Source organism: Callospermophilus lateralis, chromosome 4 (assembly GCF_048772815.1).
Source record: "Callospermophilus lateralis isolate mCalLat2 chromosome 4, mCalLat2.hap1, whole genome shotgun sequence".
Taxonomy (NCBI): domain Eukaryota; kingdom Metazoa; phylum Chordata; class Mammalia; order Rodentia; family Sciuridae; genus Callospermophilus; species Callospermophilus lateralis.
Window position 1 is genome coordinate 122,861,122 of NC_135308.1, and position 107,139 is coordinate 122,968,260.

The 107,139-nt window shown below is 34.9% G+C and overlaps 1 protein-coding gene, 1 non-coding gene and 1 pseudogene across 3 annotated transcripts; 1 reads left to right on the plus strand and 2 right to left on the minus strand.

Moving 5' to 3' along the window:
* Positions 1 to 1,549: 1,549 nt before the first annotated feature.
* Positions 1,550 to 3,983, minus strand: LOC143397100 (disks large-associated protein 5 pseudogene; annotated as a pseudogene).
* A 39,866-nt stretch (positions 3,984 to 43,849) lies between these two features.
* Positions 43,850 to 105,597, plus strand: Tbc1d15 (TBC1 domain family member 15). 2 transcript variants are annotated; one of them, XM_076853117.1, is made up of 17 exons: positions 43,850 to 43,921; positions 62,805 to 62,903; positions 63,084 to 63,158; positions 65,357 to 65,495; positions 70,099 to 70,309; positions 80,206 to 80,308; positions 81,633 to 81,830; positions 83,621 to 83,749; positions 84,652 to 84,755; positions 85,781 to 85,875; positions 92,370 to 92,486; positions 97,919 to 98,019; positions 100,841 to 100,940; positions 101,326 to 101,423; positions 103,428 to 103,544; positions 104,047 to 104,133; positions 105,347 to 105,597. In XM_076853117.1, the coding sequence occupies exons 1-17, from the start codon at positions 43,892 to 43,894 to the stop codon at positions 105,563 to 105,565; spliced, it is 2,022 nt and encodes a 673-aa protein (XP_076709232.1). In that variant the 5' UTR covers positions 43,850 to 43,891; the 3' UTR covers positions 105,566 to 105,597. The 2 variants fall into 2 exon arrangements, with proteins under 2 accessions (XP_076709232.1, XP_076709233.1); XM_076853118.1 differs by having other exon boundaries at positions 97,979 to 98,019.
* On the minus strand, positions 76,568 to 76,707 carry LOC143398705 (small nucleolar RNA SNORA66). Its single transcript, XR_013091307.1, has one exon. It is a non-coding gene; the product is annotated as a small nucleolar RNA SNORA66 (small nucleolar RNA).
* Positions 105,598 to 107,139: the final 1,542 nt, after the last annotated feature.

Consider the following 107,139-nt stretch of genomic DNA (forward strand, 5'->3'; position numbering starts at 1 on the left):
GATCTGTTCGTCACTATTTTTGCCAGTATAGTATCCAAAAAAATTTCATCTCTGATAGGAAAATTTTTAAGTATATGTGAAGTTTTCAGCTTCTTTAGTTTTTCAAGACAATTTTAATATTTTTTTGTTTTCTGATTTCTTGTCAATTCAGAGTCGTTCATGCCAGTTACCTTATAACTAATTCAACACATTTGATGGGATATGCAAGGCAAAGCATTACTTTAGCAAGTAAACGGAAATGAGTTTTTATTATAATGTACATATTAAGGAATGCTAAAAGGAACCTCTGTAAATGTCCAATCAATCAGACACTCCAAGAATGAAACAGGAAACAAACATGAGAAGAGGTAAAGCATAAAATAACACTGAGTCATACAAAATTCAGGTTATCACCTAACAGTGATTAGCTGTGTAGATGGATATTTATCTGTTTATCCAAATAAAGTAACCAAAACCAATTCTAGTTAATTTCATTTGAGTACTGTTGTCAGGGCAGCCATGGTGGTGATATGAATTCACTTGTTAGACCTACAAATCTCAATTATCTGCCTTTTGATAGAATAATAGTAATTTTAAAATAGGAACATTTGGAAATTTATGCTTCATTGTTGAGATTTGGGAGTAGTATGTACACAGTCAATATAGAGTCCAAGGAATCTAAGGTCAAGGAAGAATTGATTACTGAAGCAATAAAAGGACATCCTTATATGGCTTGAGAAGAGAGAGGAATTGCTCTGGGGGTAGCATCTCATGGTCTTGTGAAGAAAATTCACAAATACCCATTTTGGCAGGCAATTTCAAGAGCTGTCTCGCCTGTACGTTCCCTGAATTTTCATCCTGTTTCTAGCTTTTACTTCATCTTTCAAAAATTTAATTTGGAGATTAGAATTTTTACCATATTTTAAATGGCCTGGAGAATAAATGAATTATATATATATTTTTGATTTTATGTAGCTTTTTTCCCTCTTGCAGTACTAGGGATTTTTTTTTTTTTTTTTTTTTTTTTTAAATTTGACAGAGGGTTTCAATAAATTGCCCAGGCTTGTGATTCTTCTGCGTCAGCCTTCTGAGTATCTGGGATTACATGCACTTGCCATCGTGCGTGGTGATTTTTTTTTTTTTTCTTTAAAGATGATATGTAGGTAACTGGTATAGTTTATAGTTTGATTTGTTCTTTCTACCTAGGTAACTGGTGTAATCTAAGTATAATTAGCTTAAACCTCTTTTAAACAAGAGAGAAGATAAAACATACCTTTCATTATACATGGTTAATATACAAAATATCTCCACTTCCCCTGAGAAATAGTATATCCAAAATACACTTGCATATGTGAGGTACTGGGTTCAGTCCTCAGCATCACATAAAAATAAATAAATACAGATAGTGTGTCCATCTACAACAAAAAAATATTTTTTAAAATACACTTAGATGACATATATAAGTTGATTGAATAGAAGTGAACACAAATACATCTTCAAACTTCCAACTGTTTAAGAATATTTCACAGTATTGGTAATATGAAGAAAATGTTTAGATTTATTTTTAAATTTAAAATTCTTCTGATTGTTCTCCATTAAGGGGCCTTAGAGGTGAAAAGGTAATTAGACTACCACCAACAGAGATGTGTCTGGCACATTCTTGATGTCTCCTCTATCTGATTACTGAAGTTTAGACCAAATCAAGAAGGTGGCATTCAGTAATGACACTTCTATTATCAATAGTACTAATTGAGAAGGGTTAGTTTCTTGTGAGGTGTTATTTTGTGATAATATATTTTTTTCAGGGCTACTCATCAAAACATCTTGTGAGGTAATTGAAGACTCTTGTTCCTTTCTTTCTGCAACATCTAAAATTTCTCCTTTTGTTAATTCCATATTCATCATGGTTTATTTCAATTAAACCTTGTAATCTAGGACACTGAGCATCTTCTACTATGCTATTCCTGCTTTCAGAAATATTTGAAAACGAAATTTTCTTATCAACATGTTCACTTTTGGTGCTCTGCGAATCAGGATTCTCTGGTGTCATCATGTCTTAGAAGGTCCTCATCAGCCTCATTCTCCAGTATGGCTTTGCTGATGGACTTAGGTGTTCCATGTCTTTGAGAAAGACATTCAGAGGAAAGTACTGAGAATGATTTAACAGGACTCTTTAGTTCTGAAAAACCCAGCATGGAAAACTATTTTTTCAACTTCCTTTGATATTATAGGGGCTGTTGCCCCTATATTATAGGAGTGTTCTTCCTGTTTAATTTTCTCTCTTATTGCATTTTTTTTATGGCAGTGAGGTGGTTTCTAGCTGCAATCCTTCCACCATCATCCTGTTTGTGTTTACTTGCCATGCTTGAAACATTTTTTTTTTCCAGAAGACTATATTTGTGGCGTTATTGTTTTGCCCTCCAGATTCCTCGAGTTTGGTCAGATTGTTGAATTTTCAATTTACATCTTTCTGAAAACTCATGCCCCCAAATCCATCTAGATTTGCACAGGTAGTCTCCATTTTACTTCCTTAAATTCCTAATCATTCATCAGTCCTTCAAACTGTTTGAATCTTTCCTTAATAAGGAGTTTTGTTTGACCAACTGCTGTGCAAATAAGATCTTTAGCATCATCTGGAATGTCTGGTTCAAGCTTCCTGTCCCACTCAAGGCAATGTGAAGTCAGTTTTAGTTTCTGACTAGAATATTTCTGAAATATCATGTGTTGGCTGAGATATCTGACCTTCATTTAATTCAAATGATGAGACATTTTTATTGAAAGGCCATTTGAATTTTTAGTAGTAGCTTCATTTTGATTTAAGCTATGTTCTTGACTCAAAACTGTTAGAGAACCCAAATGACATTGTAATTTATTTGAATCTTGCTGGGCTGTCTTGGTAGAGTAAGTTTTACACTTTTGGGTCTAGATTTCTTTTGCTTCTTGAGTCTTATCACCTTCTGGTTTTAAAGGGTTCCAGGTATAAATGGGTGTAAGAAAGCATTGGCACTTGTGGGAGTCATGACTGTTACTTGATAGGTCTTGAAACCATCCAGTGAATGAAATATAAAATCATTAGGTGCAAAGGAATTCTTCTCTTTGGTTTTTGCAGGATTTTTCTTAGGTAAGTTTACCATTTTTGATAAGATTCCATCAGAATCCCTTCCATTTCTTGCACTCCTTTGTGAATCCTAAGTATCTTCTTCATTATCAAGATTAAAAGAAACAACCTTCTCAGGTTTTGTTTCTTTTTCACAGGTCTTCCTTTATTTGGTGCCTTTCTTTCAGGTTCATGTCATTAGTGGCTCTTGTGACTGGCTTTCTTATAGTGTTAGTTCAGACTGTTCTGACAGTCTGCATTGTTGCTTGAGAAACCGATTTGGTCATTCTCACTGATATGGGCACAACAGGCCACACAACTTTTTTCTCTTTGTCTAATACTTTCTTTTCTGAAGTCTGTCTTTGACCAGGTCTAATTGCTCAAACATCAATCCCATTCTCAATCTTAGTTCAATTTGGTCTTTGGCCTTTGATCTTGTAATCCATGCAGAAGATGGAAGAGCCCCCCCCCCTTTTTGGGCTCATTTTTCATAGCATTTTGATTTGATAAAAGAAAGCAAGATGCATCAGGTCTATAAAGACCCATTTTAAGTATTCCTCATTTAACTTTATCTCGCTGTTCTTTTAAATTTTTGAAGTTGGTTTTCTTTGTATTTTTGGAACATTTGTTTTTGTGATTCTTCACTTAGGACAATTTTCATTGACTGGCTTGATACTGGCCTTTTCTAAAGCAAGCTCTTGTGATGTCTCATCTAATTCAACAGGATATTCTGTCTACCCTACAAGATTGGAATATTGACATCTTTCAAACCAAAGTGTGTATTTTGTTGGTATTCCTTATGTCTGTTTTCTTTCTGTGACAGTGATTTCCTATGAGTAATTGTAGTTCTAATCATTTCAGGACTTAAATCCTGTCTGTGACGACTGGCAAAACATGTTTAAGACATCCTGAGACACTTTCTAGTGTGAAACTTCAACCACACTAAAAGTCCAAGAGTCCTCTGGGTCTGGACAACCCAAGTCTGGAAAGCGTTTAATCTTTTAATGTTTAGTTTATATCCATTTGATTTGAAGCGTGACTGATGATTTCCTCCAATCACAGTATTCCTAATGTGTGTAGTTTTAAAATGAAACCATATATAACTTCAGGAAAACTGCTAGAGACAATGTATGAATATTGCTAAGAATGCTTAAGCAAATATGAAAATGAAAACCCTTAGTTAAAAAGAGCTGAGGATATAGCTTCTTGTAGAGCAACCCCTGGCTTCAATCCCAAGTAGTGGAAAAAATATATGTGTGTGTATATATATATATATACATACATACATACATATATATTTTTTTTTGAAGAAAGTCAATTTTGGTATCCTTTGTTGATAGGACTGATGAAAGTACAAATAAGCAAATGAGGCAGTTGCAGAATTTAACAGATATTTTGTTTCCATTTTTAAAATAGACATTAATTATAAACCAGTCTATGCAGAGCATTAAGCTGGTTCTCTCTAAAGGATACAAAATTATTCATGTCCTTCAGGAACTTAAAAATCTAGGGGAGAATACTTAGCAGATGTGACGGAATGAATGTAGAAACATTAAAATGGGGAAAGAGGGGCTGGGGTTGTGGCTCAGTGGTAGAGTGCATGCCCAGCACATGTGAAATCCTGGGTTCTATCCTCAGCTCTACATAAAAATAAATAAATACAGTAAAGTTATTGTGTCCAACTGCAACTAAAAAAATATTTTTCAAAAATGGAGAAAGAGGTAAAATTACTACTTGATGATAATGCAAAACTTGAGTTCACTGAAAGTCTTAAAACTAATAAAGTCACTGGGTATAAAATTAATCACAGAAATCCAAAGCTTTTATTTACAGAATAGCCAATTAGAAGATAAAATAGAAGAAAAAGATCCATTTAATGTTAGAGCAAAGCAGAGAAAATACCTATGAATAAACAAGAAATAGGCAAAGGCACAAATATAAAACTTGTGTTTTACCTTAAAAGGTCAAACTCCTTGGATAAAAAGGCTTAATGTCATACACATGCTAGTTTTACAAATTTTGTGCAGTTTCAATAAAAATATCAGAATGTTTTTAAAAAAACTAGATAGCAGATTTCAAAGTTGCTACAAAAAAGAAGCAAGGATGGGGTGGGGTTTAGCTCAGTGGAAGAGTGCTTGCCTAGTGAGGCACTGGGTTCGATTCTCAGCACCACATACAAATAAATAACAAAGGTCCATCAACAACTAAAAACGAAGAAGAAGGAGAATAAAGAAGAATCATCAAAGCTAGCCAGCAAAACTAAAAAGCAGACCTACCTTATAAAATATTTAAACAGGCTTTTCAGTCACTGAAACAGTTTGGTACTGGCATATGACTACCCAGGATCATTAGATGACAATAAAAAGGTCAAAAATAGGTCCAGATATTAGTACAGGATTAGTACAGGATTTAGTACAGGATGAAGGTAACATTTCAACTCAGTGGGGAGAGCATGATCTATTTCATTAAAAGGTTGTAAAACACCTGGATAACTAAAAAACAAGTTTGGGTCTATACCTTATACCCAAATAACATCTAACTTTAAATGTGAATACTGACTGAAATTTTAAAATGCTCCAGAGAAGGCCAAGCTTGGTAGCTCATGCCTGTAATTCCAGTGACTGGGAGGCTGAGGCAGGAGGATAGCAAGTTCAAAGCCAGCCTCAGCAAAAAGGAGGCGCTAAGCAACTCAGTGAGGCCCTATTTTTCAATAAAATACAAAATAGTGTTGGGATGTCGCTCAATGGTTGAGTGCCCCCGAGTTCCATCCCCAGTACCAAAAATAAAAATACTCTGAAAAAGCCATGAGACAATTTTTAAAAGATTTTAGTGTGGCAAAGTCTTTCTGGATTTGATATAAATTCACAGTAAAACTTCACTATACATGTATTAACATTGATAAATTTTATTACTGAAATAAATGCATGGCTTTTTTTGTGTGTGTGTGGGTGGTGCTGGGAATCAATCAAATCAGCCTTGTGCATGCTGAGCATACACTCTACTGAGCTGTACCCCTTGCCTGGTAAAAAAAGCAAAAAATTACTTATGGCAAAAAGCACCATAAGTATAGTCTAAGAAAGAGTGATAAATTTGGAGTAAATATTTGCAAATCTTAATATATATATTGTTTAATATATAAATAATATCTATAATCCAATAAGAAGTCCAGAAACTCTAAAGGAAAAAGTCAAACTATAAACAGAATTTTCACAGGAAAGCATAAAAGTATTCAAACTAAAAAAAAAAAAAAAAAGTTCAACTTTACTACTAACAGAAGAAAACTATACTGAGACAGGTTTATAACCTATTTAAAAATTTATGTTAGTTTTATTAAACATTATTATGTTCTGGATATTATTGGTACAAAAGGGGAAAGCAAGTAATTTTGTTGAGAGAGGTGTGAACTAGAACAATCACTAAGGAATTGTGCGATGAATTCTGGATTTACTTACCCAACCACCAATTTACTTACTCTCCTAGTTTCAGAGATTGAAAAATGAATACGATGTTTCCCAGATTTTTTTTTAGTAGGTAGATTCTAGTTGCTAATTAGTTTTCCTCTGTAATATACTTTCTCAAGATTTAAAGGGCAGAAGTAAGGCATGTTCCTTGAATCGTGCAGGGTGGCAGGAAACATGTTTGTGTCACAGTGATCAAGCATGTGTCCTCCAGCATACTGGGTATGGAGAAGCAGTGGTGGGGGCAGCAGCTTCTTAATTTGATATTTGAATCCCTGGATTGTGGTAGATCTTTCTCCAGCTTCCCATGAGTGAGAGGTTATACTGGTGGCCTCTGATTTCTGGTATGATCCTTAATGATTCCTATCTCCACATTGGTTGTAGCTAGGGGTTATAGTTCCATTAGTGAATAAATTGTTTTACTATAGGATTCACTGTTGAAGGCTTAACCCAGGTTGCTAAACCCAACTCCTTCAACTGTCCAATTGCCTTCATAAACATGAATTCCAAAACAAGTGAATTGTTTTAAAATATCTAGAATGTACCTGATGTGGTGGCACACACCTGTAATTTCCGTGGCTTGGAAAGCTGAGGCAGGAGGATTATAAGTTCAAAGCCAGCCTCAGCAACTTAGTGAGACCCTGTCTCAAAATTTAAAAATGGACTGGGGATGTGGTTTAGTGGTTAAGTGGCTTGGGTTCAATCTCTGATACCAAAATAAATAAATAAATGAATAAAAAATACCTGGAGTCCTGTTTCTAACATTGAAAGTCGACTGATCTGGAAGGCAATTTGGCAAAAGCAGATTTGTAAAGGTATTTCCTTTGACCTAGCAATTTTACTTCTAGGAATATATCCTGTAAATATCCTCATATATGAAAGAAATGAGTTTGTATGATAATTTTTGATGCAGCGTTACTTGTAAATTAACCTCAGTAAGGGAATAGTAAAATAATAATAGCAATAATTTGTATATGTATTTAATAGGATTCTAGGTAGCTCTAAAAAAGAATGAAAAACTTCATGTATTTAAAAATAACATCCAATGATTCAAATGTATGAATTGCCAAGATCATTGTAATGTCATGTGTAGCTAATTTAAAAAAAAAAAGTGAGACCCTGTCTCAAAATAAAAAATAAAAATGACTAGGGATGTGGCCCAGTTATTAAGTACCCCTTGCTACAGTCCCTGGTACCCCAAAATAAAATTAAATTAAAAAGATAAGCTATAAGTAAAAAAAAAATAATAATAGGCATATTAAGTTTAAAATAATCTAGAGGCACAGTAATATATATTGATATAAAATTAATTGCACACACTTGAAGTATACAATTTGACAAGTTTGACCTTTGAAACAACTATCAGTAAAAATCGTGAACTCCTATCATCCCAAAAATTTCATCATATTTCTTTGTAATTCTCCCATCTCTGCTTTCCTTTACTATGCATTATTTTGATTTGTCTAGAATTTTATATAAATGGGTGTGCAAACTCAAGGGTAGATCATCTTTTTACATGTGCAAGGCCCAGTGTTCAATCCCCAGCACCCCCCCAGTATTCCATCTTTGTGAGCCTCTCTTCTTTCCTATTTTATAGTTAAATCTCTTGGAAGTTCGTGTTGGGACTTCCATGTTTTCCTGTTCCCTTCATTACTAACTTTTGCAGTCTTTGACCCTAACCCTACCACTCACTGAATTTAGCTTTTACTTAGGTCAATTATAACTTTTTTCATGATGTCTCTCTTTTTTTAAGTATTTTTTAGTTGTAGATGGGCATAATACCTTTATTTATTTTATGTAGTGCTGAGGTTTGAACTCAGTGCCTCACACATACCACTGAGCCACAACCCCAGCCCCCATGATGTCTCTCTTGTATTCCCACATTATACCCCATGACGTCCTGTCCAATCACCTTAAATTTATAACTTCTTCAGCACTTCCTATTCCTTTTAAAAGAGCGTAGTTTTTTTTTTTTTTTTTTTTTTTTTTTTTTTTTTTTTTTAGTTATTTGTTTTGCTTATGTGTATTTTCCCTGATTAGAAAATAAATTCAGGGAGGATAGGGATTTTGTCTGCTTGTTCACTGCTGTATTCATTATTCTATCTAGAATAATGACCAGAAAAATTTAGGCACTCATTAAGTAACTGTTCGATGGATGAAGTATGATTATCTATTTTCCTGTGTTCTATATTAGGCCAAAAACTCCTTTGAAGATAAAAACTATTGTTATGTCTTTATTACCCTGTTGGCTCAGTCTGGCCTATAGGTGAACATGAGTGTGATAAGTACATGTGAAGTTGCTGTGATACCCGTAATTTTTGTAAATGCTTCTAGATGATTTTTAAAGACCTTAAACAGTGGTTTTTAAGTTCTATTGCAATATTAGATCTCTATAGAGCCTGAAAGTAGGGTTTTGCAAGCAATATTTAAAACTGGGGGTAGCTCAGTGGGAGAGTGTTTGCCTAACACATGCAAAGACCGGGTTTCATCTCCAGCACTGAACCAAAATCCAAAATGAGCAAATAAACAAACAAAAACACACAAACAGCTTTTAGCTGGATGTGATAACATGTATTGTAATCCCAGCTACTTAGGAGTCTGAGATAGGAGGATCATAAATTTGAGTCAACCTGGGCAATTTACTGAGACCCTCTCTAAAAATAAAATTTAGAGTGGTGAGAAGATATGGTAGGACACTTTCTAGCCTGTGTGAGAACCTAGGTTTGAACTCCAGTACCAGTAACAGAAGGAAAAAAAAAAAAAACGATTTAAGTTGCCTTAAGGAAATTGTTCATGCCTTTAAATTGTATTATTTATTGGGATTCCTTCACTAGAGCACTACTGATAAAGTAAGTTTGAAGTGATAGCACAAACCAGAGACAGGGAAGAAAAGAAGTACAAAGATAGGGCAGAAGATATAGTCTTAATCTTGAGACATTAGGGGAGTTTCTATGCTGATACTTGTACCCCATTCCCAATAATATTGGTAGGGCTAGGAACTGAGCATAGATATATTTTTTAATTCTTCAAATGATCCTACTATGTAACCAAGGATTGAGAACCACAGGAATAATTAATGCTAGAGGAATGGGGCAAGTTACAGGGAAGACAAAAGCAAATCTGGTGAGAAGCAGAATGTCCCCCAACAATTGCTTAAGGTCAGAGTGGGTCAGAGTCAGACACTGTTATTGGGGTTTTGTAGCCATGACTAGTAATTGGGCTCAAACACTTGAGGGGACATAAGAGCAAGACCACATACTTAATGGTTAGTTTATGGGACACTAATAACAACTGAAAAATAAAAAGAACACTTCTTCCTTGAAGCTTTCTAAAAGGTTAATTATCAACCAGTTCTTTCAACCCTTAAATTACTTTCTGAGAGTGAATTAGAAAGAGGGCATGAATTCTATTAGAAGATTGTGGTACCACTGTAGATTAATTCTTCTTATTAAATGGTACCCTGTTGTTCATTTTTCACCACAAAGAAGCTAACTTAATCCTTGTTCTGAGCTTGCATATTGAGCAATTCTGGATAATTGCTTATAGAATGATAACCTTTAGAACAGGCACAATCCAACAGAGAAAAATTCATCCTTGGAATGTAATTTCAAATTCATAAAGTGAAACTTAGTGTCATGAAAAGAGAGTATATGAGTTTCATGGTGTCATATTACTATTCCTAAGGGAAATTTCCAATATTCTGTGATTCAATATAGACTCAGGATAAACATGTGACTTCTAGCTTTTCCAGAGGCATGCTAACAAACTTTGACTTGTTTGAAGACAAGAATGGTTTATCAAAGGTTATTTAATTTCAGTCACAAGTACCTTGTTTGTTAGTATTCTCTTTATGAAGAATACATTCCAATTATAAAACTCTCCATGTAAAGAAGGACATGTTATAATCCAGTTCTTTTTTTTTTTTAAAAAAAGGAATATTTTGTTGTTGTTGTTGTAGTTGGACACAATACCTCTACCATTTATTCATTTCTATGTGGTGATGAGGATACAACACAGCGCCTCACACATGCTAGGCAAATGCTCTACCTCTGAGTCACAACTCCAGCTCCTAATCCAGTTCTTTGTAAAGAGAAAAGGTCTTTTCATCAGACATATTGGAAGTATTTTTTTCCCTTCAAATTAATTTACTGTGAGTAAATTTGATGAAATGGTTTATTCCAAGAATTACATTTTTTAAAAAGCATTTTTTAATTGTAGGTGGACACAATAACTTTATTTATTTTTAAATTTGTTTTTGTAGTTGTAGACAGAATGCCTTTATTTATTTTATTTGTTTATTTTTATGTGTTGCTGAGGATTGAACTTAGTGCCTTACATGTGTTAGGCAAGCCCTCTACCACTGAGCTACAACTCCAGACCTCCAAGAATTACTTTTTAAATTCTTTTTTTTAAATACTTATTTTTATATGGTGCTGAGGAATCAAACCCAGGACCTCTCACATGCTAGGCAAGCGCTCTACCACTGAGCCACAACCCCTGCCCCCTTTTTAAATTCTAAAACAAAAGAATTAAATAAAAGTTGACTTTGACAGAAATGGATGCTGCCTTGTTTCTTCTGCAAGTGCGTAGACTTTTCATTTTGTAGTGATTTGTGTTCCCTGATATGCTTTATCTCATGCTTGACTGATTGCAAGTGTGCAGGGGGGTTAAGTGTGTTTGCTATTGGCAATTTAGCATTAATTGTAATACGCTGTAATCCAAATTACAATCTGTCATTTCTAGTCAAATTGTGAAGCACTATAATTGTATTTTAGAGTTCCACTGCCATTGATTATAGCTACCTCATTTGTGTTTTAATATACCATGACGAATTTGTGAATGGAAATACAATCTTGTAACAAGCCAAGAAACAAGTATTGTTTTTCTATTATAACAGCAAGAAAATTATTTCTTAACAAATGAAAAGAGGAGATGCTAAGACAGTAAAGAGGATTCATTTAAGGATGAAAAAAGACTTCAATTTTCCAGCAGTGCAAAAAAATAAATGAATCATAGATATTTAGAGGACATGTTTTTTTAAAATGTTTTTATCAATTGTTGATGGATTTTTATTTTATTTGTTTATTTATATGCAGTGCTGAGAATTGAACCTGGGCCTCACACATGCTAGGCAAGCGCTCTACCACTGAGCCACAACCCCAGCCCTAGAGAACATTTTTAAATGAGACATTATAAAATATTTTCTAAATTAACATTATTTTTGAAATCTATCCATGTGTATACAAATTGCTCTCATTCATTCATTTGAATTGCCATATAGTAGTACTCTGGAGCTTATTCTGAAGAAAGTCCATTCTTTTCATGGTGGTCATTCAGATTATTTGTAAATTTTTACTGTTATAAATCATGCGCAGGGCTGGGGTTGTGGCTCAGAGGTAGAGCACTCACCTAGCATGCATGAGGCACTGAGTTTGATCCTCAGCACCACATAAGTAAAATGAAGACATTGTGTCCACCTATAACTAAAAAAAGATAATAATTTAAAAAAATAAAAAAATAAATCATGCTGCAGTAAACATTCCTCTACAAGTCTCTTCATAGATGTAAAATATTTAAGAGGAAACAGAAGTGAGATTTCTAGGTTGTATGTACGTACATCTTCTATTTGGTATTGCCAATTGGTTCCTCAAAATTATTATTCAAATTTATACTCCCATTAGAAGTATAATTTATTTTTCTATATCTGTGTATAATTTATTTTTCTAATCTATATCAGACTTAATTTTTTTTTGCCTATTTGATGAATGAGAAATGGTCTTACCATTTTGGGTTTAATTTTACTTTGTCTGGTTAATGAGGTCAAACATATTTTCATGCATTTATTGGTCATTTGAACCTCCAGTTCTGTTAATTGTCTAAATTTTTCATTTTTCTGTTAAAAATATTTGTCTTTTTAATTATGAGAGTCTTTTATAAGTTCTGGATACTAATTTTTTTATTGTTTGTGTATTTGATTTATACATTCATTCACTCAAATAATTTGTTGTGCTTCTATTATCTGCCAGGTACTGATTTTGGTCCTGTAGACGCAGCAATTTACACAAAATAAACAGACCAAAAAAATCCCTGCCTGTTTATATATTCTTCAATCTAATTGAAGTGAAAGAACCTACACAAATAGAAATACAATATGAGAAATAAATTATATGAAGGAAAAACAGGTTAAAGGCAGTTGTGATTGGTAAATAGGAAAGTTCCCTCTGAAGCGGTAACATTTGTGCAGAGGCCTGAATGTAGTGAGAGAATTACCTTTACTGAGGCCGAAGGCTCCTGGATGGAAGGAATAGCAAGTTTCAGGACAACAGTTAGGACCATGTTCGACATATTTGAAGAACAGCAAGATCAGTGTGGCTCTCAACTAGTGATAGGAAGTGAATTTGGAGAGAAAGTTTGCATAAGGCCATGGTAAGGACTTGGGAATTTTAAGTGCAATGGGAAGTCCTTGGAGATTTTTGGCAGAATGATGAGGTCTGCCATACATTTTAGAAGGATCACTCAGACCGTCAGTGGAAAATATATAGTGAGGCAAGCCTAGAAACAAAGCAAGAGAAGTATAGGTAGTGCTTTGGGTTAGGATGGTGGCAACTGAAGTCATGAGATGTGATTCAGAATATATTTTATAGCAGAGAAAAGATTTTCTGATCCGAGAAGAGGGTGAGAGAGAAACAGAAATTTAGATCAACTACAAGGTTTTAGATCTAAATAGTTGAGTGAATATTGTCCCTGCATATATTCATTATTTCATTGATTCAAAGACACACATGTGTTCTGTGAAATTAGAAGTCAGTTTACAAATGATGGCGACTTATAATCACTGTCAGTCAAAGAGCAATGTAGTTTCATTGACTTCATAAATTCGGTCATAGTTGCTATGCTGTCATCATTTCAACTGAATGATGTACATTGTCAGTATTGTATATGTTGACTTTAATTGCCATTAAATGACTTTTTTTTTTAAAGAGAGAGAGAGAGGGAGAGAGAGAGAGAGAGAGAGAGAATTTTAATATTTATTTTTTAGTTTTCGGTGGACACAACATCTTTATTTTGTATGTGGTGCTGAGGATCGAACCCGGGCCGCACGCATGCCAGGCGAGCGCACTACCGCTTGAGCCACATCCCCAGCCCAAAATGACTTTTTAAAAGAAGACTGTGATTCATCATTGGAACTAAATTTATTTGGTATCTAGATAGGGTCAAACAAATCAACAAAGCAATAATTGGTTTTATTGAAGTAAATGTTTACTTTGGAGGACTGAGCATAATTCTTTATTTTTTCAGCAACAAATGGCCAAGGACTTTACTGGGATCTAAGTGATAGAGACAACCACAAGTTAATGAAGTTATGTTCTTTCTTCTTTAAAAAAATCTATGTGCACAACAATTGCGTATCACATTCCAGTTCATATAACTGAGGGTTGAAGAAATTGGCACTTTGTCCAGAATGGATGCAGGAAATGTCTAAGTGACAAGAATTGGTGGAACTGATTTATATGTCATGCAGAATTATTAAGGCATTGAGTCTTAATTAAATCGGTAGCATTTTTCCTTTTCTGGAGTTTTAAGTAAAATAATAGTCAGACTTAACAATGGATAACTTCCTAGATTTGATAAGATGTAGTCCAGTTAAGAAGTTTTCAAAGTATATAGATAGTAGGTAAAGTCATAACTCAATGAGATTCCCTAAAGAATTAAAGCAGTTCAAGAAGAGGTCTAGAAATTGAGAGCTGGGAAACCCTAGCATTTGGAGACTGGCCTCACCTCAAGCCCAAAGCTATGGAGGCAGCCAACCCTGGGCTGAAACCATGAGCCAAAATAAATATTTCCTCCTTAGAGTTGCTTCTGGTATTTGTCATAGCAATAAAAAGCTAACTCAGAAGGAAAAGCAGAAGAGTTGGTATTCTGGGAAGCCATGTGAAGGTAGCATTTACAGGAGAAAGGATTATTCAGCTGAACCAATGGCACTGATAAGTTGAATACCAGGAGGACTGAGATTGAGAACTGGCCATTTGATTTGATAATATGGAAGTTACTGATGAATTAAACAGTAGTGATATAAAGCCTCTGGGTTGATAGAGAGCAAGGCAAATTTAAAACTTACTATCTGAGAAACCAGATCTTTTGGACTTCTAACTTTTGGATTTTATTAGTCAAAAATCTCTCAAGTTTGGAAAGGTCTCAAGAGATCATAACCCCTGTTGCTTTGTTTGTTTTGTTTGGTCTCTGTATTAGTCTGGGATTTTTATTTGTCTGAATCCAATCACTTCTGTGATTTTTCCCCCTCTGGGTTCACTACTGCTCATGTTTGCTTACAATAACTATTCAGTAGAGCTCTTTACAGATATGACACTCACACAACTAATTTAGTCAATCTGAAAAACATGACCTGCTTGAATTATTTGAACATGTAGGACACATTCAAGGATGGTATTAATAAATAATAGGAAACAATATGTAAATGCAATCAATGTATCTAAAGTTTCCCGTTCTTGACATTTGGAATATATAGATAGAAGAGGAGCTTATTGTTCTGAGAAAAGCTGAAGATGATCACTCAGAAGTCACGTTTGGGTCTTTCCCTTTTTTAAAATCGTCAAAACGGAGGTAAATATGTTTGCATATTTTGGGGTTTCATAATCATGTGTCAACTTACTGATGTCTCAGTGAGTCATTTTCATGAAGGCAGCTTTATCAAGCTGCACCATAGTGCTAAGATATACCTAGAATCCAGGGAAATTGTTACCAGGCCTAGACAAAATGAAAGGCTATAATTCTTAAAATGTTATACGATGAATTATATATATATAAAGTATATCAGGCCAGGTGTGGCGGCACATGCTTGTGATTCCAGTGACTCAAGAGGCTGAGGCAGAAGCATCACAAGTTCAAGAATTACCTCAGCAACTTAGCAAGACCCTATCTTGTGGCATCCTGCACAGCCATTCATTCAGAAACTGGTGAAGGGAGTTGGGGGATTGAGAAAAGATAAATAGATACACATAGAGAAAGAGAAAGCTAGAGCTAGGTGAGACATTACCTTCTGATGGAGGAATAATGACCCAGAGCTAGTACAGCACATTTATTATATAGGTTTCATCAAAAGGTTATTTGTGGAAAAGTTTCAGTAAAGCAGACAACTTGAAGGACACAGGACTTGCAAGACATTAGGGTCATCTTGTTATGCTTAGAATTCTCTATCCTTAGGTGCTGGTGCCTGAATTCAAGGTCCAGACTGATATAACTTTGCACCTTTGTTCAGAGCCTCCTCAGGCTAGGCGTCACCACAGCAACTGGGCCATCTAGACGTGCACCTTTCCACAGGAAGTTCCCAGCACAGTGCAGGCATGAGGCAGTCAGAGGACCATGATTCAAATCACAGCTCTTCAATCTTTCTAAAAAATAGAAGCAGGAATGGGGATGTAGCTCAGTGGTAAAGTGCCCCTGGGTTTATTCCCCAGTATCAAATAAATAAATAAAAGGGTATCAGACGAAACTTACTACCCCTTAATTCCAAGTACTTCATATTGCTTATTCATCATCATGACTGGAATTGTGAAAATTTTCATATTGTACTTTATTTAACTACAATCAGTCCTTTGAAAAATGTCAATATGACCCATAAACAAAAAAAGAAAGATGATTGATGATTAGAAGATTATGTTTTACCCATTAGTATCATTTATTCAAAACATATCACAAAAAAGAACATTTATAGAAATAGCTTTTTCTGTAATAATAGATTAACAAGTAAAATAATAATATAACAATAGCAACAACAATTAGGCATTGAAGATCCATTTTAAGAAGACAACTTAGAAAGCATCCTCTTTTATCAAAGTCATAATCAACAAAAACAAATGAATGGAAATATATTCAGCTCATTGAAAGCCCAAGTGAAAGAAGTATTTATAATTCTATGATCAACACTTACTAAACACTCTGTGGGCACAGTGATAGGCCTTATGGTATTTAAACTTTTTCTGCTATTGAATATTTTATAAATTCAGTGAAATTAAAAGATTCTAGGTATGTATTTCATTTGACAAGTAATAATAAGACTCAAATGAATCTTGATAGAAGTGACTTTTTTAACTTAATTAACAAGATATTTTCCTGCTCTCCTTGTGATGCTGAAATCGCAACCTAACAAGATTTCTTATCTCCAATAACAGGAAAAAAAAGATCACTGCATTAATCTTTAAGAATAGAACTAAAGATGAATAGAGTTTCTATAGGTACTATGCCTCCCTACAGCTGAAGGAGTGAACTCTATTAGGACATGTAAGTAAGTGAAAAAATCCAAGTTTCATAGTTAACAAATTTTGCTATACATTATATTTTCTCAATTTAAAAAATAGAAGCATAAATAAAAATTTTAAAAAATGTTAGTGAAATGAGGAAAAGGACAGAAGCAAAAGCTAGAATTTTTTGAATATATCCTGATTTGTCGGTATTAATTTGAAACCAAATAAATGGTCTACACTGTTGTAAAACAAAAATAAAGATGAGAGAATATAATAACCAAATTGAAAGCAAAATAAAGCAAGAGAAGACTTAAACATGGTTAGCTGGGGATTATAGGTACCCCACCGTGCCTTGCCCCCTCACTTTTTCTGAAACAGGATTTCACTGTGTTGCCCAGGCTCAAGTGGGAGATGCTCTTGCCTCAGCCTCCCAAGTAGTTGGGATTACAGGTGTGTGCCACCATGCATGGCTTCAAGCCTTTCTTCTACCCCAAAAGATCTAAATAGTCAGTGAGGGAAAGTTATTTATTGAAGAGCTCCAGTTATTATGTGATGAAGGAACAGCAATGAAAAGAGCATCAATTTGAAACCACTAATGAAAGAATACCTTTAGGCAGATATCATCAATGGCTGTTAGAACTATTAGATGGAACCTGACAGAGAATATTACAATGGATGAATAGGCCAACAACAACTGAACACGTCAATCTATCAATTTCACAAAGAGACAAGTAGACAGATGTGTCTGCTGGTAGAAATACAGACAAAATTACCTGTGGCATATTCTTCCCCCAAATTAAAACCTAAGTATGAACAAGCTTCTCTACATATCATCCAGTTTCACAGAATTCAATAACAAACACACCGTAAGCATAAAAACAGGAAGATCCAGAGGATGCAAAACTCTATTGGATCCATATTTTGGTTCCTACATCAAATAACTTACAAGAAAAAAAATGGCGGGTGGTGGAAGAACTCTATAGATTAAAAGAAGTTTATGAGACAAATCAAATAAATGCAAAATATGGACCAAATGATGAACAATTGAGAAATTCTAAAATCAACGGGTTATTTGATAATGTTAAAGATTCATTATTAATGTTTAGGTGTGATAAAAAGGTTGTAGTTATTTTCATATAACAACTGTTTGGAGTTACTCAAAGAACAACCACCAAAAAACACTTAATAATTAAGTGAGTCATAGAATAAATGCCATAGCATTTAGGGGTCTAACTAAAGTGGTAGTTCTAAATTAAGGCCGTGCAGGGTGCAGCAGACAGGACGTGCAAATTTCACAATGATGTGAAGTTCACAACTAAGAGTCAAAGCCACAAATAACACAAGATGCCAGCTACACTAGCTCATTATATTAATGGCAGAGAGTTACTTTTACAGTTTAACTAGTAATAGGAAGAATCTCAGAACTTGGAATGGAATAACATGAATTTTGTAAATGTAACAAACGTCCATCTCAAATTTTCCTCCTTTCCATATTGTAAGTTATACAGTCTCAAGATCCCTGTTATGGATCTGTAACATGTCTGGCACCATCCTTCCACTCTCGTGATTGAGTGACAATTCTGGTTTCTAAAATGAAATTGTTTTTTGGATTCTTTCTTTGCTTCTCATATTTGTTTCCACTCATCAATTTTAAATGATTTTGCTGGGTCAACTCAAGCTACTTTTATTCATCCAATCGTCCAGGAAATGTTTGCAGAGTGTCGTTTAAAAACACATGCTGATTTTAACACTGGGGATTCAGTGATGAAGAACACGGTTTCTGCCCTTTGAAAGCAAATGTGGAAATTTTGATTCTAATGTGGAAAGAGAAATTACTGAATGGACACATTAGCAAACAAAGTAATCTCAGAGTCCTCAATAAGTACTAGGGAGTACCATATGGAAGTCGGGTGGGGGAGTTGTTCTTTAAGTTAGACTAGTGATGAAAGACTTCTCAGAGGATATGAGCATTTAAGCTGAAGCTTTATATATATATACACACACACACACACACACACACACACACACACAATATCTCTATATTTTTATATGGGGCTGAGGATCGAACCCAGTGCCTCATGCATGCAAGGTGAACACTCTCCCTCTGAGCCACAATCCCAGCCCCAAGCTGAAGCTTTAATAAGGAAAGTGAGCCAGTTATGAGATGAGCCAGAAAAAGAAAACTCAAAGTAATAGGAACTTCAAGGTGAAACAAGCGACTGAAAGAATGTCAGTGCTGTGGAGTATCTTAAGCAAAGGGGGGAGGAGTAAGACATAAGAAGAATCTCAATCAAACAGAACAAGGGAAGAAACTTAATTTATTGTAAGTACAATACAAAGTCACTGGGAGATTTAAAGTAGTGGAAGATTGCGGGAAGCCATCCGTGACTTACATGAAGGTCTTCTCTCCGTTTGGTAGCTAGGGAGATTTAGGTTTGGCATTGAGAACTATCCATGGTTCTCCCTGGGCAATCGACTGCCCAGTGATTGTGACCTTTATCTCCGCTCTGCTAGGAAGATCCCTCAGAGTGATTACAGAGATGCACATAACCCGTTGCTCCTTTTTGCCAGAGTCTAGAAGCTCCATCTGTCTGATCGGCCTTCCTGTCCTGCCCCAGCTTTTGTAACTACTTTCTGTGTCCTGTGATTTTTTTTTCCCTCATTCTATTTTTTCTAGCCTGTATTTCTCAGCTAGCCCATTCCACCGAGGGAGAACCCCATTTCCACGGCCTGAGGAGGACATGGGCGAGAGAAGAGCATAATCTTGTTTACATTTTTGGAAGATGAACTTTGCAGTTGTGTGATTGAGTGGAAGCAAGAATACATTTTGGTGACAGAAAGCTAGGAATCATTCAGGCCAATAAATAAATAAATGCAGTGAATGGCTTCAAATAGGATGGTAGCAGTAAAGATGAAGACATGTGGATAGACTCTATATTTGAAGACGGAAGTGACATAAACTGATGACTGATTTGATTGACAGATTCTCTGTTTCCTAAGGAATACCTAGGCCTTAAATTGATGTACAGCAAAATACTGTAGATGAAATTTTATGATTAAATCCTTCATGATTCTTTATATTTGTGATTATAGAATGGCTTATTATAAAGCTTATTTCATTAAAAAAGGAATCTTGTTTTAATGAAACTGATGATTTACCCTAACAACACATGGCAGCAAAAGCTACAAAGAAGTTCAAAGATGTTGAAATTCCTTCTGATGAAGGCAAGAAGAATAATGGAGAAATAAAGGGAAGAGCCCATCCCGGTCACCTGCCCTTCTTTTCTCACCATCCTGCACTTAACATTCACTGAAGACATTCTACAAAATGTAGTCATTCTCAAAGCTGTTGACAAAGCCTGTACTGTTGCTCCAAGAAACTCAGAACATACTCCTTAGAAGAGAAAGTTTTTTTAGTCTTGTGAGGAAAAAACATTAAAAAAAAAAAAAAAAAAAAAACGAAAAGCAAAACAAAAACATAAAAAAACAAAAAAGCAAAACTACTCCTTAAGTTTGTTCATGCCCCAACTTACCTTCCTTTATATTGTCTTAACTTTCAGAGATCAGAGAGTAGGTGTTCTAATTACCTACAAGAGTAAGGAGGACTAGAAAACTGATAGAAGGAAAACGATTGAACATATTTCTTAGCAATCTTTCATGTCAGGTAAAACTAATAGGGCACCTTTACACCAGCAAGACGGTTAAGGAGCTGGGTGTGGTGGTGCACGCCTGTAATCCCAGTGGCTTGGTTGGCTAAGGCAGAAGGATGGAGAGTTCAAAGCCAGCCTCAGCAATTTGGGGAGACCCTATCTGTAAATAAAATCTAAAAAGGGCTGGGGATGTGGCTCAAAGGTCCAGTGCCCCTAGGTTCAATCCCTGGTACCAAACACACATACACACACAAGGACTGTTACCACAGTCTGTACCACAGATGCTGGTGAACTGCTGTAGTGTGGCTAAGGTTTACATTACTGTCACCTCCTGGTCATCTGACAGATATTAATCTCATTTGCTATAATCACTTCTGTTCTATAAAACTGCCATTGCAGTTCAAATGCCACTCTATGAAATGAGATTTTCTATGAGTTTTATGAGAAAACGTTAGTGATTTTCTAAGCGCTCCAAGTGGCAAAACTTAAGAGCACTTGTCCAGTGAATAACCATCACATATTTCTGATCATCAAGTGTCATTAAAATTTGGACAACACGAAAGATGACGGTGAAAAGAAATTGAACAGTGTGGTCCAATCTTCTCCTTTTATATAGTAAAAACAAAGACCTAGAGTAATCAAGCTCTTTGGTCAAAGTTTCTTAGGTTTATTTAAAATCTTTCTTGGAATGAAACATAAATTCTGTGAATTGGTGTAAGAACTAGAAAGACTCACCACCTTTTCTGTGAGTAGCTATGCTTCTGGGAAATTCTGTGAATAGCCATACTTCTGGGTAGTGGCAGAACTGGAGCTAGGATTCAGGTCTTTCAGTTCCAAGATTAAGTGTCTTTGTACAACATCAAAGAAGGCACCTCTGATTGTTGCAACTCCCAGGCCTTGAAGGTAAAGAACTACATAGACATTTAAAAAAAAAAAAAGTCTTCTGTAGACTTTCCTGCTGATTACACTAATACATGAGGAGAGAAATTCCATACCAAGAATGGTATGGCTGAAGCATACATAATTGTAGTTATTTGATAATTTTCCTGTTGTATTACATTAGGACTCCTTGGTTCCAAATGAAAACAAAATAATCTAAAACTCACTTAAGTAAACAAACAAAAAAGATAATTTATATGTTTATATAACTAAGAAGTCCAAACAGTATCTCCAGGGCATTGCTCTACCTGGTCTCCCTCATTACCTCTCAGTTCTGGTCATCATTTTTAACTTTGGTCTTGGACTCAGTAGCAAAATAGCAACTTGCCGTTCCTACAGAATGTTCCAACAGACTCAGCAGAAAAGGTGGTGAGTCTTTCTAGTTCTTATACCAAGTAAGATATCTTGTTCCTCTATTCAGAATCTTCTAATAGCTCCTCATTGGCCTCAGAAAAAAAAAGCCAAAATTCCTATAGTGGCCTCAAAATCTTTTTTTTTTTTTTTTTTAAAGAAGAGAGAGAGAGAGAGAGAGAGAATTTTTTTTAATATTTATTTTTTAGTTTTCGGCGGATACAACGTCTTTGTTTGTATGTGGTACTGAGGATCGAACCCGGGCCGCACGCATGCCAGGCGAGCTGGAGCCACATCCCCAGCCCCCCTCAAAATCTTTGATGTTTTTTTCTCCAATATTCTCTGTCTCCTGCCATTCTCCCCCTTACTTCTTTTACTCAACCACACTTTATTTCTTGCTATAACTTGAACATACCAGATATACTTCCACTTTAGGTCCTTCTCACTGACTACTCTCAGTGTCATACACTCTCTCTCCTTCTCTCTCTTTATTTATTTATTTTTTGTTTCATCCAAGAAAACTTTTTCTTCTTTTTTTTTTTTAACTCAGGAAATAAAGAATTTCAGAAAGCATGCATAGGAGATTAGAAAACAAAATAATGTTGTCATTCACAAGGAAAAGGTGCATCTAATGTCTTGGGAAAGCTTTTCAATCCCCCCCACCGATTTCTTGCAGTATAATCAACAAATACAAGTTATGTATATTTGGGCTGGTGGTGTAGCTCAGTAGTAGAATGCTTGCCTAGCATACACAAGGTCCTAGGTTCGATCTCCAGCACTGCAAAAGAAAGAAAAATTATATATATTCAACATATATAAAATGTGATTTGACACACGTATGTGTTGTGAAGTGATTACCACAATCAAGTAAATTAACACATCCATCACCTCACGATTACTGTGTGTGTGTGTGCGTGCACGTGTGTGCGTGCATAAGAGAAAGAGAGAGCTGAGAATGCATCAGATCTACTCAAAATTTTCAAGTATACAGTATACCATTATTAACTATAGTTACTATGCTGTACACTAGATCTCCATAATTTACTCCTATTATAACTTACAGTTTGTACCTTTGACCAAATCTCCAACCCAACCCTATCCCACCCCTGAGGCCCTGTGTCAACCACTAGTCTACTCTTATGTAAGTTTAACTATTTTAGAGTCCCACATACAAGTGAGATCATACTGTATTTGGCTTTCTGTGACTGGCTTATTTCACTTAACATAATGTCCTCCATATTCATCCATGTTGCCTCGAATTGCAAGATTGCCTTTTTTAATGGTGCGCTCACATGTGCTCACACACATACACACACACCATTTTCTTTGCTCACCCATTGGTAGATGCTTAGGTTGTTTCTCTATCTTGGCATTGTGAATAGTGCTGCAAAGAACACAGAGGGGAACCTTTTCTGTTTCTTGCTTTGTTCCTTCCCAACCAGGGAATGAATATAAGAGAATATAAGTATTCATGTGAAATCCTAGGTCCCAGCTCTGTTCCTGGGTCTAAAGGTTCTTTGATGATGTCTTTGATGTTTCTAATTACTTACAGAAATTTGGTGTACCCTTGACCATCTTAGGATAGGCTCTAACAAGGCATGCAGAAGGAATGGTTCTCAAGCAGGAGTGTTCTGGGTTGTACTCTCAACTCTGGCCCTTGGAGGACGTTGTGTTGAAGATGGGCCAGGGTGCATGGGGAGAAGCCCTGTCCAGCCAGCTACCTTGGGATGATGACGCTGATGCCTACAGCCCACTGCTCAGCCCTGAAGTCTTTTCCCATTAGCCCTTGATTATATTTATGCCCTGCGGTGCTATCAAAAATCAAATAGTAAAAGCCCTAAGAATAGTTGATTTTTAAAAACTGCATGTGCAAGGGCTGGGGTTGTGGCTCAGTGGTAGAGTGCCCACCTAGCATGTGTATGGCCCTGGGTTCAATCCTCAGCACCACATAAAAATACATAAAAAAAAAAAAAGGTACAATACCCTTGGTGTCTAACTACAACTAAAAAATAAATATTAAAAAAAAAGAACATAGAGGGGATACAGATTTCTCTCTTAGATACTAATATTTTTGTTGTTGTTGTTGTTGTTATTTTGTTTTGTGTTTTTTCTTTAGACATATACCTGGTAGCAGAATTACTGAACATATAGTTGTTCTATTTTTAATTTTTTGAGGAACGGCCATATTGTTTTTCACAATGAGATACCAATTTACATTTTCAACAACAGCATGCATGGATTCTTTCCCTCTTCTCTAGGCCCTCACCAACCCTTTGTTTCTTGTCTGCAGGATAATAGCCATCCTAGGAAGTGTGAGGGTTAGCCATATAACAGTTGCCTTTTCACTTTTCTTTATAGTTTAATCCTTCTAGGATCTTGTCTTTAGTCCTCCAAACCCTCATGTGTTTCAGATTCTTGACTTTGAGTGAGTGGGTCAAGGAGTCTTGTTTTTTTCTATGTATGTGTGTAATGGGAGTGTTCATGAACCATTCCCAAGTCTGGGGTCTTAAATATGCTCAGTTCAAGTCTGCCTCTACTCCTCACCACTTTGCTAGGCATTCTGGATTATTAGGGAGTTTTCTCGTGGGATAAGTCTTAACAGGGAGCGAGATATTGTCATTCCTCTCAGCAGGCAGCCAGTCAAGCCTAGTTCTGTATGTGGAACATAATTGGCTACAATGTGCATAGTGAAGATCAATTGCCCTAGGCCCTGGTGCAACAGTGGGAGACTAACACTCAAATGAAAGCTTATCCACTTGCCACAATTTCAACAAAATAGCACACTTTACTTGGTACTTTCTAGGCAGCGTAAATTCTCTGTCCTGGCAATTTTGTAGGATCTGTTTCCAGATCTAACTATACCCACCCATATCTCCACTCAATCATACATCAATGTTTACTTGAGTTCTTGCCCCTAAACTTCTTTATTTTACCCCACAACACAAAAACCATATTCTTTTATTTTATTATAGATCTTGTAGGTCCATTAAAATCAGGGTCCTGTAACTACCACATTCCCCAAAATTTCACAAAATAACTTGTTGATTAAGCAAAATCAAATTTATTATCTACTGTAGTAAGGGAGGGTACCACCTTGACATAGTATGATCTTTGAAGGGAGAGGATACTGTTAATTTTAGGGGTTTAGCAGAATCTAAACTGGGATTGGGCAAAAATTTATGTTATAATAGTTTAATATAGGTTGGTGCAACAGGGAAAGGATTTTGAAGTGAGTTTTGAGAAGTAAACTGGTTTGATACTTGAGTGGTTTGCCCATTTGAGTAAACTTTTGTCCCAAGAAAGGACTTGTTGAACAATCTATTCTCCATTTTAGGTTTTGAGTTTTTTTTTTTTTTTAACTTTTTTCATACCTTTATTTTATTTATTTATTTTTATGTGGTGGTGAGGTTTGAACTCAGTGCCTCACACATGCCAGGTGAGCGCTCTATCACTGAGCTACAACCACAGCCCTCCATTTTAAGTCTTAAGCCTATTAAACATGTCAGAGGCAAGTAGTTCTCAGTTCTCAGTCCAAATTCTTAGAAACCTCAGATACAGTTCTCCAAGGGCAGGGAGGATGTAGTCTTCAAATCTTCTTTGGAGAGAAGAAATGCTTGCGTTTTGGTGGCTGTGTGTATAGAGGTGTTAAGTATCCTCCATCATAAAAAGGTTGAATTCCATTCTTTGAAAACAGATTTAAAAGAAAGGAGAACAGCCAGGCATGTTGGTGCACATCTGTAATCTTAGAGACTTAGTTCAAGGCTAGCCTCAACAACTTAGCAAGATCCTGTCTCAAAGTAAAAAAAAAAAAATAAAAAGGGATAGGGATCTAGTTCAGTGGTACTGCACCTTTGCATTCAAACCCCCGGTATAAATAAATAAATAGGAACAAATTCTCATGTTAAAAGTGGAAGACAGTTTAAGTTTATATCTCACAATATAGAACTAATATATGATTCTAATAATCATCCTATAAATATTGTTTATCTCAAGGTGATTTTTATTTTCTTTGTATCCTTTTTGGCATTTTTCAAATTTTCCACAATCAATATATAATATGTATTACTTTAGGAATGAAACAAATTAACTAAAGAGAAGTTCTGTTTTTTACCATAGTTGATTTGTTCCTAAAGCTTTACAAAGATTGATTTATTTTCCTATTGTAATTACATATCCTGAGTAGTTACATATTTTAACTCTGAAGACATTTAGATAATGAAATACAGAAGAAATTAACTTTCAGAACTGAATATAATACATCTTCTTTAATTGTCTTTCTCATTATTCTCATTACTGAATACAATATGTAAAAATATATTAAAAATGGTAGACTTAGGAAAACACCAAGTAAATAAATAAAACCACATTATGACTTGCCTTCACACTATTCCAGAGATGGTAGTAGAGGAATGAGGCCAAATTACGAGAAAAAGGCTTCCTTTGAATAAGAACTTCTTATATTGAGTCTTTTAAAATATTTGTTTTTAACCTATATGTTATCAATTGAAAGTAACAAACCTGATGAGACTTTTAGAAAGTGTTCATTTTAAAAAATTAATACCTGATGGTATCTTCTTCCTCTTTTGTTCTGTATTATTACCTTACACAATAAAATTACAAAGAAATACAAACTTCCTTATACATTTTGTCCAGATATAACACATTTTATTAGCAATGTAATATATATTCCTTATTATTCACATATATGGGCATTTCCCAAAATGGACTCATGGTACACTTGTACTATGGAACTCTGAGGGACCTTCTGTAAAAAAAAGGTTTTGGCCCGGCACAGTAGCACACACCTGTAATCCCAGTGGTTTGGGAGACTGAGCCTGAGGCTACAGGATTGTGAGTTTGAAGCCAGACTCAGCAACTTAGTGAGGCCCTAAGCAACTTAATGAGCACCTGTCCCTAAATAAAATATTTAACAATAGCTAGGGATGTAGCTTAGTAGTTAAGCACCCCTGGGTTCAATCCCCAGTACCAAAAAGAAAAAAAGAAAGAAAGGGTTTTTTTTAGTGGGATTTCTCAGAAAATAATGTGCTAATTTGCAATAGTAAATCTCTAGGACAGTAATAGTGTAATAAGAACTTCCCAAATTTATTTGACCAACAAATACTAGTATCAGTGAAATACATGGAAAAAAATGTGCTTTTCTGAATCTCAAAGATTCAATTTTTATTTTTTAATTTATTTTAGTTGTAAATGGACACAAAACATTTATTTTATTTGTTTTTATTTTTACATGGTGCCAGGGGTTGAACCCAGTGCCTCACGCATGCTGGGCAAGCACTCTACCACAGAGCCACAATCCCAGCCTCTTAAAAACTCAATTTTTAAGTCAACCACTGTTTATCTAATATTTAATGTTTAAAATAAAACTGTTTTACAATAACCTTTGCTCTGTTACTCCAGTTAATCAATTTTGGTCTCAGTTACAAGTATGGAGATGGAGGAGAAAAATTACTCAAGGACTACTGAAAAGATCTAGAGTCAAGCCTGGAATTATTAGGCCCAGTAAATGGCCATTAAAGCTATAAATAGTTTTACTTATCATCTGGCTCCTTTAGACCTTATATAGCTATCCTCAAGAAATTAATAGCAAGGAACTTTTGGGAAATACTGGGAATTTCATTATAAACTCTAAAATAAAAATTGAAAAACTGTGTATAAACATTCATACAAAAATGTATGCAATTGCCTCAGGCTTAGTACTACTTCTCTCAAGTTTTTATTATAGGCCAAGTTTCACATTCATTTGTATTTTGTTAGTTATTTTTAGAAATAATTAGGAATGCTTATTCCTATAATATCATGAACAATCAGGGATGTTTGTGCTTAATAATTAGAGTTTGAATAAATCATACTTTTTGAGACATTACAGATCACATAGAAGTCACAAGAATTGTCCAGAGGCATCCCCACTCATAGTCTAACAGAATAGTCCAGGAAGACTGGTTCTTTATATGAAGTCAGCTGATTGGAGATGTTAATCATATATACAACATACTTTTGGAATAATATCTAGATTAATGTTTCCTTGAATAACTGAATATTATAAACTGAATATTATAGCCTAGTGAAGTTCACACATAAAACTGACCATGAGCACATAACTGATAAAGTTATGGGAAAACAGAAACTTTCATACATTGTTGGTAGGAACACAAAATGGTAATATTCTTATAAAGGGGAATTTGGCTTTATTTAGTGAAGTTATATATGCATTTATCCTTTGATATAACATCCTGCTTCTAAGGTTATGCATCAAAGACATGCTGAAAAAAATGTCAAGAGATGTAGGCACAAGGCTATTCTTTGCAAAACTATATATAATAGCAAAAAACTGAAATCAACCCAAATATTCATCAATAGGATATAAGGCTGGTTGAATAAATGATAGTAAATGGTACCTACAAAATGGACTATAAAATGTAAGTATAACCAATGTAAAAAAGAAATAAAATGTACATCTCAAGTCAGGAAAGAGAAAAACACTGCATACCAAGGTTTGTGAGATATAACCAAAATGGTCCTTTTGGAAATTTATAAAATCTATGTATTAGAAAAAAAATAAGATAAGGAGTTGACTTAAGAAGTTAGGAAAACACCACCAAGATCTCAACCTCAAGGAAAGTAGCGGGAAGAAGATAATAAAATAAGAACAAAAAATCAGTAAAAGAGAAAATGAAGATAGAAGACAGAATCAGCAAGTTCAGCAATTGAACCTAAGAAAGTCTTTTAAAAAATATATTTTTGGAAATATTTTAAATAAAAAAGGACAAATAAATGATGTAATGAATGAGAAAAAAACACAACTGTAATTATACTAGGAATAAAAAAGAGAATATTATGAACTGTGTGCTTCTAGTCTTAAGGGATTTAGAGTTGAAAACATCCATGACAATATGACTTAGATGTTTAGGATGTTGAACAATGATGTCAACTTTTTTCCAGGAAATTTTGCCTGGAAAGCATAATGCTCTAACCAAAAAGTAACATCACCACCTCAGAAAACTCCCATAGATCAACTTTTATTGTCTTGAGACAATAGACTGCTTATTTTGGAAATTAGCTTATAGGTGTCAATAACAGTTTGGTTATCAAGAGTCACTTCTAGATCCTCTCTTCCCTGTGTTTACCAACTTTTATCAATAATATAAATTTGCCCAATCTTAATCAGTTCTTTGACTTGAAAGAACTTACCTGAACACCATCTCCAAAACCCTACCAATTTTCCCTTGTCATAGTCTGCATTCTATTAACAGAATGCCACAGACTGGGGAATTTGTAAAGAGAAGAAGTCTATAGTTCTGGGTTCTAGGGACTGGAAAGTCTACCTCAGCTGGCTCCAGCGTCTGGTGATGGCCTTCTTGCTACATCATAACATGTCAGAAGGCATTACATGGCAAGACAAAGCAAACTTTCTAGCTCTGGTTTCTTGCCCCTCTTATAAAAAGTCACTAACATCATCATGAGAGGCCCACTCTCTTGACCTCATCTAATCCTAATTTTGTCCCCAAAGCCCCACCTCAAATTCCATTAACAGGAAATTTAGAATTAAGTTTCCAACACATGATCTTTGGGGGATACTCTTAAACCACAGTACACCTTCTGAGAAGCGGTTAAGCTTCTGTTAGTTAGGGTTCTCTCTTACAGCAGTAATTTCTAGGAACAGCTTTCCTTAGTGACAGGCCTGGTGTTGTAGGAGTTCAAGAGGATAAATCCCCTCTTTTCTCTTTAAACCTTATGTATATAAAAATGAAGATACTAAGGGTTTTTAAATTTACACACATATTGCCCTTTCTAGAGCTCTTCATTCTTTGTGGTACATTTTGTTTGTCAAAGCAAGACGCAGAGACAAACTGTTTCAAGGTGTGCAGAAACAAGATTCCATCTCTTGACTCAGGAACTGTAAAGTCAGCTTGCAAAGAGACCTGCATACAGGAGGAAATGGGGAGGTAAGTCTATTTTTGTAATCTACCACAGGGATGGAGAAATCATCTAACTCATTCCCTGTATTTTAGAGGTAAGGAACCTGAAACTCCTAGGTAGAAGATTAGTTTCTAGATGTTCTGCTTTGGGGCTTCTCCGGGATGTTATGTATTTCCATAATTGATAGCACAGTATATTGACATGATAGGTGCTAAGCAAATATAGGATTAATAAATACCTATGTTTTAATGGGGGAGAACTAAATAAATTATTTGGATTTTTCAATTATGTGGAATGATTTAGAGAATTAAGGTTTGGACAAATTTATTGAAACATGCAAAATATTAGCAGAAAAATCACTCAGTAGTATTACATTTTGTCACTACCTTGAGGGTGTAATTTAAAAATTATAAATATATATATCATAACTAAACCTTTGGCCAAAAAATAAATAAATAAATAAAAGGAAAGTCATTTAGCACATTTGTTAAGAGATCAATATGGAATGGATTTTGAACCTTAAAAAGATCAAGTCTCTGAATTAAACAACAGCAACCCTAGCTAATCTAGAATCCCATAGAGTTGAAGGTAGAGATGACTGCAGAGCTATTCACTTATTACAGCAATCAGAAGAGACAAGGAAAACACACCCATTGGAAGTATGGGCAGAGCTCTAAGCTCAGGAGAGTTGGGCTGATCAGTGAGCAGTCCACCAGGCTGTGGGGCAGGTGGATGGCCCAGGTCATCTCTTTTTTGGTCTTCCACCACACACACTGTGGTCTTAGGAGGCTCCTGAGGCTTGCCCTGCCAACCATACTGTGGGTGTCCTTGGTAGGCGTACCCCTGAGGAGGTAGGTAAAGGCCTCACACAGGCCCCATTGGTGGGAAAGTTGGGTAGGGGGCTATTGAGCTTGGTCCTGGATGTGATGGAGGGTTCTCTTGATTCACCAGGTCCTGCAGAGTGCACCTCTCTTCCAGCTGGCTAATTCTGGTTGTCCTGCTGGAGGAGACTGGATGAAAGTGCATCAAATACACCACACCTGCTGCCAGTAAGTGAGGAGCCCCAACACCTGACATTCTAGTTGGAACTTCTCATCCTGCCTTCCCATGCTTCAAGTGAAATGTTCAGCTTTATTTGTATATAATAGGTGATGAGAAGATTTGGGACTCTAATCCCTTGATTCTCCTCATAAAAGATAGATAGAATCAATGAACATGTGATGATAGAATAAGCACCATGGGGACCTTTCTCTTGATTCTTCATCCTCTGACTCTAAGGGAGCCTGGTAGGGTTCCTGGAAGGAAAGCTAGCCAGGGATGGGGGTGGAGACTTCTTCTATGGCAACAATCCTCAGGAGTTTCCCTGTCCCATAAGCACATAGGTGACCTGCAGGGACACATCAAAACTTCTAATTTGAGCTTCCTGGTGATTCTTCCCGTTAAACTTGCTGACCTTCTGACTCATAAGAGCAAAAGTTTAGGAGCAAATACACTATCTTCAAATGAAGATGAAGCTTCTGAGAGACTGAGGAAACAAATGTTCAGAAAATTAAGCCACTTTCCCAGAGTCATATTTTTGGTAAATTTGAGGTAAATGAGAATAATTATACAACATATCAAAAATCTCTGGAACACTAAGAAGGCAGTTCTGAGTTGAAAACTCATTAAATTGAGTGCATTCATTAAAAGAATAGAAAGTCAATGAATAAATGACCTAACATTACATCTCAAAGCCCTATAAAAAGAACAAATCAACACCAAAAGCAGAAGAAGACAGGAAATAATTAAAACCAGAGCCAAAATCAATGAAATTGAAACACAAAAATCAATGAAACAAAAAGTTGTTTGTTTGAAAAAATAAATAAAATTGATAAACCCTTAGCCAAACTAACCAAGAGAAAGAGGGGAAAAAACCCTCAAATTATAAAATTTGTGATAAGAAAGGAAATAGCACCATGGATATTGACAAAATATAATGATCAGAAACTATTTTGAAAATTTATACTCCAATAAAATAGAAAATCGTGTTGACAGTAACAAATTTCTAGAGACATATGACCTACTGAAATTGAATCAGGAGGACATAGAACATTTAAACAGATCAGTTTCAAGCATTGAAATTGAAGATGCTATCAAAAGCCTACCAAAGGGCTGCGGGTGTGGCTCAGTGGTAGAACACTTGCCTAGCATGTGTGAGGCACTGACTTTGATCCTCAGCACCACATAAAAATAAATAAGTAAACATATTGTGTCCATCTACAACAAAAAGCCTACCAAAGAAGAAAAGACCAGGACCAGACGGATTCTCAGACAAGTTCTACCAGATCTTCAAAGAAATACTAACACCAATTCTCCTCTTATTATTTAATGAACTAGAAAAGGATGAAACCCTTCCAAACCAATTCTATGAAGCTAGTATCACCATGATACCAAAACCAGACAAAGACACATCAAGGAAACAAAACTTCAGAACATAGATACAAAAATTTTAAATAAAATACTGGCAAATCACACACAAAAACATATTAAAAAGACAGTGCACCATGATCAAGTGGGATTCATCCCAGGGATACAAGTTTGGTTCAACATACAGAAATCAATAAATGTAATTCATCACATTTAGGGACTTAAAGGTAAGAATCACATGATCATCTCAATAGATGCAGAAAAAGCATTTGACAAAATACAAAACTGCTTCATGTTCAAAATACTAGAAAAACTATAGGGATGGTAGGAACCTACCTCAACATTATAAAACTATATACATTAAACCCAAGGCCTACATCATTCTAATTGGAGAGAAATGGAATGCATTTCCTCTAAAAACTGGAACAAGATAAGAACACCCTCTTTCACCAATTTTATTCAACACAGTCCTTGAAGCTCTAGCCAGAGAAATTAGGCAAAGAAAGAAATTAAAGGGATAGGAAAAGAAGAAATCCAACTATCCCTATTTGCCTATGACATGATTCTATATTTAGAAGACCTAAAAAACTCTACCAGAAACTTTCTAGAACTCATGCAAATTCAGCAAAGTAGCAGAATATAAAATCAACACTCACAAATCAATTGCATTCTTATACACCAATGTTGAATCAGTTGAAAGAGAAATTACGAAAACAATCCCATTCACAACAGCCTCAAAAATATATATATTTGGGAGTCAATCTAACAAAGAAGTGAAAGACCTCCACAATGAAAATTACAGAACTCTAAAGAAAGAAATGGGGAGCTGAGGCTGTAGCTCAGTGGTAGAGCACTTGCCTAGCATATGTGAGGCACTGGGTTTGATCCTTAGCACCACATAAAAAAATAAATAAAGGTATTCTGTACATCAACAACTACAAAAAAATTTTTAAAAAAAGAAGAAGAAAGAAATGGAAGAAGATCTTAGAAGATGGAGATATCTCCTATGTTCTTGGAAAAGACAGAATTAATATTGTCAAAATGGCCATACTACCAAAAGTGCTATGCAGACTTAGTGCAATTCCTATTAAAATTCCAATGACATTCTTCATAGAAATAGAAAAAGCAGTCATGAAATTCATTTGGAAAAACAAGAGGCCCAGATTAGCCAAAACAATCCTTAGGAAAGTGAAGCAGGATGTTTCACAATACCAGATCTTAAATTATACTACAGAGCTATACTAACAAAAAATGGCATGGTATTGCCACTAAAACAGACATGACTACCAATAGTACAGAACAGTAGACACAGAGACAGACTCACATAAATAGAGGTTATCTCATTCTAGACAAAGGTGCCATAAACATACATTGGAGAAAAGATAGCCTCTTCAACAAATGGTACTGGGAAAACTGGAAATCCATATTTAGCAAAATGAAATTAAACCCCTATCTCTCTCTCTGCACAAAACTCAAAGTGGATCAAGGACCTAGGCATTAGGTTAGAGACCCTGTGCATACTAGAAGAAAAAGTAGGCCCAACTTGCCATTATGTCGGCTTAGGGACTGACTTCCTTAACAGGACTGCTAAAAATCAAGAAATAAAATCAAGAATTAATAAATGGAATGGTATCAAACTAAAAAGCTTCTTTACAGCAAAGGAAACAATCAAGAATGTGAACAGATAGCCTATAGTATGGGAGGGAATCTTTGCCATCTGCACCTCAGATAGAACATCAATTTCCAGGATATGTAAAAAACTCAAAAAACTTAACACCAAAAACCAAAAACCTAACAGCAACAACAACTACAACATAAAAAACAACCAATCAATAAATGGGCAAAGAAACTGAACAGGCACTTCACAGAAGAAGAAATATGATCGGTCAATAAATATATGAGAAAATATTCAACATCTCTAGCAATTAAAGAAGCGGAAATTAAAACTACACTGAGATTCCATCTCACTCCAGTCAGAATGGCAATTATCAAGAATACAAGTAATATAAATGTTTCTGAGGATGTGGAGGAAAAGGTACACTCATACACGGCTGATAGGACTGCAAATTGGTGCAACCGCCCTGGAAAGCCGTACGGAGATTCCTCAGAAAACTTGGAATGGAAATGAAGCCAGAATTAAACAGGTAGAGAGGCAAGGGTTGGATCCTGAGAATGGAGGAATGGAAATGTTAATTCCTTCAGAGCCCTTTCTCCACCCTTATCAAGATAACCTGCCCCTGCTCCTGCTCCAACCTGTTGCTAAGGTAACCTGTCCCAGGGATTGACCCTCCCCACAGGGAGTTGTTAATTTTGACCCCTTCCTGCTCAGATCACTCCACCTTGGCCCCTCCAGCCCATCTACTTCTCACCTTTTGGTCAACCCACAGAGCATCTCCTGGGCCTAGTCAGGAAGGAGAGAGAGAAGGGGAAGAGAGCAGGAGAAGAAAGGAAGCCTAAGAGATATAAAAAAGGCAGGCCACACTCACTTCTTGGGATACCAGAATACCAGCTATGGCCCCCTTCTCCCTCCTGGGAGAATTCACTGTTACCCTTTTTTAAATAAACCCTGCTTTATATGCTTGCCTCAGTGTGCTTCTCTAAAGTTATACTTCAACATGTGAGAAAGCAGGACTCGTCACCGGCTACCAGTGGTATCAGAACCACCATTTAATCCAGTTATCCCACTCCATAAGCTTTGGTTTCATAGCTTAGATATTGTGAATTGAGATATATATATATATATATATATATATATATATATATATATATATATGTAGTAGCTCAATTCACAATATCTAAGCTATGGAACCAATCTAGGTGCCCTTAAACAGAAAAATGGATAAAGAAAATGTGGTATATATACACAGTGGAATATTACTTAGCCATAAAAAATAATGACCTTCTGACCTTTGACAGTAAATGGATGGATCTGGAGACTGTCATGCTGTGTGAAATAAACTAATTCCAAGAAACCAAAGACCTAATGTTCTCTTTGATATGCAGATGCTAACACACTTAGGGGAGGAAGGGAAGAATAGAAAGTCAGTGGATTAGACAAGGGGGAATGAAGGGAAAAGAGGGGGATGGGAATAGGAAGACAGTAGAATGAACCAGACATAACTTTCCTATGTTCATATATGAATACACCACAGCAACTCTCCACATCACGTACAATCTATTTAGAATAAGTTATAGTCCATGTATGTATAATGTGTCAAAATATACTCCACTGTCGTGTATATCTAAAAAGAACAAATAAAAAAAGTATAACATGCTATAACAAAAAATATTTTTGATAAGGTTTCATTCAAGACCATTTCCAGATCACACTCTTTCCCTCCCTCCATTGCCCACAAGGAATCTGATTTCAGTATAATTCAAGGAACAACTTTTTAAGAAGAGGGGAGAAAGCAATACAGGCTGCTCATTAACGTTTCAGATGATACAAATTGCCTAAAATAGTGAGTGGGATTTTTATAGTCCTAGGAATTTGAAGTTTGGTGGAGAATCTATATTATAGATTCTTACAGCTTTTATTTATTTTTAAATTCTTTATGCCATTATGCTTTAACAGCTAGGGAAATCAAATAGTTCCACTCAAGTGATTGGCTCCAGAGCATTCTTAAATTCCAATAACAGAATTAGAAGGCATGATTTCTGAATCCACTGGGTAGTTGAATCTGGTTCTATGTGTACTGAATATAGAATCAGCCAATTGAATAGATTCTCTGTATATTGTATGTGTTTTTTTAATGTTTGCTACTGATGCAATGTTGGGGTCATGGAATAGGGGGAATAGCATTATTATACTGCTCTTGATGTTAAGTAGGAAATGTTCACATATGATGCTTAAATAGCTTTTAAAGGGAAAAACACCCAAACTTTGGATGGAATGATTAGACTGGAATAGGTGTTATTTATAAGGCTTTAACTTATGCAAATATTTGGATTTTCTAGTTTTCTATTAGCATCACCCAGAAAACAAAATACGGTAGATTCATACAAATATAATTTCAGATGCACAGGATACTCCTCAAATAGTTTATGCATTTTCTTTTTTATTTCTTCACTTTATAAAAGGTGAAAAATAAAGCATTTAACATAAAGCATCATGACATTAAAGGAGAGAAAAATATAAGTGGTTAAGCAATGAAGCTGAAAAGGAAAAATTTGATACCGGGAAATATGTGCTTTTTAGAAGAACAAGAATACCTCCTCAGGCTTCAACCATAACTCAATTTCTCAGCAGTTAGCTATGTTATGATGCAGAGATAAATGAAAACATTTAATGAATAATCAGCAGTTTGGAAAGCTATTTTTATTATTTTCCCAGTAGATCTTTCATTTCCAAATGTCATAGCATCAGGAAAAAAAAAAAAAAACTGGTAGGAATGGGCTGTCGCTGAAAAATGCTTTTCGTTCAAAAACTCCCTGCATTCAATTATGCCAGAGTTTGAATTTTAAAAAATGTTTTCAAGAGTCCTTTATTGCTTCTTCAATTAACTCCTACAATTCTCTGAGACTCTTGTCTATCATTGCGATGATTAAAGAATTGTATAGAGTGGAGTTTCTTTCTTCTTTTGGGAAAAAGAGTGGATTGATGCAAGATTTCCCCTAAAAACCACATTCCCAATTTGTACATCTTATTCCAGTCTTCCATTCATTTTTTAAGTAAATATTGTGCATCTACTGTGTGGTTTGTGTCGGGATAAAAAGTCCCTACTGGAGGGGATAGGAAAGACAGCAGAATACAACAGTCACTAATATGGCATTATGTAAACATTGTGAATGTATAACTGATGTGATTCTGCAATTTGTATTTGGGGTAAAAATGGAAAAGCATAACTCACATGAATCAAATGTATGAAAGATGAAAAAAAAAAAAAAAAGATCCAAACCATAAAAAAAAAAAAAAAAAAAAAAGTCCCTACTGGGAGATCATTGTCTATATAAAAGAGTTATAGACACAGTTTTCAGGTTAGTTGAAAATACCAGGACATGGATGGGGATATATGCATTTATATTTATAGATGTAATTTTAAAATAATCTATAGCTGGGCATGGTGGTGCATGCCTGTAATCCCAGTGACTCGGGAGACTGAGGCAGGAGGATCATGAGTTCAAAACAAGCCTCAGCAACTTAGCGAGGCTCTTAGCAACTCATCGAGACCTTGTCTCTGAATAAAATACAAAACAGGGTTGGGGCTGGCTGGGGATGTGGCTCAAGTGGTAGCGCACTCGCCTGGTATATGTGTGGCCCAGGTTCGATCCTCAGCACCACATACAAACAAAGATGTTGTGTCCGACGAAAGCTAAAAAATAAATATTAAAAAATTCTCTCTCTCACTCTCTCTTTAAAAAAAAGGGGGGGGGGCTGGGGATGTGGCTCAGTGGTTGAGTGCCCTTGAGTTCAACCCCAGTACCCCCCCACCCCCCAAAATCTGTACATTTAAAAATCTGAGGCTTTTATAATTTAATTTTTAAGTAGCAGTGTTTTTATTTGAAAGTTGTCTGGAGTGTTGAGAAATTCAGTATTTGAAGTACAAGATGTTCATTTTACTAGAGAGGCAGCAAAAATAGTGTGTATTCATTTCATTCCTGGACACACCCTGGGGATGGTGGTAGCTCTTAGAAGAGCCTGACTCTGAGAGCTTTGTTATCAGAGGCCAGGAGAAAGATTCAATATCTGGGATGATTTCTAAAGGATGGAGAACCATCCTTTAGAAAAGGGTAGGTTTAGAAATAAAAATCAAGGAGATTCCAGGCTGAAGAGACTCATAAGCAAAGGAAGCAAGAACACAGAACCATAGAGTTTGGAATAATTTTAGCATTAAGTTTCCAAGTCATCACAGTGGCACATGCCTGTAATCTCAGCTTCTCAAGAGGTGGAGACAGAGGATCACAACTTTGGGGCCAGTCTGAGCAACTTTGCAAGAACTTATCTCAAAAGAAAATAAAAAAGGGCTGGGAAATGGCTGAGAGATAGAGCATTTGCTTAGCATGTGCAAGGCCCTGGTAGGGAATGGTAGAGAATAAATTGAAGGGGTAGGCTTAGGGAAAGACCCAGGACTTTATCCCATCAACGTTGATGGAGAAGTAGTGAATAATCTTAACAGTCAATACACTGTCAGATTTGCCATTTAGGGAAACAAAAAGACAAAAAGATTACTGTGGTCCATTGTGGAGAAAAAAAAATAGAAGGGAACAACAGTTCAGATAGAAGAACAAGGAAGTTGTCACAGTCATTCATGGGAGAGATGAGTGTGGCCTTAGATATAATTGTAGAACTGCTACTTTTCAGTTGCATTAAGGGCTAAACAAACTGTTGAATCCCAGCTATTCATATGGTGTTGCAGATTTGTGGGGTTTTTACCCAATAATCATCCTGGTATTGAGCAACCATTTGCTTTAGGAGAGACTGGACACTATTTCTAACCATGAGGTTGTGTGTGTGTATATAAACCTGGATTAGTTGAAGCATGGCGTCTCTATTCCCAAAGATCTATTAAATTTATAAACAAGAATGAAATGCAATTATGGCCAATATGAAAACAAATAATTTGCCTAGGATATAGGCAAAAGATGTGAATAAATATTTCTCAAAAGAAGACAAATCGCTAATAGATAGATGAAAAATGCTCACTAGCATGTGCTGGGCCCCAGGTTTGATCCCCAGTATCACACAGGCACAAAAATTATCAACATCGCTAATCATCAGAGAGATGAAAATTATAGACACAATGAAATATTACTTCACAACTGTTAGAATGGCTATTATCAAAAAGATAAGGGTTATCGAGGATGTAGAGAAAAGGGAACCCTTGTACATTGTTGATGGGAATAAATTAAGGAGGATTATAAATTTGAGGCCAGCCTCAGCAACTTAGTGAGATCTTGTCTCCAAAGGAAAAAAAAAAAAAAAAAAAGAGGTGAGGAGCTAGGGATGTGGCTGAGTGGTAAAGCACCTCTGGGTTAAATCCTCAGTATCCCCCCCGCTAAAAACAACAACAACAACAACAAATGAAAAAGAAAAACAACTGTATGGAGGTTCTTCAAAAAACTAAAAATAGATTTTCCATGTGATTCAGGAACTCACTTCTTGATATTTACATCCCTGCATTTCAGGAATAAACCTCATTTGGTCATTGTATATAATCCTTTACTCTGCTGTTGAGTTCATTTTGTGGAAGATTTTTGTACCAATATTCCTAAGTGATGTTGGTTTATAGTTTACTTGTAATGTCTTTGGCCTTGGTATCAAGGTAATGTTGGTCTTTCATTTCTTGGAAGAGTTTGAGAAGAACTGGTGATAGCTCCATTTAGATGTTTGATAGCATTCACCAGAGAAGCCATTTGGTACTGGATTTTTCTTTGTTGGGAGGTTTTTTTGATTACTGATTCAATCTCCTTACTAGCTATAGGTCTATTCAGATTTTTTATTTCTTAATGATTTAGTATTGGAAGGTTGTGTTTTTCTAAGAATTTACCTGTTTCAGACATTCTACTTGTTGGCTTGTAATTTTTCATAGTACTCTCTTATGATACTTTTTATTTCTGTAAAATCAGAAGTAATGTCTCTAATTTTATGTCTAATTTTGGTAATTTGAATCTTTTTTTTCTTAATCTAGCTAAAGGGTTGTCAATTTTGTTAATCTTTCTGAAGAACTGAATTATAGTTTCATGGATCTCAATTTTTCTATTCTCTATCACTGCTCCAGTATTTATTTCATCTCTTCTGCTGGTGTTAGGTTTAGTTTGACCTTCTTTTTCTGGTCTGTAAGGTGTAAAGTTAATTGGTTGAATCTGATTCTTTCTAAATTGGTTTTTATCTTTATCAGCATGTGTGTGTGTGGGTTTCATTGATTCTAAAACATACATTTTCACATGTTATAATTGTTGAAGTCAGGGTGTGTTTTACAATTAAAGTGGAATAAAATGTGCCTTATTTTATTTGGCAGAATTTTTCTTCCTTAGTGGTACATAAGAATGTCATTTCTGTTGATGGCATCTTAGATTTGATAAACACAAATCATATAAACTTTGTAATGAAGATCAGTCTCCCTTAATCAGTGCTTTGATTAAGCACTACAACAAAGTCTGTAGTCTGCCTGTTATCACCATGACTGGGATCCTAATTAGAAAAAGATATACTCCACGTTTGTATCAATATGTCAAAAATATATTCTACTGTTATGTATATCTAAAAAGAACAAATAAAAAAAAGAATTCAGGAAAGTTTCCACTAGTTGATATCTACTGGAGAGGTTAGGGAAATCTTAATAGATGAAGAGGGACATGGGATAAGCTCTAAAAGATAAATAGTCCAGTCAGAAGCTAAGGTGAGAGAGAATGAAATGGAATGGTAATTAAGTGTTGTAGTTCAAAGAGGGGGTGATCACTTTAGGCTGATAATGTAGCACAGCTGACTAAGACTTGTCTGGAGTGAAGTCTCTATTCAGCTATAAAGCAACTTGTGACTTTGACAGGTCATTAATCTCTTCAACTGAAAACCGTGGGGAGATTATCTGTAAAGTCCCTCTCAGGTCTAAAGTTTCTTTAGGGTATTTACCATTAAAATTCTTTTTGACTTTTTGAGTGGTGAATTATAATTAAGTGAATTATAAGAAATGACTACATAGCTCATGCAAGTGAACCTAGGAGCATTGTAACTACTCACCTTCATGAAAACAGTAATTAAGTTATAGGTAAGTCAATGATTACTTAAGTTAAATTTTCTATGCATGTTACTGTAAAAAAATATATGTTCACTGGTGTGTGTGTGTGTGTATATATATATATATACACACATACATACATACACACACACACACTATGATTTTTTCTTCTAACACAGTAAAAAACTAAAACCTGATGGAAAACAATCCTGAACTTGTCATCTCTTTGCTTCATGTAACATATAACTGTGCCGTTCATCAATGAGGAAACAGATTTAAATTAATTGTTATAAAACAGTGTCTATTTGTTTCAGGTGTTTGTGCCAGGGGAGGTGGTTTCAAATAAGAAGCATAGCTCCTGCCTTCCAACAGATCATGGCGAAGTAGAAGGCAGTTCAGTAAATTACCAATTTTTACAGTGTGATATATGGGAGCCCAGACATTGAGCCTCTGTACTTGTTATCTGTTTTGACTTACCTAGCACCACTCCCTTTTTCTGAAGTGGTTTCTGGATTTTTCTCTGGGAATTATCCCCCCTCTTATCCCAGGCACTTGAAGTGGAACTGTAGGGAGAAGATTCAAACTTGGCCAATTACAACATCATGTACTTTGGAACATATTGATTGGCTCATGGACACTCCCATGACAGCTGGCTATAGTCAGAGGGACTCTTGAGACATAACATAGTAACATTCAAGGATCAGCAGATATTGGGCTATGGTTGGAGAATTGAATTCGAACAGTGTGATTTGGGAGATGAATCTAAAAATAGTAAGCAGGATCAGTTTATGAAGTTCCTTTTAGGCTATGCTGAAGAATATGGATTTTTTCCCCCCTGAAAAGATGGGGAGCAATTAGGTGATTTTAAGCATGGCATTCACATGATCAACTCACAGGATCACATTAATGTTTTAGAAAGATTAATATTGTGGGGATGTGAGTGCTGGGCTGGAGGAAGATAAAGAAGAAAGCAATGAATTAAGATGCAATGAGAGATCCAGGTCAGGCAAGAGAGGCAAATGTGTTTTTTATTTTATTTTTTTTCCCATCAGCTCTCTAGCACACCTATCTGAAAGAGGTAACATGATAGAAACACTTTCTTTAAAAAACTATTCTGGCTACATCTCAATTTTCAGGGAACAAAAACAAAATGAAGTTTCATTTTAGACTGTTTCTCAAACTTTAATTTGCATATAAATCAACTTTGAATCTAATTAAGATGCAGATTTTTTATTTTATTTTTTGGGCACTGGGGATTGAATCCAGGGGTACATAACCACTGAGCCACATCCCCAGCCCTTTTCTGTATTTTATTTAGCGACAGGGTCTCACCCAGTTACTTAGGGCCTCACTAAGTCGCTGAGGCTGGCTTTGAATTCACCATCTTCCTGCCTCAGACTCTGGAGCCACTGGAATTAGAGGCTTGTGCCACCATGCCCGGCAAGAAGCAGAGTTTTATTCAGTATAATTCCAAGGTGGGATTTGCATTTCTGTATTTCTAACAAGCACCCATGTGCTGCTCATGCTGTTGGCCTGAGGACTTCCAGAAGCAAAGGTTTAGTAGTCTTTGGGATGTAAACAGATGATTTAAATTAAAAGTGCAGCAGTCAGTAGATGTATGGGAGTATAGTTTAGGAGAGCCGTCTGGGCTGGAGATATTTGGGTGTTAATGGCACATGGGAGGTGACCATGCCAGAATATAAGGATAATGGCCCACGAACAGTATTTGGAGAAAAAGGGAAAGAGGTCTAAGGATAGTCTGTGGGTAGTGCCAGCATTTGAGAGCAGTTGGAGGATAAGTCAATAAGAAGCCTTCAGTTCCCAAGCTGCTTATATACAGCTTATATACATTTATTGAGCTTCTATTTCTGACACTGTGCTAAAAGCATCAACTTTTCTCCAAACACAAAGTATGTTTTTCTCTAACCACACCCCTTTTCTTGTAGGTGAGTCTCTTTCCTGATTCCATGCCTGGCTTGGGCCTGGGGGTTCTGGCCTTGATTGGAATCTCTGAGACCTAGAGTTCAGCCTTCCTAGTGGTGCTATACATTCACTTCTATCTTGGATCGTGACACCTCCCTCAGTGACTAGGTTCCTAATAGTCACAGACCCTGCGACCCATCTTTTCTGCTATTCCCTTGGATTCCCATTTACTTTAAAAGCCTTTAACTTCTCTCTCCACTGGGTGAACAGAGAATCACTTCAACAGGGTCGTGGCAGGTGTTTTTGGTGCACAGGGACTTTTAATTCTGTTCTGGGCCTGGAGAAGCCCCAGATCCTGTACCAGAGCTATCAAAGAGTAGCGGTTAATTATTTTCTGCGTTCTTTTACAGGACTGAGAATAAATTATTTTAATATCCTTACAAACCTGTTACCGTACGTGCATTGTCTTAAAGAGATTCCCTACAATCACTCCATGCATAATTCCCACTTTGTATTCTGAAGCAGGGATGCATTTAGAAAATTACTTCAAGTCACACAGCTGTTAAGTAACTGAAGCAGTGACTCTAAATTATGGGCCTTAACTCTGGACCCACGAGGGCTTGGTATGCTCAGTTCCTACAGAAATACCTTGCTCAAAGTTATGTGTGAGTGGCAGTAACTAGACTCAAATTCAGAAACCTTGTATTCAGAGGGATTAAAGTCTCTTGTGAGTGCATCTCAGTCAGAGAGCTGGCGGTTCTTTATCTTCCCGGATAGCTCACAGCAACGCTATGCTAATTTTACTAAGGTTTAGAGTGTGTTGAAGACTTGCTATGGCCACGAAGCCAGGACCATGATTGCTGGCTCCAAATGTGATGTTCTTTTTATCACACCAAAGATAAGAGGCCCGCCCTTCTAACCGCTCTAGGTTGGAGGTCTCGCCCCTAGGTTAACCCCCAATACAAACTACAGCTCACTTAACAGGCGCCGCAGGAAAAATAAGCTGGCACAGGCAAACTGTTGCACCAGACTCCAGCAGCCTCGGAGCGCTCCTCAGCGCGCATGCGTCAGGTCTCGCCCCTCCCCTCGCATGATTCCCCCCATTCCCCGCCCCTTTCCCGCCCGGATGTCCTTTTAGTTTTGCCGGATGTTGTTGTGAATCCGAGAGACACGTGAGGTACGGCGACGTCATCACCAGGCACGCGCAGGAAACATGGCGGCGGCGGGTGTTGTGAGCGGGAAGGTGAGTAACGGCCCCAGGGAACACTCCCGGTTTTCTCCGAGACACGGGTGCTTTTGGTGGGTCCCGGCAGGGGAAGGGAAACGAGGGCTTATCTGCATCGGGAACAGCCCATGGCGGATGTAGAAGAGGAGGACTAGGTTTTTTCAGCTGTTTTCCCCGAATGCCGGTTCAGCCAGGGAGTAAGAACCACCGAGGCCTTGGCTCTCTGTGCTCTGCTTTGCACCAGAGCCAGGTGGTTTTCGTTTGTATTATTTTTATTTAGGGACAGGTGGCTTTCTAGTGCGGGGGAGGGGCTTCCTGACTCTTGTTCTGTCTACTCTTGACTCCAACGTCTTTTCTGTCTTTGAGACGGTAACCAGACCTGCAGGTGTCTTTATTTGCTTCCCTCTGGTGAAGGCGTCTATGCTACCTTCGGGAGGACTTGAGTAGATGCTTTGCAGCTGTGCGCTTAGTAGAAGAGAGCCTGTTGGGTCCATTTTACAAATTACCGACTTTTGTGATGGTTGTCAGCAGCAAGATATGTTTCCATAGAGAGAACTGGAAATTTTCACCATCCCATGTTTGTCTGTAAAGGAATTTGTCGAATCATTTCCTAGATGTCTCCGGAGTGATTCCATGGGGGTATCTGTCGTGCTGTTTCACAGAGGGTAGGCGGCGACATCCATCGGTAGGAACTAGGTGTGGAAGAGATTTCGTTGTGTATTGCCAGTTCAAGTTCCAAGGGCACAGTTTATGCATGTTTAGGACTGTCAGCTTTATGACATGCAACTAGCAGCATTTCCCAGAGTCAGGGTATATCGTAAACAGCTGGGGCTGATTAGTAATGACTCACAGAACACTAAGGGCTGTTTACTCCTTTTAGAGAGCTTCCTCTGTTCCTTGAGTTTCACTCATACTCTCCCTGCTGCATTCCTTTCCATTTTGAATTATTCGACCCCGTTGTGGTTTGATCTTTGGAGTAGGCTAGGTGGCAGAATAACAAATACGATCTTCCTTCTGCTGTTCATCAGAAGTGTGACCTTGGGAAATTGGGCACTTTGACTGCTCTGTTCTTCATATGCTTAATCGGCAGAATGGTAGTGATGCTAATAATTATTTCTTGTATTAGAGTACTTAGGAGTACATAAAACTAAAATATGAAATAGATTACATCTTTCATGTACTGCCTCTTTTAAATAATAGGTTGGACATCCTTTTGGATTGTTTATGTTCTTACCAATTTTTGTCTTTTTTATTCAAGATGGATGCTGATCTTCTGCTTAACTTTCTTAGAAAGTTTTTAATTTTCCATTTGGGTGAGCCAGTCTAGCACTTTCCAAGAAGAGATGCTTTCCATTTAAACTACACCCCGCTAACCCCCGTTTCAGGCTTGGTTTGATTTTGAAAGAACCCTTGAAAAAGCAGAATTGTGAAATGTAAAAATTTTTCACTCCTTCCTTGAAGCCATTGTCTTTCACAGTTTGACTTATTAAAATTGATCTTGTGCTTCTTATTTTTAAATATTTATTTTTTAGTCTTAGGTGGACACATATCTTTATTTTATTTTATGTGGTGCTGAGGATTGAACCCAGTGCCTCATTCATGTCAGGTGAGTGCTCTACCACTGAGCCACAACCCTAGCACCAGTCTTGTATACTTTTTTTTTAATATTTATTTTTTAGTTTTAGGTGGGCACAATATGTTTGTTTATTTTTTATTTTTAGGTGGGTGCTGAGTATCGAACCCAGTGCTTCATGCATGCTAGGAGAGTACTCTACCACTGAGCCACAACCCCCCTCCCCCGCGCGTCCCCCCTTTTTGTACTTCTTAACTCTGCTTTATCACCTTTTTATTTATCCTCATCCATTGCAAGTTCACATTCCTTCCCATCACTCCACTGAAACTATTTTCCCAAACCTGCTCTTCTTTCAAATAATATTAGGACTAGCAAAACCCACTTAGTTTTCCCTCATTAAGTTCAGTTCTGGTGTAATGACATTATCATTCATCTGGTTGCATGTAAAACAAACTTGGAAACATCCTTTTCTATAATAAAATTTAATCTATAATTCATTCCTACTGATTTTACCTTAAAGAGTTTTCTTAAATTTGCTGTTGCTTTTTTACTCTCAGTGCATAGTTTCTGGCACATAGTAAGTATTCACTGAAAAGGAAAGATAAGGAACATAGAGAAAATGAGGGAGAATTAGAGTGAGACACATGGGTTCACCAATAGTTCTCTTGTTTTATTTAGAACTGTAAGATTGTATTGTAGTGCACTCTCATTTACTTTAGCTTTTTCTGTAATTGTTTTTGAATTTTCTATTAAAAGCAACTTGAAACAGTTGGGAAATCAATAGTTTTTTGCTAATCAGAATTTGTTTTGATATTTTTATTAAGAATTTATTTTGTGACTTTAAATTGGCCCCATCCAGTTCCTTTTAGATATGCTTATAGTCCTGTGAAACCCATGTGCTTTAGAAAGATAAAGAATGTTCTTAATATCTAGTAGATTTTCCTGGAGAATTTCTTTCCCTAGACTAGATCTGGTGACATGGTAGCTACTTAGGATATGATATGAAGGTCTTTTTTTCTGGCATTCTTCAGTTTATCAAACTTTGAGTACCTGCTGTCTAAGCTGTGTTCTTTGGATATAAGGGTGGCTGAACATAGACTTTACTCTGGGCAGGATAGTAATTTTCAATTTTAAGTTATTTCAGTTTGTAAATTAATAAAAGTATGGCTTTAAAAATAATAGTGTTAAGTCTTAGTTTTTTTTTTTTTTTAAATATTTTTAGTGGTAGATGGACACAATACCTTTATTTTGTTTTTTTAGTTTTTTATGTGGTGCTGGGTATTGAACTCAGTGCCTTGCGCATGCTAGGTAAGCGCTTTACCACTGAGCCACAACCCCAGCCTCAAGTCTTAGTTTTGATGAGATGGGTGCTGAAACTAGATGAGAGATTATAATCTAAGCTTTTTTAATTGTATTTTTTTTGTGGAAGAAAATCCTTATGAAATCTCCATACTGTTTATTATTGTTCTATAATGTATATGTAGTTGTCAGTATAAGAGGTCATTCATTTAATTATTTTTGTATCTCCTCAGATTGCTTAATTCTTTGTCTCCTGTTAGACATTGGCACACTGATGTCCTTAAGAAGCAGTGCATTTGCTCTTCATTGAGAATTGTACCACCTCTTGTATCTCAAAGATTTTATTCTTTACTCTCAAGATTTCCATGGTGTGTTACCTTTGTAACCTTTCTTAAATTGCATAAAATTCACAAACTTTGTTACATCTTTTTCAGTTCCATAATTAATGAAATGATTAACATATGCCAAATAAAATTCATTGTTAATTTTTTTCCCTTTGGTATTCCCTATCTCAATAAATAGTCTTTCATCTACTCAGTTTTGTCCTTGACTTGTTCACCTTCACCTCCCATATCTAATCAGTTACAAAGTCCTCTCATTGTCATTTCTACTTAAATATCTTTCTAAGCCACCTCCCTTTCCTCATCAATCTGCAGTGCCTTAGTTCAAGCTAGTATGAATCTCTCATTTTTGAATTATTGCAGCTATTTGTTCTTGGTCCTGCAGCCAGCATGTTGGCTTAGAAAAGGCATGTTTGACCATGGTATTTTCCTCTTGAAACTCTAGTTGTTTTGAAAGTAAACAATCAGGATAAATCCCCAATTCCTAAATTCTTAAGCAGGGCTAATAAAATCATTTATGATCTGAAGTTGTTTGTTTTTATCTCTAAACTGTTTTGAATCTTCTCTCTGATATTTGGATTTCAGCCATGTAGTGAACAACTACTCTCTGTTTAGAACATATATCTTCTGTTCACCCTCTGTTTTCTATATCCTTTCTAGTTAAAATTGCTATTCTCAGCTTATCTGTTACTCTAGTTAAGTCTTCCTGAGTCTTACAATGCTTGACTCTGCTGAGACTAGTAAGATATTTATGAGGGCATGCTGCAGCCTATTGGTACTACATGTTGTAATTTCTTATCCTAATCCCCAGGTAGACTGTAAATACTATGAAGGCAATAACTGAATCTTATGTGAATCTAGTAGCTTGCTCCAGTACTGGCACATTGTAGGCATTCTTTATGTATTTATTGAAAATGTCTTTTCATTCCAGATCTTGTGCTTTCCTCCATCACATTTTACTATGACCATTGGTTTACATGATACTGTTAGTTTAATCAGATACTTCTTTTGGTGTGTGTGTGTGTGTGTGTATATATGTTTGTTTGTGTTTTTTCCACTGATTACTTTTGATCTCAGCATCTTGTAGATGCTTAGTAAATGTGCTAAATATTGAGTAAATACTAAATCAGTTTGGGTGGAATGGGGTATGTGATTAGAAGAGTTTGTACCATCTTTTTTTTAAAAAAATTTTTTTAGTTATACGTGAACACAATATTTTGTTTATTTATTTTTATGTGGTGCTGAGGATCGAACCCAGGGTCTCACACATGTGAGGCGAGCGCTCTACCTCTGAGCTACAACCCAACCCTGTATAGTCTTATATCTAGTGGAAGTTATTTGTAGAGAGGAGGGATAAAAGGGTGTTCCAGGTAAAGGGAACAGAATTCACATAGATAAAGGTGCAAGGCTTTCAGGGAAAGAGTTCAGAGTGGCCTTAGGCAGAAAGGTTATATGTGTATGGAGTGTTAGGAGGTCTGATGTCATTGTAGAAGTAAAGGGTGAAGTCAGGAGGATTTTAAGCTCAGGTGTGATGTGATCCAAAGGAGAATTTTATAAAGATCAGTTTTGACACTGGTTATACATTATACACCTTACGCAGATTATTAGAAAGTGACTAGACTGAGAGAAGAGTTCATGATGTTATTTTAGCAATCTTCATGCTATCCCCTATCAGCATGAACATGATAATTCTTCATTAGATTCTAAAATGAATTGATTCTTGGGTGTCAGAGGAGAAGATTGATGGACTTAAGATATAGGGTCGGAGTGGAGAAAGGTGTTTAAGATAACTTGAGTGAATAGAGTATCTGATAGAGTTGGAAATATCTGAAGACCAGGTTTAGATAGAACATATTGACTTTAAAATGTCTGTTATTGAAATGGAGATATCAAGTAGGTAAGTAGGTGTCTAATTACTTTGGCATGGAGTTCATTAGAATATCTGGGCTCTGTGGGTGTGGTGAGGCAGGCCTGTAATTCCAGAGACTATAGAGGTTGAGACTAGAGGATCACTAGTTGGAGGCCAACCCTGGTCATTTAGCAAAACCTTGTATCAAATAAAAAGGACTGGGCCCATATGTAGCATCCTGCACAAAACTCAAAGTGGATCAAAGACTTAGCCACTAGATCAAAGACTTAGGCACTAGATCAGAGACCCTGTGCCCAGTAGAAGGAAAAAGTAGCCCAGATTTCCACCTTGTCAGCTTAGGAACTGACTTCCTTCATAAGACTCCTAAAGCACAAGAAGTAAAATCAAGAATCAATAAATGGGTTGGAATCAAACTAAAAAGTTGCTTCTCAGCAAGGGAAACAATAACATGGAGAGATCATACAGAATGGGAAAAAATATTTACCATATGCACCTGAGATAGAGCATTAATCTCCAGGATATATAAAGAACTCAAAAAACTTAACACCAGTCAATAAATAGGCAAAGGAATTGAGTAGGCATTTCACAGAAGAAGAAATATGATTGATCAATAAATATACGAAAAAATGTTCAACATCTCTAGCAATTAGAAAAATGCAACTTAAAACTAATATTTCATTTCCAGTCAGAATTGGCGAGGATGTGGGTACAAAGGTATACTCATATTGCTGGTAGGACTGCAAATTGGTGCAACCACTCTGGCAAGCATTATGGAGATTCCTCAGAAAACTTGGAATGGAACCACCCTTTGACCCAGCTATTCCACTCCTTGGTGTATACCCAAAGGATTTAAAATCAGCATGTTTCAATGACTCAGCTACATCAATGTTTATAGCAGCGCAACTCACAATAGCTAAACTATGGAACCAATCTAGGTGCCCTTCAAGAGATGAATGGATAAAGAAAATGTGATATGCGCTGAAATATTACTCATCATTAAAGAAGAATGAAAGTATGGCATTTGCTGGTAAATGGATGGAACTGGAGAGTATCATGCTAAGTGAAATAAGCCAATCCCAAAGACCCAAAGGCCAAATATTCTCTCTGATATGTGGGGGTGGGGGGCTAAGGAAGAATAGGGGTACTTTGGATTAGACAGAGGGGAGTGAAGGTAGGGAAACGGGTATGGGAGTAGGAAGGATAGTAGAATGAATTGGACAGTATTACCCTTTGTGAATATATGATTATGTGACTGTTGTAATTCTATATCATGTACAACCAGAAGGAATGAGAAGTTATCCTCCATTTATGTATGTGTCAAAATGCATTCTATTGTCTATTGTCATGTGTAACTAATTAGAACAAATTAAAAAAGAAAAGGACTGGGGATTTATTTGACACAGTGGTAGAGTACCCCTGGGTTCAATTCCCAGTACCACCCACCCCCCGAAAAAAATCTGGGCTCACACTGGTGCTTCCTGTGGATTCTTTCTATAGCTGGAAGTTTACATTAATCTGCCTAATAGTTTTTTAAAGGATTTTTTTTTCTTTTTTCTTTTTTTTTTAAGGAGGAAAGGTTTATTTTGGCTTATGATTTCAAAGGTTTCAGTCCACGGTCAACTTGCTCTGTTGCTCTGGGCCTGAGGTGAGGTAGAACATTATGGTGGAAGATGTGGTAGAGGAAAACTGCTTAGCTTTTGGCAGCCTGAGAGGAAAGGAAGGGGAGGAGGGGGAGGGAGAGAAAGATGAGGGGGAGAGATCAAGCCTGGGAGTGAGTGAGTGCAAAGAAGTTGAATTTTTAAAACCTTTTTTGGTTGTTAAATTAGCTTACAAAATTCACTCAGTTACTAAGGTTCAGCCATGTACGTTACGTATAGTAGGTGTTGGATTTCCAGGTTTGGAAAGATTTAGAGCAAGAATTTTACCCTGAGACTACAGATAAAGTTAAAATAGTTGGGTTGGATGTTTTCATTTATCCTCAGTTTTTGAAAGAAAAGATTATAAATGTTTATAATTTATTATATTTATAATTTGTAAATATATTTACATAATATATTTATACACTTAAAAATCATAATAGAAATAAAAATTCAGTCTCACTTATGTATAGAAACAGTATTAAAAACTACTTGCTACTTTATTGTGCAACTTCCATATCTTTTTTCAGCTTTTTGTGTCAAAAAAATCACGGACTTTAATAGGTTGGTACAAAACTACATTTTGAATGTTGAATTTACCTGTTTTCTTGCTTCATTTTTGCTTCTTTAATTCTAACTTGTACTAAATTCAAGGTCAGCAAATTTATTCTACATTTTTTTGTGGTCCCCAGAGTTCTTTTAATAAGTTGTGTCTGACATTGCTGAAGAGAAAATCTGCAGACCATCATTGAAAGTTTTGTAAATGTACTTAACTGCATAAGCATCTTAGCAAATATTTATCAAGAGCTTGGGGGCATGAGAGTTGCAATCCTAAATGGAAAACCTTTTTCCTTATTTATTTATTTACTTGTCTTTTTTTGAAATTGGGATTGAACCCAGGGCTTTTCGAAAGTGAGACAAACGCTTTTCCACTGAGCTTCATCCCAGCCACTTTCCCTTGTTTTTGTACCTTTTTACACAGTGTCCCTACCCCTGAGAGGCACTTGGAATATTCTATAGTGTAAAGATTTTACCCTTTTAAGGACATAGGCAGGTGGCAAGGAGCTTTGTCTGTTTTTTTTTTTAATCTTTTTAGTCACTATGGTGTCTGACACATAATTCCTTAATAAAATTTTTGAATTGAGATTGTTTAGTTGAGTTTATTACCACCCAGTAGCAAATCTTTGAATGCTGTTGAATCTATTTACTCCCGATAGACACCTAATTCCCAATTATTTTTCTTTTTTATGAAGACATCTATACTTAATTTATTTATATGGTTTTTTACAGTTGAAACAATAGGCTTTGCATGTAAATTATGTTTTTTATAGCTTTGTTGATCTACATTGATAAATAATAGTGCCGCAGTCTGGCTGGGCACAAATCAGGAGCCACTGAAGCAGGAACAAACTTTATTTTTGAACTGCAAGAAAAACCTCACACACGCTCCTGGGGAATTCTTCCTAATGCCACAAGGCTGGTCCAGGAACCCCCAGCCGGGAATATCTCTCCCGGAAATCCCTCCTCCTGCACTTCCCCAACCAATGGGAACTCTCGGGGAATCCCCGAAAATCCCCACGAGAACTCCAAAATAGTCCATGAACTCAAAAGTAGTGGCAGAGGCGGATAGTAATTCCTCGCCTGTCAGTCAATACTGTTGGCAAAATGCCAGGGGCCATACAGACTCAAGTCCTCTCAAGAGCCGTGGCTCTCAGCATAATAGGGTGTTAACTTTTGATGTATGTGTATACCAGGAACTAAACTAAATCAAGATAATGGCATTTCTACTATCCCCAAAAGTTTCCCCTTGATTCATTGTAACCCATCATTCTCTTCACCTGACCACAGACAATTGCTGAATTGCATTTTTGCTGTTCTGTAGTTTATATTTTCTAGAATTTTATGTGATTAGAATTATATGGTATGTATTCTATTTTGATTTGACTTTCTTTGGAATAATTACTTTCAGATACATTTATGTGGTTGTGTGTATTATTTGTTTTTTTTTTTTAATTGTCAGGTAATAACCACTTGTAGGCTATGTTTTGTTTATCCAAAATATTGATAAGAAATTTGGGTTATTTCTACTTGACTTTTACAAATAAAGCTGCTCCAAACATCAGTATAAAAGTCTTTGTATGAACCCATGCTTCTAAATGTTAGTTGTATATTTAGCATTTTAAAGCTTTGTCAAACTTTTCTCCAAAGTAGGCATACATTTTATATTCCCTCTGGCAATGTATGGAACTTCCAGTTGCTCCATGTGTTCACTAACATTAAGTGTGTCAGTCTTAAATCCTTTCTAATATATGTGTATATGCTTCTAATAAAGTATTTCCTTATGGTTTCAGTTTGCATTTCTATAATGACTAATGGTGTTGAGTATTTTATCCCTGTATTTTAAGTATGTTCAAATTCTTTGCCTATTTTATTTTAAATTGTTCATTTTCTTGTTACTGAGTTTTGATAGTTCTTTCTGTGTTGTGGATACAAGTTCTTTTGATATAAGTTATTTGGGTTTTAAAAAATATTTTTGATATTTTCCTAATAAGTTATGACTTATTTTGAACTTGAGGAATGCAGTTATAATAATGCTTTAATATCCTTCTCTACTAATTTTATTATTTGTTTTGTATCTATTTTTATGGATTGATTTTTCTCCCTATTATAGATTATATTTTTCTAGCTCTCAGCTTGCCTTAGGGGTGTGTGTGTGTGTGTGTGTGTGTGTGTGTTTTTACATTAATTTTTTTTTACATTTTTACTAATACCAGATAATGTGAATTTCATTTTGTTGGGTGTTACATTTTGTTTCTTTCAAATATTCTTGAGATTTTTTTTGGAAGGCACTTACTTGGAAACATGATACTTGGGGGTTCTTGCTTTTAAACTTTGTAAGGTGGTATCAATACAGCTTAATGTAGAATGAATTAACACCCACTGCTGTAGCAAGAGCATCCTAGAGTATTCTAGCTTTGTGGCTTATGAGGTTTCCCATTTTGACTAGTATAAACAGCTGTGTATGCTTGCACATTGTTTCTTCTAATAGTTTCAGGTGGCTTTTCCCTCTTGAGTTGGGTAGTTTACTGGCACACTGACCTGTTCTCTGCTGAATGCTGGAGGAAGGCTACAGATCTAGAGTTCTCTGTGCACCTCTCTGCTTTTATGTCACTGTTACCAAAAGACCTGAGAACAACAATCTAGAGAAGGGAAAGTTTATCTAGGGCTCATGGTTTCAGAGGTTCAGACCGTAGATGGAAGACTCCATTGCTTTGGGCCCAAGATGAGGCAGAACGTCATGGCAGAAGGGTGTTGTGAAGGAACATAACTCAGGATACCACAGGGAAGCCAGGAAGCAGAGAGAGTTCCACAAATCAAGGACAAAATATAGACCCTAAAGGCATGCCTCAGTGATGTGACTTCCTTCAGTCATACCCTACCTGCCTCCAGTTAATCCATATCAGTGAATTCATCCACCAATTCAGTTATATCTTTCATAATGATAGCATTCCACCTATGCCCCCTACCCCAAAACTCTTGCTTATTTTATACTACAAAATACATTTAGTCTGTGTTATAGTTTGGATATGTGGTCTCCTCAAAAGCTCAGGTGTGAGAATATGCAAAAAAGTTCAGAGGTTAAATGATTGGTTTCCTCAAAAGCTCAGGTGTGAGAATATGCAAAAAAGTTCAGAGGTTAAATGATTGGATTATGAAAGCTTTAACCTGATCCGTTGCATTAATCCACTGATATAGATTAATGGGATGGCAACTGTAGGCAGGCAGGGTTGGCTGGAAGAAATAGATCACTAGGGGTTTGCCTTTGGGGTTTATATTTTGTTTCTAGTGAACAGAGTTCTCTCTGCTTCCTGATTGTCCTGTCTGGAGCTGCTTTCCTCTGCCACACCTTGGGCCCAGAGATGTGCACTCAGCCAATTGTGGATTGAGAACTCTGAAACCATGAGCTCCAAATAATCTTTCCCTCCTCTTTGTTATTCTTGTCAGGTCTTTTGGTTATAGTGACAAAAAAGCTAAAACAGTCCATTTCTATGGGTCCCCATAGTCTTAACAGTTTCAGCATTGCCAAGTCCAAGTCTAAAATCTCATTTGAGACTCAAGACAGACTCTTTGTTGTGAGCATAAAGATCAAAAGCAAGTTTCATATATAAAACATATAATGGCACAGAGTAAACATTTTCATTCCATAAGGGAGAAATGGGGAAATAGAAAGAAGAAAAAGAAGAAAAGTAAGGTTGAAATTTACTGAGGCAAATAGGTCCTGTTGCTTAAAATCTAGCATCTGGAATACATGGCATTGTGATGTTCCCTTCAAAGGACTTGAGTAGCTCTCCCCTTTGGCCTTGCTGGTTACAGTCCAGATGGCCTCTCTCTTGGCCTGTTTCTGCTCAATTCTTGCGGCTTTCCTTATCAGACATCCTGAGTGGCATCTCTTAATCTCAGGGTTTCCACTGCAGCTGCAGCTTTCTTCTAACTTTTTCATGCATTGCCCTCTCAAGGACAGCCTGCAGGGACTCCGAACCACTTTGCCTGGATTTCCAGGCCATCATTTGAAATCTTGGTGGTAGACTCTTTGCCCCCTTAACTCCAGCATCCTGCCTTCCTGTAAACCATCACTACATGGTTGCTGCCAAGGTCTTCCATTACTTTTGAACAGTAGCCAAGCCTTTTGGGACCATGACTGTAGGTAGCAGCCTCTGAATGCCTGGGAGACTGAGCATGGTGAAAAAACTTCCTAAGTCCCCTGTGCAAACAGGGTCTTCCCATAGTCTCTTCTCAAAGGAATTTCTACTTTTACACTCTTGATCCTGAGATGGGTGTCATCTTGCTAATTCCTGATATGCTCTCATTTCATCTTTCCTATTATTTCTGGGTAAAGTATTATCTCTTTAGTGGCTGTAATGCTTTAACAACCATGACTCCCTTCCTTAGCCTCAGTTTTATTCACACTTTTTGGTCAAAATGTGGTTTTCAAATCTTTCTGCTTTGTTTACTGCTTCTGATTTTCACAATAAACTTGAGTAAAAGATGCCAGCAATATCTGTGCCACCTGCCTGAATGCTTTGTTGCCTTGAAATTTTCTTTGCCACATTAATTAGTATATTATTTTAAAATTTGTCCTCACAAGAAGTTTCAGGACTTGGGCAATGTAGACAACTTCTTTGCTAGAACATAACATGAATGGCCTCTAGTGCCATTTCCAGTAGAGTCCTCCTCTGAAATCTTATGAGCCCCATCTTTTCTTTTTTCCATGTCATTATATATATATTATATATATATATATATATTTATTGATTGTTCAAAACATTACAGAGCTCATGATATGTCATCTTTCATACATTTGACTCAATTGGGTTATGAACTCCCATTTTACCCCAAATACAAATTGCAGAATCACATCGGTTACACACTCACATTTTTACATAATGGCATATTAGTGACTGTTGTATTCTGCTACCATTCCTATCCCCTACTATCCCCCCTCCCCTCCCCTCCCATCTTCCCTCTCTACCTCCTCTGCTGTTGTTCAATTCTCTCCCTTTTTTCCCTCCCCCTTGCCCCTCACAACCTCTTATAATTTTGTGTAACATTGAAGGTCTCCTGCCATTTCCATGTGCTTTCCCTTCTCTCTCCCTTTCTCTCCCCACACTCGACTTTGTTTAATGTTAGTCTTTTCCTCATGCTCTTCCTTCGTGTTCTGTTCTTAGTTGCTCTCTTTATATCAAAGAAGACATTTGGCATTTGTTTTTTAAGGATTGGCTAGCTTCACTTAGCATAATCTGCTCTAATGCCATCCATTTCCCTGCAAATTCGATGATTTTGCATTTTTTAGTGCTGCATAATACTCCATTGGGTATAGATGCCACATTTTTTTTATCCATTCATCTATTGAAGGGGATCTAGGTTGGTTCCACAGTCTAGCTATTGTGAATTGTGCCGCTATAATCATTGATGTGGCAGTATCCCTATACGATCTACATACTGTGGGGTCGGGCTCCAAATTCCTTAATAGGATGCCCATAGCCAAAGAGTTAATAATAAGAATAAACAAATGGGACTTACTTAAACTAAAAAGTTTTTTCTCAGCAAGAGAAACGATAAAAGAGGTAAATAGAGAGCCTACATCCTGGGAACAAATTTTTACCCCTCACACTTCAGATAGAGCCCTAATATCCAGAATATACAAAGAACTCAAAAAATTAAACAATATGATAACAAATAACCCAATCAACAAATGGGCCAAGGACCTGAACAGACACTTCTCAGAGGAGGACATACAATCAATCAACAAGTACATGAAAAAATGCTCACCATCTCTAGCAGTCAGAGAAATGCAAATCAAAACCACCCTAAGATACCATCTCACTCCAGTAAGATTGGTAGCCATTATGAAGTCAAACAACAATAAGTGTTGGCGAGGATGTGGGGAAAAGGGTACACTTGTACACTGCTGGTGGGACTGCAAATTGGTGAGGCCAATTTGCAAAGCAGTATGGAGATTCCTGGGAAAGCTGGGAATGGATCCACCATTTGACCCAGCTATCGCCCTTCTCGGACTATTCCCTGAGGATCTTAAATGAGCCCCATCTTTACTGTCCACACTCCTATGGGCATTCTGGTCTTCTGAGCTCCCACCAGAATCATCCATTAAACTCTCCTTACAACATTCTAAAGCTTGTCCAGCTTGCATCTCTTAATTTTTCAAAATTTCTCCCCTCTGCAAACCAGCTCCGAAAACCTATGAACCATGTTGCTAGATTAATCATACCACTGACTCTACTTCTCAGTAACAATTTCTGTTTTAGTCAGCCTTGTATCATGGTGACCAAAAGACCTGACAAGGATAATTAGACAAGGAGGAAGTGTTTATTTTGGCTCAAGGTTTCGGAGGTTTAGTCCATTGTTGGCCGATTCCATAGCTCTGAGTCCAAGGTGATGTAGAACATCATGGCAGAAGGAAGTGGCATAGGAAAGCAGCTCAGACAACTGGGAAGCACAGAGCATGCTCTGCTCACCAGAAACAAAATATAAACCCTAAAAGGCATGCCCCGAGTGACCCATCTTCTCCGACCATACCCTGCCTGCTTGCCTACTTGGCATAATCTAATAATTTTACTTCTGAAAATTCTTATATTGTCTCACACATGAGCTTTGGGTATACCTCATATTTAAACCATAATACTCTCTTGTATTCTGTCCTATGAACTCCAGCTGTCTTGGCATTCCCGATTACCTCCTCTGTCTACTGACATTGGGTTTGCTCTTCGTTTTATACATTAGGAGTTCGTTTTACACTTCACTGTTTTCTCTTTTCAGCAGTCACTAACTTTCATCACCTCATGGGGAAAAACAATGTTTCATAGCTTTGATCTTTCTTGGTGAGAGATTTAAATTTAATCTCTTGTCACTGCATCTTGGCTGGAAGTGAAAATTATATAGCCCCCCTCCCCCTTTTCTGTTTTTGGTAGTATTTATACCTCTCTCTTCTGTGTATCCCTCTGCCTCCCAAATCCTAGGTGGAATGTTTGTGTTCCATATTTGTGTCGTGTCTCCCTTTCCCCCCAGAGTATTAGGAATTTAACCCAGGGTCTCACACATTCTAGACAAGTGCTCTACCACTGAGCTACATCCTCAACCCTGTTGTAAACTTTTAAGATTAGTCCTTTTATTTCCAGGTTTTTGTTATAATAATCACTTCTTTCTTGTTGGTCTGGTTTAATTCTCTTCTTTCTTGTACCTTCTGAAAGGTGACATTATCAGCAAGATGTTTTAAGAATTTTATCAGATGCTTATATTTTGAGAATGCCAGCATCAGCACAACCATAGAGGAGTTTTATGTCCGTTTGCAATTTATATTATGTTGGCATTGGTAGTCTGCATGTACTTCCACAACAATAGCATTACCTTTCTCCTTTCTTTTAGTGGGGGAGTTTATTGGGCATTGAACCGAGAGGAATTCTACCACTGAACTACACACCTAGCCTTTTTTTATTTGAGACAGAGTCTTCCTAAGTAGCTTAGGGCCTTGGTAAATTGCTAAGGCTGTCCTTGAACTTGTGATCCTCCTGCCTCAGCCTCCTGAGTCACTGGGATTACGGGGATGAGCCACTGTTTCTGGCTCAAATATATAGTTGAAGTCCTATAATTGTTATGGTAGCTCTAATATTGCCTGAAAAGGGAAGAATAGACTATAATAATGCTTGCTACTCCAGAAATATTCAGAGTCAAATTGGTATGAGGACTGTTTTTTCCCAAAGCCAGCTTTGAAGGAAGATAGAAGAAACAATTGTTTCAAAAGTTGTATCTCTGGGAAGGGATATCTCTAGGACTGGGATGAGGAGAGCTTTTTAATGGGTGAAGGTGTGTATTAGGACCAAAGACAGGAATTTCACAGGTTTTGCTTATTTTCCTTGGATCCTCCTTATCATGTCAAAAGGAACTTTGGCATAAAAAGGAATAAATTTCCTGGGGACCAGCATTTACATCTTCCTAATTTCAAGGGTAGTGGGGGCATATTTAATCAGTTTCATTGTGCTTTCCATTGACAATATCCCTTCAGTGCCCTTGAGACTTAGTTTAACACTATTTTAAACTTTACATTTTTGTGGGGCTTGGTTTTGCATTTTTGTTATAAAACAAAGCTCAGATAAAGAAAATCACACTTATTGCATACTTTGAGTCAGAGGGCAAACATCCTTGTGTTATGGAGCTGGGGTCTTCTGAGAAACAGGCACTGTGAAAACTACCTCTTCCAACCCTGATTCTTGCGATCAAGTCAGAAAGATTTTTGAGAGATGAGAGAGATAGGTCCTCTTAGGAGAGGGGCAATGTGCCTCTCCTTCACTCCAGTTTTATTAGGGATCCCAGAGAACTTTCCAGAGAGTCTCATCCAGATCTACTCTCAACTTTTAACTGACAGCAGGGTGACATCAGATTTTCCAGTCTCCACTGTCATGGCAACTCTAGGTCACCTTGATCCATGCTAACTGGTTCTAATTGGATTCTTTTTTTTTGTTGTTGTTCCATAACTTGCATCTTTTACTCTTGACATATTTCTTGTAAATATTTCCAATTCAATACTATTGACTTGCTTAATTCAACTTTTTTCTCACAGTGACTCTTAAATATGGAAATACCAAAATATGGTTCACTTGCTGAATATCTTGTTTGCTTCTAGTTTCTCATATGTATTTTATTATGAGTGATATTATTTTTTTTGAGATAAAGATATTTATATCTTTTTAAAATTTTAATTATTTATTTTTGCATTACAATTCTTAATACACCATTATATCATAATTTAGCATATCTCTGATTATATATAAGGTATGTTGACACCAACTCGCATCTTCATACATGTATTTTGTATAGGTACACTCATACACTGCTGGTGGGACTGCAAATTGGTGCAGCCAATTTGGAAAGCAGTATGGAGATTCCTTGGAAAACTGGGAATGGAACCACCATTTGACCCAGCTATTCCTCTTCTCGAACTATACCCAAAGGACCTAAAAACAGCATATTACAGGGACACAGCCACATCAATGTTTATAGCAGCACAATTTACAATAGCTAAACTATGGAGTCAACCTAGATGTCCTTCAGTGGATGAATGGATAAGAAAAATGTGGCATTTATACACAATGGAATATTACTCAGCAGTATAAAAGAATAAGATGATGGCATTTGCAAGGAAATGAATGGCATTAGAGAAGATTATGCTAAGTGAAGTTAGCCAATTGCAAAAAAACAAATGCCGAATGTCTTCTCTGATATAAGGAGGGTGACTCCAAAACGGGGTTGGAAGGGAGAGCAAGGGAGGAAGATTACCTCCAGATAGGGAATAGGGGTGGGAGGGAAAGGGAGGGAGAAGGGGAATAGCATGGATGGTGAAAGGAGACCCTCATCACTAATTGGATTCTTAAACATATCTTCTTAAAAGATTTTATGGTTAGGAGGAACTGTTTTATCTCCCATAGTTTCAGGATCTGGTCACAAAAATCTCCTGGGTTCTTCTCATCAACATTATCTTGGGCCTGCATTTCTCCTACAGGCAGTTTGCTGAGAAATGTGACATCCTGTCCATTTAGGCCAGGCAGGGCTGCAGGCCAATTGCTTCTTGGAAAAGAAAGCATGTTGGGGGTCAGCACCATGGTCCTGTTTAGAGAATTATTCTCTCAACCTCTTGTTCCCACTGTCCTCATCTGTCTGTCCCCTAACATTTGGAACTACTCAGGTCAGGAGATTGACCTTTGCTAGCTACTCTAGGGATCTTCTGTGTATCCCTGATCACTATCGTTTTTTTTTTTTTTAATCATAAGCACTTCTTTTATCTATTTTTAATAGTATTTTGAAAACACAGCTATTGTGTCATACTTTAAAAAGTCCTGATCTGGGATTGTAGCTCAGTGGTAAAGTGCTTGCCTAGCACATGTGAGGCACTGGGTTTGATCCTTAGCTCCACATAAAAAATAAATAAATAAAATAAAGGCATTGTGTCCATCTACAACTAAAAAAAAAAAAAAAAAAAAACCCTCAAAGTCTTTCTTCAATTTCTTCTATTAGTATGCTGAGTACATTTTCCATTTTTATTTTCCTGAATTTTATGCACCTTTTTGTCTTTCATGTCTCATTTTTCTTTAGATATCTTGTTCATTCTCTTCAAGTTTCAACTTAAATATCTATCATACACATCTGAGTTTAAGGTCAAATGTGATAATGTAGAAATGTCTTTGTAAAGTAATGCATGATAAAAATATTATCTGATAAAAAAGTATTTGAAATTAAAATTTTTTCATTAATGATCATGAATAAAACTAAAGAGATTGAAAGCTTGTTCTTCTTAAAATGTATCTGAAATTCACTCTTAACATCATAATTATTCCCTGTAGCAAAATAATTTTTCATTCAAATAAGCTTGGAGATAGGTTTTCAAATATTAATTATGATTGTTGATAAACAGAATGTCCGTGACAGAAAGGTACTCCTCAGGTACTCCTCATAACTCCACTTATGTACAACCACAAGAATAGGAAGTTATACTGTGTATATGTATAATATGTTGAAATGCATTCTACTGTCCTGTATAACCAAAAAGAACAAAAATAAAATAAAAAAATCTAATTAGAACTGGTTAGTATGGGCCAAAGTGGCCTAGAGTTGTTGAGGCAATGGGGACTTGAAAGTCTAATGTCATCCTGCTGTCAGTCAGAAATCAAGAGGTGAACCTGCGTGAGACTCTCTGAAAACTTTGCTGAAAACTGGATTGCAGGAGAGGCACTTTGTTTTCTCTCTGAGAGAACCCACTCTGTCCATTGAGATGGTCCTCTTTTCCCCTTTCTAATAATGTCATGCCTGTTTCCCCTTTCTAATAATATCATGCCTGTTACTCTGAGCAAATGTTGAAATCTTTCTGATTTGAATGCGGTTGGGCGTTTGCACTGCCTTAGTTTCCGAGAAGGCCCCAGCCCTATAACAGTGCTATTATTGCGTGACATGAAAGCTTTTTTTCCCCTCTCTGGAGGTGCTGGGGATTGAACACAAGGCCTTACATATGCAAGGCTAGCTCTCTGCTACTAAGCTGCATCCCATCCTAACAACAAAGTTTTAATTGAACATCTGTTTTTGTATTTTAAACTATTTTAAGTAGTTGATATTTGTAGAGTTGTGACTTTTGTACTTTAATATGCATATGTACTCAGTTTGGGATGATGAACAGGCATGCTGTAAATAAAAAATAAGTAAATTTACTCCCTTAAAATATAGAATGAAGAATTATAATATTGAAATAAATGCTTTAAACCAGATGATGTAAAAAGGATTACATTTCTTTATTTTTTTATTGATTTTATTTTTTTAAATACACGACATTTCTTTTGTGGAATATTTAGGAGTTCAAATGGTAATTAAGACTAAATTGCTAAATAGTGGCTGCATTTGTTTAATACATCTAAAGATATTTAAAAACTAGTTATTTTATATATGAAATAAATTGTCCTGCAAAAAAGCACCTAACAGTTAAGGAACATAGAACACAGGCTAACTAGAACTCTGACATTTTGTAAGGTACTTGTTTCACTTTAAAATATTCAAATTAGAGATATTAATGTAAAAAGTTACCTTTCCTTTAACCTTTCTCTTAATTATATTTTTGCTGTTTCAGATTATATATGAACAGGAAGGGGTATATATTCACTCATCTTGTGCAAAGACCAATGACCAAGACAGCTTAATTTCAGGAATATTACGTGTTTTAGAAAAGGTAAGATTCTAGTAAATGTATAATATTAATAGTTTTTGGAAGGGGTTTATTGTGGCATTATTAGAAAGTTTGAATTTAATATTTAAGATATAGTTATGTAATTGAACGGTGAGTGGTAAATGGGTTGAGAATGTACCATATTGTTGAATACTAAATTTAATTTTTGTTTTCTTTCTCTAGGATGCTGAAGTAATAGTGGACTGGAGACCATTGGATGATGCATTGGATTCTTCAAGTATTCTCTATGCTGGAAAGGTATTTAAGAAAAAAAGAAGCTGGGCATGCCTGTGTTCCCAGCAACTTGGAGGCTGAGGCAGGAGAATCATAAGTTTGAGGCCAGCCTGAGCAGTTTAGCAAGATTCTGTCTCAAAATTAAAAACTTAAAAAAGGTTTGAAGGTGTATCTTAATAGTAAAATGCCATTGGTTCATTTCCATATACTCCCCACCCCTAGATGATCAAGGGAATGCTGTCTTTTAAATAACGGCTTTATTTAGATATAATTCGTTGGGTGTGGTAGTGTACACCTGTAATCCCACTGGCTTGGGAGGCCGAGGCAGGAGGATCGTGAGTTCAAAAGCCAGTCTCGGCATAAGCGAGGTGCTAAGCAACTCGGTGAGAACCTGTCTTTAAATAAAATACAAAATAGGGATATGGCTCAGTGATTGAGGGCCCCTGGGTTAAATCCCCAGTACCAAAAAAAAAAAAAAAAAAAAAAACCACATACCATACTGTTCATCCTCTCTAAGTACACGGTTTACAGTTTTTATTATATTTATAGAGTTGTGAAACCATCATCAATATCTGATTTTAGAACCCTTATCAGTCCCCCAAAGGAACTCTGTTTATTAGCAGTCACCCTTTATTCCTACCTACTCTCAACTCTTGGCAATCTCTAACCTATTTTCTGTCTCTAAGGATTCGCCCATTCTGGACATTTTATATAAATGCAATCATGTAACATATGGTCTCTTGTGATGGGATTCTCTCACTTGAGAAAATGTTTTCCAGGTTCATCCATGTTATAACAGTTCTTTTTTTTTTTTTTTTTTTCCTGAACAATGCATTCATGAATATACGTTTTGTTTATTTGTTCCTTAGTTGGTGGACATTGGGTTGTTTTCATTTTGGGGCTAATATACATAATGCTGCTATGAATATTTGAGTACAAGTTTTTGTGTGGACTTTTTTTTTCTCTTGAGTATATACCTAGGAGTAGAATTCTTGGTTCATATTATTTTGTGTTTTAATATTTGCTATTTTCCAAAGCATCTATACTAGTTTCTAATCCTGAATGCAGTATATGAGGATTCTAGTGTTTCCCATCTTCACCAACATGGTATTTTTTTTAATTTAGTAAACCTAGTGAGTATGAAGTTGTGTTAGTTTCCTAAAGCTGCTGTTACAAAGCACCACAGACTAGGTGGCTTAGAACATTGGAAATTTATTGCCTCAGTTCTGGAGGGTAGAAGTCAGAAGTCAAGATGGGTTGTCAGCAGCGTTGGTTCCTACTGAGGGCTGTGAAGGAGAATTTGTTCCTTACCTCTCCTTCTAGTTTCAGGTTTGTAGATGACATTCTTCTTCCCTATGTTTTCACATCATCTTCCATATGTACATTTCTGTGTTAAGATTTCCCCTCTTAATAAAGGGAAAATTATGTGTTCTTTATACAAAATTTTGTATAAAGAACACAACTCATATCTTAAGGATATGAGTTATACTGAATGAGGACCAGCCTAATAATCTAATTTTAACTTGATTAAATAAGACCATCAGTCATGCTGGATTAGGACCCATTCATATAGCCTCATTTTAACTTGATTAATAAAATCACATTCTAAGACTTTTCCTTAGGGGTGCAGGGCAGCACACTTCAACCAATAGCTGAGGTGGTATGTCATCATGGTTTTGATTGATGACTAATGATGTTGAACATCTTTTCATGTGTTCGTATGTGTGTTTTCTTTGGAGAGGTGCCTGTTCTAAATCCTTTGCTTATTTGATTATTTTTTTTTGTTGTAAAAATTATGTGTTCTTTATACAAGATTTTGTTTATAAAATTTATTCTTATCCAAATGACATATTTTCCCTACTACATAAATCCTGAGTTGTAGGTTTATTTTGGAAAACTGATTACCTTTACTTTCCCACCAGACTTTTCATCTCTCTGGGCAATCACAGTGAAACCTTACCAAGCTTTTATTATGAAAGCCAAAGCATTTCCAGAAGCACTGAATTGAATTCTGCATGTATTATCATTGACAACCATAACTGTAAGGAAGTGTAGGCAAGCTTTTCTTGTTTTTTAGAAAAGATGGAGAAAAGAATAGGCAATAGTGTTTGGTTGTCTGCCACAACTTACAAACGTAATTTAATAGAAGGCTGAGGTGGTATGGATTGAAATTAAATTCTAGTTTCAGACTTTAAATATGTTACATGTTATAATTATTTTAGGACTCCAGTTCAGTTGTAGAATGGACCCAGACCCCAAAAGAAAGACCTCATCGAGGATCAGAACATCTGAACAGTTATGAAGCCGAGTGGGACATGGTTAATACAGTTTCATTTAAAAAGAAACCACATACCAATGGAGGTATGAATTAAATTTTTGAAATCTTAAACTGGTTTGCTGTAGTATACTACTAAACATACAAAGAAAATTCTTTAATACTCCTCAGTTAGAAGGGTGATTTGATGCTTCAATATGTATAACTCTCATTTCTGTTTTTATATTTAAACAAGGATTTAAAAATACTTGTTGTATTTTGTAGTTATTAATGGAAAAAAAATAGAAATACTTTAAATAATCATCTGTCTTTCATGTACATTTTTCTTAACCTGGGATTTAAAATATCATGTTTTCTCATCCGAAAGCACCGAGGGAGATGGAGTATACTACTAAACTGTACCATTCTACTTTCAGTGTTTACTGGGCTCTTCACAGCTCCTTTTAGTCTCCCCTTTGTTTATTTTAAGATACTGTTTATCTTTCTATATTTAAATTTATATTTGCTAGGTGGTGATTATCTTCATATTGTTAACATAAATAAGAGCCAATTTAGCAGCTTGACATAACTATATATGCTAATTCATATAAAGGAAATAACTTATATACTGATACTATATGGTACTGTATATTGTACCAAGTATGATGTCAGTAGCCCATCTGTGATGTAGCCAGCTTATTTGTGATTTCTTTTAAAAATATTGATTCTTGTATAGAGTTAAAGTGTCACATTTAAAAAAATATTGATTCCTTTGTATTTTGTAGCAGAAAGGATATTTTCTTTATGATTTTGGCCTGAATTTAGAAATTATCCATGGTTATCTGTTTAAAGGCTGGCCAAATTTATGGGTGCATGTATTTGTCTAGCAGTTTTAAGTAAGCTTGATTTTAATGTATGGCCTGTGGAATTATTCCCACTTTTAGTAGTTATGCTTGCACTTCATCATGTCTAGGAAATAGTCCCAATTAAGAAGTAGATAGTATTTCACAAGCTATTGCTAACAGTCAGCTCATGCATTGGTGTTGCATTTTGGGGAGTGGGAAGGCATTTGGGTTTGCTCTTTCTACTGAAATGGAATGTTCTTACCTTAACCAGAACACAAAATGTTAAGGAAAGATAAAACCATTTAGTAAATGTTGAGGGTTAGATGATTTTTGACATCTCCTTCTATTATAAGGATTTGTTCAAGATTGGGTTATGTGAAATATTTTTTGTTTGTTGATGCTTAAAACTTGACCACAGGAATGAACAAAATAATTTTTATAAACAAATGAAGAATTACATGGATGAGAAAAGCATAAACTGGCACTATAGATCTTTTTAGGATTAGTGGTTTTTCAGCCTTGGATATACTTTGAATTTACTTGGAGAGGTTAGGTTTTAAAAAAAAACAACAAAACCAAAATCAAAATACAGACTTGGGAGAGGGAGCATGGGCATCTATATTTTCCAAAAGGTCTTCAGGTGATTTTAATATGTAGTCAGAGTTGAGAACTTCTGTGTAACAGAGCTTAGCAAAAACCACAGATGTAAATACTGCTTATGTGACTTGGTCACACAAAGTGACTTATAAAGTAAACAGACTTACAGACTTTATTTTGTTAACTGATAAAAGTCAAAGAAACAATTCCTAAGAAATTAAATTTCTTAGAATTTTTTATGAAATATTTTATATTTTTTAAGTTTTTTTTTCCCCCAGAGGAAAAAGTTTGTATTAATTTTGTCACCTTTTATTTTTACTTTGTACTTTTTTTCTTTTTGGAAAGGCAGAAAGTAAACTTGGGACAAAACTTTAAACAATTTGACTGTGAGGACTATTACCTACATCCAAATGTGTGTAGGTAATAAAATGTCATGCCTTTCATGTTAATTCTGTTCAAGACGTATGGAGACTTACTGAACTGTTTTGTATTACTTTTTAGTTTTTCCATGTCAGTGTGTTGAAGATTATTTTTACGTGTTTGGTGACAAAAGTTTATTAGAACTACTTACTTATCTTTTCTTTATGGAGAAGGGAGGACATTTCAAATTATCTCTTGGTTTTCTTAGTTTTTCTTTATAATGAATTCTATTTCTGGGTAGCTATCGGCAGCAGAATAACTTGCAGATTACTTTTGTGTTGACTTAATATTAGATTATTAGTGCAAAATGCATCTTTGGGTACCTACTGTACGCTAGCCACTCTTCAAGCACTGGGGATATACCCATGAACAAAATAAAGTTCTTATTCTCTTAAAGTCTACTTTCTAGTGGAGGGACTTGTAGAATTAACTTCTAATATTTCTCTCATCTTTGTCAGAGCTTTATGTGAAGAAATGTGTGAGGTATTTCCTTTTGAATACAATATGTAATGTGTCTCTTCCATTCAGAAGGGAAAATTTATATAAAATCTTTACTCTTGAAAATGCACAAATTTCTATAACTCATATCCTGTTTTAAATTCACCATATAATTTTCTTAGATGAATTTAGATTAAATACTCTCGGTACAATTGAATAATTTAAAATATTGTCTATCTAGTTTTTCATTGCTGTTTTCCTAGAAAACATTTTTTAGTCTTTGTAAATAATTTAGTAGTATGCTTTCTGAATAGTTCAGGTACATTCATACTTAAATGATTTGTGGATATGTCAGAATTCTAGAAATATTCTCACTTCATCAGCTTATAGTGGTGTTTATGAGTTCTATACTAGTGAAACATTATGTAAAGTAGTCAGGTGGGTACATGGCACTTAATCTAATATAAGCATTAGATACGAGTTCACCATTCAAACTAGTGTGGAAGCTAGGCACCTCAGTGTAATATAGGTCAATTACTTGAGCCTTTCTGGATATCTTTCAAATGATACTTGTTAAAATGCCCATGAAATGATAGTCCCTATGTTGCTTGCAGATAGAATTTCTGTAAGCTGGATTTCTCTTTATCAGTTTAGGAAATTTTGTTTGGGATGATGGAGCAATAGTGTTCCTAATTAGATGAGAAGCTGACATACATGCAGGTCAACACTGATTGGTCTTTTGATCAAGTCTTAGAGGCAGCTGTCTTCTATGTAGTTTATCCTTATGGAATTGATTATGATTATGTGAGACAATTCATAAAAATCTTGAGTAGCAAGATAATAATGTGACATTTCTTCTCAAATAACAGAAAAGTTTAAAATTTTAGAGACATGACATGCTATTTTTTGAGTTAAATTATTAAAATAAATTAATTTAGATTAGAAATTAATTATTGGTATTAGTGTTATTAACAAAAATACTGCTTTCCTTTTATAATTTTTTATTTTAATAGTTAATCTTTGATTTGTGAACAGTTATGAAAATATTTCTGAACCTACGATCTTATTTATTATTTTAAAAAAATATTTATTTATTTACTTTGGTTTTAGGTGGACACAATATCTTCATTTTCTTTTTATGTGGTGCTGAGGATCGAACCCAGTGCCTCACACATGCTAGGCAAGTGCTCTACCTCTGAGCCACAACCACAGCCCATAGGATTTTAAATTCTGTAAACATACTCAGAAATGCTAGATTTTACATAACTATAGTTTGGTTTGAACTGAGGTCTTAATTTAACAGAAAGTTGATTTAGCAAGATGATCAAGTGTATTTCCTTCTTTTTTTCCTAAATATTTATTTTCTAGTTATAGGTGGACACAATATCTTTATTTTTTTATTTTTATGCTAGACGAGTGCTCTACCTCTGCGCCACAACCCCAGCCCTGAATTTCCTTCTTATTGAAGCTTTCTCATCTTTTCATCCTTAATCCCCCACTGTTTTTTTTTTTTTGGGGGGGGGTTGGTTGGGTGGGGGGGAAACAAAGTGTCTGTATAGTCACTCCAATGTTGTTGATGTTGTTAAATAAGTATGCTTATCTTCATTATCAGTATAATCTCTTAAAGATTATTACAAAAGGAAGTAAATAAATAAAAATTTTTTAAAGATGAAATGATTTTCTTAAGAGAATTATGCTACTCTTTTTTTTTGTACGGAGTGGGAAAGATTAACACTTATTTGTTATATACTTGGCCTGTAGCACTTAGTTGACAAGTATTCTCTCTTAATTATTGGGATAGTATTGGAAGGTAACTATAATTATCTCCATTTTATAGCTAAAGAAACTATGGCTTGGGGCTAGGGATGTGGCTCAAGCGGTAGTGCGCTCGCCTGGCATGTGCAGGGCGCTGGGTTCGATCCTCAGCACCACATAAAAATAAAAAATAAAGATGTTGTGTCTACCGAAAACTAAAAAATAAATATTTAAAAAAAAATTCTCTTTCTCTTTCTCTCTTAAAAAAAAAAAAAAACAGAAAAAAAAAAAAGAAAAGAAACTGTGGCTCAAAGAGATTCAGTTATTTGCCGCAGATTATTCAGTTAATCAGATGATAGACCTGCAATGTGGATTGAGCCAGCCTGCTTCAAAGTCATGGTCATTTTGGGGCAAAGCTTATATTTTACATAGGGATAACGTTTTTTGGATTTATTTGTGTCAGGGTAGTTATGTTAAAAATAATTCTTTTTAGGAAAACATTATGTTGCCATTTCTAATACAAATGGAAACCATAGAAACATGAATGAATATGATTCCCTGGGTTTAACAGATTTCTCTTAGGCAGTCATGAAGAGCACTCTCAGTACATTTAAAAAGGTGAAAAAATATTTTGCCCCACTTTCTTGTTTTTAAGATGCTCCGAGTCATAGAAATGGGAAAAGCAAATGGTCATTCCTGTTCAGTTTGACAGACCTGAAATCAATCAAGCAAAACAGAGAAGGTATGGGCTGGTCGTATTTGGTATTCCGACTAAAGGATGACGTCGTACTCCCTGCTCTGCACTTTCATCAAGGAGATAGCAAACTACTGATTGAATCTCTTGAAAAATATGTGGTATTGTGTGAGTAAGTATCAAATTATTTTCTACTTATTGAAACTGGATTGTTGTATTAACCCCAAAGTAAGCTAGTTTCACATGTCATTGGGCCTCAGTGCCCTTGAATATGAGGGCTTGAACAACTTTATTTTTTCTGGGATATTGACTTTGGATCAATGACCAAATAAAATATTTTGCCATTTTAGTGATTTCAGTCTGACATATTTTCACATTATTAGTGTTTTAAAGAAAAGACTAATTCAATATTATTATGTTGGAGGGCTGGGGTAGTGGCTCAGTAGTAGAGTGCTCGCCTAGCACATGTGAGGCACTGGGTTCGATTCTTAGCACCACATAAAAATAAATAAATAAAATAAAGTCATTGTGTCCATCTACAACTAAAGAAAGATACTTAAAAAATATTATTGTTTGAATGAATTATGTGTTAGTAATTTATGAATTATATATTTACTAATTTACCTTTTTATTTTCTGTTAAAATGCAACTTTATTTGTAATGTTGGAACTTTTAAGTCAGGCAAGCCTGTGTTTTTTGAAAAATTATTTGTAAATTGGAAAACAAAGCCTTCTCATTTTTCAAAAATCTTGTCTTATTTATATACCTGGACATATGCTTTCTTGGTCTCATTCTCAACAGTTTTTTCTTGGGGGTGGGGTGGGGCGTGTCTGTTTCTTCTCAAGCACTATGCTATTTGCTTGACACTGAGAATGAACAAAACAGGTGTGTTACTCAGTCTCTGAGAATGTATGTTCTTGTGAAGGATGCCAACAAGTAAATGGCAATTAAAACCCCAGAACTAAGAGGGAAGAACTGCAGGTTACTTTTGGGAGTTCCCAGGATTAAAGAAGGGATACATAATTTATATTGGGAAGTGAGGATCAAAGAAGATTTTCTGGAAGCAGTAGCATCTAAGTTGAGATCTGAAAAAATAGTGAATCATTAGCGTGAAAGTTTAGAGGGAGGAATGCTTTAGTAGAGGGAGAGCAAAAGCATGATGTAATCATAGAACAAAGTAGTTCGGTATTATAGGTCTGCAAAATGTGGGGAAAAGAAAAGTATTGAAGTTACGTATAAGGCCAGAGATATGTGTAAGGACCAGAGCACAAAGGATTTTGTTAAGTCATGACAGCAGGTTCCATTTATCCAGATGAGATTAAGGTGGCTGGAACAAGGAGGGTGGCAGGCAAGGTAGAAGTATTGGAGAAATATTTAGGACTAGACTTTGTGATTGGTTGGATCACAAATCAAATTGAGAAGGGAGAAATTGAGGTTTTTGGCTTATGAGAACTGCAGTAGATGATTGTTAACTCCGTTAATAATTCTTCACTTTATAGTAGAGTTTAATAGCACCTTGACTAGATTTAGATTATGTAAGGATGGGAGTAGTCCATCAAATTTGATTTTATAGCTTCTGGCCTGAGTTTCTTTCTTTAACCTCTGAATGGCACTAAGCATGCTGTTTGATACCATTAAGATAAGAAAGTCAGGCTTGGTTGGTGGTATGTTGGTTTTAATTTTCAAGAGAGAAGCTGTGAATAGGTTACCATTGAGAAGTTAAAGTAGATTTCAGGAGAGGCAATGTCATGATTGGAGCAGGTGGTCATGGCAGTTGATTGAGCAGCAGCATTAGAGACTGTGGAGGCATTTAGCACTGTAGTAAACTCAATAATGTGTTGTGGTATAACTTACAAGAGCTCATTTGATCTGAGACTGTTAATTAAAGCATATTATCTAAGGTGAGGAATCTTACTCTTTACTGGTAAAATCATACTTTAGAGAAGCAGGCTTAGTTTTAAGTACTGCATTTTATTTTATTTTTTTAAATATTTATTTTTTAGGTGTAGATGGACACAACACAATGCCTTTATTTCTATGTGGTGCTGAGGACCGAATCTGGGTCCTGCCCGCGCTAGGCAAGCGCTCTACCACTGAGCCACAATACCAGCCCCGTACTGCATTTAAATGTGCTGGACTAACTATTCTGCACTGTGGAGATAACCAGTGTAAGGAAAAGGATCACAATGGTGTTTGGAAGATATTTGAGGGATATGGGAATTTAACTTGAAGAAGAGTCTTTGTGCAACAGTAAATATAATTCTGAACTTTTTATGATGGTCAACAAGGGCCTGCTCTATCTTTGCTTTGTTTTTTATCTTAAATCTCATCTTTAACCATTCTTTGCTGTGTTCTTATCACATGTTTTTTTTTGTAGTTCCTAAAATCCCTTAAATTCTTTTATATCTTAAAGTCCTTTACACATGCTCTTTCTTTTGCCTGGAAAAGATCTTTTTGTCAGTTCACAATAGCTAAGCTATGAAACCAATCTAGGTGCCCTTCAGCAGAAGAATGGACAAAGAAAATGGGGTATATATACACAAGTGAATATTACTCAGCCATAAAAAAAAATTTCTGGCGTGAGTTTCTTTCTTCATCAAAATTCCTTTCTGATCTCAGGTCTCAGTTTAGTATTTCCTCAGAGGGACTTTTTTAGATCACTCTTTCACCATGTAATAAATTTCTCCTTCTTATTTTTTTGTTTGCTTCCTTCATGTCAATTAAGATCATAAAATAATTTTGTCTATTTCTTTTGCATTCTGTTATGGAATGTAAGTTTCAGAAGGACAGGTATTGCATCTTGTTTTTATCTCCCCCCTTCCTAGCCACAGTGCTGGTTACTTAAATGCACAGTAAAAGTTGAACGAATAGATGTCATGGTAATTATCAATTGGATATATGATTTTAAAAGGATTATTGTGAGGAATAAATTGTAGGTTTGGATGTGACTATAAGGAAATAAGGAGGCAGGCATATTAAATTCAGGAGGTAGAATTTTCTGTCCTTGATAGATTTAAGGACAGTGTCAATCACATAGACAATTATAGGGGTGTGTATACCTTGAATATGTGTTGGTAGCATTTTAATGAGGTAGTGAGCTTAGTTTCTGTTTCTGAATTTGTATAAATGAGTAGAAGAAGCAGAGGTGGTGATAAAAATACTATTATTAGTGAGTCTTAAGTATGTAGCCTCATAATTCACCTCAAATTAATTAAAAAAATTTTTTTTTTGGTACCAGGGATTGAACCCAGGATTTTGAACCATATCCTCAGCCCTCCCCTCCCCCAATTCAATTTCTTTTCTTTTTTTTTTAAAAATAAAAAAACTTCTTCATTTGTTTATTTTAGATATGCATGATAGTAGAGTGTATTTTGACATGTGTACATGAAGTATAACTTATTCTAATTAGGATTTTATTCTTGTGGTTGAACATGATATAGTTACAGTGGTCATATATTCAGATATGAACATTGAAAAGTTATGTCCGATTCATTCTGCTGTCTTTCCTGTTCTCATCCCCACCTTTCCTTTCATCTCCCTTTGTCTAATCCAGTAAACTTCACCACCCCCACATTGTGTGTTAGCATCTGCATATCAGAGAGAACACTTGATCTTTGTTTTTTGAGGATTGGCTAATTTAATTTATCATGACAGTTTCCAGTTCCATCCATTTACTAGCAAAAGTCCTAAAGTTATTTTTTTTATGGCTGAGTAATATTCTCTTGTGTATATGTACACCACATTTTCTGTGTCCATTCTTCTGTTGAAGGGCACCTAGGTTGGTTCCATAACTTAGCTATTGTGAATGGAGCTGCTATAAACATTGATGTAGGTGCATCCCTGTAGTATGCTGATCTTAAGTCCTTTGGGAATAAACCAAGGAGTGGGATAACAGGTCAAATGGTGGTTGAATTCCAAGTTTTCTCTGTAATCTCCATACTGCTTTCCAGAGTGGTTGCATCAATTTGCAGTCCTATTAACAATGTATGAGTGTACCTTTCCCCCCACGTTCTTGCTAACATTTATTGTTGCTTATATTCTTGATAACTGCCATTCTGACTAAACAGAGTGAGATGGAATCTCAGTGTAGTTTTTGATTTCCATTTCTCTAATTGCTAGAGAACATTTTTTCATATATTTGTTGACCAGTTATATTATTTCTTCTGTGAAGTGCCTGTTCAGTTTCTTTGCCCACTTATTTATTGGGGTACTTGGGGGTTTTGGTGTTATTTTTTGAGTTCTTTATATTTCCTGGAGATTAATGCTCTATCTGATATGCAAGTGGCAAAGATTTTCTCCCATTCTGTTTGCTGTTTGTCCATGTTCTTGATCATTTCCTTTGCTGTGAAGAAGCCTTTTAGTTTGATACCATCCCATTTATTGATTCTTGATTTTATTTCTTGCATTTTAGGAGTCTTGTTAAGGAAGTCAGATCCTAAGCTGACTTGATGGCAAGTTGGGCAGACTTTTTCTTCTAGTAGACACAGGGTCTTTGGTCTAATTCCTAGGTCTTGATCCACTATGAGTTGAGTTTTGTGCAGGTTGAGAGACAGGGGTTCAGTTTCATTCTACTACATGTGGATTTCCAGTTTTCCCAGCACCATTTGTTGAAGAGGCTGTCTTTTCTCCAACGTATGTCATTATGGCATCTTTATCTAGTATGAGATAACTGTATATATGTGGTTTTGTCTCTGTGTCTTCGGTTCCCTTGTGTGTTTTGGTGTCAGTTCCATGCCATTTTGTTGTTATAGTTGTGTAGTATAATTTAAGGTCCGGTATTGTCATGCCTTTTTTCACTAAGGATTGCTTTGGCTATTCTGGGCCTCTTGTTTTCCCAAATGAAATTCATGACTGTCTTTCCTATTTCTATGAAGAACATCATTGGAATTTTAATAATAATTCTATTAAGTCTGTATAGTGCTTTTGGTAGTATGGCCATTTTGACAATATTAATTCTGCCTATCCAAGAGCATGGATATCTTTCCATCTTCTAAGGTGTTCTTCAATTTCTTTCTTTAGTGTTGTGTAATTTTCATTGTAGAGGTCTTTCACTTCTTTTGTTAGATTAATTCCCAAGTATTTTTTTTGCCCCCTGAGGCTATTTGTGAATAGGATAGGTTTCCTAATTTCTCTTTCATCTGATTCATCATTGGTATATCAATTGATTTATGGGTGTTAATTTTATATCTTGATCTTTAGCCCTTTTTATTTTTTATTTTGAGACAGGTTCTAAATTGCTTAGGGCCTTGCTGAGTTGCCGAGGCTGACTTTGAAATTGTGATTCTTCTGCCTCACTCTCCAAGTCACTGACATTACAGGCATGTGCCACCACTCCTGGCATCTCAAATTAATTTTGAACTTACTCAGTTATTGTCACTTCTGACTATCCTAGGCATCCCTAGCAAGGACAGATCATTTGCCATGAGAATGAGAGCATGCCAAAAAACATGTTCTCTGTTGACAGAGAGGCCCAAGAGAGAACATGCAGAAAGCAGAAAGGATTATGACAAGCCTGCACCTTGCTCTCTACTGATCTCAGGATGGAGAGTTTCTTTAAAAGTGCTTATTTCCATTTGGAAACATGAAGCTATGAAATTGATGTTCTTTCCTACATATTTTTCTTTTTTCGTTCCTTTTTTTTTGAGGGGCTGCTGTTTCTTAGATGTAACAGTGTTACATGCTAGAAAAAATAGCAGTAATCAAAAAGATATGGTTTCTTCCTTCATGGACTTTGTAGTATTGTGGAAAAGACAAACATCAATTAAACAAATGTAAAACTAAAACTGTAGTAAATACTCTGAATAAGACATACATAGTACAAAAGAATACAGGATAATATGTAGTTTTGTGTATAGTAGTAATTGAAACAGGTGAGAATGAAATCAACTGAGGGAGGATAAAGTAGAATGAGAGGTGAGCATAAGTGATTAAATACAAATTTTAATGATCTAGTAAAAGAGAAAAGATAGAAGAGGTTAATCTCTCTCTCTCTCTCTCTCTCTCTCTATATATATATATATATATATACACATACATACATACATACATATATATATGTATGTATTTTTTTCCTCCTCTTTGAGCTCAATTATTAAGTTTATGACCCACCAGGATTTGACTATCCTTGAGGGAGGGGATAGTTGTCTGAAGTGATGATTTCAAAAACTATTCCCTAATGTCAACCATTGTTCCTTTGTATATTTTCCTGTGACAATTTGGGGGCAGTTTACTTTTTGCCCACAAATGGTCTGAAATGTGTAAGAATAGTACATCTAATATTTTTATCTTCATGGCACCTCTTTCTCCTCTAGGTTGAAAATAAGTTTGCCTATTTCCTTTCCTATCACAAATTATGCTCATTATATTATGTTTTATAGTTCACCAGAGATTGCACGAGTTCAAGTAGAATAAAGGTTCTTCAAATGGTCACCAGTATATTAAAAAAAATGGAGCACCTCAATTAATAGCTTCTGAGGCTAATATGTTCTTGTCATTACAATTAATTTAATTGAGCAACCTGGTTCCCTTAGCTTTTGCCACATCATGCAGAGCTAGTGATGAAGTTTGCAAAGAAAAAAGTTTGAAGGCCTTTGTTTTTGTAGTTATGATCCAAGTAAATAGAATTCTCACATTTTAAAGTTAAAGTTCAAACAAACGAAAACTTCCAAATATTATCCTCAACTTTTTGTTTTATGAGGTGTATCAACATGGGAAGTCTCATTTCCTGTCCCTAGAGCAGTTATCCTAAGCAAAATGAAATTCCCAGAGTCATCTTTTTGTGGTTAAAGACAGTTGAAGAAACTACAAAGAATAGTAGTTGAGGAAACACTTGGTTTCAGTTTCATTAGGATGCTAGCCAATCTGTGCATGGGGTCATCCTTCCCATCTTTTTCAGAATTGAAAACCAAGAGAATTAGACTAGATATCTGTTTAGTGGTTTTTTTTGTTTGTTTGTTTCTGTTTTTGCTTTTTTAGTTGTAGACAGATAGCATGCCTTTATTTCGTTTATTTTTATGTGGTGCTAAGAATCATGCCTAGTGCTTCACATGTGCTAGGCAAGTGCTCTGCCACTGAGGTATAGCCCCAGCCCCCTGTGTTTGGTTTTTAAAAATTAAGCTAAATTGAAGACTGTTGCTTATAACTTTGGCTATGTTGTCGTCCTAATACATTCCCTAATAATTAAGTATTCCTCCCTAAACAGTAGGTATTTTCCCACAGTAGCAAGGCTTTGCCATATGGTTGAGCAGAGATTGTGCTAGGGATTCACAGCCTTACAAGAGCCAGGAAGAAAGAGGCTAGGCCAACAGTGCTTAGTTTATTCTTTCATTCTTGTAAACCTAATCAGAGTACAAAATAACCCAGTTTCTTGAGGCTTAGTATTTCTCAAATGGTTGTCTTATCCCAGGAAAACAAGGCATCATATTCATTGATGTTTATAAGCATTGTCTATTTATCATCACTTAAACCATAATATTCACTTGGGTTAAAAAAAAAAATGAATCACAAGTCCATTTTTACTTGCTTTCTTGAACCAAGTTGGTTGCAATGATATAAATGAGTCCTGCATACTCCATTAATATTTTGTATATTTGGCCATTTTTACATTAATTAATAGGTAAATATCCAAATAGTAAAATATTCCCCCTCCCATAGCCAAATGGGTTGTATCATCATAAAGTACCATGTACAAGATTAAGTTCTAGATATAACATTTTGTTATTGTAAATATTGTGCACCTATTTTTTATTCACATTTTTTTTTTCTACTGATATCCTTTGCAATGTTATTTTTTTAGCGTTATATATCAGACATTCCTTTTTATTGTGTGTGTGTGCTAGGGATTGAACCCAGGGCCTTGTGCATGTGAGGCAAGCCTCTACCCACTGAGCTATATTCCCAGCCCCATATTAGGCATTCTTAATAGCAGTATAAGATTGCCACTTCATCTCAGCATACAAACCTTGTTCTACTTATAGTTTCTAAATTTATCTTCAGGTCTTTGATTAGATACTCATTCCAAAGCCTGGGATGCACTGCAGAGTTTCTGGGAGATATGCTTCTGTTGTAATATTAGACTATGGTTTTCTTTAAGCTCGTTAGGTGGTTTTAATAGAATTGATGATACTAGCTTCGTTAAAAGTTTATCTTACTGTTGCAGTGAGTTTGAAAATTTTGAGTAATTTTGGCATAAAAGATCAGCTTCCCAGAATACACATTTGTAGATTAAAACAGTGTTGTGATAACCTAGTAATTAGAAACATTGTAATAATATTCTGTAAGGGCAGTCCTCCCCCTTTTGGAGTGTATAGTTGCCTAGCACTACACTGCTTGTCCCTTGACTGACGTTTTAATGTTTTGTTGATTCCTTCAGGACAATCAGGTCTTAAATTTCTTCTTATTTCTCTTTCTCATATGGTTCCTCCACCTATCATTACAGAATTAGGTATAAAAAACAAAATATTTCCTTTTAAGTAGTTTTTGGGGTTGTCAGTTTTTTTCTTCCCATCTTCAGTTTAGTGACCACTTTAGTTGTTACGGAGCCGTAGAGTTATCTGAGCTCAGATAACCGAAGGTTGCATGTTTTTTGGCCATCATCCCCTCTCCCCACCCATGATGGGCAGTGTTTTATTGACTTTCATGACCACTTTCTAATTAGTATTTTAAAGAAATAATTTGTTGTAATTTATTGTTAGAAACAAAATATCCACAGTACTAATAGTGCTGCACTAAGAAAAAAATGTTCTTGTATTAATTTCTTTTGTTTTCTGAGCTGCATTTAAAAGTTGGTCTAGGCTGGAATTGTGTGGCTCATTTGGTAGAGCACTTGTCTAGCATGTGAGAGGCACTGGGTTTGATGCTCAGCACTGCATATAAATAAATGAATAAATAAAGGTCCATTAGTGTTATAACCAAAAACAAAGTTGGCCTAGCATTTAAAAAAATGCTTCATGAGAATTTATAAATCTCCATCATACCCACTATTCCCCAAAATTTTAGGAAAATATGTTTGATGAAAATTGAGTGTTTTCAACTACATTCCCCCCATGTCAAAGAATAACCTGTTTCTTTTAAAAAATCACTGGGCTTATTAGCTGCTATTGTTTCTACAGATTCAGTGTTGTTTCTGACTGTGTAAGAATAAGATCTTGTTTTGGATTTTATATTCTATGTAGCATTCTTATTATGTCATGTTGTGTTAGAATTGAGAAGAGATAACTGTTATTAAAGATCTTATCTTGAACATTTATAATAAACTAGAGGTGTTAACAGCAGTAAAATAGCACATTTCATTTTGATTTTAAACACAAAAGTTATGTTTATTACAACTTAAGTGTAAAAACTTAGTATATGTAATAGAAAAAAGATTGGATAATTAGTCTCATTACTTGAAATTAGATGTCTAGTTGGAAAGCATGTTATTTATTGTGTAATTACTAACAAGTGTGGAGAGAGACTTTCAGAATTTCAATAAGCAAGAAAACTAAAAATATACTGTTACCTAAATAATATATAATAATCTTGTTAAATATGTTCATATGTGTGTATTGATAACTGTGGTTGGCATGATTAATGATCTTTACCAAATAACTATGCATCTGTATTTTTAAAACGTTGTAAAGCAGTACTACTTACCAAACTATGGAATGGAATTGGGAACCATTTCAAAAAAAGACATATTTTTCTGAATTGTTCAGATCATATACAGTTGTTTGGCTTTTTAATTTTTATGATAATAAAGGCAGACATTTTTAAAAAACTTTTCTCCTATAATTCTAAACAAGAATTTGGTTCATTATAATTTAAACACCTTAGCTTTGCCTAGAATAAAAATGTACTTATTAATTTTTGTATACAATTTGTTAATTTAGTATTTGCTAATTTATTATTTTATGTAGTTGAGAACTCATTTAAAATAGTTGTTAAATATTTGCTAGACTATTTGGGAAACTTCTAGAACTGGATGTTAAGTTTTTCTTTTGCTAGGAAAAGTAACTATGCATTAGTAATTGTGCAGGCAGTGTTGATGTAGTATGCTAGAAGTTTTTATAAATCCCCTTTTCATTACAGATCTCCACAGGATAAAAGAACACTTCTTGTGAATTGTCAGAATAAAAGTCTTTCACAGTCTTTTGAAAATCTTCTTGATGAACCAGCATATGGTTTAATACAAGTATGTTTCTTAAGTTGATCTTGTATTAATTAATTTGACTCAATATTTTATATATATTCTACCTTTTACCTTCTCAGAGAATATTCAGAAATGAGACTTGTGTGTGTAAATCTTTATGGAACTATACTCTGTAATTTTATAGAAATAGTATTATGATTCATATTATTTGCAAGTCCTAGAAGCTTCCTTGGTTATTATTTACTCTTAACACAAAATTTTCCCTTTATCATAATACTAAAATTGGATATCAGTAGATTTTCATTACAGTGTTCATTGTTAAGAGTCAGAAAGTAAACAAATTTGAATTCATAAATGATCAATTTAGGGAAAATCTGGTTTGAATTTTTATTTTTCATTTACATAGGTTATTTTGGGGTCATGATAATCTAATTCTCTAAAAGTATTTTAGCGTGTTCTTGCATTTGGCTAAAATTGTGCACTTAGCACGGCTGAATTTCACTCAGATTACTATGTGAACTAATGAGATGGTTACTTATTCGTTTATGCACTTATTTATTTAACAGATGTTTGAACACATAGGCACTGTAATATATTTCTTTGGTTTTGAAGATATAAAAATTGATGAGATTAATTAATGAGAGGGAGCTTTTTAGGAAGGAGGATAGGAAGCTAAAATTGTTTAAAATAAAAACTGAGGGGACAGCTTTTCTTATTATGAAATAATCAGTTACTTAATAAATATTTTGCTAAACTTGAATGAACAAGCAGCTTATGTTTCAGAAGTAACCCTCGGACTTAACAGCAAAAGGCTTTTTCTACTGTTTTTTCGGACAGCATTGTCCCAGAACAAATTATTCTTACTAGTATGATTTTTTACTATCACTATAATTGGTTTAAAATGTCAGTTACTATTTAAATACCGAGCTTCTAAATATAGCTGTCAAATTTTGTGCTAGGTGGTAGCACACACTTCAAGGAACATATATATATATATTTTTTTTTTTTTGTAAAGGCAAGACTGCTAGACAGAAGAAAGCTGTTGTGGGTCATTCACCACTGGAAAGTAAGCACTGCATATATTTCTGATATATGCAGATTAGATGAAGCCTGCAAATCATTTGTTTATCTGTAATTTAATCAGTAGATTCACTTGCTGTTTATTATGCTATTTTGACCAAATGAAAGGTTGGCTTAGAAAATTTAAATTTTTCTTCCAAGAAAAAAATTAAGATAATCTTAGAACACTTTATTTTAGTTCTGATTTCTCCTCTTTTAAAAAGCTTTGCTTTTTGTCCTATAGTGGGGGATATTTTTACTCTTTGTTTGAATGAATAATGCCAATATTTTTCTTCCTGTTACATAGAAAATTAAAAAGGATCCTTACACAGCAACTATGGTAGGATTTTCCAAAGTGACAAACTACATTTTTGATAGTTTAAGAGGCAGTGATCCCTCTACACACCAACGACCACCTTCAGAAATGGCAGATTTTCTTAGTGATGCTATTCCAGGCCTAAAAATAAATCAACAAGAAGAACCAGGATTTGAAGTCATTACAAGAGTGAGTGGAGATTTACATTTAATACAGTCTTATTATTTTAATGGGAGTATGTGCACTGAATGCTGTAGAAATGAAAACTCAATATTAGTGACATCTGCCTCTTTCCCCTAACTTGTTTTTACAGCTTTTTGCTAACATTTCTGACAATTAACACTTGTCTTCCACCATATTCTTGATTGTTTTCCATTTAACACTTTCTATTCTTTAGTGTTGTTACTCTTTTTTCTTTTATTACTTTTTTTCCCCTGTTAGGGGATTTTACCACTGAGATACATCCCCAGCCCTTTTTATTTTGAAATAGGGTCTCCCTAAGTTGCTCAGGGTCTTGCTAAATTGCTGAAGCTGGCTTTGAACTTGCAGTCCTCCTTCCCTGCCTCCTGAGTTGCTGGGATTATAAGCCTTCACCACCATGTCTAGCTCTTTGATTACCTTTTTTTTTTTTAAATTTAAAAGAAAATATTTTTGGTTTTTTAGTTATATATGACAGTATTTTGATTACCTTTTAATAGTTGTGAACAGGTTGTTTTATTAAGTGAATAGGAGTAAGGGATTGGTGATCTTTGCATATTGCCTCTTAGTTCTGTTCATGATTTGTGTTTTCTTGGGAGGCATCAGAGACACACTCCGGTTTTTCTTTTCATGTGAGTCTTTTATTTTTTAAGTCAAATGGTTTTTTGGCCCTGAATTAATAGTACATCTTAATATATGCTTAACAAGAATTTTTAATTTGTTATAATTCTAGACTTATAGAAAGAAAATTATAAATATCCAAGTTGTGCTTAATTAAAGGTTTTATCTTGGAATTGGTATTTTTAAATTACCAACATCTGTTAATTGAATTAAAAAAAAAAGAGCTAGAAAATGTCAAGTGGAACTAATGGGTTATGAGTCAGGTTTTTTTTTTGTTTGTTTTTGGAGTGGGGCATCCAGGGATTGAATTCAGGGGCACTTGACCACTGAGTCACATACCTAGCCCTATTTTGTATTTTATTTAGAGACAGGGTCTTACTGAGTTGCTTAACACCTTGCTTTTTGCTGAGGCTGGTTTTGAACTTGTGATCCTCCTGTCTCAGCTTCCTGAGCTGCTGGGATTACAGGTGTGCGCCTGGCTATGAATCAGTTTTGACAAATACAAACTTTAGTTTGGAAGAGAGCTAATTTTTAAAAAAATTTTATTAGTTATTGATGGCACATTATGAATTTATTTGTTTATATGTGCTGCTGAGAATCGAACCCAGTGCCTCACACATGCTAGGCACCCCAGCCCCAGAGCTAATTTTTTAAAAAATAGTTTTTAGTTGTTGATGTACCTTTTTTATTTATTTATATGTGATGCTGAGGATCGAACCCAGTGCTTCACAAATGCTAGGGAAGTGCTCTGCTACTGAGCTACAACTCCAGCCCCAAGAAGAGCTAATTTTAAGACATGGTTAATACAAAATTTTCTCCTTTTTAAATTTTTTAAAACAATGTAGCATACTACTTGATTTGAAAGGTCTCACAGAGTTTATATGTTGAATGTTCTGTATTTACATAACTGAATCCCAAAATAGCAAAGAAGTTTTTTTCTTAAATGACAAATGTTTTTAATCTAAGGGATTTCGTATCTCTGAATTTGTAACACAGTTATTTGTATAGTAAGAGGCGGAAAATGTATTTAATGCTAATTTATAATCCATGGACTAAACACTAGAAAATAAGGAAAGAGAACTCAAGTTTGAAAAATAATGTTTCTGTATACCTTGATTTAATCTAACTTGTTAAAGAAGTACTCTTATTACTTATTTTAGATTGACTTGGGAGAACGACCTGTGGTTCAAAGGAGAGAGCCAGTATCACTGGAAGAGTGGTCTAAGAACATTGATTCTGAAGGAAGAATTTTAAATGTAGATAATATGAAGCAGATGATATTTAGAGGGGTAATTTAAAAACTCTAATATTGATTATATTATATACTGCAAGTATTGAGGTATTTGTTGTTAGTTTTATTTTTTTAAGGGGAAGAATGAATTATTTCTTTGAATGATGCCTTATAATTTCGGGATTGAGAGGGACAGAGCAAAGTACTTATTATGTCCCTGGGGGTCAAGTATGGAGATAACTGCCCCTTAAACCTAGGGGCAGATATTCTTCCTTACTTGAAGTTTTATGGGTTTTGTGAAGGAGGCATGTATCTCAGTAGCATTTGCCTTATCCAGTAATTTTGGGCTTAGAAAAACTTGTTAGCCCCACTCTTTACTATATAGTCTACTATATACTCTGCATTGTTGTAAACTTTCTAGCAGTTTCTTACACCTTCAGATTCTTGAAGTGAAAAAGAAAATAGTATTCACTGAATTGAACTATTTTTATGTATAAAACTACCTTTTTTTCCCCTCCAGTACTGGAAATTGAACCTAGAGGCATTTTACCATTAAGTATGTCCCCAGCTCTTTTTATTTTTTATTTTGAGACAGGTTCTCTCTGTGTTGATTAGAGCTTTGTTAGTTGCTAAGCCAGCCTTGAGCTTGTGATCCTCCTGCCTCAGCCTCCCAAGTTGCTAGGATTATAGGCATGTGCTACCATGCCAGGCTCTCCATTCTGTATGTGAGGCAGAGTCTTGCTAAGTTGCTTAAGGCCTCATCAAGTTGCCCAGGCTGGCCTCAGATATATGATTCTCCTGCCTCAGCCTCTTGAGTTCTGATATTAAAGCCATGTGGCACTGTGCCCAGCTAAAACTGCCTCTTAAATATTAGTTTTCTTATTTATTTTCTTGCCAGTTTTGTGAACTTACACTATTACTGTTTATTTTTTGCTAATTTAATGTACATGCTTTCTTCAGGGTCTTAGCCATTCATTGAGAAAGCAAGCATGGAAATTTCTTCTGGGATATTTTCCTTGGGAAAGTACCAAGGATGAAAGGACTCAATTACAAAAGCAAAAAACGTAAGTACTGGTCTTTGTTTATCAAAGAAATTTCTGTAACTTAACCATACAAATTAGTTTAGAGTTTGTAAATGAGAATTTGAAATAGACTAGAAAAATAGGAAAATAATTTCATTTTTATTATTTTAACTTAAAAATTATGAGCACTATAATTATTTCTAACTAGAAACAGTTAGAAGGACCTCATTGTATATCGGTGAGTATGTAAAAGGTGAGTATGATAGAAAAATTCAGGTCCTCTTATTCCAACCTTGTGTACAAGCTTTTTGCGTACTTTAAAGATAATTATGTAGACCTGCATTTAAAAATGTATCTTGTTCATTTTGACTCAGTTATATAATTTATTCTGAAATTATTAAAAAAACCTCATGAGATAGGTATGTTTACTATTTAGGTTAGTTACCTTTAAATTATTTTCATGATACTCTAACATACTGATAATTCTTTTAGAAGAATGTTTCTGTTTTAAGTTATTTTTTATACTGAAAAGAGTATATTTTGCAGGTATATTTCTTGTTCCCCATTGTCAGTCAATCCTTTGACTTAAAGCTACTTCTATCCTTTGGGGCGTTTTTCAAAATCTCTATCAATCCCAGTACTTCTGAGATATTTTTACATTAACAAATTTCTACAATAGACTGGTTAGAAAATGGAACTTTTATATCACGTTAAAAAAATCATTTATATTTAAAATTATTCAGAAACTTTAGTGGTTAAATAATTTTAATAATAACTTTATGTGTAATTTTAAGAATTGGGATGTTTTTAAAAGCATACCTAAAGTTATTCTAGCATGTAGCCTAACTTTATCACATAAACTTTGTGACATGTATGAGGTTATTTTTTCGTTTGTTTTCATTCATTTACCATAACGTAAAGCAAAATTTCACTGTCATATTTATGAGTTACCATCCCATTAAACATCATAAATGCTTTGCTGTACTATTTACAGAAAAACCCAATTAAGCACTGTTAAAAGAAAAGTTTTCAAATAGTTTTTTTTGGTATAAAATTGTTTTCTATAGTGATGAATACTTCAGGATGAAACTACAGTGGAAGTCTGTCAGCGAGGAACAAGAGAAGAGAAACTCGAGGTTAAGAGATTATAGAAGTCTTATCGGTAATTTTTCTTAACTTTGGAAATGTAGGAGAGGGGTTTACATTGAAGTCTTGATAAAATTAAAGAAGCAAAGATGGTTCAGTTTTGAGGTTCAAAAGAATCAAAATTGCAAAGTACATTGGGACTTGTATTATAAAGCTCTTGATTTTTCTCATCCAATAGACATGAATTCAGTCATTATAAGTGCTGAGGTACTCAATTTTCATTTTCAAAATGGGAATAAAAAAAAGATTATTTAGCTTTATTTGCTTGTTGAGTTGATTTCATTTTTAAAAACTTTAGTTTTTCTTTACTATGAAAGTGAGTTGTGTTTTATAGAAAATTAGAAACTAAATATGAGTAAAAGAAGAAAATAAAAATTAGTTTTGTTTCTGTCTCTCAGAGATAATCATGGTCAATAACTTTGATTTATATCCATCTGGACCTTCTCTAAGAATGTATACATTTTATTTTTTAATTAGGTAAATAACTTAAGTAGTAAAATTTTGTATTTGAAAATAGAATATTTGATAAGGAGTAACTATTCTCTTAAGAGGTGATTGATAGAATTTTATCATAAAAATATTAGCCTGTGTCTAGATACTCATCACTGGGTTTTCTTGCTTTTATGATAAAGACCAGGTTGGTATCAATTATTGAAGGATACGTAGTTTCTGTTATGTACCTTACAAGTCTGCTGTCTGCCTCAGTTCATAATATCTACTTTACAAATTAGAAAATGGGAGCATCGAAAGCATAAAATGATTTGTCTAAGGTCACATGGTTAAGTTTGAGCCCAATTTTAATATTTACTGTATTATCATATAGTTTTTCTGTAATTTTAGGGTGACTTTGGATATTAGTGGAACTTAGATTTGAAACTTTTATATTGGCTTTGGAAAACCATAGCATCACAGGTATATAGGGATGTGTTGCCACCACCTCTCTTCCAAGAAAAATTCTCTCAATTATAGTGGAAAGCCCAACATACCAGTGATTTAGTACCTATAACAGAATAAACTGTATCCATCCTCTATTAGGGCAAAAGGTTGGGGGTCCTGAGAAAGGGAGTTATCTAAAGTTTCCAAATAAAACTCCCTGTTTCCATTTTCAGTAGAAAAAATGGTAATGGATATTTTTTTCCCTTGCTTGGACATAAAATATTTAACCTGGAAGGGATCTTAGAGGTTAACTGATTCACTATTTTGAATCTTTTTTCCCCTACATGACATATTCTCTTCCCTTTATATCAAGTACCTTTGATGTTGACTGTCATCTTCTCAACTTTTTATTGTGTCCTATTCGCATTCTTTCCAGGAGACTGGTAGAAATATCCAGATATTTTAAATCTCCATAGCATAATTTGAATTGAGATATATTTTAGTAGTTTTCTTATTTTTAGCAGATAATAAAATTGAAGTCCAGAGAAGATTAGTGAATTTTTTAAAGCCATCTATTCATGTAGTTCCACATTCTAGACTTATAGTCAAACCTAATTCTTAATTAAATGTCCTTTTAACTATACTATGCTATTAGTATAAATATAACAGGTTAGTTTTAAAATTCTTTTTCTGTAATGCTTTTTCTAAAAAACATTTTTTGAGAGCATTTTTTTTTTTTTTATTGCTGTGACCAAAAGACCAGACGGGAACTCCCCATTAGGGGAGGAAATGTTTATTTGGCTCACAGTTGGTAAATCTGAATCCCCAGACAGCCATCTCCATAGCTCTGGGCCCGTTGTGAGGCAGGACAGGAACATTATGGTGGAAGGATGTGGCAGAAGGATGCAGCTCTGGACATGGCAACAAGGAAGTAGAGGCGTGTTCAACTCAGTGGGGACAAAACATAAACCCCAAAGCCACATCTTTAGTGACCAATTTCTTGTAGCCACATCCTACCTGCCTACATTTGCCACTTGGTTAATCTCTTATCAGTAGATTAATCCACCGATTAGGTCAAGGTTCATAATCCAATCATTTCACCCGAAAAATTTTACATTGCCTAACAGATGAGCTCTTGGAGGATATTGCATATTTAAACCATAACAGTTTGCCAAAAGCTTTTTGCGGGGGTTTTAATTAATCTTATTAAGAGCAAAACTGGGGCTGGCATCATAGCTCAGCCGTAGAATGCTTGCCTAGTATGTGCGAGACGCTGGGTTCGATCCTCAGCACCACATAAAAAAATAATTAATAAAATAAAGGAATCATGTGCAACTACAACTAAAAAAAATATATTAAAAGCAAAACTGTGCAGTAGCCTATAGACCTTGTGAATCATGATGAGAAACTGGCATTTTCAAATATGATGAGAAACTATTGCAGCATTTTAAGTTAGGGTATCTTATTTATATTTTAAAATCATTTTTTGCTGCTCTGAGGAAATGGGTTGTATAAAGGTAAGGGTAGGAATAGGCACGCCAGTTACTAGGAGGCAGGTATCTATGCAAGAGATGGTGGTAGCAGAGATATATAGAAATAGAAGGATTCATGTCCTATTTTGGTGATAGAATTGTTAAGATTTTTTAATGTATTAAATATGGAGTAGAATTTAAGATATGAGGTGTGGGAAAATTTAATTAGGTATTTTCACCTAATAAAAGTATTTCACCCCTTAAGTTAAAACATACATGTGAAATGTTAAGAGCTAATCACATAGTCTGAAGTGGTCTGATAGGAGATATAAATTTGGGTATTATTAATATCCAAGAAATATATTATCTAGGATTAAGAGAGACAGTTAGAGAGCCCAGGGACCCTGTCTTTATTTCACTGTTTTCTAACTTTGACTGCACATCAGAATCACCAGGGCATCTTTTAAAATCACATTGATTATTTTAAGCATTCCTACATTCATTCATTCAATTAAATTTACTTAGTGCCTGTTATGTACTAGGCTCTCCTCTAGGCATTGGGGATTCATCAGTGAACAAAACAGGCAAAATTCTTGCCCTCAAGGAGCTTCCATTCCTGTGGGGAACAGACAGTAAACAAGATCAGTAAGTAACGTGGTATGTTAGTGGTAAGTGCTGAATAGAAAAATAAGGCAAGGAAGAGGGTTAGGTAGTTTGTGTGTGATGTTGCAGTTGCAACGTGGGCAATTATAGGATGCTTTTATTGAGATTCTGATATTGAATATTGAGTAGAAACTTGTAAAAGGGGAGAGGTAAGTGATGCAGATTGGTATATAGGTAAAAGGCATCCTAAGCAGAAAGGATCAACTTGTCTTAGACTTGTTTCCATCCCAGAATGTTTTTATATGTTTGAGGGTATAGAATGGAGACAAGTGTGACTGGGATGAGTTGGGATGGAATATAGAAACTGATGAAATCAGAGAGTAATGGTAGAGGATTAGATATAGATCTATGTAGAGCATTGTTATTGTAAAGACTTCAGCTTTTATTCTGGGTGAGATAAGAAGCCAATTAAGGTGGTTTTTTTTTTTTTTTTTTTTTTTTTTTTTTGTGGTGCTGAGGATTGAACCCAGGGCCTGTGCATGCAAGGCAAGCACTCTACCAACTGAGCTATATTCCCAGCCCCCAATTAAGGGTTATGAGCAGAATAGTGACAGTGATTTAGCTGTCTGGAGATTAATGGTAGAGTGGCAAAGGTGGAAGGAGAAAGATCATTTGAGGCTATTGCTATAGTCCAGGTGAGAGATGATGTTTGCTTGGTCTGGGGGGCTAGCAGTTGAGGGGGAAAGGTTTGACTAGAGGCTTGAAGAAGTGGTTATATGCTATGCAGCTATCTGGGTAAAAGGCATTCTGGACTGCTGACCTCTGCATGTTTGAAGAACAACAAGGAGACCAGTGTGGCTAGAATGGAGTGAGGTTTGGGCTGGGAAGTAGAATGAGTTGGGTGGGAGAACTGAATATTTGTTTCTAAATGTATTTTGAAGGTTTAACTAATATACCAGTGTCAGACAGGAAGACAAAGATTAAAGGATGATTCTAAAGTTTTTAGGGGAACATCTGGAGAAGTGGAAGTACTGTTTTACTAAAATGGGAAAAGCTATGAGAGAAGAAAGTTTGGAAGAGAATGTTTGGAATTCAGTTTTGGACACTAATTTTGAGATGCTTCTTGGATGTCTACATCTAACTAGGAGGAAGTCAGAAGAGGGAAAGGGGCTAGAGATAAATTTAGCGGTCATTAATATATATATGGTATGAGACTTCATGAAACTATGAATTGGAAAACTAGATAATATTCCCAAGGGAGTAATATATTTAGAAAAGAAGAGGTATAAACTGAGGAAAAATTAGGAGCAAAGGAAACTGAGAAAAAGCCAGAGGAAAAGAAAACAAAATCTTGGTATCTTAAAAAATAAATAAAGACTGTATTTCAAGAAAATATGACTAGGATGTCATATAAGATGAAGATTTGGATTCACCATTACAAAAAGTATTGAGGTTATTGGAAATTTTGATTAAAGCAAAATTTTCTTGGGTTGGTGGATGTGACAACCTAGAGGTAATCCAGAAGGAGAGGACTTGGAGACAGTAAGTACAGCTCATTGAAGTTTTGCTCTAAACAAGGAGAGAAAATGGACTGTAGTTAGATGGAGAAGTATGATAAGAGAGGTTTTTTGATGATAAAAGAAATAATGGCATATGGTTGAATGTTATGGGAATAGTTCAGTAGCGAAGAAGAACTGACGAAATTGGAGGAGGAGGAGGAAATAAGATTAGTAGAGGAACTAGATAAGAATTGCTACAGTCCTTGGGTAGCCAGTGGTAATGGATTTCCTACATGAAAAGAGGGGCTGGTCCTAGCCATAATCATCAAAACTCATGATAGTGATAGGAGAGAACAGAGACTGTATAAACTTACGTGCAGTTATGTGGTTAGAATCATGGGTATCTGGGAAGTTCTCCTTGAGTAGCTTACATTTTCCCAGAGGTCAGAGGCAAGATCTGAGAGTAAAATGTGGGAGAAGGTGGAGGCTTGACAAGAGGTGTAAAGTAGTTAAATGAATTGGGAGAATGAATGGACAAGGGAAATAGTGCATGATTGCCAGATAGCATTATAGGCTCACTTAAGGTTGGTGATGCCAAGTGGGGTCAACCAGCATGATTGTGTTTTTCTTAAACTTTTTTTTTTTTTAGGTGTACCAAGTTCCATGGAGAATTAGATTTCACTAGGGCTTGACTTAAGTGATCATTTTGCTTCTACAGATACCTTATAAATTACCATTTTTATATATCATTTTTTGATCCCTTTTACAATTTCTGCCTGGCTTGTCATTACTACGTATCTACATAAGAAGGAAGAAATACTGATAGTTCATGAGGATCTGAACAACTTTTTACTGTTTAAAATACACTAAGGCTGATAGTCTGTTGGCATTTTGTCATTGTAAATTGTGCTTTAATTAGTAGAAAATTATTTGTCAACTGTGAAATGAGAATGAAATATTTTGACATTTTAAATTGAAATTTTATATTCATGGCATGAATTTTTTGGTATTGCTTTTGCTTATTTGAGAAGTATATATATAATCCTATAGATACCTACTTGTATTTTAAAAACCAAATGTGTATTTTAACAGAAAGATGGAATATTGTTCTAATAATTTTTTAAAAATGTATAACCTAAACTTATGCTATCTTTTATTAGATTCTACTTCATTGTGAAATATCATCCTATTTCTGTGTAAAGAGTTTTGAAAGTTTTTTAAATTATTTAGTTTAATGGGGGAGGATAATTAAAGCTTTACAACAGACTTGATTTTGGAATAAATCATTTTGAGTTTGTTGTTTCTTCCTGATTTTCTGAGAAATTCAAGTTAGAGAATGTCTTTTTTGTTGTAGTCTCACAAAATGCACTTAGTAGGCATTAGTATTGGTGAATTGAATTGTTGATACTTTTGGATGTGCTCAAGGTGATATTTCCATTTCTGTTTTTAATGATGTGAAATTCATTTCCAACATCAAAGTATGGATTTTAATTTTTTAAAAATTATAAAATTGCTTATAATGTTTAAACTGAATAGTATGTATATGAAAATATGGAAGCAATTTTTCCTAAAGATAAATTTGAAACATAACAAGAAAGTTGATAATGCTTCTTAAAATGAAGGAGTAATCATGAATGAAATAAATTTCTAATTACACTTGATTGGCTACTAACTTTTTAAAAATTATTTTTTTTCAAGTACTACTACCTATCACATGCATTAATGATGGGCATTTTTATTGCTAACTAATGTGAATTATTAGTGTTGCTTTTAATTCATTGAAAATATTTTTGACTGTGCAAATAAAAGGTTTCTATGTTTAGATTAAAACTGAAGAATACTTAAAAATTTGTGAAGAAGTGAACTTGTTTTTGAACAATATTCCAAAATGTCACTTTACTCCATATTTGAAATATAATTTGATGAATTTTTCTTTCTTTATGTAAAACTTGGCAAGAAGTGAAATTAATAGCAAGTAATTCTGTACTTATAAAGATATAAGCTTTATAAGAATCTGTTCTTTGAGAGGTTTTCAAATATGTGATAATTTCCCTCTTTAGAAAAAGATGTTAACAGAACAGATCGAACAAACAAATTTTATGAAGGTCAAGATAATCCAGGGTTGATTTTGCTACATGACATTCTGATGACCTACTGTATGTACGATTTTGATTTAGGTAAGTTCTTCTCTGAAGTCCTAATTTAAAAAGACTTGTGTATTTTTATTTTAGAACTTAAGTTTATTAACCAGTTAAAAATAGGTAATAGTTCTGTGGACTAGATTCATAAGGATTGCTCCTCAGGGGACTAGAAATTTATAAGGCATAAATAAGTATGGTTCTCAAACCAGGAGCCCCAAATTTGCTGCGATAAACTTACAAGGGCACTGTGGAATCTTTTAAATTTTTGAGAGACTTGTAGTGACATATATAGAACACTGTACTAAGTACTAGCTGAAATAGTTAATTTAACATTATGTAACTATATTCCTTTGATGAAGTTATGTATTTGCAGAACTGGGTTTTTTTTGGCCTTCAATCAATTACTGGTTGAAAGTAAATGAGAATAGTGGAATTTGGTTGAATTTCAAGGTTTGAGGTGCAGTGTAGTACCCAACAGATGCTAAGTTTTTAGGGCTTAAACACAGGCTGATTATTATTTATCTGAATGCTTTGGACCAGAACATAAGTGTTTTATTAGAGTTCATATATATATATTTTTTTAAGTTTTAATTTTGGAATATTTTCTAGACTTTACTAGTTGAGCATTCCTCCTCTTTTTTGGGTACCAGGAATTGAACTCAGGGGTACTTAACCACTGAGCCACATCCTCAGCCCTATTTTGTATTTTATTTAGAGACAGGTCTGAGTTTGCTAAGCACCTTGCCATTGCTGAGGCTGGCTTTGAACTCGGGATCCTCCTGTGTCAGACTCCCTAGCCACTGGGCTTACAGGCATGCGCCATCCCACCTGGCTCTAATTGAGCATTCCTAATTTGAAAATCTGAAGTCTGAAATGCTTCAACATTTCATATAAGCACTCAGAAAGTTCTAGTCGGAGCATTTCAGATTTTATGTTTTGGATTAGGGATGCTTAATCTGTACTTATGTTTGGACATAATTATGTAATAATTGGAGCTGTTATTTCTTTGAGTCTAGAAGTGCCTTCTAAAAAATTACTGGGAGAGTAAAAATGCCATGAACTGAGAAAACTTGGGAATCAATGTGCATTTTATTTCTGGTATGATTTGATGTCTTGCATAGGTAGTTCAGATTATTTTGAAGGGCATTTGAAATTTACTTTTCTTGGTAAATGTTCATACCAAATATGAGTTGTTAGCACTGTGCTGGAGGTGAAAATGGAAAATTGTATACAGAAAGGATGCTAAGGGGTGGAAAACTTAAGTAAGGAACTAGTATTTTAAGGGACAAGAGAATTTGAGCAGTTTCTTTAAAAGGACCAACAAATCCCAAAACATCAGCCTTTAAATAAGTAAGATGAGTGAGTTCTTAGTTACCTACCATATGAATTGTTTCCAGTTAGACAATAATAGAAATAGATGTTTTCCAGATTACTTTTATAGAGCTTTAAATATCTGGAGAAGATGTTTGGATACTTTGCACATTGAACCCAAATAAACCTCAAATTATGGATACATTCCTTCACTATTTGTATGTATTTATATTTTCTTTTTTTTTTTTTTAAGAGAAAGAGAGAGAGAGAGAGAGAGAGAATTTTTAATATTTAGTTTTTAGTTTTCGGCAGACACAACATCTTTGTATGTGGTGCTGAGGATCGAACCCTGGCCGCACGTATATCAGGCAAACACGCTACCGCTTGAGCCACATCCCCAGCCCCTGTATTTATATTTTCTTGTCTTTATAAATTGAGGGAAGATGTAAGTTTGTTTTTGGGTATTGAGGTAACAGCCTATTTGGAAAATCACAAGGTTTTCTTTAAAAGTTAAAATGCAGCCAGTCCTGTCTGTCGTATTGTTAGTGAGCTTCAGAGTGGATCATTTAAAGCATGTTGGTAGAGTGCTTTTCATGTTACAGAGTGAGTTTTACTTTAATTTTAATAGTAGTCTTTTGAAGAAGTAGGGAAGTAATTCCCACTTTATGAGTAAAGTTATACTAACAGAGACATTGACTTGAGTTCACACAGGTAGTAAATAATTGGCTTGGAGTAGAGCCCCAGAACTTTATTGCAGGCTGGTATTCTTAATCCCTCCCATCTTCAGTACCCCAGTCCCTTGCTGTTTTAATTTCTCTTACCACTGTAGGACATCAGACTATTGTTTTTGGCAATAGTAGTCATTGCTCCATTCTCTCAGATGGTAATTTTGAGAAAGGAATTTGCACATGGTCTTGTATCTTGACGGGAATACATTCTGAGAAATGTGTAAACTTGCCTCTCCCATTTGTCTATACTAACTCCACATTCTATTTAGGCATTTCAGTTATCTGAAACACAGTCAAGGTTCCCACTGATAATTCTAGACTTAAGAAAAGTGAAGATAGTTCTTATAACAGCTATGGACCAATGTCTCTTGCCCTTTATTTGCAGTAGAGCAACCTGTGCTATAAATTTACCCTGTCTCATAGGGTGATTCCATAATATTGAGATGTTTGGCACCTTAGCCTATAGATGACATGTATTTGCATTAAATTCACTCTCAATAATGAGAAAGTTGACCAAATGATTAAAAGCAGAATTTAAGAGTAATTTTTAATTGGGTATAGATACTGTATTTCAGGAAGTATCTATGGGAGATATCTTTTTTACAATGTATGTTGATAATCATGATCCTGCATAGTTGAGAAAAGGTTAAATTACATTCAAAATATTACGTATAATAAGGCAGGAGAGTGTCTAAAGTTCTTTTAAAAGATGATTTTTAGTTCTCAATATATATATTTTGTATTTGATACTCCAAGGGATAAGCTTCAATTACCTGGAAATTGACCTGTATGTAGATTAAATTTTCTTTTCAGTACAAGAGGTGTACAATAGGATGATAAAGAGTTCATTTCTCACACCTCTCAACTGAAACAAATTTGCTTTGAAAATAATTTTAGGGAACTACTTTAGAAATTATAGTAGTACTGATGTGCATCAGTCAGCAGTAGTGCAGAATCTGAGTGCCACTGAATGCTAATTTAAACACCTTTAATCTTTCTTTAATTAAAAGGAATTTGTACATTAATTCCATCCCCATAATTCATGGCATACCCTAAAGAACATTATGTATAAAATAAAATAGATTTAAGGCTATCAGAAGACGAAGATTAATTTGACAACTGGCTTCAGCTAAGATTTATAGAAGAAATATGGTAGTGATCTCATATGAAAGCTGAAGACTTAAAGGATTAAATTAGCTTTTTAGAAATTTTTATTCATTATAACTTAATAAACCCTTTTCTTTTCCTAGAGGAAAGGTGCTTTGTAAATCTTTTGAATAGCACTCTTTGAAATTTTTCCATCGTAGACCATATGCAATCAGGTCCAGTAGAATAGTACTCTTTTGCACTTTGTTGAATTCAGATTAGATTTCCATTTTGTCTTAATTGATTTAGACTTTATATTTGTAATAGATTTCACTGTGTTAGTGCCAGGTAAGAAAATTCTGATGTTAACAATTTAGTCTTCCTTAAAGTATGCATTATTTTAGAAACCATCTTCATAAATTTGTAGAAGTGCTCACATTTAGATATCTTGTCATATGCCATTTTTTCTAGCTCTTATTTGTAAATGTCTTGGTAACTCTATTGTCTGCTACTGTAATAATTGAATGTCTTCCATGGGAACCTAGATATCTTTTTATGCTCATGTGAGTACTGCATACTTTGTCACAGAGGACAATGTAGACCCAATGAATTTATAATAGGATGTGTGGAAAGGCATAGCAGTAGACAATAGGGTATAGACTCATAGCAAATTTAGCTTCATCTATTTTCATAAAGAGATCTGAAGGCCTTTTTGTGTTACATGTTTTTTATTTTTTATTTTTGGTACCGGGTATTGAACTCAGGGGCACTCAACCACTGAGCTACATCCCTGCCCTGTTTTGTGTATTTATTTAGGCAGGGTTTCGCTGAATTGCTTAACTCTTGATCCTCCTGCCTCAACCTCCCGAGCCGCTGTGATTACAGGCATGTACTATTGTGCCTGGCTTGTATTACATGTTTGATCTGAGTTTTCTGAAGAGATTTTGGTTTACCTGCTTTCTGGGGTCATTTTTAAAGTTTTCCTCCAAAACAATGATACATAATTGTGTATCATCTCTAGCAGAATTACCCACTCCTCCTTTTAATTATAGACTTATGGGCTTCGGGTATGGGAAAATTTTGGTGAATAAAAATGTAACCTTTGGATCTGCACATTAAAGACTATATTTTCTGCAGATGTCCCAAGCCACCAACCAAGAAGTCTCCATTTAATTTTAACAAATGTACAAAAGCTTCCAAAGTTGAATATCCCTTTGTTGGTTCAAGAATTGGTGTCTGAAATTGAATTGTAAAAGAAGGAAATTAAGGGGTTTATAGCATGGAATAAAAAGAAACTTGCTATATTCAGATGAAAAGCAAACCCAACACTTTTGTTTGTTTTAAAGTGAGGAATCTGAATTCTTATCTTACCAATTTTTCTTTTAATCAAGTATTGTAATTAGTGTCGTGGTTGAGAAATTATAATAGCTTTAAGAGAAAGGTTAGAGTGACAATTTAACTACAAAAATATTGATTGGGTTTAATCCGTTTGCTAGTATTGTCTGGGTAAAGAGTAACAAGAAAAGAGAAGGATGTGGATATGATATTTTTAAAAGTTTTTTTTTTGTTTGTTTTGTGTGTGTGTGAGAGAGATTGTGTGTGTGTGTGTGTGTGTGTGTGTGTGTGTGTGTGTGTGTGAGAGAGAGAGAGAGAGATTCAGAGATTCCTTTTGAATTACCAGTGGTCTGCTTGCTAAAGCTGTTGGACCCTTTTCTATTTTATTTTACTTATTTGTAGTAATTGGGCATTGTTGACCACTGTGGCCTTTCAACATTCTTACCTGGATTTTTGCAGCATTATTCTTCCTTAATTTTTTCCCCTTGCCTTCCTCACTGTTCTTATTTAAATATACCTTTGAATAAGTGTTCTTACATTTAATCTTCCTCTGGTTTCTTCTTTACCTCCTTTTCTCAAGATGCTGTTGCACCTTATTTTTATTATCCACTCTTTATAGGGATACCTTCACTAAAATGCATTCTCCAAGATACATATGTGCTTGACATCTCAATATAAAACAACTTATATTTCTCACATGAATGCTTCTTCATCCCCACCCCCCTGTGTGTGTGTGTGTGTGTGTGTGTGTCCGTGTCCGTCCGTCCGTCCGCGCGCGCATGCGCGTGCTCGGGGTTGAACCCAGGGCCTTGTGCACCTTACCAACTGAGCTGTATCTCCAGCCCCCTGTTTATTTTCTTTTTTCATGAAAAGAAATACCTGCCAGTTTTTTAATCCAAAGGGAATACATAATTTTCAGTAAAATGGTGGTGAAGTGCATGCGCACACACACACACAGTTACATAAAGCATAGGTTTTTCAGAGATAATATTATTTTCTTCTTCTTAGGCTATGTGCAAGGAATGAGTGACTTACTTTCTCCTCTTTTGTATGTGATGGAAAATGAAGTGGATGCCTTTTGGTGCTTTGCCTCTTACATGGACCAAATGGTAAGAGCAGGGATTTTTCCCTTAAATGAAACTCATTTTGAAAAATTTAGTTTTATAACTAAAAATGAAGGTACATGCATAACATTGTTGGTGGGACTGTAAATTAGCATAACCACTCTGGAAAGTAGTATGGAGATTCCTCTAAAAATTAGGAATGGAACCACCATTTGACCCAGCTATTCTGCTCCTCAGTGTATAAACCAAGGATCTAAAATCGGCATACTGTAGGGATGCAGCCACATCAGTGTTTATAGTGGACAATTCACAATAGCCAGACTATGGAACCAACCTAGGTGCCCTTCAACAGATGAATGGATAAAGAAAACGTGGTATACATACACAATGCAATAATGCTCAGCCATGAACAAGAATGAAATCATGTCATTCGCTGGTAAATGAATGGAACGAGCGACTATAATGCTAAGTGAAATCCTAAGACTCAGAAAGTCAGAGGCTGAATGTTTTCTCTGATTTGCAGAAGCTAGTGTAAGATTAGGGGAAAGGAGAGAGAGGGAGACGGAGGTGAGGATGGGGAGAGAATTCCATCAAAATAAAAGAAAGATCAGAGGAGTAGAAGAAGGTGATTGAGGGGAAGCAGAAGGAGTGGAATAAGGGAAAACTAGGGGAAAGAATCTGACCTAACTTTCCAATATACTATAGTGATTCTCACCATTATGTATATTTACAAGATATTAATTTGAAAATACAATAAATAGAAAGATCTGTAGAGTAGAAGAAAGGGGGTAGGGGGAGGGTAAGTACTGGGGACTTAATTGGAGCAAATTATATTCCATGCATTTATAATTATGTCAAAATGAATCTTAATGTTTAACTATTATGAACCAATAAAAATTTAGTTATTTATTCTTATTATATGACTGATTTTTATATTTAGCCAACTATGATGGAGCTTAAAAAATTAATCCATTGTATTTTCCCTCTTTAATAACCTTTTAAAATATTTGGAAATACTGGTGTTGTTTTTAATATAAAAAGTAGAAAATATCTTACTGATATCTTACTAATATCAGTAAGTGCTTATGTTCTTCAGAAGAGCCATGAGTCATTATAGAATATTGATGAAATAGATGAAGTACTTGAACTCTTTCTTCATCAGTTTTGGGCTAAAGTTTAGCCATGCCAAGTAATATCCTAACCTTTTGTGAACATTTTGGATTTTGTCATAGTGACTGAATTTTCTCCACGTGTTTTAACTATTTGTAAGTCTGACACTCTTAGCAATTGTTGTTTTCCCAGAAGTCTATGATTATTAGAATTCAACTATGTCTATATAGACACTTTAGTTTAAAAAATAAAAAGAATTTATTGTCAGCAGTTTATCTAGGAGAGTAGTAGAGAGAATATTAACAGATAAAATAGAAAAGTCTTCTCAAGCAATCTGTTAGAACAAAGGCAGAAAGAGTTACGAGTAGATAAAGGCATATGAAATCCGAAGACCTGACTACATACATAGGTCACTGTATTTTTTCAAAATAAAATTAATAAATTTGATGCTGGCTCTTTTACGTCAGATGTTGAAATGACTTGTTTCAAAGGGGATAAAGTACTTTGAATCGATAATCATTTAAAATATTTCTGAAATGTAGAATTTAACTCAGAGCTTCTGGGGTACAAATGTGAAATTTGAAAGTTGTACTCTTGTTTTCTTCTACCCTTTTCGTTTGATGATTTTTTTTTCTTTTAGTATTTTTCACTTTTGTCTATTTCAAGTCTCTTGTTTGTAGTTTGAAAACTAATCCTCACTTTTCTTAGTTCTTTTCCAAATAATATATTTGATAAGATTGTTTAGTTTTAAAATGATCTTTTACTGTTAAATTAATAAATTTTTAAATTAGTCCTTTGCCAAAAATTAATATTTTTGGATTATTTTAGAATAATTATCAATTGTAATAATCTGGTGATATAATTTGCCTTCCTTATCTTTTTGATTGATTGATTTGCCTACCTTCTTAGTTCTAATTACTCTCAAGTGCTCTAGAAACCTGAGGCATTTGTTCTAAAGGTCTGTACAACTGATACTAATTACATAACAGCTCTTGTCTGCTTTCTTTGTGTTTTTCTTGTTTATTTTCTTTTCACTAGAGTTAGTATGTTCCTTGATAAAGGAATCATGTTTTTGTTTTATTTGTAGCTTACCAAAATTTTCTTAATGCCCAATCTGAGGTAATTGAACAGATTTTTGTAGAATAAACATGAATCTTTAAACCTCTTCTTATAGTAGGTATATATCTTCCTAAATTAACATCAATGTACTGTATTTAGCTTCTTACTATAATAGTTTTCAATTAAATGAAACCAGTATTAGTATGTTCAAATATATTGACATATAATGTCATACAGTGCATGTATACATACCCAAGAAGTAGTTAATTTTCTAAAATGAGTTCATTTTCTAAAATGAAGTTAATTTTATTTCATGTGGTAATTTGAAGGAATACTTAATGATGGAAATAATCTGGTAAATGTTTATTTCCCAAATATATGTTCCTTTCACCAAGCCTTTTATGTTGTGAAAAAATAAATGTGTCAGTGTGCTGCTGCTGTTCCTACAATTCTTTTTTATCTAAATCAAATGAATAGGGGAGAAAATAATCCTTAGTTTAAGACCAAGGATTTTTTTCTCTTTCCTCCCTTTGTAGTGTTGCTTTAGCTTTTGAATTAGTTGTATATTTTTTAACATACCTGCATGGTAGAAGTCGAACTTTTGTCCTTAGACATCATGCTTTAGTTATCAGTGGTTATGTAGTATAAAATGTTATTAAAATATTAATTGTGTGGTAACAGTTATTTCCTTTTGAAGCATCAAAATTTTGAAGAACAAATGCAAGGCATGAAGACCCAGTTAATTCAGCTGAGTACCTTACTACGATTATTGGACAGTGGATTTTGCAGTTACTTAGGTAAGTTTAGTGAATCAGAACTATACACGGCAAATTGTAGGATAATACAATTTTGATATATACAAAAAAAAAAAAAAGTGAAGAACTCTTTAAAAGATGTAAATGCTCATTGCTATTGCTTGAGTTCTGAGGAATGAAAATATAAGAATAAGCTATCTTTATAAATATCTTTATAAATATAACTATCTTTATAAATCTTAAAACATTTTGTTCATAAAATGAATTAAATTTGAATTGTTTACTTGAATTGATAGAAGGCAATTAAATAATATAGGGGTTCTAGTCACCTAAAATGCAGAGAAAAATTTCAGTTTGAGAAAGGTCCCTCGGTTTTGACATAACTAGTATAAGAATAATTCATATATGTGTTTTTTCTTCTGTATAGAATCGCAGGACTCTGGATACCTGTATTTTTGCTTCAGATGGCTTTTAATTAGATTTAAAAGGGAATTTAGTTTTCTGGATATTCTTCGATTATGGGAGGTAAGTTCTGAAATTATTATGCAAGTGTAATATTTATAATGGAAAGATTCAGTTTATTCTGTAGAGTATAAATGGATTGTCATAGCCCAAGTGAAATTTTTAAGGTACTTACCTTCCAAAATTCTTGTAAGTTTGTAGTCTGTCCTTAAAAATTAATGACCTCAAACCTAATATATGGTCTTTTGGAACTTCTTTCTTAAAATCACAATTACTATGAGATTTGAGGCCAAGAGGTATACCAGAAAGTTCCCTAGACCATTTGCTATTTATATTCTTTCTTTGGGATACTCGAATTTATGTGAGCCTCTGTCACATTCTGGTATAGGTTTGTTTAGCATTCAAATTGATGAGCCAGTCAGTTGAGTTGGCACTTAAACTTAGTTTGTGATCTGTGGTGTTAGGAGGGGAGTGGCATGTGTTTTGCTCTTTAAAAGAAATGTAAGTTACAGCACAATGGCAAGAATAACATAACTAACATTCCACATTCCAAATTTAATATATATAAATATTTTTTTATGTTTACTACTAGTGAACCCTTTCTTATCTTTCAAGAAAAAAAAATCAAAGCCAGTTAGTCTTTTTCACCATCCCAGTTCCTTTTCCCTCCTGACACTCTAGAAGAAATTCATTATCATAGTTTTGGACTACATCCTTTTATTCCATTTTGCACCTCTGGCAGATCTTGATAAAAAAAGAAACAAAAAACCCCTTTAATTCTCAACTGTCTGTTAATAACAAATCAGTCTACTTTTTAATACAATATTGGTAAAATGACTGATTGTTGCCTTTATACAAATGAAGGGATGACCAAAATTTTCCCAAGGAAATAATCCATTTGAATAATAAACTTACAGTGGAACTCCAGTGTCCTCTAAGACTTTTACAACTGGAAATTGATTCCAGTTACCATTAGAGAAGGCAGTGTGTAATGGAAGGATTATTGTTTTGTACTTGTTAGATCTGTTCTGAAATTGGACGTAAAACTCATAGGTTCTTTGATAAAATCATGTTTAAATGTGTATCAGTTTTGTTAAACTAGAATCTCAATTTCTTAAAAGGATGAATTAATATTTATTACCGCAAAGCTAGAATAACTCCTCAATCTGTGTTTATCAAATAAATTGGAACTTTTAATCGAAACTTTGAGGTTAATTTTATTGTAATTGAACTTTGGAAAATTGGAATTAGTTTGAAAATGATTTACTTCTTTTGAAAGAAGTAAACATATTTCAGGTATGCACTAATAATGTTGTTTGTATGAGCCTTTTTGTCTCTCCAGGAAAGATATTATTAGGTACAGCAATTAGGTACATTAACAAGGTCTTAAATCTGAGGGCATTACCTATATTCAGGGAAAAGTTTAACTACTGATCAAATATTCTATGTTTGGGTAAAAATTTTGGATAATTTATTTAGTTTTTATCATAGCTGGAGGATACTCTGAATTATATAATATGATATAAAGCTTTATAAATTTGGAATGTAGAGCTACCTATGTATGTTTTTCATCCTATATACTGTATAATTAAATCTTTTTTTAAAATTCAGCACATGTGAGGCACTGGGTTCCATCCTCAGCACCACATAAAAATACATAAATAGACATAATAACTATTTACTTATTTATCTACAACTAAAAATAAGTAAGAAACTGAAGGTTCAGAAAAATACTGAAAGTTCGTCTAACCCTGATATCATAAACTTAACCCCACAGCTATGGCTTCTTAATAACACTTATCATATTGGTAAAGTTCAATGATTTGCATATGGTAGTTATCCACAGATCCAAAATTAGAATACATCCAACATTAGTCTTGATACTAGTTCCTTTATAGTTAATTAATTACTTTGTAAGACTTCTTCACTTCCTCATTCACTAGCTAGAAAAATAGTAGGCTGTTCCAACTAGACAATTTCATTGCTTTCAAGTTCAACATTGTATTTGTGAGAAAAATATTTTAGAATTGATATGACTTACTAAATAATTCTTCTATTTTTTTATAGGTAATATGGACTGAATTGCCATGTAAAAATTTCCATCTTCTTCTCTGTTGTGCTATTTTGGAATCAGAAAAGCAGCAAATAATGGAAAAACATTATGGCTTCAATGAAATACTTAAGGTAGTATTCCTTTAATCTAGATTTTATTGTTTTGGCTTTTTCCTCTATTTGGTGTTCCTGATATGAAGAACATATTCTTGCAATGTTATTGAATCCCTTGAGTACTTAAATTTTATTGGTAACACTTTGACTGGTTTTCTGAGAATGATGGTTCACCATATACATATTGACCAGTTATTTTTACTTGGCCAATGAGGAAGAAAAGGAAAATGCAACGAATGCTCTTTTATGTAGTTTAGTTTTTGAAAAAAATAATGCTTTTGCTTATTAACTTTGAGCTAGCAGACTTGAGACAACTGCTAGATTTAATGTTCCATAAGCTTATTAGCTTTAAACCTTAAAATAATCTGATGAAAGATATATTGGATTTCCTGTGTATTTGTAGTCTGTGACTATTTCTTAAGTTTTATTTGCAGTGCAATATAACTGGTAATAAGTTGTTTGTATAGTAAAATGTAATGGTTTCAGTTTTGATTATCATTTATTTTATTGGTATTTTTAGCATATCAATGAATTGTCCATGAAAATTGATGTGGAAGATATACTGTGCAAGGCAGAAGCAATTTCTCTACAGATGGTAAAATGCAAGGTATAAATACAATGTTTCAAATGATTGCAAGGCTTTTATTCTTTTCTCTTTTTGACGGGATCAAGAAAGATTTTTCTTCTTAGAAGTAAAATAAGTGACAGTTTTAGCAGGATAAGAGAAGGCACAGAGAATTGAACAGCTTTCTTTTTTTAATATTTATTTTTTAGTTGTAGTTGGACACAATACCTTTATTTTATTTATTTATACGTGGTACTGAGGATTGAACCCAGTGCCTTGCACGTGCCAGGCTGAGCCATAACCCCAGTCCGAACAGCTTTTTGTTTAGTATCATAGATTTATAGCACTTAATTGAAAACAAATGGCTACTTATATCAGAGAGGAAACATTTAATAATAAGGCCAAGTGGAAAAAGTAATGAAAATATTTCTACTACAGCTAAAGAGGATATAGAATTAAAGCAATGATACATTATTGAATTAATGAATACAGAATAAGGAACTATTATTAAATGTGTAATGCCCCAAAATAAAAAGATTCTAATAAAAAATAATTAAATGAGTACTAGTCTGTCATTGCATTTGTATCAACCAAGCTCTTTAATTATTTGTAAAAACAAGATAAATTTGATGTATTATCTGAATTAAAACCAAATCAATGTATATTTTAATATATATATTTAGTTGTGAATGGACACAATACCTTTATTTATTTTTTTGTGGTGCTGAGGATTGAAACCAGTGCCTGACATGTGCTAGGCAAGTACTCTTCCACTGAGCTACAACCCCAGTTCGTTTGATATAGCTTGGCTTGGCTTTTATATTTTTATAAGAATTTGTGTTCAGTACATGTACTTATACTTAGTTCAGCTCAAACATTTGATAGCTGTTCTGTTTCAAAACATGTTGATTAGATATTTCTTCCATTGTTTACTGAGATTATATAAAAAATATTATTATAAAAAAGAGAAAGAGATAAATACCAAATACTAGAAAACTATATTTGTAGTTGTGCTTGGATGGAGTGGAGAGTGACTAATTTGGAAACTGCTTGGGAATGACTCATAAAATAAAAATAAATGGCTAGAATTTTGTTTGGAATGGAGAATCAAGGTGTGAGGATATATGACATTTACAATGTCAGAACAAATCTTCAGATTCTGGACTCAGAGTAGTCTTAATATAAGTGTTACTTCATGATTATTTTTCCTTAGTAGCAAATGTGGTTTTGTGTTTGATTTTTTTTTCATATGCAGGAATTGCCACGAGCAGTTTGTGAGATCCTGGGACTTGAGAACAGTGAAGTTACAACACCAGATTCAGATACTGGTGAAGATGAGAATGTTGGCATGACTCATCCTTCATCTACGTTTCATAGTAACACCTTGCCCACCCTTGCTGCTAGTGGAGCCAGAGATGACAGTCCAACACACATATCAGTGCCCCCAAATGTCAGCAGATTAACACCTGCATGATCATTTGTCTTGCTATTTTTTTTTTTTTTTTTTTAAAGACACTTAGTTGCAACTCCTTTTTAAGTACTTGAAAGGTGGACATTTAAAATCTTGGTATTGATCATGCTTTAAGGTTTATGGACAGAAAGTGTACTGATGTTCTTGCATTAAAGCTTTACAAAGTTTTAAACTAATTATTTTTGTAGTTACTTCTACCAAATAGCCTTTCCTTTTCAAAAACATTCCTTAATATTTTTATAGCCAAGTACATTTTATTTTCTTGCTGATGAACTGGAATTGGATAAATATTACAAGTAGATGAGTTGGAAATTATGCACTTTGAAAAACATTCAATTTGTTTACTCTTTAAGTTTAGTGGGTTTCGAATTTGATTAAATTAAATGTTGAGCCTTTATATAGCATTCTGAGCTGAGAAGTAGACTGTTACCCAGTGATGAAATTTAAAAAATAAATTTGTTTTTTTTCTATTGTTTACAACAATACTCAGCTTAAATATTTATGCTGGTTGATTGTGATTTAAATTGGATTTTTCATCAATGCAATTTAATGTGTAGATAAAAAAACTATTCAACCATTATAAGTGGATTGGCAGTATATTTTTTACATTGAACTTTTCTTCACTTGTACATAAAGACTAAATGTAAGTACTATTTATGAGTATAAAAAAGGATAGGCATATTTTCTTTAACTGAATAAACTTGACTATTGATTTATATAACCTGATTCAACAAAATTAATACATGGCTTCAATATGAGATCTTTTTCAAAACTATTTTCTTAACATTTATTTCGTGAGAGTACATTCAATCCTGTACTTGGTATAATTTTAAAATTAATTGCTTGTAACCTCACTTTACTAATAATGTTTATTATCTTTCCTAACAATGCATTAACTGATTAATCAGGTCTTTAAATTTTTATAAAATGCTTTTTGCAAAAAGCTTATGTCAAAAATTTCAAGATACTATCATGAGTCTCAAAATAATACTTTTTTGTATATGAATGAAGCTGTTGTTTTTACCATGCAGTATTGCATGATTTTAAGTTATGTGGAATAAACATAACTGTTCCGTTTTAATTGTAATTTGTTAACTCCTGTACATATCATTAAAATAAATTTGAAGTTGAATTAGTGTTTTCAGTTACATTACATTTAGAAATAGTCTGCTAGTTTTTCGTCAGAATAATTAAAAAAAAAATCCAAGATAGACTTTAGTACATCTCATATTTTTATGTTATTGAAATAGTCATTTGAACTGTGGAAGTGGTAAAGAAATGTGACTCCTTATAAGTGAAAACATTTTTCATAAGCATGAAAATGGGCATAGTGTTGCCTTGAATAATCTAATTATTTGACTGAGTAAAGCAACTTACTATAATTGATGTCAATAGTTTTAAGGTAAAAGTTGTGTAGTTGTAAAATGGTCCAGTAGATAGCTGCTCCCCCATTCCCAGAAACTTAGGGAACCAAATAAACTTTTTTTTTAGTTGAGTATTAACTGACAATCATGAACTTTTAGAAACCTTAGATTTTAGTTTTTAATATCATGTGTGTTATCTTTCATCAGTTAATA

Coding starts and splice junctions, on each gene's coding strand:
- Tbc1d15 (XM_076853117.1), top strand. CDS start 43,892: ATGGCGGCGGCGGGTGTTGTGAGCGGGAAG. Junction 98,020..100,840: donor CCTCTTACATGGACCAAATG/GTAAGAGCAGGG, acceptor TTCCTTTTGAAG/CATCAAAATTTTGAAGAACA. Junction 100,941..101,325: donor TGGATTTTGCAGTTACTTAG/GTAAGTTTAGTG, acceptor TCTTCTGTATAG/AATCGCAGGACTCTGGATAC.